Genomic DNA, 121896 nt, shown 5'->3' with positions numbered 1-121896 from the left:
ATTCTCTTTTGTTGTGCAAGAGCCCTCTCTGCTCTCTTTCTTAGGAGTGTCTCCATCCTAAGTTGCTTCTTTAGGTCCTCCACACTCGCCCTGTCATGACTGGCCCCTAGCACACTGGTCCCTGGATCACCTTCCCCTGTCAAAGTGGCTTCTTCAGTGGCAGCCCCTGACTGACTGGCCCCTGGAAGTCTGCTGACCTCTCCTTCATCCTCTATCTGCAGACTGCCTCCTGGTACTTCCCTATCGTTTTCACATTCTGCCTGAATTTCTCCCTCATTCTCTGTAATAATAACAAGGTGTTGTTGCAGTTAATATGCATTTATGCTGCCTTTACATTAGCACCTACTTGCATCTCCTGTTTAAGGTTACACTACACTCCAATTAAACAAAACTGTATCTTTATGTGAAACAAATCATCTGCCACACTCCTGGACTAACAACATATATATAAAGTTTTTTTTTTTTTTTTTTCTTCATGAATGGGATATGTTGTTAACTGTGTATCATACCCAAATCAGATCTTGTGTGATAGGTGTGGTCATCACTCCTTTCATTAACCACTGCTGAAGGCATGCCCCATGTGGGGACTTTCCTCCTCTTTGGCTTTGGATGATGGGTGAATAATTTAGGCACAGCATCAGGTCTTAACCTGAAGTGGCCTTTTTTGGTGATAATGAACTGGTTGTCCTCAAAATGTACCTGCAGGGAGATTTGTAAAATCAGTTTCCACTGTATACTTCTAATATCATTGAAATGTCATTATTGTGTATGCACAGTAGTATGATGGCCTTAGAAATGTTAATAAGCGACAAATTTTTCTACTGTTATAATTTCCCATTACTTCATAATTTTGTCTGCTGACCATTGCCAGCCATCTTTTCCGTCGGTCCGTGTCCTTGGGGAAACCATACATCTGATGGCCTCTCTCTGACCGATTGGTGCATCCAAATGCTGCACAGCCAACCATGGTATGATCACTGATCTATATACAATGTTAAATGTAAAAAAAACCCCAAAAACAGTCAGACCTCAAACATCATATAAAATCACTCAGAGCGGGTGACAACTTCTCCTTAACCACTAATATCCCTCAGACTTACATTATAATTCAGAGTTCATGACCAAACTGGGATCCTCTCTCTCCTTATCTCTGAATTTGATCAGTATGCCAGAAAGCAGGTTTTGTGAAAAGTAAGTTATCTCTGAGATGAGGACTTTCCTTTATAACATTGGCGATGCAGAACATTTTGGTAGAGCTTCTCTCTCATTCACTGCTGCTGTAGTGTGGGAATTTGGGAAAATGTAATGTTTCACCTGACTGATTGACACCTGATCACATGACTGCAGGCAATCAGGAAGTGATAAATTGCTGCCTGTCTCAGTAGAGAGCCCTTTGACTTGGCTGCAGCACATGTGTATGGTGAAATCTCCTCTCACACAGGTATGCAGACTCATCACTGTGGTGTTTACTCTGGTAGTGTTTTAATGAGCGCAGTATAAGGTTGAAATTATGATTTTAATTCTGCTAGGGTGACAGCTCTTTGTTTGCTCTTTGTGTTTATAGTATTTGTGACCTGTGTGGAAGCAATAACATTACCTGAAAGTTATAGTGCATTTACTTATGTTTTGGTCCAGGATTGCCGTGACCGCTGACGAGCTGCCAGGCTAGAGACCCAAGGATACTGTAAACAATAGCTGCCATACTGGAGATCCAAAGATTTCGATAAACAACATACAGGTGTTTATCTGTATTTTAATGTACTTTTAGATGTATAGTGTTTATAATGTTTTCTTTTTAATAGTTGATGCACCGGATTCCTCCCTCTGCTCCCTCATTGTTATACCACGGGAGTTTGTGTACCTTTGCAAAGTAGGCTTATATTTTATTATTTTTTAGTGTCTTTTTAAATATGTGTAATACATTGAATGTGCTGGCATCTAATGTATTTGGTGTTTTCTTTAAAGGACCAGGCCAGCCAATTTACTTTTTTTAATTTTTACTTTTAATTTACTTTTTGTGTTTGTTTTATATGATTTTAATTGTCCTCTCGGACTGTGGGTAAGGCTATATTGTAGGCTTGAGGCATTTATTCTACACCTTTAAATGCTTGATGTAATGTATATTGTTTCATTGGATGGTGGCTTCATTTAACGTTTCTGTCCTCTCTTTTGTACCTACAGCTGGACTCTGTGCAAGGCCGGGTCCGTGGTGTCACACTGCCTCCCTACTGCTGTGGGACTGCATACACTGTGTGCACAATTATTAGGCAACATTGAGGATTAATTTTATTATAGAACAACTGCAGTGCTCTCAGTCAATCCAAAATGTTAATAATAATCAAACCTTAATATTTAAGAAAGTAAAAGTGAGGTTTTGGCTTTCTTAGGAGAATGTCTTTATGTGCACATTACTGGGCAACTATTAGTGTGCATAATTATTATGCAACTAAATGAAAAATGAAAATTTTCCCATCTCACTTGTTTATTTTCATCTGTTAAAGTAAGAATAATATACAAACAACTCAAAATTTACAAATAAACATTTCTGAAAAAAAAACAAAAAACATCTGTGACCAATATAGCCGCACTTCTTTCATAAGCCTTCCATTCATGGAGTCCGTCAGTTTCTTGATCAGTAGGTTTGGGAGTTGATTTTGTGTCTCTTCAATCTGAAAAGGTCCAACTAGCTCACCTTTAATAAATTAAAGATGAGCTAGTTGGACCTTTTTTTTTGGACCTTTTCCAACTAGCTCATCTTTAATAAATTAAAGATGAGCTAGTTGGACCTTTACGTGACTAGTCAGTAAAGGCATTAAAGATGAAAGAATAATGACATGGCTCCTTCCTCACCTGACCTAAACCCTATTGAGAACTTGTGGGCCCTTCTAAAACGAGAGATTTACAGTGAAGGAAACAGTCCATCTCTCTGAACAGTGTCTGGGAGGTTGTGGTGCTGCTTCACAAAAAGTTGATCAGCAACAGATCAAGAAACTGACAGACTCCATGAATGGAAGGCTTATGAAAAGAAGTGCAGCTATATCGGTCACAGATGTTTTGTTTTGTTTTTTTTAAAGGTCAGAAATGTTTATTTGTAAATTTTGAGTTGTTTGTATATTATTCTTACTTTAACAGATGAAAATAAACAAGTGAGATGGGAAAATTTTCATTTTTCATTTAGTTGCATAATAATTATGCACACTAATAGTTGCCCAGCAATGTGCACATAAAGACATTCTCCTAAGAAAGCCAAAACCTCACTTTTACTTTCTTAAATATTAAGGTTTGATTATTATTAACATTTTGGATTGACTGAGAGCACTGCAGTTGTTCAATAATAAAATTAATCCTCAAAAATACAACTTGCCTAATAATTGTGCACACAGTGTAGATGAATACTTTGTGGTAGTGTGTATACTTAATTGACACTGCGCGATATTTTGTAACCATAAAGATTTTAGTGCATGCTTGGATGCTAGGTTACTACCCTCCTTTCTGTCTCCCACAGCCATTTCAGTTGATGTGCAGAGCAGAGGACTGATTTCTACTATCCATTTAGTGTTTATTGTTTATTTTGTCGCATGCCTATATTTTATTTAGATTTTATATATCTTCATATTGTAATAAAGCCAACTTACTTTTACACCAGATATGCCTCTTTTTTAAATTGTTCCTGTTCGGGGAAATCAGAGTGGGCCAAACACTACACTGATCAAATATTAAAGGTTTAAGGGTCCACTTTTAAGAGTAATCTTAGTACCAGGTACTACAGTAGTGTTACTGATTTTACAGAATACAGTCAGGTCCATAATTATTTGGACAATGATACAGTTGTCGTCATTTTGGCTCTGTACACCACCACAATGGGTTTTAAATGAAACAATGAATACCTGCTTAAAGTGCAGACTCTCAGCTTTCATTTAAGGCTTTTTTCAAAAATGTAGTATGAACCGTGTAGGAATTACAACCATTTCTTCACACAGTCCCCCGACTTTAAGGGCTCATAAGTATTTGGACAAACTAACATAATCATCAATTAAACAGTCAGTTTTAATACTTGGTTGCAAATCCTTTACAGTCAACGACTGCCTGAAGTGTTGGACACATAGGCATCACCAGATGCTGGGCTTCTTCCCTGGTGATGCTCTGCCAGCCCTTTACTGCAGCCGTCTGCACTTCCTGCTTGTGTTTTGGGTGTTTTGCCCTCAGTTTTGGCTTCAGCAAGAGAAACGCATGCTCAATTGGATTCAGGTCAGATGATATGACTTAGCCATTGCAGAACATTCCACTTCTTTGCCTTAAAAATGTCTTTGGTTGCTTTTGCAGTATGCTTCAGGTCAATGTCCAACTGCACTGTGAAGCATCGTCCAATGAGTTTTGAAGCATTTGGTTGAATCTGAGCAGATAATGTAGCCCCAAACACTTCAGCTTACTGTATGTGCTCATATTCTCTAGCATGTGAAAGGAGCTTGTGTTCCACTAGTGTGAGATAAGTTGCTCTTTGTTTATCTGGTTTTGCTATGGTGAATCAGTGCATACAAAGGTTAACATATTCAGAGTTTATTCAACCAATTCAGATCAGCTGTTCTAGAACTGAATACTCAGTTTCCCATATTCAGAGTTCATTGTTAGACTGAGAGTTTGTTGAACCTCTGGAATACCTCTCAGGGCTGTTGTAATGCTGACTGTTGCTATTCCTCAACCAGGCATCTAACTAAAGATGTGAATGGCAGATTAGAGAATAATAATAATAAGAATAACTTTATTCAATAGTCTGTCAGCTCATTTATTATTTGCAAAAGAAATAAAAAGCCTGATGGCTGTTGGTATATAGGATCTTCTGTATCTCTCTGTCCTGCATCAAAGAGAGAGGAGCCGTACACCACTGTTTTTTTGGTTCATCAAGGTATTGTGGAGTGGATGATCTGGCTTGTTCATGATGGCCTCGAACATCTTCAGTGTGCATCTCTCCACCACCTCCTCCAGTGCGTCCAACATGACTCCAATCACAGAGCCAGCTCTTTTGACTAGTTTGTCCAGCCGCCTTGCATCTTTGTGTCTGATGCTTCCTCCCCAGCAGACTGCAGCATAAAACAACACACTTGCCACCACAGACTGATTAAACATCTGCAGCATCTTACTACAGAGGTCGAGAGATCTGTGATGGAAAGTGAACAATATTTTTGTAATGGCAGAATATGCTGAGAATGGATTGTCCTAAGTGTGTGTTGCTCCATGCTTGAACTGGAAGTTCTTCTGCTCCGCCATATTGAGAGATTGTCTCAAGTCTCTTGTCGTCTTTTGTATAATGACAACCTGATGTCAGGCAGTGGAATCGGCACTTGAGTTGTGTACATAGTTGTGCCTGCAATAAATCTCATATGGCTTTTTTTTTAACCCTTTCATAACTCCACCTTTGTTCTGCTGTCCTAATGCTGGAATATGGTATCTGTTAAATAAAATTGTTCTTCCTTAATGCCAAATTTATTATTTTCTGTGATGTAAGAACCTTCATACATTGTCTTTTAAGTTTTTCTTGTTCTCACAGACACACAATTGCTCTTATTGTCACATTCATCGTTTAAATACATAAAATGTTTAACTGAAACCCATCATTTATCATCATTGTCCAATGTCAGGGAGTATTCACAAATAGCCTACATTAATCTCATGTAACTACATAAGAGATGCATTGCACCAGATTACAGTTTAGATGCTAATGTATCTGCAGTCCATGAAGCTAACACAAGCTTTCCCTCCAAAAAAAAAAAAAAAAACCACAGAAAAACTTGTCTAATTACACTTGTAGTCGTCATCCAGCCACTCAATACACGTAACTGACATTGATGTATACACAGTAATTCAATAAGAGTTGTAAATGTACCTGTGTGCGGTTTATTTTAATATTTACCGTTCAAAAGCGAGCTCACTGCTGTCTGTCCCATAGAAGAACATGACAGCGGAGGCTGTGTTTGTAACTATTGAGGATTACATGAACCACGTGATCGCTCTGGCGGCGACATCAAAGGCTGTCTCCAACCTGTTCTTATCAGTCACGCCCCCTCTTGACGCTGGGACTGTGCACATCCATGATGTGAATCACCCATTCCACCACATCCCAAAGGTGCGGTTTGAGATCTGAACTCATTGTCATGTTCAAGAAACCAGTTTGAGATGATCTGAGCTTTGTGACATGGTGCGTTATCCTGCTGTAAATGGTCATCATTAGATGGGTTCAACTGTGGTCATAAAAGGATGGACACAGCCAGCAACAATACTCAGGTAGGCTGTGGCATTTAAACAATGCTCAACTGGTACTGAGGGGCCCAAAGTGTGCCAAGAAGATATCCCCCACACCATTACACCACCACCACCACCAGCACCAGCAGCCTGAACCGTTGATACAAAGCAGGATGGACCCATGCTTTCATGTTGTTTGTGCCAAGTTCTGACCCTGCCATCAGAATGTCACAGTAGAAACCGAGACTCATCAGACCAGGCAATGTTTTTCCAATCTTCTATTGTCCAATTTTGGTGAGGCTGTGCCTCATTTTCCTGTTCTTAGCTGTCAGGAGTGGCACCCTGTGTGGTCCTTTGCTGCTGTAGCTACTTCAAGGTTCAACATGTTGTTTGTTCAGAGATAGTCTTTTGCATACCTTGGTTGTAACAAGTCGTTATTTGAGTTACTGTTGCCTTTCCATCATCTTGAACCAGTCTGGCTATTCTCCTCTGACTTCTGACATTAACAAGGCATTTTCGCTCAGATAACTGCAATTCACTGGATTTTTTCTCTTTTTCCGTTCATCCTCTTTAAACCCTTGAGATGGTTGTGCATGAAAATCCCAGCAGATCAGCAGTTTCTAAAATACTCATACCAGCCTGTCTGGCACCAATAACCATGCCACTTTTAAAGTCACTTAATAACCCTTTTCCCCATTCTGATGCTCGGTTTGAGCTTTAAGAGGTATTTAAAAAAAAATAAAAAATTCAAATGAATTTTGGCAGATAATAGTGAAGCTGCTGGATTTTGGATACAACTGACCTCCTGTACTTTACCATCCAAACTGGTCTGCAGTCCATTGCAATCTATTTTGCATGGGAGTTGTTTAATTGGTCACAGGTAGACTTACTCAGTTTGCGTCTGAACACCTGGTCGAGAGTGGCTTTATGAGGCTCACTGCTAGTGCTAGCATTAGAGGCTGTGTTAACTCAGACCTCTGGGTTCACTGCTAAATGCTTTGCATTGAGGTGAGATTTCAGGCTTGAATTACTCTGATGGTACAAAAATTCCTTACTGCAGAAATTACAGAGAATGGTGCTCCTATCAGCAGTTATATCTGGGCATTTTTTAAATGCAAATGTTCCACTCACAGGGCCATGCAGTGTTGGCTTAATCCTGCCACCTGATTATGGCGATGCATGCACACTATTCCTGTCTGCATCTTACACCCCGCTATTATGTGCTGAACTGTCTCAGCAGCATCTTTGCATAGCCTGTACCTGGGGTCCTGTCTGGTGTGGTAGACCCCTGCTTCTATTGATTTTGTACAAAGTGCCTGTTCGTGTGCTGCCATGATAAGTGCTTCTGTGCTGTCTTTCAGTCCAGCCTTTTCCAGCTACTGGTAGGATTTTTTCACTTCCTTGCGGCTTCATGGTTCCATTTGCCTGCAGCACCCCAAGGTATTTGTAGCTGTCCTGAACATTTGCAATGCTGCCTTCTGGTAGTTTAACCCCGTCAGTTCTGATAATCTTCCCTCTCATAGACACCACCCAACTACACTCATCTAGTCCGAATGACATTCCGATGTCTTGCTGCAGATCCTGGTGAGGTGGATCAGTGAATCAATGTCTTGCTCATTCCTGACAAACAGCTTGATGTCATCCATGTAGAGGAGGTGACTGATGGTTACTTCACTTCGGAACCGGTATCCGTAGCCACTCTTTGCATTAACTTGGCTGAGGGGGTTCAGGCCTACGCAGAAAAGAAGCGGGGACAGTGCATCACCTTGGTATATGCTGCACTTGCTGATAGCTTGTGCAATTGGCTTTGAGTTGGCCTCCAGAGTCGTTCTCCACAGCCCCAGTGAGTTCCCGATGAAGGCTCTTAGTGTCCTGTTGGTGTTGTACATTTCCAAGCATTCCAGTATCTATGTGTGTTGCATGCATGAGTCATAGCCTTTCTTGTAGTCAATCCGTGTGGTGCACAGGTTGGTCTGACGGGTTTTACAATCTTAGGTGACTGCTCTATCGACCAGTAGCTGGTGCTTGGCTCCCCTGGTATTACTACCAATTCCTTTCTGAGCCTTGCTCATGTATTGGGCCATGTGCCTATTCATCTTAGCCGCTTCCATGTACAGAGGCCGGTTATTGGCCGGTAGTTGGATGGGACCACGCCCTTCTGGGGATCCCTCATGATCAGGACTGTCCGTCCCTGGGTCATTGTTACATTCCAACTTGTCTAGGAAGTTCAGGAGTAACCGTAATAATTAAATAAACAATACATACCGGAGAAGGAAAAATGAAGCGCTGGTAGGATCAGTACGTAAGACAAATGTTTTATTAACTAAACAAAAATGTAAACTCGAACACAAAACAGTCCTCCAAAAACTGAGGATGATAAGAACTAACTATAAACTGAAAACAGTCCACTCAAAAGGAGGGACGACAATGCACAATCAATACAACTCAGAAAACACCGGATCTTAGACACTAAACGGAAAATCACTACACACTAACACACTGCGAGGAGGTACAGTAAAACACGTGGTGGTGAGACGGTTCCCAGGAGCACTAGCGGTCCACTGACAGCCGGCGGCCTCGGTCCACTCTCCCTTTATCTTCCACCTGATTGGCACCAGCTGCGAGGCACCATTCAGGGAACACACCTGCAACACGCACCTGTAACAAACACAAAGACACCCACACACACACACACACACCACAAACTCTACGGCATGTAACAGTCATCAACTCTGGATGGATCCCATCCATCAGCAGCTGGTTCATTTGTGCTGCCAGGTGTTTATGGAGTGCACAGTACATTTCCTTAGCCAGCTAGCCAGCTTTAGTTATACAGTGCAATAATCAGATTATAATCATAATGCATTATAGACTTGGGCATCATATAAAGTATTACCAGAAATTCCACTGCACTCAGAACATGATCTTCAGTTGTTTGCACTGGGTTGGGTTGAATGACAGAATGAGTAAGAACAGAATCTCAGTATACAGAAATATCTTTAATTCATAAAAGATGTACAATATTTTACAAATGACACATACTGTATGTAAGGCAGGGTAAAGGATCTTTGGCACACTCCTCAGTTTCCTGATGTTTATGACAGAAAACATATACTATCTTTTTTAAAAAATACATATCTGTGAAGTCTTTTAATTTGCATTCAAAGCTAAGTAGTAGGATTACATTCCCTTTTTGGCTGACCTGTCTCCTCTGTACAGTTATTGTCTCTATGTACATTGTGCTTGTTCATTCAAACAAGGTTTAAGTATAGCTGGGTAAAAACAATATGGTTACACAAACAAATGCACACATTCTCATTCACACACATACACATTCCTTTGGATTGCTGCTGGTAAGGATGGAGTCCGCAGCATCAGTAGCGTTAAGGCGACATCTCTGCTGACACTTTGGCTCAAAGTCAGACACAGAAAGACACTAACAGGCACAAACTCCCCTTAGCTCCAAAATGTTAGGCAGTATGAACAAACATCTATAATGCATAAGTATCACCTGGTAAAGTGCAAATCAGAAGTCTTTGGTTTGATAGCTATTGGCCTGTTTTTTCTTTCATACACAGAGTGACCTTTTTGTCAGAAGGAAACCTGTCTAACTCTTAAAAAACACTGTCTTTGTGCTCAGCACATCTTTGGAAGCTTCCAGTTAACTTTGGCTTTTTGGCTCTTTAGCTTTTTAGCTGATTGAGGCAAGCTGTTACATTTTAGAAGTGGTGAAATACAAGAGTCCCTCTTTGCTGGCCTAGAATAAGATATGACACTACGATGCAATTCCAAGTCCTGGGACACAGGAGCTCAACTCCTGGACATCACTACTGAGATTCTTGCCTTCAGTCTCATCAAAGCAGAACAAGTGCCCTTGTTGGAAAATCTCCCTCAGAGTCCATGAAGATGCAGAGCTTCTGCTCACTTCTCATCACTCACAGAGCAGTCCACAGCTATGATGTCCTGTATTTCTGTGATTTTCACCTCATCCCCTGGGATCCCCACTTCTATTGGGATCTTCAGCTCCGCTGGGATCTTCTCTGCCGAGGAGCTGCAGCTGGACAGTTTGTCTATCTCATCCTCCAACTCGGAGATGCGTTCAGCAACACAGTGGGCGGTAAGTCTGGCCTCTGGGTCATGGTCCCAGCATTCCATGATGGTGGCACAGATAACTGCCACACCCTGTAGACAGAGGAAGAGAGCAGGAATGTAAGAATACACACTAAACAAAATTCTGTGAACTCTTTGGGTAAATGTAGCATATTCTCAACCAAATTATTTGAATGCTATATGGCCATTTACACATAACCAAATAACCAGTGTTTTTCTCCCCCAGACTTAATTCCCTTAATAAGTTGACCTACAAGCTACTTTTCAGATTAAGATTTCACAATAAGAAACAAAACATATAGCTGCAAGTGGCAATCCCAGCTTTAAGATCCTTTTTAGCCAACAGGAAGAAGCAGCTCAACTCTCAAAATCAAAACCACAAGCAGCAGCAAGTGTGTTTCAGGCTTCACAAAGCTGATCAAAGTCACATCTTAGTGCAGGATGAATCTATAGTGGCTGTGGAGATGCCCAATTCCATGCTCATGAAGAAGATCAATTCTGAGGCCCATTCACCTCCTACTGAGAGATCCCATCTGAAAATCTCACTTGCCAGTCTATTATTTGGTATGACCAACATTCTGTTCCACAGGTTGTATTGGTGCGTCAACTTAAAGGGACTGAGTACTTCTTACACCACTGGTTACAGATGGCTTCACCTATTCAAAGCTTTGATAGCTGCAGGAAAAAAAAGATTGCTCAAAACTTGTAGTTTTGATCTTACATGGTAATTTTCTGGTGGAGCAGGTGAGAACTGTAATTTAGGATACTGTGTATCTTAATTAAAATGACATCATTGTAAAGTTGTTCTACTGGCGTCTCCTTGATTACAATGATCCAGACGGAAGAGTTGCATAACATATCATATTAAAAACTAGCATAATGGAATGGAAGAATGCTCATGCACGTAAGAGATTTTTTTATCACCTCCCATTGAGGTATTAGCTCCCATTGATATTATAAATCTCTTTTTCAAGTGAGTCCCGGCTAACATAGGCAGCAACACAAGATACAAATAAGTTATTATAAACAGACACAAAACAAAATACCAGACATGGAACAAAGTGTGGTACAAACTGTGCATCTAAAATATTCAAATAAGTACAAACACCACAACCACATTTCAAAGATATAGAGATAAAAAAGGTTAAAAAAAATAAAGTCAAAAGCATTTCTCTGTGAATGTATCCACACACATTCACAGAAGAGTGTATTCAGTGTTGATGGCTCATTTTCATCAAGGAAGGGACCAAGGGACAACACTATCAGTAACAATACTAATGTTTTGTCTATGAAAAAATAAAAAATATATTTAAAAGAATTCCTACAAAATGAAAAATAACAGTGTGTATCCATGCTACAGTTAGTATCTGTGTGAACAGTATGTTGGTCTAGTATAGCAGCTCAGTGTAGGTCTGACCTGATGCCTGAGCCAGGTGTCGGGGATCTCAGGTCTTCCTCTGTCTCTTAGCACGTTATCCTTCATGCTCTCCACACAGGGGTGCTCTCGCACTTTAGAGCCGTATGCAGGCTCATAGTCCTTCACCTCTGCAAACACAAACACAGCCCAGTGCACATCATTAACTGAGTCTCAAGTGCAGAAAATAACTTTTCTATTATGTCATGTTGTCTGTGCCATCATATTTCTGTTATTTGCAGCACTTCCTGGTATCTATGTGGTGACAGGAAGATGAAGATGAGCTGGCCAAGTTCAACATGAAAATCAAACAAGGCCCCATTTCATGGCATGGTTTCTGACACCATGAATATTTCAAGGTAAAAAAAAAAGTGTTTGGAAGAAGTGAAACATATGCCCCGTTGTTTTAATACGATCAAAAGTGTAAATGCATCCTGGTATGAGGACATTCTACTCCAAACTACTGATCAATGACCCTGGTAACAATAATAATAATAATAATGATAATAATAATAATGATAATATTAATAATGCTGACAGTAGAAAATAAAATGTCTTTCATGATGTCTCTACATCGGGAAATGCTTGCTATGGCACTTGAACAATGATCTTTTCTAAAAACAGAAAAAATCCGCGCCCACTAACAAGCAACTAGCTACAACCTCAGACTGTGCAGAACACTAAAATAACAATCTGTCATTTTTTTTCACTATTTACTACTATGCTGAAGAACTAGTAGGGAAAAAGAGAGAGCATGTTGCTGAAACCTTAAAAAATGAAAAACAAAGTTCTGGGATTGGGTCCAGACCTTATGAAACTGAACCCACAACAGCTGCAGTCTGTCTTCAGCCACAAAGACAAGCTCTTAGGGTCTCACAATTTCTGTAAAATGAGACATTAGCTGCTGCAAAGTCATCTTCTGTTACTCATCTACGCCAGATAATTATATTTAACTAACCAGCAACAAGTGCAAGCATCATGCTCTATGTACCCTGTCTTGTTCTTACATTTAACACTTTCTATGTGCCGTATATTTCACAACCTATCAAACATTGTGTATTGATGGTGTACCTTATTAGTGCGAAACATATGCAACATCTGAGCTTTTCTCTGGGTACTCACTAAAATGAGTTTCATATTCACTGTCAAATCGAAGCACCATTCAGGACTAAAAGGCAATCCTAGTACTCAGTAAAACACAACAAGTCCTTTTATCTGTCTTCTTACATATCTTCGGCTGTAAAGGTTTACTAACACTGACTATACATTGATAAAAGAATTCAGAATTTTCCTCTCATCAAATCAAACTCAGTATTCATTCCTGACCTTAAACAGCAATAATTTCTCCACACTGTCCATTAAGTTGCTGTTCTGGAGCTTTCAACAATAACAAATGATCTTCAGGGGCAGATAAAGATTGTAATGGAATTGACCGTTCCCTATTTTAAGAAATATTTTCAAGTCAGAAATCACTAACTGCACTGGCAGCCAGATTTGCTTATTTAAATCAAAAGCAGGCTCAGATCTAAAATGCTCTCCAGTGTTACTTTTCGTTGACAAAAATTATAATGAAGACGAGATGATGACGAGCTAAAAACAAATCTTGATAATACAAACTAAGACAAAATCTATGTTGCATTTTTGCTAACGAGATGAGATGTGTTGAAAATGTTAGTGGTGGACTATCGGACATTGAAAGCAGTGAACGGCCGTGTTTATAATTATCTTCAAATGTCACATGAGTGACAGGCTGGTAAACTCCAGTAAATAGTTTGAGCCACAATGTTTTGCTTGTTTGACAGGCAGGTAGGAGGCTCAGTTATCTATGAGTGTATAGCTGTGTAAGTAAACAGTCTGAACCCAGATCAGTGACATGAGTTTAAACCTCCAGACTAACATGTTGCAGATTAAGAACGAATTCAGGCTTTAATTAAGTTATTTCTCTGTCTCACTCAGAGTTTACAATGAACCTCGGTACAAATCCTAATCGTCTCAGATTAGTTATTCGTGGTGTCAAAGTTTTTGAGAGCATGAGTAGAGAGATGTTGGGCTTTTCAAATGATGATCAGTAAGTGTGTGCTTGTAAATCACCCCTTAAACCTGTCAAAAACTACTGGAGTAATTTGAGTAATTAAGTAATGCAGAAATTATTTGTAGTTGTAGAAAAAAATTGTGTAAATGAAATTTTTATACAACCTGTCACCTTGATTCTAATTTCCTATACATGAATTAGCCTTACTTAATTAGTTTAAAGATAAAAACATATTGAAAACATAATGACTAAAAGTTGACTAAAACATTTAGAGTAAAAATTAAAAAGCATTTTCTTCTCAAGAGATTGACTATATCTAAAACAGCTGTCAAAATTAACACTTGAATTTTTGATATGGGATTTTTGCAGTGTTCATCATGTTCATTGTAAGATTATTTTTCCTGCAGTCCTCCGACTGCCTATAACCTGGTTCAGCAGCTGCAAATATAAATAGAAATAACATACGTTGTTCATGTTAATTAGTATGAGGGTATAATGAAAAGAAAAGCTGCAGTAGTTTCATTTAAGTCAAGTCCCTGTGGGCTCTGCTGCTGAGTCCTCAAACACAGGAAGAGGGACGGTTGGAGTGGAACCCCCGGACAGGAAGTTCGAGGTCTGGGATCGGGACTGTGTGCAGAGAAACTGTCTAAAAGCCCACACTTCCTGTTTTTGACATATGGAACTTCCCCCCTTTTTAGCATTTTAAAACAGGATCCAGCCCATCCCTAACCCAATCCCTCAGCCATTCCCCTGGAGGTTATTTGTACCAGAGCTGGTATTGTGCTCAGTGCTCTGCTGTTTAGATCTTCTGCTGTGGAGCTGGTATAAATACCACACATTTTCCTGGGCTGGATACAGCTGAAACACAGACCAGCAACGAGCTGACCTAAACTGAGAATGTTGAAAACAGAAATAAAAAGAGGTGAAGCACTTTGTACACATCCAAACATGACTGTAGTTGAAAATGTCTTATTTCATGTTGTGATGCAGATATAGCTCGTATACACTTGTTCTTATATTTCTGAATAATATCAGGGACATCAGAGAAGCTTACAGACACACAGACTGTTACTGCAGTCTACACAAGAAGTGCTGCCTGTTTAACTAAAGCAGTTCTGGACATTTGAAAGCTATGAGAAGAATTTAATTTGTGGTTTGAGAACATATTTCACAAGAGACTGCAACCAGAGCCTCAGTCTCACTTTCCCCTTCGCTGTCTGGGGCCCATGGTTAAAGGCCTGCTATATCCAGTCTGTGGGGTGGAGAGCGGTTTATGACAGCTTCCTTTTAAGATTATTTGTCTGAAACCTTTGTGGCCTGGAGGTTAGCTAAAACCTCTATGGCTGGCTACACTGTCTGGGATCTGCTATCTTGAAAACACAGCTCCATGTTTGGCATGCAAGAGATCTTAAACTCCCAACAGGTGTATAACATGAGACAACTCCCACATCAACGCAAAACAAACTACATCATAACAAGTAGAGATGAACCTGCATAAACTCTAATGAACCACAATCTCTCATCAAAACAAAACCTCTTCATCCAAGCCAAGCATTGGCCCATCTCCAGAGGAAGCTGTGGGCTGATTTGCTGTGGCAGGTTTGCGGCTACCACATCAGGGTGCTGTGACATTTGAACATCTATACTGCTAGTGGTGTACAGAGCCCTTAAGGTCCTGAGAGGTAAATGTGTTTTATCTTGTGCACCCAAGACAAAGAAATGAGTCACTCTTCAAGACTTTTGGGGCTCTGTAGTTTGACGGGGCTTTAAGAGGCTAAAACCAGTTGAGAGAAATTTTTGCTGCAAGCAGGTGAATCTATTTCCATTAGTGTCTGGGCCTTAAAGCAACACCTTCTCGCTCCGACCTCGTTACATATCCACATTTGGTCATGGACTTTCCACATCGACATATGACATGCAAGGTACATCACGGTATCAGCAACTGGCCATGTATCATGCCAATATGAAAGGAGAGTTTTTTTTGTCTGTGTCTGATGCTGGAAGTCATTGACCAAGCGCTGGATTTTGATGACTTTGGAGTGAGACCGGATTGGTGCTGAACCACTGCTGGTTGAAATTACAGCAAGTAGTTGTCTCTTTGCTTGTCTGTTTGTGGTTGGAAACAACAGCGATATACAACATGTTCATTCATAAAATTAGACCCAAAGGTAGGCACAGTTTTGAGATTTTGAAAAAGCCAAGCCAGCTGTTTCTCTCTGCTGCCAGTCTTTATGCTCAGCTAAGTGAATTCTCCCCTTGCTTCAGCTCCTGACACAACATACAAACATGAGAGTGGTATCAAACTTCTCATCTTTCTCACAGCAAGAAAGTGAATGAGCACTTTTGTCAAAATATCAAAATCTTCTTTTTGCTCTGAAATGTCCTCTGTCCCCCAGCCCCATTGCGGTATAGCAATCACCCCCTCAGCGGCTGTCTCCATTCACCAGCCTTTAGCCTGGCACAGTGCAATCCCTTCACCCAGCACCATTACCCCGCATAACCCTCAACTCAGAGAGAAAATGTAGACCGTGCCCTGCCCTGCAGGCTAATTCAGAATATGTAAATAAAATAATAAAATGTGTGAATGTACTATAACTGAGCACAACAATACCAGGGCAGAGTAGTATTTCTATCCTTCATTTTGTCCCCTGCTGTTGGGGTGGAGACAGAGGACAGACACATGCACACAATCCCAGACTAAGACATAGAAACACGGCTAGATTAGGGCATTCATGCAGTAGCTCCTCTCTTCCTCGGTTTCTAAATACCTCTCTCTCTGAAATAAACACACACACATGTCGGAATGTGACTGTCTCATTCTAAATGTCTGTCTAAAAAAAGCCCACTAGGCAGAGGGACGGAGGTGGACCCGGAGAGACTATGTGACATCTAATTTGGGTTTTAAATGTCAAGACTGAGGATGTTTTTGGAAGTGAGGACATTTTGTCCAGTCGAAAAATTTTAGAGCTGAAAGAGTTGCTACAGTCATTCCCCCTCATTATACTGACTGAAAAGGGACTTAGAAAGGATACACTGTCCTATCATGTAGGATCGGAGTCACTTTTCGAGCTCAAAAAAGGTTATGAATTCAATATTCAATCTATAATCTTCTGTTAAAATTTAATATTCTACGTGTGTACAACAGTCTGTGCCTTGTGGTCCAGTGTCCATGTGTTTGCTGACTTTGTAAAACACACCTGCTTTATATTGTTATTAATTTGTCAGTCATGTGAAGCAAAGGCTCAGTGAATTAAATGCATATGAAATTTACTTGTGTGCTGAGGCAAAGAGCAGAAGAAAAAGAAGAAAAGTGTTGTTGTAAGAAAAAACTTCCAACCCAGTAGGCTGACAAAGTTCACTGCAGCCTACATAGATTCCCGCCTGAGAATGAAAATGTCCATACTCTGATATTCTTATTCTTATTCTTGGAAAGGCATAGAAGCCTCTCTCTCTCTCTCTCTCTCTCTCTCTCTCCCTCTCTCTCTCACACACACACACACACAGACAGACAGACAGACAGACAGACAGACAGACACGTGCACACGCACACACACACACACACACACACACACACACACACACACAGAGCTGAAACAGGTATAGTACCCACTCCTCCTCTCTCTCCCTGATTCTTGCCCAAAGAAGGGCAACAGCAGAGTTGAGATTGTCTCCCTCATATATCAGACATTCCTAAGATGCCTGCTGCTGACCTGGAGCTGAGGTCGAGGTGCAGTCTGACAGACATGACCATCAGACCCCCTGTTGACACCCAAACCCCCTGTCACTGCGTAACAGAAAACAGTAGCCTGGATCTCTTTACAGCATGCATCCTTCATTTGAAATCAATGAGTTACTTTACAACATTCCTATCTGTGTAGAGTAATAAGTTACTTATTACACTACTTTTGCGTTACTTTGACCAAAATGAGCTCAGAATAACTAATGTTCATTTTAAATGGATGAGGGTCATGTTGTTTCACAGCAGGTAACCAAAGCAAGGGAGCTCCAGTTTATTACAGCTCAATTCAAATCCAGTGCTGCGCAGGTCAGACCCATTCATGCATTAACATACAGTGGTTACCACTTTGTATAAAAATGAAAGAAAAAAAAATACTGAGAGCAATTAAATAGCCTAGACCTTTTTAAATTAACGGATAGCCTTGGACACATGGAGGCTCAACTCTGATAATTATGACATATGGATCAATATTTGTGGGCCAACGATATGAAACACAATACAAAAAATGTTGAGGTTAGCACAACAAACAAAATTGGCGTGCAAGTCAGTTACTATGATGAGTGCAGATTAAAACACCGGAGCTGGAAGACCCACCTGCCGGAGAGAGAGTTATGCATAAGAACAGGACTGTGTGCTTGTGCTGCTCTGCAGCTGCAGGGGATGTGAATGGAAACATATCCAACATATACTAACATCACCCAGATGTGCCGATAATCAGGACGAGGAAAAAATATGAACTGTAGGCCAGATCCTTATCCCCACTGCTTTCATGCAGCCTTAGGACACAAGGCTACTATACTAATGGAAACACACTGAACATGAAAACATACAGTACGACATGACTCAGCTGTGCTGATCACTGACACCCTTCTATAATGTAGTCTGTGATGACATGGCAAGACACAATAATCTTTTTGTCTGGTGGTGCACTGGTGGAAGTGGGGCTGTGTGGATCAGTGTGAATAAATGACAATGCACAGTGTATTTCGGGTGGTAACATGGTAAGTGACACTGTAAATGTAATAATATTATGTTGGTAACGCATTATATTACTTTGTTACTGCTAAAAGTAACAAATATATTACTGTAACACCTTACAAAAGTAATGCATTGCCCCCAACACTGATCATGTAGGATAACCAGGATGCAGAGAATATATTCACTTTTATTTGAGAGGAAATGGATGAAAGTGCTCCTTGAAATTTGTGGAGGAGAAAAAAGGTTTCCTTGAAATGACATGAGACAGACATGATCTTGACTAAGTAAAATATCATAACTGATGTTACCCATATTATGTATTCCTGTATCTTGCATACGGACCTGTCTATTATCTATATCTGCCCAGATCGGATTCCTATAATCACTCTTGCCTTTAGTGTTTATCATGTTTGTCATAACTAAAACAAAAACATCAGTACATATTTTTCTTTAAGGTTTATTTTAAGATTTTTTTTTTCTTTTCTGAGCAGTGGACATGCATACCAAGTCCTATGGTAGTGTGAAATACTGACTGTTTTCTCACTCTCGTAAACGAAAATACTAAAGCTGGTAAGACCTTCATTGTCAGTTTCATCAAATCCTAAGTGAAATAAATCCAATGACAATGACTTCCGGTGTCAAACGGCAATGAAAATAGCCATCCTTTCACATCGGCTACACGGATACACGACCAGTCAGTGTTACTGTTTAACGCTGCCTGGTAGTTTCAGGGGGAAATGCAGAAGGATAACAATGAAAGTTACGGTGGCGGAAGTCTGAGTAGGGTAGGCGGGAGGGGTGGTGGATTGGTCCAACAACCACAAACTTTCACCCAGGAGGCCAGTGTTGGCTTCCCTTAAGATTATAAAGCCAAACCCTGTTCTTTGTTTTCAAAACTTGAGTTGGCTAAACGTAACCATGTGCACTTGTTGTTGAAGGAAAAAAACGTCAATTTGTGGTGTTGTGCTAACGTAGTGCTTTTATTTTGAAAGAGACTGTATGCAAACTGTACATTTCCTGTGAAACCAGAAGTGTTGAAAATAGACAATGCATGTACAGTACAAGGCAGAAGTTGACGCCGAGTTCAAGAACATCAACAACCAAACGCAGCCAGGTTACTTTGCACGGTATATCTCCACATGGAAACTCCATGACCAATCATCGGTATGTGACGAGGTCGGAGTGAGAATGTGTTGGACCAGTAAACATGGTATTAGTAGATCACTCAGCAGCTGAAGAGTCACATACAGTCAGAATTTTGTTAAGGCCAAAAAACAGCTAGAAGAAGAGTGAATATTGGACTTAGAAACAGACAGGCGTCCAGAAATTAACTCCATGAATGAATGAATGAATGAATAAGTTGGACGTGTAAATAGATAATAATTTCTATAACAACATTGTAAGGTGTAAGTTGAGTTTCCAGTAGTGTACACCTTGTCCCCAGGTAAATATTTTCATTTAGATGTTTCTGCAGCTGGGCGTAGGAGTGAAGGGAGTTCATTATCAACAGGAGTAGAGGCTAAGCAGTCAGATTATCATATCACATTACAAATACCTTACACACATCTTCACATGCTGCCTCCGCTGCTACATGAGAGGACTGAGGACTACCGGTCAGACAGATCAGCTGCTGAACTTGTTCCGATAACCCAAAACTCTGGCCATGTATTGTCACTGTTGAGTCTCAATAGTTGGCACTTCACCTCAGTAGAATTGTTTTGCTCTCTATGTAAGTGTGTGCTTGCGTGTGACATGACATCATGTCATGCACCCTTGCCTGAAACATTTAATTATGGAATATATGTATTTGTGGTGTGTGTGCATGCGCTGACCTCCAATAGCTTCACACCTCGATGTCATCTCCCAAAGTACAAGTGCCATGGAGTAAATGTCGGTCTGTTTGAAGGACTCAATGTTCTCCAGATTCAGTCGGGCCTCCAGCACCTCAGGAGCCATGTAACGTGCCGTACCCACCTGCAATACAGAGATACCAGGAGGTGTTAGCTCACAAGAACACACACATACACTGAGCATAGGAATACACTTGTTTCTGCACCTGTGTGTGATGTTGACCCTCTTCTATTGTCTGGCTTGTGATTTGTTGTTGTTGGAACAGTCAACCGCTGACTGTCAATAAACCTGACTCACCCCCTTACATCATTCATTATTACACATCAACTACTGTACTGAGTACAGCTGAGCTTACTTTGTAATGCAACTTCAAAAAATACACTATGAAATTTTCCATGTTGCTGGTGGGTTGCCAACACATTCTCACTCTGACCTTGTCACATATTGTCCTTTGGTCATGGACTTATAATGCGCACGGTACCCTGGGTGTGTTTGTTGTTGACGTTCTGGATGCTGTGTCAACTTCTGCCTGTAACATGCATTATCTGTTTTCAAAATACACTTCTATTTTTACAGGACATGTACAGTTTGCATACAGTCCGTACAACAATGTAAATTTTTTTTTTGTTCTCCTTCTACAACAAACACACGTGGCTACGTTCTGTCAACACACATGATTGGGTTTACGCAACAAAAACACGTGGTTGGGTTTAGAAAAAAATGACAAGGTTTGGCTTTACAATCTCACGGGAAGTGAACACTGGCCTCCCAGATGAACGTCGTTGGACCCATCCACCACCACATCCACCCAAGAGAAGAAGATGAATTAGTGATATGCAGAAAGAGGACATGAATGTTGCCAAATAAAGAAGAACCAACTTTTCTGATTCTGAGAATGAGAGGGAGAGAAGGAGAGAAGGGGCTCAGTGTATCACAGGAAGTCCCTTGGCAGACTAGGCCTATATTAGCTTAACTAGGGGCTGGTCCAAGGCGAGCCTGAGCCAGCTCTAACTATAAGCGTTTTCAAAGTAGAAACTCTTAAGTCTCGTAAGGGTCTTTTCATCTGACCTGTCCACTGTTGGCGAGGTCATCCACAGACAGACTACTGTCTAAACGAAGTCCAAGGCCAAAGTCACACAGGCAGCATGTCAGGTCGTTCTTCACCAGGATGTTGGAGCTCTTCAGGTCTCGATGGACAATGGGAACCTTTAAGCACAATGGAAGTACTGGGGTTTAAAAGTACTAATTAAATAAAAAGAGCACATAGAAATTTGTGTATACACATTATATAAAGACATTTCATACTAACAATGCCGGTGTTGATTACACTCTGAGGGAGAGTCAGTGAGGCTTTAGACTTTGTGTCTAATCTGATCTGATCATTATTAGGGTATAACAGTGTCTAAATTGTTTCTTTCTATGGCTATTTTGACAATGACAATGGTTATTATGGGAAGTATAGATTTTTAGCCCTGAAATACTGTTTATCAACTGTCACATGGATGTATTCACACAGTCCTACCTTAGGGCGTCCACAGACGAGGCGGTCACTGTGAAGGTGGGCGACACCTCGGGCCAGAGACCTGCCCAATACCTGCAGTTCCTCCCAGCTTATCACATTACGTGTCAGGTGCTCCTGGTGAGCAAAGGGATGATTAACAGAATTATGAATTAAAAACAGGTTAATGCTGAAACACATGAATGAAAAAGAGTATCTACCATGGGAATCGCCAGTCACACCATAAATAAAGCGGATTTGTACTTGTTTGTTAGCTCTATGCAGAGCCTACGCACATGGCCTATGCCATTTATACTTGTGCAGTGATGTGTCTGCGTCACTCTGCAGTTACACCTCCAAAACACTAGTCAGTGGAGGGGTTTCTGTTAAGTGCTGTAAAGTTTAGTTAATTAAAAAAAACATGTAAACACATGGCTTAATAGAGACAATTTCAAACACAAGTACACAAATCGGCTTCACTATAAGAATTCACATTGCTAGACACATTTTCCCCACAAAAACAACATGCTAATGTTATTAGCACATGCCTTTGGAATTTAAAATTGCTTTAATTAGCCTAGTAGCTAGCGGAGATTTCCTTTTCTCATGTGAGGTCAGTGGCAACAGCAACATTTAACAAAGGTAATGTTACATAATTAGGCTCCATTACAACTCACAAGGTTCACTGACAGCAACTGTCTTGTACTAAACACGTTTTCCAAACAAATACAACATGCTAACATTATTAGCATAAGCCTATGGCATTTTATATTGTATAAATTTGCATAACAAAAAGCGGAGATTTCCTATACTCATATGGGGCCAGGTTAAATCACATACAAAAGTTAAAATGCTATTTTGTGGGGGCTTTCTTGTCTCCACAATTTATTGTTCCTTATCTATGAAATAAAAGTCAATAAAAGCTTTGTTTCCACTGAGGGAAATGGTTTTCATCTTACAAAAATAGACAGGAGGTCTGCGTCACCGCAACATGTAGTTACATCTGGGGACATGCACGTCAGGCTACAGCATCAATTTGACACAGAAGTACAAATCTCCAAATACTACCCCACTCATGTTTGGTTACCTGATGGTGGCAGTCTCACCTGGAGATTTCCCCTGTGGTGAAAGGCAGTGATGAGCCAGTACTGTTTCTCCACCTTCCTCTCCTCAGCTGTCAGGAAGTGGAGAATGTTCTCGTGTCGAAGGTCTGTATTGGAGAAGATGTCTTTCTCGTTCTTCCAGGATGCGTATTCCTCATAGGGGAAGATCTTCACAGCTACTGTTTCGAACTGATCTGACGTGGTCTGCTTCAGCTTAGCCTTGTATACCTGGGCGAAGCGTCCCTTTCCCACCTGGGACAGGATCAAAAGTTATGTTTTTAATTAGAATTTCATTTAGAATGGCTTAGAGCAGAAAAGCTCCACAAAACAACTCTGAAATACTATACTAGTCTGTACCAGCAGATCCAACTCTATAGGCAGTGGCTCAGTGTTGTGGTTCAGGTTGTTGGCATGCGTCGAACTGCTGTCTGACCGATCATCATCCATCATGATGGCGCAGGCATCGCTGCAGTCAAGGCCTCCAGCTTTTGGCTTGCGCTTCTTAATGCTGCTTTCCCATTCTTGGTTCATGCGTTGCCGATAGGCTCTGTACCAGTAGAACATTCCCACAATTACAATCCCCATCACCAGCAGGGGAAGCAGGCTCACCAGAATCACTGATACCAAGGGATTGTCCGGAGTTGGATCCACAACTGTAAAAGAAGATGGAAGATGAAATGAATATAAAGGTTATTTAAGTACTTGGCCTGAGACCAAGAGTATCATAAGCAACACACAATTAAATGAAATCAAATAGGAGGATTGATGTTGGACTACAAACACGATTTAGACTACTGGAACAACACATAAACTAATAATAATAGTAATAATACTACATTATACTTATATAGCACTTTTCATGACACTCAAAGACTCTTTACAAATTCAGGGACACAAAAAGAAAAAAAATGAGGAGAAGAATCTTGATTTGATTGTAAACAGTGTTGAATAGGTGAGTCTTGAGTGATGTTTTGAATATGGAGAGATAGGGGGGGTCTTGGATGGGTTTGGGGAGTGAGTTCCAGAGGGTGGGAGCAGCAATGGGGAAGGCCCTGTCTCCCCAGGATTTGTGCTTGGTCCAGGCGGGGTGGGACAGGAGGTTGGCATCGGCAGAGCGGAGTGTGCGGGTGGGAGTGCGATGATGGAGGAGCTCAGACAGGTAGGGTGGGGCCTGGTTATTGAGGGCTTTGTATGTTATGAGGAGGATTTTGAAGTGGATTCTCTGGGGGATGGGAAGCCAGTGGAGCTTATGGAGAACAGGGGGGATGTGGTCATGGGTGTGAGAGTGGGTGAGTAACCGAGCAGCAGAGTTCTGGATATACTGGAGCTTATTGAGGGTTTTCGGAGGTGATGAAGGTGTGGATGAGGGTTTCTGCAGCTGAGGAGGAGAGGGATGGGAGGGAGATGAAAGAAGGCTGTTTTGGTTATGTGTTTAATGTGCTGGTTGGAAGGAGAGGGACTGATCGAGAATGACGCCAAGATTTCGGATTTGAGGGGAGGTGGATACTGTGAAGCCATCAATTTTGAGGGTGAAGTTATGGTTGAATTTGGTGCGTAAACAGTGACATAGTGACATAGTGTTTATGACGTGCCAGAATTGTATTTAGCTACTGGCAGGCATTTAACCATCTAAGAGTTAAACTGCTTGTGGGCTCTTGCTGACATTTAGACTTTGAACTGAATCATTAAAGTCAGCCATGAACAGTTAGTAATATAGCATGTGTTGAATGTCGTGAACACTATAAACATGAGCCATAATTCTGCTGTCATCTCATTTTTTTGCCTCTTAGCATGTGCAGGGATTTTCCTGTCTATCTGCATTAAGGTGAGTGTAGAGGTTTTTGTAACATGGGGACATGTTCCATGGGGACAAAGCACTGTTGGAGAATAAGAGTAGTATTCATTTCGGGACTGTTACAAGTCTGTTAATGCAAACTCTGCTTTTCAAGTGTCTGCTTCCACTGCAGAGAACTGATCAGTAGTTTTAGCAGTAGCTTTGCTTAGTTAGGATTTACAAGCAAAGTCACAAGTTATTCTAAATTTATTTTTTAAAATGTTTCTGTTATTTCTTTTTGTTGGTAAATTAGTTTTAGATTACTTAGGACAAGAGTGTCAGGTGCATACAGAATTTATGTGTAAATTTAAATTTCCAACACAAGTCTGTTACATTTGGCTATTGATAAACCTGTTATATGCGCAGTGCACATTAGCCAAAATTCCATTTGTAATCCTTCAGATTTTAGTCCTGCTTGATTCACTGACACCTACTGGTGGTAACAGCAAGTCGGCCGATAATTGGCGTTTTTTCTAAACACAGTGCAAGCTGTTTCCCACACAACATAAGGGTAAGTTGGGCCTCATTCACTGATATGCTGGTAGAAAACTTTCCGCAAAGAATAAGTGTGCTCTCAAAATGATTGTCACATTCATGACACGTGTGCACTGGCCAACTTTGTTCTTACCTTCTTTGCGTATGTTAGTGAATCAGAATTATTCTAAATTGACAGGTGCATCCCCACTTGTAAAAAAGGCCATCACTTTGTGCAGCATTCAGACTGAACTGGATAATATAATACCAACTCTCTCTGTCAGCATCCATCTGCTTTACCTGGACTATTCACCAATAACCACACAGCAAGGTTATGTCCTGCCCCTCTTAGATCAGAACACTTTGACTGTCTACTGCGAAGCTCGGTAATCTAAACAGTGGCCCCTTCTAATGGTGTTCCCCTTGTTGGACTTGGACTGACATTGTGGACATTATAGTGTGCGTGCATCAAAACCATGGGTGGGAACGGGCACAATACGCAGGACTTTGCAGTGAGTTAAAGGTGGTTATAGATGAGGATACTATGTTTCATTTAACTTAATTGCACATTTATTGAGATTCACTTCAAGACCCAAGTCTGGATATTGCATGTCCTTTTTAGATAATGATTAGTCATTCTAGAGTGTTCATATAGTTATGATATTTGCCACTGTCACTCGATAAAAATTACTCTCCACTGGAGCCTGTTGCGCTGAGTTAAGTGAGTACAGATATTGAGGCGCTGGGTGGCCATAGCTTGAGTGAAAGTAGGTCAAACTGATATTTACCTTCTTCAACAATAGAGGGCAGTATTGTCATAACAATGTATCTCTCACCTAAGAGAGGCTTTGAGAATGTGTGCCTGATCTGTTTATTGGTGGTTTATTAGCTCATGTGTCAATTATTATCAAAGTTTGCTATTGATATGCTGAATGCTGTACATATATTTGTTATTCAAAGTTTTCTTGGTTTATTTGTAACATTATAGACAGCATTTATTTGATTGCAATTTAGGTACTTTCAGAACCACACAAATGGGTATAACCACAACATATATTGAGAATTGAGCCTGTGTTAGTTGTGTGGCACTAAATAAAGGCAAATGAGAAATAAGTGACTTTGGATTGTTCTTGCTGGCCACCCCTCAGTGGACCTTGATAGTATTCACAACCAGTGAGTGCTTAGTACTAGGGTAGCAGACATGGGGGAAAGTCACACATGTGCAAGTCACAAGCAAGTCTCAGGTCTTTACCTTCATGTCTCAAGCAAGTCCCAAGTTAGTTATGGTGAGAATCAAGCAAGTCAAGTCCCTGCTATAAGTCAAGCAAGTTGAGTCATTGCTCAGGTCAAGCAAGTCACAAGTCAAGTCATATGTCACATACAGCAAACATCTCCTCATGATCCGCTAGCTACATGTCCTCTGAATATGCTGTGAAAAAGTCCGGTCTCTGTAGGCAGCCCAGGCTCCGCAAATGGCAACAAAAACATGTGGGTCCAGGCCGCACCAACCAGCCAGCGCGAGACCAGCGAAAGCAAGCACACACACATGAACGTGGTGCCCAGAGAGGCAGTTAGAGCTACAGGCTACAATGACAGGGCTCTATGCTAACCTTTTAGTAATCTTTTAGCAATTTCTCCTAAAAATTTAGGAGCATAGAAAGAAATTTAGGAGTGCAGTGAAAATTTTAAATAACATTAAATAGGAAAACAACAAAGTACAAAGGCTCCTCTGGAGCCACCCTCTCCTCCATCATGTGTGTGATAAGGGCCCAGCACACACACACAGGGCTACATTGGGCCTACTGCTCTACTATTAGACACAAAGGATGTCTTTAGTCCACTGGCTTTTGTAGTTGGGTCGCCTGGCACGCTTATTAAATAAATTTTAAAAATCTAATTCACGGTGAAGTGTCATGCATTTTCCACCAGTCACGTCAAAAAGCTCAGGGAAAAATATTTGTGGCTACAGGGGGGGATCAAAATAAAATAAATAAATACAATAAAAATCAACCAGCCACCCTCCTCCTCTGATAAGTTAGGAACAGTCCCTAAAGTGCGGTGAGGTTTGTGGACCGTTACCTGCCACAAAGAGAGAAATGTGAACGGCTCGTTTCTCCTCTGACACGTCACATACCTGTGTGTTGCCATGGCTTGGCTGTTCAGGTACTTCTGGGCAGTCATGACACCAATGAAGAGGAAATTATTGGACCTGGAGCCGGGCTTCTCGGTCACCGGTAAACCGTTATGCGGTGGCCATAGTGCTCCGCCGTATTCCTGTCTGTGACCCCCGTTCAACCCACAACCGACAGGATTCGCCTTTTGTTTCTGCTGCTGGTTGAAATCTGTACTCACACAGCGTGCTCCTGAATGATTTCTTTTGCTCGCACAAAACTATTTTTAGTTGCAAATGTGAGTAGCTCTGTTGTGTTTGATAACATTGTTGAACATAAACAGAAGTGACACCCAATGGTGCTTAGCGTGCCTTTAATATTGAATTAAAGCCAAGTCCTTTCGAGTCATCTGTTTCAAGTCAAAGTCAAGTCTCAAGTCATGAATATGAAGTCAAAGTCAAGTCTTTTATCAGCATTAGTCAGTCTGACTTGAGTCAAGTCATGTGACTCGAGTCCCCCATCTCTGTAGGGTAGCTTTATCTGCTTCAGCAGCCCAGTATTTTTCAGCTCTATTTGCAGTCAACATGCTGCCATGCCCCCATAACAGGTCAGATAGTAATATTAAGGAGGAGGATGATGACAAGGAGGAAGATGTGGACGGCACACAAAGAGGGAGACAGTGTGGAGACAGAGACGGAGGACAGCTCCGCCCCTTCATGCAGCTGCGGTGCCAAATGAAAGACATGGGAAAGGGAGTGGTGACAGAGAAATAACTCTAGTGAAAGAAGCAAGGGAGGAAATGTGTATTTTAATTTTGTCACATATTGCAAATTTTTCACAACACATAGGACAAAAATAACTGATTCAGTGTGCAAGGATTCTGTTTGTTACGATTTTTTTTGGATGACAGATGAATGAAACGCATTTGAAAAAAAATAGACTAGGCCTTAAACCTTAAACCTGTTACTGTCAATCCCACCTCTGCTTTATTAAGGCCTGGTGGCACAAGAGATTTAGTTCCTAATAGACATAGTTGTGGGGATTCTGGTAGAGGTTGACTGAGTCACCTTTTGAGATTTTTCAGTGCCACCTTCTGAAAAGGTCATACCGTGGACATGGCCTCGGGTGACCAGACATCCCGAAAAATTCGGGACCCGAATCCCAAATCCTGCCCTAATTGTCCTGAAAATTACACTAGAGCTGGAGTCTGGAGTACTAGTTATTGCCTGATAAAACATTAAAAACTGATCATGATGGTTGAGTCTTCCTGCAGCTCCCGCCGGCTGCACATTGGCTGCAGCAGTTCCTACATGAATTATGGGTGTTGTAGTTTTTATATTGTGTACAGCAGTGGCGACGAAGTAGATGAAGAGAGTGCAAGTTGCATCCGCGAGGACACTTATTTGAAGAGTACATGACCTCATATATTTGTGTCATCTACTATTTATTTGTTGTTGCATTACTCCTGCTAGCCTAGAATTTGATAATACTCACATGCAATAATTCAAACCCTTCATTCCAAATTATCTTCAAGCATTATAATGTAATGTAATCAATAAGGTTTAATCAACCTCCTCTAAACCCTGGCTATGACCCTGACCGTGGAGAAGTCCCATAGAGCATGGAGAAATTTGCCCACATCTTAGTGACATTTCCAACCTGTATAGTGCTGGGTTAAGCCCATTTTAAATAGTTTCAGGGGTGTATAATAACATATATGTATGATTATTTTATAGTGGCTAAAGTTCTGGCATCCCATGTAGCCCAACCTACATTTGAGATCATATCCTGCCATAAATCTTACCTAATCTCGCAATCAAGATTCTTTTGCTGCATTAGTCTTTGGCTTTTACACATAAAGGTTCAATATGAGACAATTTCTTGTAAAAGATTGAGGCAGAGTGTTGAGTATGGGGAGAATTTAGAAACTCTTGAACCTTATCTTTTTCCTCTTCCCTTTTCAGTCAAAACACAGAACCTACATTGCTCCTCAGCTGTAAATACTTCCAGAAGCTTGCTCTATCAGTTAGAAATATTTGTTCTTTAAGGTCCTCAAATGAAGTAAATGAGCAATCTCTGTTGAGATCACTGACAACACAAATACCTTTTGCCAACCACGTATCCCACTGAAATACCTTTTTTTTCCTATACAGATGGAAGGGTTATATGGAAGAGTAGCTTTGTTTGTTTTCTTATATTGTTTGAATATTCAGTTGCTGGTATCATGATAGAAATGTTATTGAAATGTGGAGAAACTACCATCTTAAGTTCTCTACAGGCTGAGATTCAGTAATTTTCTTTTGCCTAAATATGCATTTATTTAATTAAAGGAGCCATATTAATAGAGAATTGAGCATAGCGTTAGTTCAGGCAGGACACAATGTCAAGCTCATTTCACGTCCCAGCTACATCAGCTGATCTCAAGCAGCTCAATTATCTGATGGATCAGCTTATTGATAGAAGGTAGTCACCTGATAGATCACAAAATTCCTTTCAATGCAACCAAGTGGCAGATCTCATTCAGGGTGCCCTTTTTAAACTGCTTTGGTCTGCCTATTGTTGCTGATTCCTCTGCAAGCCGCTTTGTAACCCGCCTCCACCCCAGTTCCTCCTTTTCATGTTGTGTCTGACTTATAAATGTCATTTCTGTTTGTCATTGATGCTGCTCTGTTCTGTTCCTGGGGGTCTTTGCTGCTGCTCTCCCTGCCTTAGCCTTTCCACAAAGGCACTTGAAGGGGCGGAGAGGTGTGCTCTCTCTGCCTTAGGCTTTCTGTGTAGGCCCAAGAAAAGGCAGAGACCCAAGAACAGAGCCATACTGCAATGTAAATAAAGTTTTCTTTGACAAAAGTGGTCCTGACTGAATTATATTTTCTACATCAGAATTCCTATATGGTTCATTCCCACTGGGATCTACTTAATCTGGATTGTGGTCATTGTTGATTGATTCCATCCTCCAGTTACCAATACCAATTTACCAGCAGCATTGGGTCTCATTGTTTGGTCCTGTGTGACAGGTTAAAGACAATGTAAGACATATAAGACAATGTAATTCCATTTGTCATTACTGCCGCTCTTGGATCTGAATAAATGATGTTCACCCATTTGATAGAACCTTCCCCAAAACCAAATATTTTTAAAGTATATTGTAAGGAGCCAAACTCCACCCTATCAAATGCCTTTTTGGCATCCATGAGGTTTAGAAAGTGTCTGATATTATTCATAGATGACCTCCCCTTTATGAATCCTACTTGATCAGAATGTGTTAAGTGTGGTAAAACACTTTCTGGTCTCATAGCATGGACCATTGTCAGAATCTTGATGTCTACATTAATCAAACCAACAGGTCTAAAACTTTCTGGCACAGTTGGGTCCTTTTTTTAACAGTTTCACAAAAGAGTGGGCAAAGAGCAGTCTGTTACCAAAACCCTTATGGCCATAAGAGATGGCTGCTGCGTACACTTTAATAGTGGCATATGACTTTATCCAACAAACACTGCAAAAAGGACAAAATAGAGCCGACTACACAACACAGGGGATCTAGCCTCCTTTTCTCGCACCAGCGTTGGAACCCCAACCACTTTGCCTTGTAGGTAGTGGTTGACCCCGCTGTCCCTCTCAGGAGCTAAGCCTAGAGAAGTTAACCCAGAGTGGGCAACGTGCCTATCGAACCCACCTCCGGAGACAGAGCCCCCCAGAACCAGGGGATGATCCATGGCTGGGCCCCCATTATTTGAGTCATTTCTGCATTCCATGGCACCGGGAGGCAACCTGGGGCTACCAGAACAACTGACAACTGCTTCTGACTGACTCTCTCCAATAGGGGAGGGACGAGATGGAGAGACACAAAGGCATAGAGCAGCTTTCTTGGCCATGGTGCCTGTGCAAACACGTCTACCCCCAAAGGGGGGAATTGTCATTTATTGCCAGGGAGAACCATACCTGGCAGTGGGTGTTGCGTCGGCTGGCAAACAAATCCACTTCTGCTTTCCCAAACAGTCCAGATCAGCCACACCACCTCAAGGTAAAGCATCTACTGGTCTAGGGCTGGGCTGCCACCGGGGCTGGGTGGGATCACTTCAGAAGCGTCTGAAGTGATTCCACTGTTGCTGGCACCTATACTGGGGCAGCGCCAGGCAGGCCTCAGAGGCTGGTGGCTGCTGAACACCACCCTCTGCTTGGACTGCGCAGAAGAACTGACAACGTTCCTGAAACAGCGACTCAGTGTGCTACTCGCTGTCACCGAAAAGAAAAATGACGCTGGACACTGGAATCCGCCTCCCCATATTCTGTGGGGTCTGCAAGTATTTGGGTAGGCACATTCTGATTGGCTGGCTATGTTGATGATTTTCTCAGTGTGTGAATGTGTGCTCCTGATTAGAGGAGTATTAAGTATTAAGAGTCCAATAGAGGGCAGAGCCTGTGTGAAATAGAACTAAAATGGAAGGTGGTAGTGCTAAGACAGGAATATAGCCTAATTTTTGTGCTTTGGGTGCTGCATGCAGCAGCAGCACACTGCAATTTCCTCACACTATTCATACAGTAACAGTCCAACAAAAGTGAGCCCACCACAGGGAAGTGATTTTTGAGGCCATTGCTATGAAAACAACACACTGTTCCATGCTCCATGGAGTGCTGTAAATCACACGCTTTCCAACATAACAGTGAGTTTAAAAATATATATGGGTCTGTATCTTTCCATCTGTGGTCTCAGTCAGGAGCTGACTTTGTACTCGGTTAACAGGCCTACAGTGGACACTGCCAACAATGTGAGCAGCCTTCAGGAGCTATAGCATTAACTACCTCCTCTGACTCTGACTGCCAGCTTGGACGAAAAGGCAGCCAACCCTCACAGCTCCACCGGCAGGGTGAAAACAGTCAAGAGCCTGTCTGCCTCAGCTTGCCCGGCCCGACCTGGTCTGCTCTGGCTGGGCACCCTTTCAAAGAGTGTCTCTCAGGGGAAAATTACTCTCCTCCCCATACTGGCAAGTTGGAGAAGCTCAGACTAAAGACTGACCATTTAAGTTGCTCCACCCTGCATCTACTTTGCATTCAGATTTTCCACATACATAGTGCCCATAACTGAGTGTTGTGGAGCCAAAAATATGGATCAAGGGTTATCAGACAAGTCAAAATTACAGTTGAATCCATAAAGAAATAATACCATCTTTTACTACATCATCTTATTTTTGACTCCTTGGTTATCCCGTTGTTGTTGTCAGTTGTGGCACACACGTGTGTGTGTGTGTGTGTATGTGTGTGTGTGTGTGATTTTAAAGCAGTAAATCTTTCTGAAATGACTTTGGGCGAAGCCGCAGATGTAATAAATCAAAAATACTGAACACAGACTAAAGTGGGTTGTGTAGTAAGACTGCCAGACAGTCAGACAATACTTCTCAAATTCCATGTGTCTGTACATGTGTGTATCCTTTGAGGGTTTTAAGATTGCTTGGAGGTTTTGGGGGTTTTAGGTTTATTTCCTTGCTGTCTTTCTACCATGATTAGTGTGTATGACTATGTGCATTTGAGGTAGAAACACAACCAATCAGACAGTGCCAAGCCAAACTGGTAATAGGAGTCATATTGCTATTTTCAATCAGTATGCCAGAGTGTTCTCATGCAGCGTTCAATGAGGTCTGACACATCATTTAAACTAATAAAGGGATCCTCGCCTCCGGTTTGCAATTACAAACGTCATCTGTTTGTGTGTGTATATGTGTGTGCGTGTGTGTGTTTCAGTATGTCGAATGCTGCCATCTCTGACTCACACTTTTAATCCTATAACCAGTTGCTAATTACTTGGATCCTTGTACTGTTTGGAGGATAATAAAGTTGTGAGTTGGATATGAAGAGGGAACAGTTTTCCTCAGAAATGAAAGAGCCAGACATGATTTCATCTTTGAAACAGGTGATGGGTGGATAGATGGAAGCCATTATAAACACTGAGGAGGTTGAAGTGCACGTCACTTTGCCAGTTTGGCTTCTTCTCCAGCAAAACACTTCTAATGAGGCTTTAAATATCATTATTTATGTTAACTTGATCAACATTCCAGTCAAAGCCACAGTTTTTACATTCTGATGTGATATTTTATAAATGACTTGGTCACATCATGGATATATGACAGTTGCTTTTTTGATCAGTGTTGTGAGCTCTCTTTGCATCCTTCAAAATAGAATGAACCTCTGATGCCCGAACCTGAGGCGCATCTGACTTTAACCAACCAACATGTAAAGGTGGATTTATAGTTGTGCATCAGCTTTATGCGGAGCCTTCACTGTCGCCTCCACACGAAGCCTATGCCGTGGTGAGCAAATTAGCCTAGCGACTAGCCAAGATTTTCTCTAAGCCAGGATAAATCACACACAGGTTTTAAAATGTGGTTACTTAAGTGTCTTCATAATGTATTGTTTCTTGTCTGTGAAATAAAAGTAAATAAAAGATTCATTTCCACTGAGGAAATGGTTTCAGCTTAAATTGCTCTGCATCGATAAGACGTTACTATAGTAGCTCCTCAGCTGACCTTGTGGTGCTTTAATTTCTCATTAAGTCAGTCATGAAGTGTATAAAACTGAATGGTAAACAGACGCCTTACATGGATTTACACTATCAGTAAAGCAAAAGCATTTCTCTTGGCACATTTTGGACAGATTCTTCAATTAAAACATCAGCATTTAGAGCTGTGAGACAATTTCAACAGGTTTCTGACACAAATTAAAGCAATCAACCGCCAATCCAACTTATCATTTAGAAGCATACATATACATGTATGAATACATACAGTGTTGGGCAAGCTACTTAAAAACTGTAGCAAGCTAAGATACAAGAAAATGGCAAAAGTCCCTTGCTACTTGCAAAAAAATACATTTTCTTTTTTTTTTTTTTTTTAAATTTTATTGCTTTATGTCTAATCAGCGTTATCTCTGTGATCAGAAACCTGTCAGCCAAACAAATAGGCTGGCAAAAAAGTTCAGTTAAACTGTTTATTATAAACTAACAAAGTTAAATTAAAACTTTCTCATTTTTTCTTTGAAGATTTTGTGACATTTAAACATGTCCTCCAATAACATGACATCATCAGTCGGCCTATTGCTCTCTCTCTCTCTCTCCTCTTCCTACTTAATGCATTTCTCTGTCTTGGCCTCTTTCAGTAGGCTTTCTGGTTCTGTTCGTAATTCATAAACAGAATTCTAAAAGATATTTTTCACTCAATAAAACTATAATAATTAGAAGACAGTAATATAAACAATAACAAATAACAGACCTAAATGAAAATGTTTCTTTTTTTGGGACATTAGAACATGAACATATCCTGCAAATAACACGTGACATCAGTATGTCACACTCTCTCTCCTCTCTTCCTTCTTGATACTGTTCTGTCTCTCTGGCTCTTTTCTTGGCCCTTGTTGTGTCTATTTCTCCGGTGTCCACTGCAAATCCGCTAAATATATACAGTTTATGGGCCAGACAAGGAAGGAAAGAAGGAAAGCCAATAGCATAAGCTGCAAGTGGAATAAACTGAAGGATTAGTATGTGATGTCATACGGAAGTACTTCCCTAGTCCACATGCCTCAGTGTGGCACTGGTGTCAGTCACATTTTTTGTCCTCAGTTTCATTATCCTTACTTTAATCCAGACCACCACAGAAAAAAACAGTCCACTGTACTTCCAAGCTTTTTCTAGGAAAAACAGCTTGTAACTTTTGTGGATGCTACCACACGTTTCAGTCAGTTAATCAGCTTCACTACTGAAAAGCGATTTGACTCATACAGTAGTGACATTACCACCAAGCTACTAGGAAATGTAGTTAAGTTAGTCACTACTTGTAGTGATGCTACTTCCAAATACTGCATACATATTTGTTAGAGTTTATTAATATACAATATTTGTTAACAATCACAACCCTTTCCATCCTCTTATAAAGATATTTCATATGATTACATCTTTATTTTACTATATTGTCATCAACACCAGCCTTTACTTCTGGTCTTACCACAGAAGGAGTTATAGTTGTTGACAGATCTACCTCACTTCTGTAGTAATAATAATAATAATAATAATAATAATAATAATGATGATAATAAAAATCAAGAAATGCAGCTTAGATCAACTGTCATATAAGCTGTTTGTGTAGATTATTTGTAGTTTACATTAAATATTTGCTGTTGGTTATACTATAGTTCATCTCTGCACAGTACATAGTACAAAAAGGCCTTGTAAGTTGAAGTTGAAATTGTGTTTGCATTATGTATGGGTTAGATCTCACTTAATTAATCCTATCCTGTCAAATTTTAAATATGTTTACCTTCTTTTTCCATGGAGTTTTTACTTTTGTAAATGTAGGCTATATAAATAACCTGCTTTCATCCGGGCTGGTATCATATTCTGGTGGAGCGTTGAGGAATCCTACCACAAGGAGGCTGGTTACACTGACTAACAGTGAGTATCATGCTCACTATTTACTTGCTATGGTAACAGCACTGCTTTTACTGCCCACACTGCTTCATGAACATAGCTCATATCCTTCCAGTTCTCCATCCCCTCCTTATAACATCTCTCTGTTGCTGTTTTTGTCTCTCCATATTTCTCATCCCATCTCAGTGTTCTCTGCCCTGGGTACAACTCTGTCTTTTTCCTTTACACTGCTGTCTTGTTTCCGTCCTTTTCATGCATCTTAGAGTTGGTCTGCTTGAGTCATTTCTCTATAAAGAGTCTGCTGTGTGACTGAATGACTGATGGACTCACTGACAGCAGGCCAAGATTCCACAGTTAAGGAGGAACTGTAAAAAATAAGAATAACAAAGCAGATCTTGGATCATGCACAGAGCCATTTTTTCCTTTACTGTTCCATTTCTATCTTCCACTCCTCTTCCTCTTAGTCAGCTGCATCAAGAATTCATTCTAATGTATTTTCCCAGTTTCTTATTTTTATCTCTTGTTCTTCATCAAAATAGAAACACCCCCGACATCAAAAATCCCCACTTTGTGTCATGAGGAAGATTTCATTCGTCATGAGGGATATCAAAATATCTTTAAAGTACTTGCAAGAGATCATGCGACATCTGTGAAAAAAGGCAGCTTGTACAAGTAAAGGAATCCATGTCAGAAATAAATTAGTTCTACTGTTATCGCATTCCTCACGTAGCATGCCTTCAAGAATGTAAAATGGACTAACAAGAGCAAAGCTGTAAATACAGCACTCAGACAAACAGAATGTTACTATGATAAGGCAGTATTTACTATCAGTGCCTCCCTTCCCAGAACTAGTTTACAAGCTCAAAAACACGTGTTAGTGACACTGCTGAGAGGCAACGTTAGTCTGCTCCAAATCATCTTTGCAGGATCTTAATAAGAAACAAGCGCTGTGTGACAGAGGCTCACTCTCTCACAGTCAGAGCACATGGATCCAATCTACATCAAAATACTCACTAACAGACAATAATGCTGATTGGCTGCAACAGACATGATTTTGTAGAGTCACTCAGAGTAGATGCAACTTGCCTCCTTGGTGAGGATTAAAAGTTAGTTCTCTTGTTTTGTCCCTGCTTTTGGTTGGCGAACAAAAGACAAAAAAAAAAAAGTGCATTATCACCGTTTATAGTCTTTCCATCCAATGCGTTCAGACTACACAACATTTTTGTTTTTTCTGACAGTCACTATGTCCGATTAGGTGATTGTGAAGTCATAAAATCTTGCTGTGACTTGGCCGACAGACATGACAGACTACAAGTTGGTCCACGACCAATCATCCCTGGTGATCCTCCACGATGTGCGTGATGTCATCAGGTTATTCTTGTCCTATTTTACTATTATTATTACTATTATTTTAGTCACTGTGGCTGCTCATGTCCAAGCTGAAATGTTATTGTAGTAACATAATGTGCCATCAAATGGGAGAAGCTACATTTCAGGTATCGCATATACCAACTATGCAAGTCACTGAATCCTTCACAACAAGCTCCTGCAAATGTTTCCCAAGTCTTTTTAGAAAATGAAGGGTTTCTCTCAACCCAAATTATAAGGGGCTTTTAATTTTAAATGGATGCAGGAACTATTGAGTGTGAAATGACGGCGCCATACATTAACTTTTTTCAAGGCAATTGGAAGCGGATTAAAAGGAAAAATAGTAGAACACAGAAGGAATAATGAATAATGGCATGTTTCTAATGTGGTCTGTTTCAATTAAAGCTAGTTCTCTCTGCAGTTGTGGTATTCACTATTTGTGAATTTTATTCCTTTATATCTTTCTCCATTATGAAGAATTAATATTCTTTGCTAGCTTGATGCTAATGGCAGTACTCACCAGGCTACTAAAGCCTGTTTCATGCCAGCTTTTTTCCCTTTTTTTCTCTGTGTGGTAACATCCCTAAAAGGAAATATCAAATAGTTGTCCATGGCAGTAGATTGCTCTGTGTTTCTATGGGTCACAGTGAAGGCTATGACGAGAGAAGTCGAGAATGACAAAAAGAAAAAAAAACATGCTAGACTTTCTGTTGGGATGTCGTGAGGCGTCCCCAAAAATCAACGGATTATCGTGAATGACACTCCTTGTAGTTCATGATCCGAGCTGACACCATATGTGGCCGTGTCAGGCTATCGGGCTATCGGGCTAATATTGTGTACTCTGAACCTGGCAGTAAAGCCTGAAATATCAGAAAAAGAGTTTTATCTTGGGCTGAGGGGGAAAATTCTGTGTATCAGTGTAAAGTGCAATGGAAACAGACTTAGTAAATAAATAATGACATGCATGCCCCTATTGGCTGATAGGGGCTGTGGATGGCTGAAAAGGTCACTTACACAAACAAAGCTGCATTAATTGTATTTTTGGCAACTTGGGGGCAGTGCAACAAGCTGTCAACACTTCATTGTCATGTAGCAAACAGTTTCCTATTAACCACTGAGAGCATAAACAGACCAACATTCATTTGGAGTTGTTGTTGAAATATCAGTCTCTTTAGCAGCTAAATGCTCCACTCTGTTCACCAGTTTATAGCTACCTGTGTCTCTCTGCTGTTTGGTGCTGGGCAGGTAGTGTACAGTGGGTTTTTGACAGTTTTTTTTTACTGACAGCTGTGTAAGAGTGATGAGGCACAACTGGTTATCCCACTTTCAGCAGCTTTCATAAAGAGCTGCCATTTTATCACCTCACCAGTGACAACATAGTACACAATCACATGTGATGAACCTCTGACAGGCTTCCACTGAGGTGTCTATCAAAACCAGCAAGCCCTGTTAGTGTTTGCAGCTGCTGGATCACAATATTCACTCCCTAATGATGAAATTTGTAGCACATGAGAATCCATAAGTGTGACTCTCAAGCAAAAAAATACATACACAAACACTATTACAGGCACGTCATAAGAATGTAATGCTGGGGGAGAACAATGTGAGGCATTTGTAGAGGAATAAGCCATGGCAGTGGTCCAATAAACAAACAAGGACTTCCTGCTGCATGTGTCCTCAATGGGAGGAAGGAACCACAACCCTTACCCTAGGGCTCTCTCTCTCTCTCTCTCACTCTCTCTCTGTCTATGTGTGTGTGTGTGTGTTTCAGTGAGAGATGCAGATTGACAAACACAAAGATAGATCATGATTTACACAAATTACTCTACACATCCCAGATAGAGATACTGAACTCGCCAAATTGAGCATGGTGGGTTCAGGTCTTTAGTTCCCATGGCTTCCCTGTTACAGTACATCTTTGTACTGTTATTGTGCAGAGTAGTGTTTTCTCAGTCTTACTGATCACTGTAGGGATCAATAACAGGAAGATCAGAGTGCAGCATCAGCTACAGAGCAGCCGTCAGCTGGAATACAGTTTCATTAAAGGTTTTAACAGAAGACTGCCTTCTTATTTACTGTGCAAATCAAAGTCATATAACAGTTAATTTACTGTCCACGTGATCACTGCATGTAAGTGAAACCATGCTAGTAATTTGTGCTCAATTTGCAGCACAAACCTACCAAATAATTGTAACACACACATTCTTTTAATGTTATGAAAAGAAGAAAATTTGATGGCTGCATTTGTGAGACTCAGACCTAAAGCAAGTTGGGCAAGAGAGGGAGGATCTCAAATAAAAAAAAATGCCAATTATGAAGGCGTGGTTTAGGAAGGGTGCCCCTTTTGATGCATTAGTGTTATAGCTTATGTGTGCAGTTTCCTCTTTAAGTTAATAATGAAAAGCTGTTTGCATGTAAATTTATTGTATTTGTAATTTCCATCCATCTATCCATTTTCATCCCCTGGTTGCGGGGACAGCAGGTGGAGCGAAATACCCCAGACCTCCCTCTTCCCAGCGACGCTTTCCAGCTCCTCCTGGGGGACCCTGAGGCGTTCCCAGGCCAGATGAGATATATAATCCCTCCAGCATGTTCTGGATCTGCCCCGGGTCCTCCTAACAGTGGGACGTGCCCGGAACACCTCTAATGGGACACGCCCAGGGGGCATCCAAATCAGATGCCCAGACCACCTCAACTAACTCCTTTCGTTGCAAAGGAGCAGCAGCTCTACTCCAAGCTCCCTCCATATGTCTGAGCTCCTTACCATATGTCTAAGGCTGATCCAAGCCATCATTTGGCTAATAACACCAAAACTGTTTTCATGGCTAAATACATGTACACTGAAGTGAGATTTTTTTTTGAGAGAACAGAGCATTTTAAGTCTGTGTTCTGAAACCCCAGGGTCTTGCCAAGGGTGGATGTTTTCCAATCTAAGGCTTGAAAACAGCTTGTTCAGTTGAAAAATAGTCTGTCTCAACAACTGACCACCCTCCAGCCTTTGTGGGAAGCTTATATGTACAGCAAAAAAGTTAGAGTTTAATCAGGGCATGATGAAGAGGGTTTTAATCTGCTTCAGTGATTCTGTAACATAGGAGGAGATTAAATTTGCTGCCCCACAGCAGCAGACTCAGTCTACCTTGCTGTCATTCACTACAGATGTGCTCTGTGTCTATGAGGCCTGTTCACCATGTGCTGGAGATGTTTCTGATTGGAGTTAAACACAGACAGGAAACCATATGTCTGAGCTCTCAAGCAGGGCTGGTCTACACACACACACACACACACACACACACACACACACACACACACACACACACAGGCTCACACTGACACCCAGTTTTTCTTCTCAGCAGTGTGAGAGGCAGCAGCCAAACACACAGCGCAGTACACACTCAGCTGCAATTCTGTGACCACACTGAGGATTCCCCGACCATTCTTTACGTGTGATGCAAACACCACATTTCCACTTCCTGTTTGTGATGACGGTGCACTATGCAGTCATTTCACGACACAGTAGCTGTCACAGTGAGACATAAACAACCAACAACAACTTCTGAAACACATGTGAACAACTTTATATACCAATGGTTGGAGAGAAAACGTAGAGAAGGAGGAAGGGGAAGGAGTAAGAAGAGGACAGCAGATGGAGGAGTAATGGTTTACTGATAAATAGAAGAATACAGCAGCACTAGAAGACTGGTTAAAAAAGAGGAAATGTAAAGTCAGGAACACTAAATGCAAGCACTTAGTTACTTACTTAGTTTAGTTGAAGTATGAGGAAGGGGTGGAGATTTGTTGCTCTGCTAAGCAAAATGTGAGACTTGGCTGCCCCCAAACTGTGCAGCTGTCTGAACAGATAACCTGCTGATTAGTTAGTCAACCACACACAGTATGCTAAATCAGATGTGTAACAATGTCAAAATGATGTGCTCTTCTTTTGCCAAGCTTTAATGTAATTTATTAGTTGGAAGTGGGTGCAGTTAGTACCAATTGTCTGTTTCTTCTTGTGCATGCAGTGACATCAAATACAGTCAGAGCAGCTGTAAACAAACAAAGCAAACAAGGCAAAAACCACCAGTAAATGTATCCATAACCAGTAGTACTGTGCTTATCAGAGCCTGATTTGCCCTCTTCTTCTGTACCATCAAACTCTATTGTTGTTAACACACACACACACACATCAGTGAACCACACTGTTGCACTGGGTGACATGTTCCATCATTACATCAGCACAAACACTGCAGTTTATTAGTGACCAGGCAGCCCCACTTAAGAGCTTTTTTAATGACAAAATTCTAACTATTAGAGGCAAAGTTCATGACCTCCTGTCCTCAGATAGTACCTATCTAACCTCAAACACAACTGTAAAACCTAATATACATTTAGATTGCTTCTCCCCAATTTCTCTTCAAGAATTGACAGCAGTGATTTCTTCATCTAAATCATCAACGTGTCTCTTAGACCCCATCCCAACTAGGCTACTTAAGGAGGTCTTTCCTTTAGTTAACACTCATATATTAGATATGATCAATATATCCTTATTAACAGGCTATGTACCACAGTCTTTTAAGGTAGCTGTAATTAAACCTCTACTAAAAAAGCCCACCCTGGATCCAGAGGTGTTAGCCAACTATAGACCAATATCTAATCTTCCCTTTATGTCAAAGATCCTTGAGAAAGTAGTTGCAGACCAGCTGTGTGATTTTCTCCATGATAATAATTTATTTGAGGAATTTCAGTCAGGATTTAGAGTGCATCATAGCACTGAGACAGCACTAGTTAAAATTACAAATGACCTTCTGATTGCTTCAAACAAAGGACTTGTCTCTGTACTTGTTTTATTAGATCTTAGTGCGGCGTTTGACACAATTGACCATCAAATTCTACTGCAGAGACTGGATCACTTAATTGGCCTAAAAGGTTCTGCACTAAGCTGGTTTAAATCTTATTTATCTGATTGTTTTCAGTTTGTTGATGTTCATAATGAATCATCTCTACGCACCAAAGTTTGTTTTGGAGTTCCGCAAGGTTCTGTGCTCGGACCAATCCTGTTTACTCTATATATGCTTCCTTTAGGTAACATCATTAGAAATCACTCTATAAATTTCCATTGTTATGTGGATGATACTCAGTTGTATTTATCGACGAAGCCAGAAGAAAGTAATCAATTAACTAAACTCCATAACTGCCTTAAAGACATAAAAACTTGGATGAGCACCAATTTCCTGGTGATAAATTCAGACAAAAAAGTTATTGTTCTTGGCCCCAAACAACTCAGAGACTCTTTATCTGATGACATAGTTTCTCTAGATGGCATTGCTCTGGCCTCTACCACTACCGTAAGAAACCTCGAAGTAATATTTGATCAAGATTTGTCTTTTAATTCTCATTTAAAACAAACCTCACAGACTGCATTTTTTCATCTGCATAATATTGCGAAAATTAGGCCTATACTGACCCAAAAAGATGCAGAAAAATTGGTTCACGCTTTTGTTACCTCTAGGCCGGATTACTGTAACTCTCTATTATCAGGTAGCTCTAGTAAGTCCTTAAAAACTCTCCAGCTAATTCAGAATGCAGCAGCACGTGTACTAACAGGAACTAAGAAACAAGATCATATTTCTCCTGTTTTAGCTTCTCTGCACTGGCTCCCTGTAAAATCCAGAATTGAATTTAAAATCCTACTGTTAACTTATAAAGCTCTAAATGGTCAGGCTCTGTCATATCTTAGAGAGCTCATAGTGCCATATTATCCCATCAGAACACTGCGCTCTGAGAACGCAGGGTTACTTGTGGTCCTTAAAGTCTCCAAAAGTAGATCAGCATCCAGAGCCTTCAGCTATCAGGCTCCTTTCCTGTGGAATCATCTTCCTGTTACAGTCCGGGAGGCAGACACCGTCTCCACATTTAAGACTAGACTTAAGACTTTCCTCTTTGATAAAGCTTATAGTTAGAGCTGGCTCAGGCTTGCCTTGTACCAGCCCCTAGTTAGGCTGACTTAGGCCTAGTCTGCTGGAGGACCCCCCTATAATACACCGGGCACCTTCTCTCCTTCTCTCTCTCTCTCTCTCTCTCTCTCTCTCTCTCTCTCTCTCGTATACTATTACTGCATCTTGCTAACTCGGCTATTCTGGATGTCACTAACTCGGCTTCTTCTCCGGAGCCTTTGTGCTCCACTGTCTCTCAGGTTAACTCATACCGCAGCGGTGCCTGGACAGCGTGACGTGTGTGGTTGTGCTGCTGCCGTGGTCCTGCCAGATGCCTCCTGCTGCTGCTGCCATCATTAGTCATTAGTCATACTTCTACTGTTATTATACACATATGACTATTGTCACACATGTATGCTGCCAGATATTAATACATACTTTCAACATATTGTACCACAGTAGCCAGAACTATAACTATAATATTATTACTTTCAATAATGTTGTTGTAAGCTACTGTCATTACCTGCATCTCTCTCTCTGTCTCTCTCTCTCTCTCTCTCTCTCTCTCTCTGTCTCATTGTGTCATGCGGATTACTGTTAATTTATTATGCTGATCTGTCCTGTACGACATCTATTGCACGTCTGTCCGTCCTGGAAGAGGGATCCCTCCTCAGTTGCTCTTCCTGAGGTTTCTACCGTTTTTTTTCCCCGTTAAAGGGTTTTTTTTGGGGAATTTTTCCTGATCAGCTGTGAGGGTCATAAGGACAGAGGGATGTCGTATGCTATAAAGCCCTGTGAGGCAAATTGTGATTTGTGATATTGGGCTTTATAAATAAAATTGAATTGAAATTGAAGAGGAAATTTAACTTCTCATGCACGAAAATAAAACAAACTTGGCACATAGGTCCAGTCCCATGATGAAACTCCTCAACGGGACTCTTGGCCCCCAATGGGAATTGGGGGCCAATAGTCCTGATGGTGACAGCAGCTGTTTAAAGTTCAGAACTTTGAAAATTCATATCAAAACACCTGTATGGCCTATGGCTTTGCAGCTTTCACCAAACTGTAGGCCCAACTGTGAAGACACTTTTGTTAACTCAAACCTAGTGCACATTATGAAGCCCATCACTCCGTTTTATCAAAAACTGTAAAACTAATTAAAGCTTCTCAACCATTTTTTGCTCAATTCACACCAAACTTGCTCCCTCTGCATCTTCAGACTGTCTTACACAAACGCATGGGACACATTGATTGAAAACTGAGCCCACAGTGCATCAAAATGTGTCACTGTAAACAGCACTTTAAACAGCTGCTGCAAATTCTCACTCAATAAAGGTCCAATTTTCATGAAAAAAAGTTGTTAATATTTTGCTGTCGGGGTAGATAAAGTGCGTTAGATTTCAAAACTGTATATGAAAAACTGAATTTTGTAAGCATTTTAAATTCTGCCATCATGTAGCCTGTAGCACTCAATGGAAAAAGAGCATCTTTAAGCATCATTTTTTCACTTACGAATCAATCTTTGTAAAAAATATATTCCACATGTTTTCTATGTTGTCCAGATGAAGTATGCAAATTCTCATAATTTTGTCTTGATAGCTACATTTTTGACACTAGTTTGAAATCTGCCTGTAAATACATGTACAGCTGTTATGCTGTACCCTGGTGGTTGGCTGTATCATAGTGTGAAGTCACCTCTAAATTCTATGCCTGTGAGGTATCTTAACTTGATAACAACTTGCCATTGGTGCTGTGAGGCTGTGAGTCCAAGTCCCGGATGGAACAGATTAAACATGCTTTTGCCTCCTCAGACCTGCTGTGTGGGGTAGAAACACATGATTTTTGGCCCACAAAGTTCTACTGATGGATGCTCATTGATTTGTTATTTGTCTTCCTTCTCTTCTTTCTTTTCCTCTTCCTTATCCTCCCCTTCTTCTTCTTTTCTTATTATTCTTCTTCCTCCACTTCTCCATAGGTACGTTTAGCTTAGCTATTAGGCTTTACAGTTTGTTTATCCATAGGGGTTTCCCAGCACAGATAGCTCAACTGGATCACAATTAGTCATGGGAGTGAGGGGGTTGTCAGTTGAAGTCCTGAATGACACTAATGTCATATAGTTTTGGCATAAACCATGTAAGTCTTTACATGCAGTACACATGTGTTATTCTCACCTATGTGTATTTGACTATTTCTGCATACTGGGGTCTCCAATTTATGTAATCTTCGGATTACATAAATTGGACATTACAAGCTCTGTTTTTGGTCTCCACCAACTCCTGATGGAAATATTTGGCTATTTAGCTGCTAAATGCTGCATGTTCACCAGACAGTTGCTAACTTTTTTATGTGCTGTTTAATGCTGGACAGGTAGTGTACAGTGAATATATCAAATAAAGTTCATAATTGAAAAGAGCTCCCTGTTGTTGCTGGAACTGATGAGAGCAGTGAGACTTAACCCACAATGGAACCAAAACAATGAGCTGGGAGATGCTAAATGCTCAGTAGAGCTGATGGCAACTGCAGAAATAATTTTCTGAGTTCATCAGTAAAAGTGATCTCTTTCACATTAAACATAGGCCTTTAATCTATGGAAGAAATAAATATACTGATAAGTGCAGCTTTGACCTAGGGGGTGTTAGTTTCATGTACTCACTGGGGGAGAAAAACAGTTTGTCGTTACACTCCTCTTCATCAGTACAGGAGCAGAAGTGAGCCATCCCACTTGTTGTGTTCTTCTCCTTCATCACACAGGTGGAGCTGTTGTAGTCATCCAGCATAACACCATAGAGCAGCTTGGATGGGTCATGACACAGAGTTTCAATGGAGAAGCCTGTCTCATTCTTCCTCCTACAGACAGACAGACAGACAGTCAGACAGACAGACAGAACCGAGATGCAGTTATTAAAACTGTATACATTAACATCCATTTAGTTATCTTGTTAAATCCAATCTAAAAGATGAAGGCATTGTTCCGCTGTCTAATACCTACCAGATAGAGACACAGACCTCGTTGCTGTCCATACAGATGGAGGTGATGGAGCAGTTGGACATGCAGGTCCCTGTACCACTACAGGAGGAAAGCTCCAGATCACAGAACTTACAAAGTTGACTCATTGGGTAAAAAGGCGGCATACCTGCAGAGGACCACAAAAGTATCCATTAGGTTGGCTTAATGTTTCAGACAAGTTCTGTCATAGTGAAAATACAGCAATTCTTAATGCCAATTCTCTGACAGTGCAAAACTCTTGCTCTGTTTGAAGCAGAAAAATGTTGATTGGTTGATGAATAAATTATGCAACAAATGGTGAGAGAAATATATTTAACTTTATTTTGATTTGATTTCGCTTTATTATCAGAAATATGTTTTCCAAAATTTGTTTTGTATTCAAAACATACACAGTTTCACATCGATACAAAAGTACAAAACACAACACTTAACCAAACAAACAAAACATACTACAAACATGTATCACAGCAGACATTATCAAAAAGAACTTCATTTAAAAGCCTAGTCCCAATTAGTCCCTTTTACTAGCCCGGTGTGGCTACACATTTTGCAGTTCAGCGGTTCGGCTATAAAGTCTACAACTACTTTGAGCAAGTGAGGATCAAGCATGTCAGGACCTGCAGATTTGTTTGGATCTAGTTGCTTTGATACTATAAACCCCCAATTACATTTCCAAATTAAGTTTTTATTGTTTACCAAAACTTCTTATGCTAATTTGAGTTCGTGGTAATTTCTGAAAGATAGATCTCAGATTTTGCCTTTTTGAGGAGAAGGATAAAAAGATTTGGAACTGTCTAAAGATCAGCTAATCAGCCTGAGATCTAGATTGCCTGGGTTAAGGCCACCCTTTCTTTTAGTAAAAAGTGTGAAAATGGTCAAATGCCCTGATGAAGGCCTGTATGGCTGAAATGCGTAGGCGTTTCTAAATGACTTTGTAAGCCCATTTAATAAAGGCTTTTTATAAATGTCCCTCTGAGTGCCTCAGATTCTTCCTTTTGAAAATCCCTTCCTTTTAGCAGTCTGGACAGCTGTGGGGAAAATCAAGGATTGTTACGGCCTTTCACTCTAAATTTGCAGCATTGAGCATTTTTATTCATAATTTTAGTGAAAGCATCATGAAAGCTATGGAAGCAAATCGTGACTAATATTTAAATTAAAATGTATTTGCAGAAATGCTTTTTCATTTTAAGAATGTGGCTGCATTATTTGATTCATAAATAAAATAAATCATCAATCATCCTATTTGCATTTTAATTTTCTTCAAGACTGCTCATTCTTTTACTTAATTAAAATGAAAAAGAAAAAGTCATTTGAGATTTAATTTTCCAAATATGCCCCAGCAAATAGATACCAAAATTCAATTTGAAATGTAAAATTTGAAAATTAAAATGCATTTGCAGAAATACTTTTTTTAAAGAATGTGGCTGCATTATTTGACTCATAAATAAAATGAATAATCAGTCAACCTATTTGCATTTGCATTTTCTTCTTCAAGACTGCACATTTTATGCCATAATCAAAAAGAAAACAAAGAGGACATTGCTATTTCATTTTCGTGGTCTACCCTGCAAAACAGTGCCCATAATTCGTAATAATCATAATTGCTGACCGTGCTACCCATCTAATACGGTAGGTGGCGGTGTGCACATTTGATATATGGATGCATCACAGATCATGGCGCTCCCTGAGATTGTGCTTTCTAAACATTGTAATTTCCCAAAACTGAATAAATACCACACATAGCAACACAAAACTGCTTTGCTAGCTCAATCATGTTGTAACTAAGATATCTGCTGGAAAAAAATATTTTTTCATGGACTGTTCATTGAGGTACGGAGTTAATACATCTGCTGACTTGACAGTCATTTAAGCTAGTAGCAGCTTATACTTGTACTAATAGCTTATACTTTGTAGACATCATGATTTCCCAAAACTGAATAAATACCACACAGTCCAGCAACTTTTCCAGGGGAAAACCCTGTGACATTGACACGTTAAATAATTTTCATACATACAAAGCTGCCTAATATAATTTAGATCTGCCCTGTAAAAGTGTGTGTTTAGTGCACTGAATGAGTGTTTGGTGCGAAGAGGACCTTACAAGTGAGCGCATTGTGTTTTCTTATGACAAGCAGTTTTTGTGCATACGCATGGGTCAGAGCTTCTGTGGAAGATTGCACATTTTGGGCTCTAGTTTCGCAGACTGGGCGAGGCAGGGGCGCAGCGCACCTGTGCTTCGCCAACTGGGTGTGGCCAGGCAGATTTTGCAAGTTTGGCACACCGTGCGCGCTGGCGCAGCTACTCGTCTGTCCCACCTCCGTCCCTCCTACCTGCACAAGTCGGAAAGACGGAGGAGAGAAGGCGTGGAGTGGGTTTTACACACATCACACCAATCAAATGAGCCCCTCTCCTCGCCCTTAAATGCGCCACGCGAAGGCATAATGAGAGTTTACTCAATTCGCCATGACAGAAGAGAGCAGCAGTGTCAGACAGCCAAACTTCTCCCAGGAGGAAACTGATGTTTTGGTCCGGGAGGTCCAAGCTCGCAGTGTCCGAATATACGGAACTGCGAGCAGACCTCCACGGGCTGATGATGCAAAGGTAGTCTGGGAGGAGGTCACCACAATTGTAAATCAATGTTGCGTTTCTCTTGTGCGTGCATGCACTTTCTCTTTCTCTCTCGCAGTCTCACTCTGTTTCTTTTCTTTTGACTTTTCTAAGATGACAGATGCTGAATATATACTCCCTATCTGATGCTGTGGCTGTTTGTGGTTGGCTGAGAGGGATGTGAACTCATTAGTTTGCAGCTGTGTTAATTAAATCAGGTTGGGTTTCCATTACGCGTGCCAAACGTGCCAAACGGTGCCAATCCCCTTTGATCTGACATCAGATGTGACGGGACAGTCGATATAGAGATACATTTATGTGCTGATTGCAGATAGTTGCATTGAATAGTGTTTTTTTGGGTATTTATTGCATCGTTAATGTGCCTGATATTCTGGAAACCTGCCTGTGAGGTTTTGGTGACGTGTGTGCACTGTCCGCTGGTCAGCCAAACTTCGGCTTACACCGGCTGCGCTCCGCCTGCGCTGACAGTAGACGTGGTTTCAGCTGGCGAGCTTTTAGCGCACCTTTGGCGAAGCCTTTTGGCACAAAACTGTCACTGCGCCAAGCTGGATCTGTCGACACCTCCCCCTGCTGCGCCGCCACACCCATCTCAGCGCACCTCAGTCTGCCAAACTACCAAACTGAGCGCGCCTCGGGTTGCGCTGCTCGAAACTAGCTCTGCGCGGGGTTCGCCACCCTGTGCCACCCTGTGCTGCGCTGGGAAATTAGAGCCCTTTCTCTTTAAGTTTGTGTTTTATAAATCCCAAAATTTGCATAGAAAGTGGTGTATGCCGCCTTCTGTGCGTACACCACATTTATAAATGAGGCCCTTCAGACTTGAATCAGTCTGTCTTGTCTGGTATCCAAGTTATACTCAATGATATTCATTGTTTTGAAGTTTTGTGCAATTTGTTCAACAAGTCATTGAAAATTCCTGCTGCAAATACCTAAAGAGACAGATTTACTTTGGTTCAGATCATACTGTAACTAACGTACTGTACATCACACAGTAGGTTGGAACCACAGGAAAACATCAGCTGCCTGATTGTAATCAGGTCAGCACTATAAAAAACTCTCAACACAGACAGCCACAACCAGGGAAACACCTCCACTAGGCTGCACTGTGGGTGACTATATCAATCAACTACTTCAAATGTGCTGGATGGGGCCTAAGGAAACCATTGAGCTATACAAAAATAGGCCACAACCACACTCAACCACTAACACAGACAACCACAGCTGAATCAATAGGCAGCCTGTGCCAAGCTACAGCAATTTCTCACATCAACCACTTTAGATACATAACCCAAAAACCCCACGGAATCTTTTAATGTGCCTCCAAAAAGACCTTGCAAAAGGATTTCCTAAAAGAAGCAATACATTAGGTTCCATCTTTTTAAAAGTCATTCATGCATTAGAAACAGGTTGTTTTTATGTTTTCTGATCAGTTGTCAGTGCTCTAGATTGTCTGGACTTAACAAATCTGTCACCTGGGAAGTCAAACCCATCTGACAAATAATTCACAAGGTCTGCTAAAGCATATCTAACATGGCTTGTAAACATAAGCACAGACTTAAAAGTGGTAATGACCTTGTTTCTCATTTACTGGATGTTCTTTTTATGTTTAACAGATTAAAGCTAATGTCATCATTCCATTCCTCAGACTCATATTAGAGGAATAATTAGCCCTGAGGTACAGTTAGATTGTATATCATTACCCCGGCTGGTTGGAAGGTGTTGTATGTGGTGCAGTATGTTGCCTGGGCTGGTAGTGTAATCAGTATAATCTTATCTCTGTCATTCTCCTCAGCATGACTTCAGCTGCATATGCCTCTGTGATCTCCCTCTGCTCTGTGACCTGTTCAGACCTGCCTCTCTGACTCCGAACCCCCCTGACTGATTGCCAAGGCTATGTAAGAAACCCGAGTAAGCCATGTTAGCCTGTGTTAGGCTGAATGTCTCACAGCTTTCATATGCCTTTTTATGCATTTTGGAGTCTAGAAAGGAAGGTTTCTCTTTGTGGACTTTAAGTTCAAATTAGGCGGACCTACAGAGTGGGATAGAAGCTCTGTATAGTATACAGGGGTTGTGGTGCAGAAAGGTGGTATTAGAGTTGAGGTGGGAGATCTGAGTTTAAGCCTCTGTGTCACCTAGTGTCTGCCCTGGTGCAGCTTCACTGAACAGTACACTGAATTCCTTTCTGCTCTGTGCCATGTTTATCAGCTTTTCCTGTGCTTTTGGTTGAAATGAACAGCAGTGACTGGTTCTGGTTCAAGTCCTGTTGATGCCCAGGCCTGCAGCTGTTGCACAAGCTCCTTTAGCTTGATGCAATGATTCAATGAGAGTTTAATTCTGAAAATTGAACTAGTTGCAACAATTTGAACCCTTTGTGATTTGACCTCCTGGGTGAAAGTCAGTGGTTGTTGGACCCAGCCACCACCCCCCTGCCCGCCCTACTCAGACTTCCATTTCCTTAACTTCCATTGTTGTCCCACTGCATTTCCCCTTGATGCTGTAGGGTGCCACAAAACAACGGCGATCAGCCTTGTACCAAGGATGCCTTTTTTTGTAGTGTCTCACGCGGGAAGTCACTGACCAAGCGCCAGATTTCGGTCACTTTGGAGTGACACCAAGTTGAAATGTGTCAGACTCTGCACAGACAAAATGCTGCACAGTGACGAGCAAACATCTGAGTGAAGGAACAAGAAGAAAAGCACATTTATGAGAGTAGGGAGTCTTAAGATAAATATTTCAGTAATAGAAGCCTTCCTGTATTGGAGGATTAGTAATTGATGAATTTATACCAGCATTAACAGCACTGTGATCGATCAAATAGACTAATACATTATCAACATCAACTTGATACATACATCAATATCAAATCCTAGTTATTTAGGTGGCTTATAGGACATGTAGCCACTTTACCATGATAAAGGGGCCCCTTTCTTGCAAACAACAACAACAACATCCCTTACACATCTGAAATCCAAGACCTAGACAAAATAACTGCAGATAGCAGTCTGTGCTATCACTAAATCACTTGACATGGCAGCGTGTCTGCAGAGCCAAGCTGTGAAACCCGACCAGAGGAGGTTTGACTTGGATGAATTCTTATTTCCCTCCCTTGTGTTGTCAAACCCTACACAATCCCTTTAAGACTACACTGCTACAGTCTATGTTTATATGGGTTGATGTGTGTGTTTGCGTGCATTAAGCACAGTTAATATACTTTCAAGACGCATTCCATCACAAAGTCTAGTTTGGGGCAGGACAGAGAATGAAAAGCAGAGCATGAACACCCACACACAACCTCATAGAAAAATAAAAGCTGCTGATTTAGTGCTGCAAAGTGCCGCAGAGACTGAATGAATGTGAATGAGTAACAGGGGTAGAGTTACACCGTGCAGCCAGTGAGCTCAGTCTTTATTGTACTGTTGTGCAATACTGATTACACATTAAGAGCCCATTAACTGTCTGATGTTAATAAAGCTTGGTTTTCACTCTTTACCGCTATTTATTTACAGGCTTTTGGCACACTTGTTTTTTAAAGGAATAGTTCAACATATTTAGGCGCTAAACTTTTTTTTCACTTTCAAGAATAAGATAAAATGAGAAATAGAAATCTATTCTCTCCAACACCTTTAAAGTTCATGAACTTTAGAGTGATCAACAGCCAGGCACAGGGACTGTCCAATGTCTCAAATAATTAAAAAAAAAAAAAGTTTGTTTTTTCCACCTGTGCGTCTACGGGTTTTCAACGCACCACAGATATTTGTATATGAATAGGTAGAGGACAGTGTGTTCAGGGATATATACATGGCTCCCAGGTTGCCATATGCTGACGCTTTGTCCTCCTTAACTTGTGATATTGATCCCAAAGACACCCTTCAGTGTCTCGATGAGATGCACCAGGCTTTCAGCTAACTCAAGTATGAACCCATCCACAGCAATAATGGACACTAAGAGCAACTGACGTACTATAAAGAGCGAGATGGTCCATGTGGAGTGGGAAGGTGAATGGGTCAAACAAACACAGATTTTAGGTAAGTCCTGTGGTGACATTTGTTCCATGACAAAAATGAGACAATGACAAGCTAAATATACTGTAGAACTCGATAATAAAACCGACAATGAAATCTATGTAGATTTTTACTGACGAGACGAGACGTGTCGAAAATGTCAGTGGTGGACTGTCGAACACTGCAAGCCGGGAATGGCCGTGCTTGTAATTATTTTCAAATGCCACGAGTGACATTGGCAAATTCCAGTAAATAGTCTGTGCCAGGATGTGTTGCTAACCAGCAAAAACACTCACACCAGAGCAGCATCAGCTGTTGGTGTGAGTTGTGATCTCTAATTTAGCAGACCATAAATAGAGAGATGTTGAGCTTTTCAAATGATGATCAGTAAGTGTGTGCTCATAAATCACCCCTTAAACCTGTCAAAAACTGATGAATTTACCTAACTGGATTAGTTTAAAGATAAAAAAAAGAAACCTATACTAAAACAAGACTAAAATTATGAAGGATAAAAAGGAATCTAAATAAAACTAATAAGCACCAAAACTAAGACTAAATCTAAATCTAAAATAGCTGTCAAAATTAACACTGACTCACATAATGTAATTATTTAATGTTAGGGACTTATTTAAAACCATAAAAGTACACATTCTAAGAATTATAATGAGGTGCTCATCACTGACAGTAGACTTGATTGTGGAAAAGAAGTGTCACACACTCTGGCTCCTACGCAATTATTTAAATAAAAGATATTCATATGGAGCCATATGGAGTGTACAACACTTGTTTTCTACAATTACAGACTTATTTTCACCCAAAACATGCCTAACCCTAACCAAGTGTTTGTATTGCCTGAACCTAACCACTACTGTTTGAAAACAATAGCCATGTGTTACAATTTGTTTCACCCAGAAGACAGCTGTTGTCACATACAGATGCTAAAGGATGCCTTGTGTGTCGGTATGAAAAGCTGAGGGGGTGTGACAAAGCATCGGTATTTGATGACTTGGGAATGAGAAAAGATTGGCTTTTTTATATAATTAACTACTATCATTCAAAAAAAAAAAAATTAGCAGATTCAAGTGAAGGTACATTTTGATTTGACCGAGTTATGAATTAGAGAAGGAGGGACATGAATTTGCATCAAATGGTTCAAAGGGTAAATGAAGACAAAAGGAAAACACCACTCAGTAAATAGGGATTTACTTACCTTTCTGGACTTTTGATAAAATAACAGTGCTGTTGAACTTATACAGTTAAAAGGTGCAGCTTTATGCCCTTTACTTTGAAGTTCCAGCAGATTGTGCTGGTGCAGAGAGTTAAAGGGCAGCTCTGCATGAAGGTCTGTAGTTGTATATGAGTCACTGTTCCAGCTGTTAAAGCACTCTAACTTTCTTTTTTATTAGAGCTGCACTTTTTCCTGCTGCTAGTCCATGTGTGGGAGTTATAGTATGAAAACACAAGTGACCTCAGTGTGTCACAGGAAAGTGGAGAGGGAGTGTGTGGACTATCATTAACCATGCTCTTGATGGCTCCTGAAGGGGCTGTAATTGAAATGAGAGATTTAATTGTGTTCCTGTAACTTCAGGATGGAAATCGTGCTACTGTGGCTGGCTTCAGTCTGCCTGTCAAACCAATAAATATTCTTGATAAATACCTATGTTTCACTTGAAAGCAGAGGAGAAAATTAAAAGAAATGTCTACATACAGATCAATACAACATAAAGCTTTCTTGAAATGACAAAGAAAATTCTGCATGTGACTAAAACTTGTGAGGTACATATTTTGTAGCTATTGTTCCTAGAGCAATATGATTAAGAATATTCAAGAGTGATATAAATGATGTAGCATTCACAATATTCATTTCTATGTACCGTTGAACAAATGTTTTTTTTTTAAAAAGCACTTAAAATCACGGATGCTCTTTGACCACATTCCTGTTTACTCTCACTGTGGAACCTGGATCAGACAAAATACTTAAAAATACCAGTAAACCAATAACCATGTATAACTGTAGACATCACATATCACTTTTTGTGAATTATACTGTTATGTTATGCTTCAATAACTCACACACAAGGCATTATTTGATGAATCCTATCACATGACAATATGGAAAATTAATCCATGCATATTGTCATCACTCTCATGTCTGTAACATACATGTGAGTGGTGTCAATCTTCTAATAGGTGACAGCAGAAAAATGAATATGCATATTTTCCAAAATGTCAAACTGTTCCTATTTAGATGTATCTTAGCTTGAAATATTTGCGTATTGACATTTTCTACTCCTTAACTGTAACAACCCATTAAAATTATCAACATTATCATCCTGTCACTTTCAACAAAAAATCTATTACCCTACATTGTTTAGTGTATTTTTGTAGATATTCAGTTATTCAACTAACTATGAGCTATTCATGAATTAGCAGTTAGTTTCTAATTTGTGTCATATGCACTCCAAAGTAACCACACAGAAAAGTGTGCACCTTTTTAAAAAGTGTTACCCCTTGTAGGTTTGGCATTTTGGTTTTTCTATCATAACCCCCACATCCCTTCCTCTCCTCACATCCTCAGTGGTTTGGAAATCCACTGAGGATGTGAGCTCACAGTGGATGGGAGGAAGCTTGACTGCACTTTATCACCGTTACACAGAAAAGACTGCTCCTAACTGCTCAAATGTGACTGGAACAAGTGACAGTGTTTTCTCAGTCTGCCTCTTATTATGAGCAACGGGGTCTTACATAAGCACAAACGTTTCTATTAGAACAGTTTGGGATTATTTCACTGTATATGTGCTTTGTGTTTGTGCTCTTCTCAGTACCTGGGATAAGGTGATGTTAAACGGGCTTAAGCAATTTGAATACAATACAGTTATGGGGTTATGGGGTTGTTTTTGCAAAAGAAGAGGTGGTCCCTAATTAACACCTAACATTTACCTACAGAGTAAAACTGATTTTCATGTTTAAATAATAAAAGGTGTGGAGCAACACAGAAAATGCAACTGACAACTGTTGTAGCCTACTGCTGCTGCAGCTGCTGACCTGGATAACAGCACCAATTGTAGTTCAGCAAACTAAGGAAGGTGCTTTGAGTGGTAGCTAAGACTAGAGAAGTGCTAGCCTATATAAATGCAGTCCATGTACCATCTGAGAAATAGTCAGGTTCACTATGTCCTGATTACACCCTTCGTTCAAAATCTTTGGGGAGTTTCTAAAATATACATTTTTGGAAAGTTTATTCTGACAAACCCCAAAACCAATGTTGTCATTTTTTTTTCCCATCTTGGACTTTCAAAATGGCGACCACCCATATTACACAATTTAATGCCAAAGAAACAAATGGGACCATTTCCAATACATTAAGAATTGAATCTGATGCTGCATCTGCCTACAATGTGTGTTGTATTAGGCAAATAACTGCTGTATCTCTTGTTATTGTACCTCTTATTACTACACTTGGCAACTAGCTAGGTAGCGTTAGCAGCTGGCAATGGCGGATTGGCCATCGGGACATTCGGGACGAATCCCTATGGGCTGGTCACCAAGTGGGCCGGTGTGGGCCTGTGGGGCTGGTGGGGCCGGCCCAGTGGTCAAAGAAAGAGAAAAAAAAAAAGACTAGTGAATGTCAAGCTAGTTGCTAGCTGTCAGTACTGCAATGTGCGTCTCTCCCATGTTGTTTGTTTGCTGTGAGATGTTCAGAGGGAACATAGGTGTCAATCTTATGTTTTGATGCTTGAAGGAGGAGATAAGAGCGGCCTCCTCCAATACATAAGAGGCCCTCATTTTTCTTGAAATCTGATTGGCTCAGCCACAGTCATCAGTCATTACTCATGACAGACCAGTCTAGTTTGACCATTAGACAGAACACATGGATAAAGCCGGTAAAAAAAAAAAAAAAAAAAAAGAAAGAGTGGCGCCAAAAAAACTCGAATAAGGCTGAGGCTGCTGGTGTTGCTAACGATGGAGATGAAGCTGGAGCCAACAGTGCCATTATAGCAGGTGCATTAACGTTAGCTAACATTCGTGAGTGTGTAATGAGCAAGGTTGGCTTTGGCAAATTGCATATTTCTTCTAGGTGTCCATTTCAAGAGGCCAACTAGCCTACTAGGTATTGTAAGTCATTATAATTTAAACCTGCACTAAAAGAAAATATGTGCTTGCTTTTTTCCTGTGGATGCATGCAATTAACGTTAGGTGGTGCCAATATGGATGTGAGGTGCTGTCCTGTTCCTGCTTGCCCTGCGCCACAAGGAGAATAAACACCCTGTATCATTGCCATACGCCATTCAGTGGTGGTTACAGAGCAGCGCTCCCTGTGCACAGGAGGAGCGAACATGTGGCTGTCTTGTTGAGGCTGAGATATGTAAACATACTTCAACGCATCCCCCAGTGACATGAGAAATGGAGCCAATCAGAGGATAGAGCACGTTCCCAGACACCTCCATTAGTGTCATCAATTAATTCACAGAGTCTGTGGTGAATTTCATTTGTAAAACAACAGAACTGCATCCAAAACTACAGTTGAATCATTCCACAACCAGAGACCATGGATTAACAGAACCATCCAGGATGCCATAAACACACACACACTGCAGCCAGTCTGTAAACGTGGACGATTATAAAACAGCATCCTACGATGAAAGAAGAAATTACTAACTTCCAATGCATATGCTAACGGAGCTGATGGGATCATACCTTGTACCGTTTCATATGATAAATAAATGGTTGATTTATGTTAACTCTTTAGCTAAATTAACACTTAAATACGGCGACATTTCCCCTAAATTGGTCACATCACCTTAACATGTGGTCGCACAAAGAGCAACAAAGATGTTGGAAGCTTCAGCAAAAAACAACGATGAGAAAGTTGACACCATAATGATCTGCTCTGCTGTATCAACAGCAAAACAAAAATCTGCAGATATTCAACTTACTTTCTTCTGACACAGATGTCCTGCTTTTGGCAATGGCCAACTACGACTTGTTGGCAAAGAACACTGCAATCTTGATGGTATTAGGTGCTCTGCAGATCCAACCTCTCTGGGATATTGTAGGTCCAGAAAAGGCAAATGCATTATCTGCACTGAGTGCATTCTCTGTTGCTGTAGGATTTGCAAGAGTTGGTTTAACCTCAGTTCACACTACACGACTTCCAAAGTACTTTTCACACTACACAACTTGTCTTGTAATTGGGAATCTTGAAGTCACTGTGGTTTTACACTACATGACTGACCAGCAACAAAGGGGTCACACACGATAAGATCCTTCACCAGGAGGAATCTCCGATGAATAGGCTCATGACTTGTGATGCGCGTGTCAACTCATGGTGTTTACAAATATCATAGGTAATTAATAACTTACTCTTTCCAAAGATATTCTATCACAAAATAATTGGTATCAACCAGGCCTGGAATTTCGTCATTTTAGGGGCAAGGCCACTTGGCCTTTCGTGTTGTCAATTTTTTGAGGGCACAAAGGCCAAAAGCCAGGGCAGCAAAGCCATACAATAAAACAATGATTTTAAGTCCACGTCCATAATGAATTTAATTTAAGGACTAAGGATGTATAACTACCTGTGAAATGAATAAATAAAATGAGCTCAAGTAATGAGTATAATAAGTAATAATGTAATTTATTTAATAGTACTAATAAACCCAATGTGTTTTAAATATAGAACAACCAGGTTCATGTATTTATAAGCAAACAATCTTAAATATTAGGCCTAAATATTTTTTGAGTGTACATGATAAACTGATTCACTGAACACGACTGGCTTACAATTATTTTTGATGTGTTGTTAGATAGCTTACAAACAAACTACAGCAGGGCTATTCAATTACTATTTCAACTGGGCCGCATTTCAAAACCAGATCATGTCGATGGGCTACATTTTTAGCAGCGAGCAACGGATCCACTTTTTTTTTTTGCATACATATATTTATACATATAGGCTACAGGCATGGCCCTCCTCAACATGATGCAGAAACAGACTAAAAGAGAGCTGTCAATGCACAGAAGCATAATAAGTGACATTAACAGTATCTAACAACACACACACTATCTCTCTACCAGCATCTCCCTCTCCCCTCTCCTCCACACACACACATGCACACACCTCACCTCCTGGCGTTTTCCTTATAGGCCAGTTACACAGGATATAGTTTTATACAGTCCATGGCAGCAACAGTCATGTTTACAACAACAAAGTCACTATTTAAAACCCAGTAACATCTCACTGGAATATAAATATTCCTCCTGACATCACAATACTGAGTGAAGAAAGTCACGTTATCTCAGCATGAAGACAAACATCAGTATCAGTCGTTCATCCTGCTCTCTGTCCCTCCTCTACTGAGGACACTCACTGTCTGCAGGTCGGCTGCCTCAGGTACATGTTCAGATAAAGTGTTAGCCTACATACAGACAGCTTTCATTTTAGTTTGTCTTTAACACTTTGCTGTTAGCCTCGCGAGCGCGATGTGCTTGTGTCGACCGCGATCATAAATCATAATAGCGGTGAATGAGAGACTGCGGACAGAGCGGATTGAAATATGGCTTTCTACATGCTGATCACATGTACTGATAAAGTACTGGCTTGGCTGGCAGAGGTTTTATTGCACTTACTCACAGTAACAAGCGTAGTTGTCGTCAACTAGAGTCATCTTGGAGTTATATTCACTTCATCTGCACCGCGGCCTCTCTGCTGTTGAGTTTGTGTGTCTGTGTGTGTGCGCGCACGGTGAGGGGTGACATGCAGATAGCAGGAGAGAGGCTGCAAAATGATGATGAAACCGAAACTTTAAAAAGTAACGCCGATAATAGCAGAGCTTACTGTTATTACGGTGTTGATTAAACTTGCCTTGGGGTGTTTAATACCGGGTCTCGGTACTGATCCCTGCCCGGGTGTTTGATGAAGTCTCCTGGTTGGCCCGGTGATAGATGTCAAACTGTCATTAATGCCCGTCCGAGCGGTTCATGCCAGGCTCGAATCAAACCCACCACTGGTGATGTACGCATCGTCTCATTTGATGTTGCCCAATAAGAATCCAGACTGTCATTGCATTATTTTTTTCTCAATAGAGGCAGGTGTCAAAGCCGTGTTGACAGGAAAGAGGCAGAGGAGAAAACCGCAAAATCACCTGGGGCAGTGCGGGCGGAGCATCAAGGCCACTGTGGCCTTAGGGCAGATATTTTTTTCAAGGGCACAGGGCCAAATTGGGAATGAACAACGTGAAATTCCTGCCCTGGTATCAACCCAGTAAGATATCACGTCAGTTGTTGCCAGATCTTGACAGAGTGTGTTGCTAAAGGAGAGACTTGTCTCGATCAAAGGACATTTTCTCCTGATATGTCAGTCTGAAAAATGCCATTTTAGTGTCAGTATGCTTAGAATGGGCGGTGCTTGTGAAAAATGGGTCCAGTACTTACTTTAGTGACTATGAGGTGAAATAATTGCGCATAATCTGTCCTCATGTTCACTTTTCCCACTGGAGTGAATTTAGTTTAGTTTAGTTTATTAAATGTATTTGTAACAGGGACAGTGCACATTAATCTCACGAGGAAAAAAGATGTTTTGTACCAGATTTAGCTTCTAGCTACTTTCCATCTGTAGCCCCTGGGCAGGTGAACAAAGACAATAAAACACAGGACAAAATCCATCATCATCTCCACAAACAACCCATCGAATACCCACACTGGCAGGACCAACACACACACATGCGCGCGTGCACACACACACACACACACACACACACACACACACACACACACTCAGTCACAATAGCAGGCTAAGTAAAGACAAGACAGTATACAAATATTAAAACATGGAGCACACGTGTCCAAAGTAGCAAAAACAGTCAAAAATGTAAAATTAATGCTGACAAGACTGATTACTTAAAATCCATTTTTTAGCTTCATGAGAGAAAACACGGACGTCTGTGCAGGTTTTAAGATTGACAGGGAGCTTATTCCATTCTTTAATGGCTTTAGAAGGAAAAGCAGATTGTGCAAAGGAGGAGCGTCGTTTAGGAACGCTGCAATCTCCCCCTGAAGCAGACCTGGAGGTTCTGCTAGTTTGCTCAGAGCGGAGCTGAACAAAGCTCTTCAGTGGTGGAGGAGCAGCATTATAGATTATTTTATGCACTAAACGAACATCTCAGTACCAAATCAAATTATCAAAACTTAACATTTTATATTTAACAAGAATTTCACAATGGTGATACGGTCTTGATTTCCTATCCAGGACTTTCAAGGCTCCCGATATATGTCTAAAGTTAGCTATGTTATATTTCAATACATGGCACAAATCTTTAATATGCCTTCTGAATGTAAGAGTGGGATCTAAAGTGACACCCAGGTATTTAAACTCATCAACATTTTTAATCATTTGTCCATTTACACAAATATTTGGAAAAGCCCTTTGTCTTTGTTTATTCCTAAAATATATGGTCACAGTCTTCTTAGTATTCAAAGTGAGACATGAGTAACTGAGCCACTTCACAACTCTCTCCATAGTTAATGATAATTTGTTAGCTACCTCATCAGGGTCTTTCCCATGTACATATAAGACTGTGTCATCTGCATACAACAGGATCTCCACACCATCACACACAGTTGGGAGGTCACCGATGAATGCACTGAACAACAACAGTCCTAAGATGGAACCTTGTGGCACTCCTGTAACACAGGTTTTTAGAGAGGATGTTTTATCCTTTATCCTGACACACTGAGAGCGATCAAGTAAGTAAGACTGAATCCAATTCAGTACGTTGACAAAGAGTTTGAATTTAGACAATTTAGAGAGTAGTACTGTATCAAAAGTCTTACGCAGGTCAAGAAATACAGCACCCACCACCCCTCCTTTGTCGAGGTTAGCCTTAATGACTTCAAGGAAGTAGCAACACGCCGTGTCAGTAGAATGGATAGCTCTAAACCCAAATTGCATGGGATGGAGTAGACTTTCTTTATTTAGGTGAGCTACTAGTTGTTCAACAACAACATTTTCAACAACTTTTGAAATGGCAGGAAGTATACCGATCGGCCTGTAGTTGCTTACCTCCTGTCTGTCACCTGCTTTGTATACAGGAGCTATAATGGTCGTCTTCAGACTGCTAGGGAATATGCTTTCATCCAGCGACAGGTTGACAATACCAGTGATGGGCATTGTTAAATCATCTTTGTATTTTTTAAGAACAAGATCAATTCCCCAAATATCCTTTGCCTTTGAATTGGATAATGAGGAAAGAATTATACTTACCTTTGCCTCACCTGTATGATTAAAATTCAGTGCATTTACTTCACTTATTAAATTCAGTGGGAGCTGAGTTTCTGTAGAGTTGCTACTCATTTCTAATACAAAATTAATAAAATATTCATTAAAACTATTTGCAACAGTCAAACTATTATCTTATATAATCCCATTTGACTTAAGTTCCAAAGGTTCACTCTTGAGGCACTCTTTTCCTATGAGTTGATCAATACTTTTCCATAACATTTTTGTATTCCCTTTTGCCTGTCTTATTATCTCAAGAAAGAAACTGGCTTTAGCCTTCCTAAGATAAGACTCAGGACTGCTGCTAGTCTCCTAAAGTGACAGAGCGGTGGCGAAATCCATGTAACACAGATACTGAGGGGAAAAAGCAGATTTTGTCTCTGTTCTCAACCTGTGTCTTGGGCTCTCATCAGCTGTAGCTCGCCAACAGTCCCTGACAGGTCCAGATTTTTAGTATGCTGAATATCTGGAGTGTGTCTGTATTGTGTTGGTGACTTCTCGCCTCACATTTTTGAGCAGTTAGCATTCGAGCACCAATTTTGTGAGTGTGGAGCCAACACTGATTTGCGTCTTATCTGGGGCCTCTGGTGGGGAGATCCAAAAAATATTTTTAATTATTTTAAATTAGTCGCAAATCAGGGCTTAAGTTGTAGTGTTAACTAGGCATAATGCAACATGGTTCAAGATCTTCCTTAAAGTTGAGGATGACATCGTTGAAGCTTTGAGGATGTTTTCAGATAATTTAAGAGTAACAGAGGAACAACAGAAACACTTGACTAGGTTTGTGTGCTTCCTGTTACTCAAAAGGTATCGCAAAAAGAAACATGCCAGAGCTGAGATGGCACATTTTGACCAGTATAAGGCAGAGAGTAACAAGCTACCACCTGCAGAGGATGCGCGGAACCAGCTGTAGGAACAACAGCCTTCTAAACTCCTCCAGAACCCCGATTATAAGTGAACATACAAATTGAGAGGCCGCTCGGAGGGTCAAATGTTTACACCCTGCCCCTGGTCTCACCCTGGTCTTGATGAACGCTCCCTCATCCGGGTGCCAAGAGGGGTAAAAAGGTCACTTGAGACCCCTCCAGGTCCCAGATGTCATTAACGTCTTAAAATAATTCAGCTTGGGGCAACAGACTTGATTAAGAATTAGACCAGGGTCTGTGGACAATGCTTCTTAAGTGCACCACATCCTGTCCCTTCTTGTCATCCCGGGAAATCACACCATCTAATTCACAACTGGGTGAAGAGGACACTGAACAGATGTTAATGTCACAAATTAAGTATGCGTTCCTGATCAGAAACCAAGTTTCTATTCCAGAAGTGAAATTATACATTTTTCTCATGTTCTAACATTGTAAATGTACATACTCCTTGTTTGTTAGCTGAATGATATTTTTTCTTTTTTTCTGTAGACCAAAGCATTAGGAAATTATGAGTTTAGGTTTTTAATCCCTCATTTGACATGGAGCCATACTGCCATCTTGTGACGGTAGTTAAGGAGGGTTCCCTTAAGGAACTTTAAATATGGTTGGGTTGATTAATCAACCTGTTTTCATGAATATGTGTCTTCTCATTTTGTTTTACTGCAACAATAGGTTAGTCTAGAGTGTGTGTTTATGAAACAGTTTATACCTTTATTCCGCTGATATACGTGGTACAATAATTGTATTAAACTTAATTGGATGTTAAGAACCAATTCGTCAATGTCTATCGCGCTTTGGCACTGTTGGAGGTGCGACAGGCAGCGATGCCCAGCAGGTATCCCATTACCTGTGCTTACACCTAAAGGCACGCTAAGCACCACTGGGCGTCACTTCTGTTTCCGTTCAACAATGTTATCAAACACAACGGAGCTAGGTCACCCCTAGAGTCCTCACAACACTTTCGGAGATCCAAGGGGAGAGGAGGTAGCAACAAAACTCCACCTAATGAAGGCTTACGGCGCCCCAGATTCAAAAGTCCAAAAACAATAACTGAAACCACAAAATATCTCCATACTGCTCGTCCGTAGTGATCCAAGTGTCTTGAAGCCCCGACATAAAAAGTTGTTTGGAAAAACGTTATTTGAACTCTGTTTTTAGCCTCATTGCAGCCTGTAGCTCTGGTCTTGCGCTGGCTGGTTGACACCATAGACATATATATATGTCTATGGTTGGCACAGACGGGACCAAAATGTTTTCGTTGTTGTTTGCGGAGCCTGGGCTGCCTACAGTGACTGGACTTTAATAGAGTTAATATTATTGTTTTTTATTATATTTTAAAACTGTTAATAGAGTTCATATACCTATTTATTTCTAGGTATTTCTAATTTGCCTCAGCAATAAATAAATAAAAACCTTGTTTTTATTATAATTTAAAACTGTTATACAAAATACTCAAGCACTTCTGAAAGGTGGCCCATTTGTGCCACTTTTCAACCTCCATAAAAAGACTCATATTTTGAGGTATTGGTTCAGGCACCACTGAAGCACCGGTAGCGTTTTAAAAGTATCGGTTCGGCACCGGTATCGGAAAAAACCCAAACGATACCCAGCCCTGGTGGGTATCAAAACTGTCTTTGAGAATGTCCCAGCCAGCCTCATCAGGCAGTTGGCTGACATGGGAGGGTTGTTGCCTTGATTAGGCTCACCTAGGCTTCCAGGCCATAAAAGCTGCCTCATGTGTTCACTTGGTCTATCCCTTCCTTCAGCTGACATCCACTGGGCATCATTGCTTTTGGTTTGCGCCTTCAACACCTCTACAGCACACCTGACACACAGCCATGCATGGCTTTCATAACTGACTTTTCTGACCTACACACTCCATTGGTTATAGTTAATTGTTAATTGTAGTTTAATAAATTCTGCTTGTTTCAAGTAAATCTTTTGTGTGGACTCCCTACTTGTCATATTCACTGAGCTGGTTTGTGACAAACTCCCCAAAAATTTTGAACGAAATCCATAAGGAACTGGACTAAAACCTATTTATTCAATTTTATTTATTCATTCTCAAAGAGTCCTCAAACCCTGACCCCGCTGCTATTCTACAAATGATCTCAGTGTAGAACCTGTGCATCTTTCACAACAACCCCCCACTGTCAGAATAACTAACAGTAATAATTAAAGCCCCCCTCTAGCCAGTTTTACTTCTTTCTTAAACAGAGAATGGGTGTGCGTGTGATAGCTGGATATAGTCCATTACCATTGAAACACGAGCACAAATTCGACAAGCTCTGAAAAACATGGTGACTCTCTCTTTCACTTGCTCTCTTCTTTACCGTCTGCTCCTGCAGCAGTTGTCGGTTGTTTAAGTGATGAAGTGCCATCTGGCTGCATGCTGCACCGGGGGGCCGCATCGCTGCACGCTGGCCAAAGTCCAACACAGGAAGGATAGATATGTTGCCAAGTTCTGCTGTTTGAAACTGAGTAATGGCTGTTTTGGAGGTGCACCGTTCACTAGGGCTGTGACGGTATGTATTTTTTCTCACCGCAGTGACAGAGTGACACCGGTGAGCAACAGCTGCAGCTGGCTCTGGGACAGGTACGCTAGGTCACTCGGTAAAAGCAAACAAAGACACGACACGGACGATATTACTCACTCGACTGAAAGCTGTCCATCAGCTCCTGCAGGCCTGGGGCGTTTTTTCCAGTTTAACTTAGTGATTGCTGAAAAGTTTTCACTCCTTGTGATGCACTCTCTGCGGCGGTTTTCCTCCTGATGATATATCTCCCCAACAATGGTAGCACCGAATCCCATTCTGTGCAGCAAAATGATTCCACCTCCGTAGGAATATGTTAGCTAGCCCCGCAGCTACACCACCAGTCCTCCCCTGACCTCTGTCTCCCCTAGGCCCATTGCTGCTCCGCCGTTCCGGAGGATTCAGCCTCTCTTCTCGCCCGCTCAGCATCCAACACCTGGAGTTCCTCATCTGTATGCTCTGGCTCAAACAGGTATGGCTCTGGATCTGTGTCCGCTACAAGAAACTCCTCAAAATCGCGTTCAAAGTAGTTCATTGCAGCTACTATAGTCCGGAGATATCGTTAGGCTAAATAAACAACTGAGTTTTGTTTACAGGCTACGTCTGTGCCTGCTCACCGGTGTATCCCTCCGCAGATCACAGCGCCGGACGTACTGACCCCATTGCTAACCGCTGAGACCCAGCCACTGGACGTACAGACACAAAAACGATATCCATCATGTTGTCTCAATATGAAAATGATAGCGAAAGGGCATAACTCCCAAATCCTTTGAGTATTCTTTTAACATTTGGCTTGGGAACCAGATCCGCCGCCGTGATGAATCACCTTTTTTTTTTCTTTTTTTTTTGTGAGGTGATGACCTCTTCACCGCGGTAGGCATCACGTGACCGCGGTATTGCGGTGATGCAGTTATTGTCACAGCCCTACCGTCCACCAGCATGAGCAGCTCTCGCTTCAGCTAGCAACTCTGCCCTGGGCAGCATTGTGATTCTTTGAATTTTATGATCTTCTGATGGGACTTCTCGACTTTTTGACTGAAAGTTGTGTGCTTCCTAGTGTCCATACCTGTACAAACTGTGAGATTTTAGCAACCTTATTAGTTTAGTGCAAGCTAAAGCTTGGGTAAGACACTAATTTGATGTATGCAGACTGTACCATGACAGCGCCTATTGAACCGCAGGTTATGACATACGATGCAATAGCTTCCCATATTGAGTAGGGGTTGTTTGAATTTAATGTCTAAATAATTACATTTGCAAGGCGAACATGAAGTACATTGTGAATACTTAGGCCATCACCCAGAAACAAACATTAATGAGAGGAGCAGCGATCAGCATGTAAACCGGCTAACCAACACACGCTGCAGCATGAACTCAATAAATAAAACCTCTATGGGGAAGAAAATAACTCTCTGCTCAGTCTGTTTTGCCTTAAAAACCCTGTGCTTGGCCTGCCCAGTGTCTTGGTTTTCAGTGGTGCTAACAGAGAGGCTGCTCGCAGCTCCTCTTCCGGCAATAACAACACAGCGGCTGTGGCAGAGCACTCCCCCCATGTTATTCTGGAGGACATATCATACAGGCAAGGCTTCTGCTGCCACAACTCCACAAGGTTTTCCTCTTTGCTGATATCCCACATATTTTTTAGCTAGTTTTGCCTCCATGGCGAGCTGCTATCTGTCTTTTTGTTTGGGTTTAGCGCCAGTGTGTCATTTCATGCTGCAATGCTATTGATTGGTTAGTAGACGTAGGTCATAACAGCAGTGACACAGTGAGATGGTCATTCCAAGTCTCTGACACTGTCAGAATTTTATTCCAGACCGTCTCATTGCAAGACCGCAACAATGGACCTCTCTGACTGTGCGACATAGGACCACTGTTTTAGAGCCACGACCAAAGATATTGCCACATTTCTTTCACGATGGTCATCTTTGGTCTGGGACCGCCAAAAACTGCACAGTGTATACAACGCTTTAGAGGCTGGTGCTGCTGGACGGTGCAAACTTTCAACATGTCCCAAATCTGCATTTCAGACAGTGGACCTCGGTAATATGTCTATCCATCCTGCAGTGCCCTGTGGCCGAAGACAGTAAAGAAGAGAGCGAGTGAAAGTCAGTTTCTGCCAGTGGGATTTTGTGTAATTCACTGTGCTGAATGCAGGTATTCACACCCCAAAGGCTACAGATGCCATTATGAACATAAACAACACATTTAACTAAGGTGGAGGACACAACTACACAGAGCGGTATTACTAAACCGATCATGCTACAGTTATGGAAAAATACATGATAAAGTGACTGGCTCGCTTACAGTGATGTGTATAATGTTTATAACACTACACCTGACAAATGATTTGCAGATTCTACTATAGTCATACGTCATCCTCTCGTTCCAGTAACAACCTTCTTGAGCACAAAATTAAGTTAGTCAAAGAACACTTAATTTCCATTTGCAGTATTATATTCGGCCTTATGGCTCTGTTCTGGGGCCTCTCCAGACCCTTCTCTGCCCTTCCACGTGCCTACATGGAAAGCCTAAGAGCAGCAGCAAAGACCCTCTGGGAAAAGAACTGAGCAGCATCAATGACAAACAGAAATGTCACTGATAAGTCAGACAAAACATGAAAAGGAGGAGCTGGGGTGGAGGCGGGTTGCAAAGTGGCTTAAAGAGGAAACAGCAACAGTAGGCAGACCAAAGCAGTTTAAAAAGGGCACCCTGAATGATAATTGCTAATTGGTTGCATAGAAAGGAATCATGTGATCCATCAACTGACTTCCTTCCATCAATCAGCTGGTCCATCAGTTGATTGGGCTGCTTGAGATCAGCTGATGTAGCTGGGATGTGAACTGAGCTTGATATCGTGTTCCGTCTGAACTAATGCTATGCACTATTTATTTGTCAAAAAATATTTGGCGAAGAGTGTAACTAATCAAAGTCAGGACATGACTCAGAAAAATACAAAATATAATAAAAATGCCAAAATACACTTGAAGGGGGCACTTTGTGCCAGCTGTGTATGGTATTTTATTTTAATATACTGTATATAATAATTTGCCAATATATACAGTACAGGCCAAAAGTTTGGACACACCTTCTCATTCAATGCGTTTTCTTTATTTTCATGACTATTTACATTGTAGATTCTCACTGAAGGCATCAAAACTATGAATGAACACATGTGGAGTTATGTACTTAACAAAAAAAGGTGAAATAACTGAAAACATGTTTTATATTCTAGTTTCTTCAAAATAGCCACCCTTTGCTCTGATTACTGCTTTGCACACTCTTGGCATTCTCTCCATGAGCTTCAAGAGGTAGTCACCTGAAATGGTTTTCCAACAGTCTTGAAGGAGTTCCCAGAGGTGTTTAGCACTTGTTGGCCCCTTTGCCTTCACTCTGCGGTCCAGCTCACCCCAAACCATCTCGATTGGGTTCAGGTCCGGTGACTGTGGAGGCCAGGTCATCTGCTGCAGCACTCACTCACTCTCCTTCTTGGTCAAATAGCCCTTACACAGCCTGGAGGTGTGTTTGGGGTCATTGTCCTGTTGAAAAATAAATGATCGTCCAACTAAACGCAAACCGGATGGGATGGCATGTCGCTGCAGGATGCTGTGGTAGCCATGCTGGTTCAGTGTGCCTTCAATTTTGAATAAATCCCCAACAGTGTCACCAGCAAAACACCCCCACACCATCACACCTCCTCCTCCATGCTTCACAGTGGGAACCAGGCATGTGGAATCCATCCGTTCACCTTTTCTGCGTCTCACAAAGACACGGCGGTTGGAACCAAAGATCTCAAATTTGGACTCATCAGACCAAAGCACAGATTTCCACTGGTCTAATGTCCATTCCTTGTGTTTCTTGGCCCAAACAAATCTCTTCTGCTTGTTGCCTCTCCTTAGCAGTGGTTTCCTAGCAGCCATTTGACCATGAAGGCCTGATTCACGCAGTCTCCTCTTAACAGTTGTTCTAGAGATGGGTCTGCTGCTAGAACTCTGTGTGGCATTCATCTGGTCTCTGATCTGAGCTGCTGTTAACTTGCGATTTCTGAGGCTGGTGACTCGGATGAACTTATCCTCAGAAGCAGAGGTGACTCTTGGTCTTCCTTTCCTGGGTCGGTCCTCATGTGTGCCAGTTTCGTTGTAGCGCATGATGGTTTTTGCGACTCCACTTGGGGACACATTTAAAGTTTTTGCAATTTTCCGGACTGACTGACCTTCATTTCTTAAAGTAATGATGGCCACTCGTTTTTCTTTAGTAAGCTGATTGGTTCTTGCCATAATATGAATTTTAACAGTTGTCCAATAGGGCTGTCGGCTGTGTATTAACCTGACTTCTGCACAACACAACTGATGGTCCCAACCCCATTGATAAAGCAAGAAATTCCACTAATTAACCCTGATAAGGCACACCTGTGAAGTGGAAACCATTTCAGGTGACTACCTCTTGAAGCTCATGGAGAGAATGCCAAGAGTGTGCAAAGCAGTAATCAGAGCAAAGGGTGGCTATTTTGAAGAAACTAGAATATAAAACATGTTTTCAGTTATTTCACCTTTTTTTGTTAAGTACATAACTCCACATGTGTTCATTCATAGTTTTGATGCCTTCAGTGAGAATCTACAATGTAAATAGTCATGAAAATAAAGAAAACGCATTGAATGAGAAGGTGTGTCCAAACTTTTGGCCTGTACTGTATACTGCAGAGGCTTGAGAGAGGCTCTGCCAGGAGCAAAGAACTGCCTTTTTCTTTATTTTTATCATTCATTGTATTCATTTAATTTTTATTTATTCATTGACTTTAGTCCACATTTAGAGAGTATGATAGTTTAGTGAGTGTAGAGCCCTGTGTGAAGCCAAGGTCCCTCAATCTAAAATAGGTAACACTTCTCCTGAGCAGTGCAATGAAAAGATGTGTATGGAAATAAGAATCTTCCTTCTCTTTAGCTAGTCCTGTCACTGAAATGAGGGGAGACAACTGGCAAGAGGCTGCGCAGGGCTACATAACTGCCACAGCAGGTGACTAGCTCTCTCCCTCTGCTCCTGAAAGTTATCCTCCCACCCCAACAACTCTGTCTTAATCCTCTCATTCCTTCTGTTTTTATCCTCCTCCCTTAATTCCCTCAGGTTCCCTCTCTCTCTCTGCCACCTCCGCCTCCATCCATCCGTCTTTTTGACCCTGGAGTCAGCGAAGTGAGTTGAGAGGGGAGAGCATGAGAGGAAGTTGACTAAAAATGGTAAAAAATCAAAGGGAGACACTTCAGTAAGGTTAAAGTGGGTGACCCCTTCTCTCCTCCCCTCCCCTCCTCTGCACACTGAATCCCAATAAAGTCAGTGTAAACACAGTGGGACTGTGGGCTTAGCTGAACTGAACAGTGCCCACACACAAACTTTTTCACACAGAAAAAGAGAGCTCTCTCTCTCTCAAACTGCTGAATTCTTCGGTCTCCTCAATAATATATATGTACATAAGTCAATAAATCAGCTACAGCACAACCCCTGCGGTTCCAAAAAAAATCTATTTATCCATTTCAACTTTTACACAGCCTCCTTTTCCCTTTCAACTTTGATTTTTGATTGGCACCTTTCAGATAGTTTGTGTCCAGCACCATCTTGTCTAAGCACAAGGACTGGGAGACATACAAGCACATAGTGGACCCTGCCCAGACACTAGGATTCCCTGGAAAAGGAAGGAAGGAACCTTCCTGTGACAGCCCACTGAGCGGATGGTTACAGACATCAATTGAAAGCAAACAAGGAGAGAAAAGATAAAAACAACAGAGTCCGTCTGCTGTGTTTGGATAACCAAAATGTCAAGCTGCTCGGGTACTGGGAGGGTGGCGAGCAGCTTCCTCTGGGCCAAGGTGCTCTGGAGAAGTCAGAATAACAGGGAGTGCGTGTGTGTGTTCATGTGTATTGGTGGGGAGTATGAGGGCATGTGGGTGTAAGTTTGTCTATTTGTGACACATACAATGGAGCAAGACCACACTGTCCTTCTGGTATTTGGGATTTCCAGATTCAAAATAGGCCCCACTGTGGGAGGAGGGCAGGAACAAACAGCAGACAGGGGGGGAGAAAAAGAAGAGGTTAGAAGGGAAGGAGAATGGGGACAGCACATAATGTGTATTCACAGCAGCTAAGGAAGAATTTTGCTTGTCATTTTCATGTTCAGTCTGCCCACCTGTCAGCGAGCATGGGGAAGTTTCAGTGGTTAACTGAAATGGGAGGTGTTTGGTATGACAGATGGAAATTGGCCAAGTCTGTTTAAGTGCCATTGTTAACACATACAATTACAGTGTATAGGAGGGAAAGTGAGACTGCTAGCATACAAACTTATAAGGAGACATAAACAAATAAACCCCAAAACACCTTTTTACATATCATGCAGGAACTGAGGAACTCACTGGAACATTAAATACAAAGTCATACTGTGAAGCCAAACACTGATTAAACATGTATTTAAAACTCTTGTGGTAATCCATAAGTTTACAAAGATATCAAATATAAGGAGATGTGTATAAATGATGCACAAGACATGACACATTTTGTCATAAGTGTAAGATGTTCAACAAAAGGCACAGGAGATGCAGAATAACATATTAAACTGGAAGTGTAAGGGTCCAATAAAAAGATTAATATCTTTACAAGGAATGTGTTTTACACTTAATTTCAAAATGTGACAACAGAAACAACCTCAAAAGTGTCATTGTTAGAAAAGGTGTTTAAATTGAGCTTTTGATGTACTGAGAATTACAATTACTGACCAATAGATGATCAATTCTACCAAGTAACTTTTCTCAAAGTTCTCAAATGTGATGAGATTTAATGGAGGGAAGAGAGTCGTGTAGCTGGATGAAAAGTCCTGTCATAGTGGAGAAGATCTGCCTAATGTTCTATGTGGAAAACACTTGTACTGTTTTAAACGAGGGTAACAGTAAGCAAATATAAGAGGCTTCCCAGCAGTTGGAGCATAACTGAGCAGTGTGTCAGCCGCTGTCTGAGTCACCTGTTGCGCCTGGATGTTTTCGGCTCTGCGTAACGTGCAGGAACGTTTCCCATGCTCATTACAACAACAGGCTCCAAGTTTGGTTCAGATACAGAGAGAGTGACATTAGTGAGCAGTGTAGTGAGCTCACAGCGATGAACAAACAGAGCGTTGTCAAAGTTTAGGATATGCATAACTCACCAGCAGTCCCGGGCTCCAGCAGCAGCACAGGAAGGAAAAGGAAAGATAAAGTTCCCCGTAAAAATAAAGACCGGCGCTGTCCATCCATGTTTCTCTGTCCTCTCCTCTCACATTGACGGTAAAGTAAACGACAGTCCAACGGAGAAATGAGTTGGACGCGTCCGCTGTGCTGTGTGCTCCACTCCGCTCAGCAGCTGGAGACTCACTGCTCAGCTATCCAAACGCACGCACTGTATAGGCTACACACGCGCGCGCGCTACTCTGACAGGAAACCAAAGGAGGGAGGGAGGGAGGACTCACTCTCTCTTTTTCAGTGTGTGTGTGTGTGTGTGTGTGTGTGTGTGTGTGATTAGTACATATCCAAATATTAGAAATTGGACAATTAACCAGCTCTGTATACCCAGCGACATTTTTTCAGTTGGAAAGAAACGTCTATGGTCAACAGTGAAGATGTTCAAAGGTTCAAAAGTGGAAGTTTTTTCACGACTATTTAAGGTTGATAACACGTTCACATTTAGACCATATTTCACCGTTTGCAATAGAGATTTTTCATTCTCTGCAGTGTGCAAATAATGGTCTATTGTCATTTTGGAGCCTAACTAAGAAATCACATCCACATTGTTACTGACCCTTTAAGGAATGAGCAGAGACACAGCAGGAAAATTTGAGAAACCAGAGGTATTTATTTTAATGTTTAAGCTGAGTACACACAACTTCTGTCAGAATCCCTGTGACTGTTTATTTTGTGCAAGGCATTGAGTTCTGAAATGCAAAATATAGATGCTTTGCCCTGCCTTTTCCAGACTGACCTAATTCTAAACCCTGTAAACACACTTACTCCTACAAAAACTGTATTATATTCCTGAATACTTTTTTTTAACTATGTCATCTAATTGTTTTGTTTTGCTCACCTTTTTCTAATAATTTCAATGCCTAATGTTTTCATTTCTTATGGATGAGACAGCACCAATAAAGCAGCACAACATGAACTGCAGAGGCACTAAGGCGCGCGCTGCAGATGGATGGCAGTAGCTGCTGGGTCCTTACTTTACAAGTAACCTATCTTGAAGCTATTAATATGTGAGGTGCATAATTATGTACAGTGTTTGTCTGGAGTGGTGCTTTTTTTTCTTTCAGTTTTCAGATGAATACCTAAAATATGAATCAATCCTTGATGTGAAGACTGATACTGCATCTGCGACAAACCAGGTGTCACTGTTGGTCGCTTGGACAGTGACTTCCAGTGTCAGACACCGATGAAAGACGTCAGCATGATATGTTATTGTTTAATGACGCCTGGCGGTGTCAGGGGGAAATGAAGGGGGACAACAATGAAAGTAAAGGTGGTAGTAGTCCTTGTAGGGCCGGTGGGAGGGGTGGTGTATGGTTCCAGCATCCACTGACTTTCCCCCAGGAGGCCAGTGTTTGCTTCCCATAAGATTGTAAAGCCAAACCCAGTTATTTTTTTTCTAAACACAACCATGTGTGTGTGTTGGGTAGACGTAACCACGTGCACTTGTTGTTGAAGCAAAAAAAAAAAAAAAAGGAAATTTGCTGTGTTGAACCATGTGGTGCATTTATTTTGAAAGAGACTGTATGCAAACTCTACATTTCCTGTGAAAATGGAAGTGTATTTTGAAAACAGACAGTGCTTGTAACAGGCTGAAGATGACACAGAGTCCAAAAACATCAACAACCAACGCACCCAGGGTACCTTGCACGTCATATTCCAATGTGAAAAGTCTGACCTAATGTCAATATGTGACAAGGTCAGAGTGAGAATGTGTGGTCTGTGAAGGCTGCCAGTCTACAAACTGCGTGCAAGCTCACTGAAAATAGTGGCAGGTCCCCAATCTCACAGGATATTTCAACACTGTTTATGCTTTTTATATTTTTTGTTACTGTAGATAAGGTGTAATGGACTTACTAAGTCATTTATTTTTCAAGCAGGCAATGTTGAAGACTACTGCGTAACCTCAAACATGTTTCACTCTGACACAGAAAGTAAAATTGTCATGGTATGAACATAGATTCTGAACATTCACAGAAATAACAATATTTATTTGTGTTTAATAGAGGATAGTATGGGTTTCCAGTACTTAATTCTAAATCAACTAGAAAAGCACTCGGAGAGGGCAGACCTCCACCAAGCAGCTCGGATTTCCTGCCATTTTATTATTTTATCCACTTCACTTCAACCGATCACCACCAAAATTTTATCATCTGTTCCTTGTCCCATTATCAACCTTTCCGTTCAGAACTTTTGGAGTTATTTTGCAGACAAACAAACAAACAAACAGACAAACAGACCAACACCGGCGAAAACATAACCTCCTTGGCGGAGGTAATTACACTGTTGCACGTAATGTGTCTCACATGAGAGACACATGAGGTTGATTATATAAAACATTTTAAATAACTACTGTCTTCTCTTGAGAAGGAGGAGTTTGTTAGGAATGTTCTGGAGGTGAAAAGAATGTCAGATAGGTTGATGAGTCTGAAGCTAGAAATTGAAGGTGGGATTTTCATTGTTATTAGTGGTTATGCCCCACAGGTAGGATGTGAGTTAGAAGACAAGGAAAAGTTCTGGAGTGAGTTAGATGAAGTGATACAGGATATCCCTGGAGGTGAGTGAGTGGTGATTGGTGCAGACTTCAATGGACTTGTTGGGGCAGGGAACAGAGGTGATGAGGAAGTGATTGGCAGGTTTGGTATCCAGAATAGGAACGCAGATGGACAGATGGTGGTGGACTTTGCAAAAAGGATGGAAATTACTGTAGTGAATACTTTCTTCCAGAAGAGGCAGGAACATAGGATGACTTATAAGAGCGGAGGGAGGAGCACACAGGTGGACTACATCTTGTGTAGAAGATGTAATCTGAAGGAGATCAGTGACTGCAAAGTCGCGGTAGGTGAGCGTGTAGCCAGACTGCATAGGATTGTGGTGTGAAGGATGACTCTGGTGGTGAGGAAGATGAAGAGGACAAAGGCAGAACAGAGGATGAAACGGTGGAAGCTGAAAAGGGAAGGGGGTGTGTGGTTTTCAGGGAGGAGTGGAGACAGGCTCTGGGTGGCAAGGAGGTGTTCCCAAATGACTGGACAACGACAGCTAATGTTATCAGAGAGACAGGTAAGAGAGCACTTGGTGTGTCATCTGGAAGGAAAGGAGATAAGGAGACCTGGTGGTGGAATGAGGAAGTGCGGGAGTGTATACAGAGAAAGATGTTAGCTAAGAAGAAGTGGGACACTGAGAGGAATGAAGATAGTAGACAGGAGTACAGGGATATTCAGCATAAGGTGAAGGTAAAGGTGGCAAAGGCCAAACAAAGGGCATACGATGACTTGTATAATAGGTTGGACAGTAAGGAGGGAGAGACTGATTTACACAGGTTGGCAAGGCAGAGAGATAGAGGAGATGGGAAGGTTAGGTTAGGGTGATTAAGGATAGAGATGGGAATGTATTGACAGGTGCCACAAGTGTGATGGGAAGATGGAAAGAGTACTTTGAAGAGTTGATGAATGAGGAAAATGAGAGAGAACAAAGAGTAGAAGAGGTGACCATTGTGGAGCAGGAAGTAGCAAAGATTAGTAAGGATGAAGTGAGGAGGGCAATGAAGAGGAGGAAGAGTGGAAAGGCAGTTGGTCGTGATGATATACCTGTGGAGGTATGGAAGTGTCTAGGAGAGGTGGCAGTAGAGTTTTTGATTAGGTTCTTCAACAAGGTCTTAGAGAGTGAGAGGATGCCTAAGGAATGGAGGAGAAGTGTACTGGTGGCGATTTTCAATAACAAGGGAGACGTGCAGAGTTGTGGCAACTACAGGGGGATAAAGTTGATGAGCAATACAATGAAGCTATGGGACAGAGCAGTGGAAGCTAGACTAAGAGCAGAAGTGATTATCTGTGAGCAGCAATATGGATTCATGCCAAGAAAAAGTACTACAGACGCAGTTTTTCCTTTGAGGATGTTGGTGTGATAGAAGAGTACCAGAAAGATTAAAAGGAAAGGTGTATGAGACGGTGGTGAGACCAGCGATGTTGTTTGGTTTAGAGACAGTGGCACTGAGGAAAAGACAGGAGGCAGAGCTGGAGGTAGCATAGATGAAGATGTTGAGGTTCTCTTTGGGAGTGACGAGGATGGATAGGATCAGGAATGAGTACATCAGAGGGAAAGCTCATGTTAGATGTTTTGGAGATAAAGTCAGAGAGGCCAGACTGAAATGGTTTGGACATGTTCAGAGGAGGGATAGTGAATATATCGGTAAAAGGATGCTGAGGTTGGAACTCCCAGACAAGAGGCCTAGAGGAAGACCACAGAGGAGATTTATGGATGTAGTGAAAGAGGACATGAAGTCAGTTGGTGTGAGAAAAGAGGATGCAGAGGATAGGGTTCGATAGAAGCAGATGATTCGCTGTAGAGACCCCTAAAGGGAACAGCCGAAAGAAGAAGAAGAAAACTGTCTTCATCTGAGAAATGTCTAAGCAGTATTATTCTCCTCAGGTGCTGTGTGACATTTCTCTCAGATGGGCACATATGGACTGCCTGGAATCTGTCCCTGTGAATCTAAAAGACAATTATCATTACTTGAAATGCAAATAAAAGCAAAAAATGTTACACTTCCCTGAGGGAAAAATGTTTCTTTGAAAGACATGTTGGGGTGTAACAGTTCACAAAACTCATGGTTTGGTTTGATATGATACAGGAGTGTCATGGTATGGTATGTTTTAGATACAGCAAAAAAGTAGAAATGCCAGAGAAATTACCTTCAGACAATCTTTAATTTTTACCATCATAGTCCATCCATCCATCCATTTTCATCCGCTTATCCAGGGCTGTATCACGGGGGCAGCAGGCTGAGCAAAGCACCCCAGACATCCCTCTCCCCAGCAACACTTTCCAGCTCCCTCTGGGGGACCCCAAGGCATTCCCAGGCCAGATGAGATATGCAATCCCTCCAGCATGTTCTGGGTCTACCCCAAGGCCTTCTACCAGTGGGACGTTCCTGAGACACCTCCAGCGGGAGGCTCCAGGAGGCATCCTGGTCAGATGCCCGAACCACCTCAACTGACTCCTTCCGACGCGAAGGAGCGGCGGTTCTACTCCGAGCACCCTCCGGATGTCCGAGCTCCTCACCCTATCTAATGCTGAGCGCAGCCGCCCCACGGAGGAAACTCATTTCCGCCGCTTGTATCCGCGATGTCATTCTTTCGGTCACTGCCCAGAGCTCATGATCATAGCTGAGGGTAGGAACGTAGATGGACCAGTAAATCAAAAGCTTCACCTTCCGGCTCAGCTCCTTCTTTACCACGACGGACCAGCGCAGCGCCTGCATCACTGCAGAAGCCACACTGACCCACCGATCCATCTCACGCTCCGTACTACCCTTACTCGTGAACAAGACCCCGAGATACTTGAACCCCCTCACTTGTGGCAGTAACTCTCCCCCAACCCGGAAAAGGCAATCCACCGGTTTCCAGCAGAGAACCATGGCCTCAGACTTGGAGGTGCTGACTCTCAAACCAACTGCTTCACACTCGGCTGCAAAACGCCCCAGTGCATGGTGGAGGTCACAGTGTGATGGAGCCAACAGAACCACATCATCTGCGAAAAGCAGAAATGCAATTCTGAGGTCCCCAAACCGGACCCCTTCCTCCCCATGGCTGCGCCTCAAGATCCTGTCCATGAAAATCACAAACAGGACTGGTGACAAGGGACAATCTTGGCGGAGGCCAACACCCACCGAGAACGTATTTGACTTTACACCAAGTATGTGGACACAGCTCTCACCTTGGTCATGGACAGGGACCAGATGGCTTGTAGCAGCGAGCCTGGCACACCGTACTCCCGCAGTATCCCCCACAAGACCCCCCAAGGGATGTGGTCGTAAGCTTTCTCCAAGTCCACAAAGCACATGTAGACTGGATGGACAAACTCCCACGACCCCCCCAGCAGCCTCGCATGGGTAAAGAGCTGGTCCACTGTTCCACGGCCAGGACGGAATCCACATCCTCCTCCTGAATCTGAAGTTTGACAATCAGTTGGAACCTCCTTTCCAGCACCTTGGAGTAAACTTTACCCCGGAGGCTGAGCAGTATGATACCCCAATAGCTGGAGCACACCCTCTGGTCCTCTTTTTTGAAGATGGGAACCACCACCCCGGTCTGCCACTCTACAGGCACCGTACCCGACCTCCACGCAACACTGAATAGGTGGGTCAGCCAAGACAGCCCAACAGTGTCCAGAGCCTTCAGCATCTCAGGGCGAATCTCATCCACACCCGGCGCCTTGCCACTGGGGAGCTTTTAAACTACCTCAGCAACCTCTGCTAGGGATATGGGCGAGAGTTCCCCCGAGTCTTCAGGCTCTGCCTCGTTCACGGTGGACGTGGTGACTGGGTTTAGGAGGTCCTCAAAGTGCTCCTTCCACCACCCAACGATGTCCCCAGTTTGGGTCAGCGGTTCTCCATGTCTGCTGAGCACAGCCTGAGACAAACCCTGCTTTCCCTTCCTGAGTCTGCCAGAACTTCCTTGAGGCCAACCGAAAGTCCTTCTCCGACCGCCACAGCTGCAGCCCCTCTGGCCAACCGGTACCTGTCTGCTACCTCCGGAGACCCCTGGGCGAGCCAGACCAGAAAGGCCTCCTTCTTCAGCCTAACGGCCTCCCTCACCACTGACCATCATAGTTCTCTCTCTAATATCTATGTTATATTGCTGTGAAAATATCAAAAATTTCTATTTCAAACAACTGCATTTATTGAAGCGTTTTACTGAGTTTACTGTGTCCTTTGTAACGAACTCTGTATGTCCCAAACATGTTTAACTGGGACGCTGGCTGCTACAAGCCATGTCGTCACACAACAGTGAGATCACAGAGCTGACATGAGGGTGAGATGACGCTGTCATAACTATGACATGACACTGTCATGAACTTGTCATAAACATTATGTACATGTCATAAATGTTTATGACTGCTGTCATTAAGTGTCATTCGGTTTTTGTAATGAGAAGTTGACATTGTTTGGGTTGTCTTGATTATGACAACTTGACATTAATTAAAGTGACATTACCAGAAATTGTCTTTGTCGTGACAAGTTCACATTAAATTTGTTTGGGATGTCCTTATTATGACAACTTGACGTTAACCAGGATGACATTACCAGGAGATGTCTTTGTCATAAAAACTTGAACTTGAACTTGAACTTAAACCTCATATTCCCAGATCAGTACAAATCCTTATTCTAATCATTATTCTAATATGGAGGACATACACAAGATCTCTCTTTTATGCTCTTTAATACAACAAAGCCGGCAGCAAAGTTGTGAAAATCAGCCCAAACAGCACTTCACAGAAAAACAGAAAAATGTGTCAAGAACAAGGCTACAGTACTGACAGTATGCAAAATGTCTTCAAATACAGTTATGATTAAAATGTTCATTGGAAACTTTTATCATCATTAAATGTATTTCTATTTTGAGACCAGAAGATAAACATCGTCAAACTGAATTTCTTTACAATACAACAAAATAACTTAAAAGAGGCTGTCTTTCCAACCATCTAATGCAAACATGAATTTGTTCAAAATAATATCAATAAATAAAATAAGATATTGGCCTTCACCATCATATCAGACAATGATGAGACTTCAAAGGAAAACAACATTGCATATGAAATGTAATTTGAACTGTGCATTTGACAGGCCTGTTGGGATTCACAGGGCTACAACAGCTCACAGCTCTTGCTCCAGCTGCTGAGCCGCTCACACCTCTTTCTGGCTGGGCCTGGACCAGCACAGAGGCCCAGACCCTTGCTCCATAGCCCAAACCACTAAAGGGAGGGCAATTGATCATAGACTCTCTTGCAAACACAAGGTTTGCAACTAGCTTTCCAGCAACAAGGAACTAAGTGAGTTACCACCCAGCATCTAACTCTGCTAAACCCTGAGCGACCTGCTTCCTCGGAGTTTCACCTTTGGAACAAAGGACACAACAAAGACTGCACCTGGAACCATCTTCCCAGCCTTCTTCTGCCGGCTAACAAAGCAGTACACCACCAAGTGACTCATTCTCCCATCCATTCAAGGATTGGTAACGTAACAACTGGGCATATCTTATCACAGCTTTACAGGCTTATCTTATCACAGCTTTACAGGCTAAGCAAGACGATTTAATTTGTTATATGTGATTTGATGCTGTTTACTGAGTTATTGTTGTGATAGTTTGCAGTTAGGTCATTGATTAGTTGGCTTCGCCAAAGCTAAGTGTTTAGTTTGCTAATACTGTTCACAAACAGATTCTTGCACCCAACTAAACAATCTCTGCACTAATCCAGACCGTTTGCAACACAAATCACATTCACATAGACTGATTAACAAATAGGCTTTCAACAGAGCTACACCCAAACAGGCATCTCAAAGTTCCTGCTTCTTTTCCTTTGTCTTTGTCCTGACCACACGGTTAAGCAGACCTCCCCCGATCTGAAGCCAGCTTTGATTCGGCCATCTTAGTTCTCTGTTGTCAGCCATTTTGTTTTGTAGGCCAAATGGTCCTTTGTTTAACATCCATCACATCCACCTTTGTCCCTCTCTCTCTCTCTCTCTCTCTCTTGCACACACACACACACACACACACACACACACACACACACACACACACACACATATACACACCAAGCTTGTATATAGTTAGTTAGAATTTGTGTGTTTTGGTTTGCTTTGCTAATTTGTCAATAAATATAATTCTTTGGAATCATGCCTGCTGTCTGTTTAATGTTGCACAAGAGTGAATGAATAGTCAACCTCTGCTGCGTCAAGAACTCTGAAATCCTTCAAGCGTTACTGTTAATTTTGGTTGTTGTCATTAATTTAATTAATAATCAAAACTCCAAATTAATAGTTTAGCGTATTTTATGAGACTGATATCTTTAACTGGCTATCATTTTTCCCTTTACGGGAATGGTGCCCCACAAGGTGATTTATAATTATTAATTATTATTAATAATTATTAATTATTTCCGATAGCCAATTAAATCCCTACATATTTGGTGTCCCTTGCTGAGACCTAATATATTGACCCCTACATATTTGGTGCCGCCATTTGAGGTAAATATATGTTGATCCCAACATATTTGCTGCCTCCGTGTGAAGCCCGAATTTATGTTCCCAACAGGCCAAACACACTCAACTCACTGTAGCTCACTCACCAAACGGGCTTTACAGCACATTTTTCTATCTTACTGGACATGCTTATCAAAGAAGTGGTTATACCTCATGTGGAGGAGTCTCTCAAACTGTTTGTCAGACAACCTTATCCTACTCGGAGTCAGCACAAGACTGCCCAGGCTAAAGAGCCTTTCCGCCGGTGCACTAGAGGGTGTTGCTGTCTTAAATTTCATACATATAGTCTTTATCATGGGGGACATGGTTCAGAATCTCCATCTCTGACTCCGACTTCAAATAGTCAATGACTGCTGGAGGTGGGGATCTGTGGCGTATGTACATCCTGCTCATCGTAGAGGGAAGCACGGCATTCAGTGGTCAGCAGTGTTCTTAAAGCATCTCTCCTCTCCTCTTCTTTCAGCCACTGCACTTTAAACTTTGGCAGTGTGACAGCTGCAAGGAGAGCATCTCTGCTGTCTAACACTGACCCAATTGTGTCTTGATGGCCTGTGAATGCAATATAGAACGATTTGATAAGATATACTTTATTGATCCCCCAGGGGGGAAATTCAAGTATCACAGCAGCACAAGGCAAAATCAAAGGACATTAAATAGAATAAGATTAAAGAGAAAAAAAAATAGAAATTAAAGATAATAATAGATAAATAAAAGATAAAATAAAATTGCTACATCAATAAAATTGCTACATCAGATGAATACAGTGACTAAACAATGGCAGACAAAGTGTTAAATGAAATAAAGTGACAGGTGGCAGATAAAGTGTCATTATTGGACAAATGCAAGATAGGTCCGTTCAGAGCTGGAGGTAGCTTAAGCCAAACCGCTGTGCTGTCTGATGGCGGTGGGCACAAAGGAGTGTCTGAATCTTTCAGTTCTGCACCTGGTTGGGATAATCCGCTGGCTGAATGAGCTGCCCATCAGCCACAGCTCATCATGCAGGGGGTGAGAAGGATTGTCCAGGATTGCACAGATTTTGTCCTTCACCCTCCTCTCAGCAACTGTCTCCAGAATGTCCAGGTCCAGTCCCACCACAGAGCCTGCTTTCCTCACAAGCTTGTTGAGCCTGTTGACCTCACCAGTCTCAACTCCACCCCACCAGCACACTTCAGCAAAGAAGAGTGCACTGGCAACCATAGACTGGTAGAAGGTCTTGAGGAGCCCACTACAGACGCCAAACGATCTGAGTCTCCTCAGGAAGAACATCCTGGTCTGTCCTTTCCTATAGAGGGCATCTGTGTTATGAGTCCAGTCCAGTTTATTGTTGATGTGGACCCCAAGGTACTTGTACAAGTCCACCACCTCCACCTCCTTGCCCTGGATGGTGACTGGCGCAGATTGCCTCTGGTTCCTCTGGTAGTCCACCACCACCTCCTTAGTCTTGCTAATGTTGAGTTGAAGGTGGTTTCGGTTGCTCCACACGACAAAGCCCTCAATCAGTTCTCTGTATTCCTCCTCATCATCATTGCTGATGCATCCGACAATAGAGGAGTTGTCAGAAAACTTTTGGAGGTGGCAGGAACCAGAATTGAACTGGCAATCAGAGGTGTAGAGGGTGAAGAAGAATGGTGCCAGAACAGTTCCTTGGGGCACCCCGGTGTTACTTGACACCACCTCAGATACGCAGCCATCCAACCTGACGTACTGTGGCCGGCCTGTGAGGTAATCCAAAATCCAGGCAGTGATGTCTGGGTGAAGTTGCATATCCAGCAGCTTGTCTCTCAGGAGGCTAGGTTGAATGCTGTTGAAGGCACTGGAGAAATCAAAGAATATGACTCTCACAGTGCTTCCAGCACTCTCCAAGTGAGACAGAGCCTTGTGAGTGAGGAAGATGATGGCATCCTCCACACCAATGTGCTACTGGTAAGATAAACTGCAGGGGGTCCAGGAAAGCAGAGAGCAGTGGCCTCAGGTGCTGAAGAACAAGCTTCTCAAATGTCTTCAGCGCCACCGTCCTGTAGTCATTGAGAGTGCTGGGATGTCCTTTCTTTGGTTCTGGGAAGATGCAGGAGGTCTTCCATAGGCCAGGCACCTTCCTCTGTCAACTGAAGCTGTCGATGAGCAGGGGGAGGGAGACAGGTGCTGGGGAGGGGAGCAGAGTCACAGCAGAGGTGTGAATGGGTACAGTGATGGTGGGTGGGGACTCAGATCCACAGACAGAGCTCACAGGGGGGGTTGTTGTGTCAAACCTATTGAAGAATAACTTTAGCTCTGTTGCAAATTCTGGACCACCTTTGACTCCAGGTGTGGCTTTCCTACAGCCTGTCATTGTCCTCATCTCATTCCACACCTCTTTTGTGTTGTTCTGTCCCATCTCAGCCTCAATCTTCTCTTTGTACAGTAGCTGTTCAGTCTCCTCTTCAGCTCCTTCTGAACAGCCCTGAGTTCCTCATGATCCTTGGACATGAACACCCTCTTCTTTCTGTTAAGAAGGCCTTTAATATCTTTGCTGATCCATGGCTTGTTAGAAAAACATGAACCTTTTTTGTTGGGATAATGTTGTTGTCGTCACAGAATTGTATGTAGTCTGTAATGCAACGAGAGAGACCCTCCATGTCATCGCCAAAGACTTCTATAAAAAGACCCCAGTCTGTGACATTAAAACACTCCTGCAGTGCCTCCTCTGTGTCGTCAGACCAGAACTTAACAGTCCTTATGCTGGCCGCCTGCTGTTCCACCATCAGCCTGTAGGTGGTGTCAAGGAGTATCAGGTTGTGGTCTGAGTCACTAAGTGGAGGGAGAGAAGAATAATTATATTATTATTATTAAAAGTTTATTTATTTGGATAAACCCTTTGAGGTGAATCACCTTGTTTTTGAGGGGGTCCTACAAACAGAAATACATAATGCAAAACAATATACAAAATGAACAGCAATAACAAAACCAAGACAAAACACAAATATGAAATGATACAATACACCATAAATATGACAAACATCCAAAATGCATCATAAAGATAGCTATACATATGCACCCATTAACCAGCCACAGTATCAAAATGAATTACATTAGCCTAATAAAGAGAATGAAAAAAGGAAAGTCGAGTGAGTGATATAAAATTATATCATCAGAAACAAAAAATAATGAAAAACAAAAATTAATCATCATCTGAAAAATGAGCACTTCTCCTCGAGATAAGTAGACAGATTATTTTTGAAAAGGTGGAAGGAATTTAGGGAGCGTAGGTTTGATGGTAATCTATTCGAATCAGAGGGAGCCTTGTACTTAAAAGCTTTCTGGAATAAATAATAGATGGAATAATAGAACTGTAATGAGTGCCTCAATTGATATGTAGTGGAATATGGAACAAATAATTGTTTTAAATATTCAATTCAATTCAATTCAATTTTATTTATAAAGCCCAATATCACAAATCACAATTTGCCTCACAGGGCTTTACAGCATACGACATCCCTCTGTCCTTAAGACCCTCACAGCGGATAAGGAAAAACTCCCCAAAAAAAACCCCTTTAACGGGGAAAAAAAACGGTAGAAACCTCAGGAAGAGCAACTGAGGAGGGATCCCTCTTCCAGGACGGACAGACGTGCAATAGATGTCGTACAGAACAGATCAGCATAATAAATTAACAGTAATCCATATGACACAATGAGACAGAGAGAGAGAGAGAGAGAGAGAGAGAGAGAGATGCAGGTAATGACAGTAGCTTACAACAACATTAATGAAAGTAATAATATTATAGTTATAGTTCTGGCTACTGTGGTACAATATGTTGAAAGTATGTATTAATATCTGACAGTATACTTGTGTGACAATAGTCATATGTGTATAATAACAGTAGAAGTATGACTAATGACTAATGATGGCAGCAGCAGCAGCAGGAGGCATCTGGCAGGACCATGGCAGCAGCACAACCACACACGTCACGCTGTCCAGGCACCGCTGCGGTATGAGTTATTCTGAGAGACAGTGGAGCACAAAGGCTCCGGAGAAGAAGCCGAGTTAGTGACATCCAGAATGGCCGAGTTAGCAAGATGCAGTAATAGGATGAGAGAGAGAGAGAGAGAGAGAGAGAGAGAGAGGGAGAGAGAGGGAGCCCCGTGTATTATAGGGGGTCCTCCGGCAGACTAGGCCTAAGTCAGCCTAACTAGGGGCTGGTACAGGGCAAGCCTGAGCCAGCCCTAACTATAAGCTTTATCAAAGAGGAAAGTCTTAAGTCTAGTCTTAAATGTGGAGACGGTGTCTGCCTCCCGGACCGTAACAGGAAGATGATTCCACAGGAGAGGAGCCTGATAGCTGAAGGCTCTGGCTCCTGATCTGCTTTTGGAGACTTTAGGGACCACGAGTAACCCTGCGTTCTCAGAGCGCAGTGTTCTGGTGGGATAACATGGCACTATGAGCTCTCTAAGATATGACGGAGCTTGACCATTTAGAGCTTTATAAGTTAACAGTAGGATTTTAAATTCAATTCTGGATTTTACAGGGAGCCAGTGCAGAGAAGCTAAAACAGGAGAAATATGATCTCGTTTCTTAGTTCCTGTTAGTACACGTGCTGCTGCATTCTGAATTAGCTGGAGAGTTTTTAAGGACTTACTAGAGCTACCTGATAATAGAGAGTTACAGTAATCCAGCCTAGAGGTAACAAAAGCGTGGACCAATTTTTCTGCATCTTTTCGGGTCAGGATAGGCCTAATTTTCGCAATATTACGCAGATGAAAAAATGCAGTCCGTGAGGTTTGTTTTAAATGAGAATTAAAAGACAAATCTTGATCAAATATTACTCCGAGGTTTCTTACGGTAGTGCTAGAGGCCAGAGCAATGCCATCTAGAGAAGCTATATCATCAGATAAAGAGTCTCTGAGTTGGGGCCAAGAACAATAACTTCAGTTTTGTCTGAATTTAACATCAGGAAATTGGTGCTCATCCAAGTTTTTATGTCTTTAAGGCAGTTATGGAGTTTAGTTAATTGATTACTTTCTTCTGGCTTCATCGATAAATACAACTGAGTATCATCCGCATAACAATGGAAATTTATAGAGTGATTTCTAATGATGTTACCTAAAGGAAGCATATATAGAGTAAATAGGATTGGTCCGAGCACAGAACCTTGCGGAACTCCAAAACAAACTTTGGATGAAGGATGATTCATTATGAACGTCAACAAATTGAAAACAATCAGATAAATAAGATTTAAACCAGCTTAGTGCTGAACCTTTTAGGCCAATTAAGTGATCCAGTCTCTGCAGTAGAATTTGATGGTCAATTATGTCAAACGCCGCACTAAGATCTAATAAAACAAGAACAGAGACGAGTCCTTTGTCTGAAGCAATCAGAAGGTCATTTGTAATTTTAACTAGAGCTGTCTCAGTGCTATGATGCACTCTAAATCCTGACTGAAATTCCTCAAATAAATTATTATCCTGGAGAAAATCACACAGCTGGTCTGCGACTACTTTCTCAAGGATCTTTGACATAAAGGGAAGATTAGATATTGGTCTATAGTTGGCTAACACCTCTGGATCCAGGGTGGGCTTTTTTAGGAGAGGTTTAATTACAGCTACCTTAAAAGACTGTGGTACATAGCCTGTTAATAGGGATATATTGATCATATCTAATATATGAATGTTAACTAAAGGAAAGACCTCCTTAAGTAGCCTAGTTGGGATGGGGTCTAAGAGACACGTTGATGATTTAGATGAAGAAATCACTGCGGTCAATTCTTGAAGAGAAATTGGGGAGAAGCAATCTAAATATATATTAGATTCTACAGCTGTGTTTGAGGTTAGATAGGTAGGTCTACCATCTGAGGGCAGGAGGTCATGAATTTTGCCTCTAATAGTTAGAATTTTGTCATTAAAAAAGCTCATAAAATCATTACTGCTAAGGGCTAAAGGAATACAAGGCTCAATAGAGCTTTGACTCTCAGTCAGCCTGGCTACAGTGCTGAAAAGAAACCTGGGGTTGTTCTTGTTTTCTTCTATTAATGCTGAGTAATAGTTTGCTCTGGCATTGCGGAGGCCCCTCTTATAAGTTTTGAGACTGTCTGTCCAGATTAAACGAGATTCTTCCAGTTTGGTTAATCGCCAATTCCTTTCAAATTTTCGCGATATTTGTTTTAACCTACGGGTTTGAGAGTTATACCAAGGAGCAAACTTTCTTTGCTTTGTTAACTTCTTTTTAAGAGGAGCTACAGAGTCGAGCGTTGTTCGCAGCGAGCCTACGGCGCTATCAACAAAATGATCAATTTGGGAGAGGTTAAAGTCGGCACGGGAAACCTCAATATATTCTCAAATACTGGGAATATTCAAAATGTACACATTTGAAGATGACTTGAAGCCAATGCATATCTCTTATCTTGAGTGATGGCCATTTGAGTGAGCTATACATGGAGCAGTGATGTGTATCGAAGGCACACCCCAGAACAAATCTGCAGAGCTCATTAAAAGCTGTAGTTAATGGTTGCAGGTTAGATTTGGATGCATTTTGATAAACAACATCCGCATAATCAAGGAGTGGAGGTAGAAGGTGAGTAGCAAGCTTCTTCCTAACGTTAAAAGTAGAATGGCTTCTTGACCGATATAGAAAACTGATTCCAAAATTAAATTTGTGTAGGATATAGTCAATATGTGGTTTAAATGAGAGCTCAGAGTCAAGCCACAGACCCAGATATTTAAATTTTTCAACTCTATGCAGAGAGGTACCATCATTACACCTAATATTTAGGTTAACAGATTTTATTTAAATGCTATAGCTTGTACCAAAGACCATTGTGTAGGATTTTGATTTATTAAGCAGTAATTTATTAGATATAAGCCATTCTTCGACAACATTAAAATCTGACTGAAGGGCTGTTTGAATTTAAGGTAAATTAGAGTTGGAAGTGTAAATTACGGTGTCATCTGCATAAAGTTGAACGGAAGATACAGAGCAAGTTAAGGGAAGATCATTAATATAAATAGAGAATTAGAGTGGACTGAGCGTCGAACCCTGGGAAATAAGTCCACACCATCTTTTCTAGAAACTGGAGGGGAGTTCGTAACTAAACCCAAAGATATAGCAAATCACTTAAATAATTACTTTATTAAAAAGATAGATAAGTTAAAAGGTACTGTACAGCATTAAAGTATAAATGTCTCAGTCAGATTAGATCATCTCATGCAAAGGAAAGATTGTATCTTTGAATTTAAAAAGTCAGTGTATCGAAAGTTGAATTAATGTTGATGAACTGCAAGAATAAGCCACCAGGGATTGATGATTTAGATGGAAGGCTGCTTAAGCCTATTACTTCAGTTATTGCTCCACTGGTTAAATATATTATTAATTGATGTTTTAATAAAAATAAATGTCCACAAGCACGGAAAATTGCTAAGATAGTCCCTTTACCCAAAAATTAAAAGTTGCAGTTTTCTGAATCCAACAGTCGACCGATAAGTTTATTGTCTATTTTGAGCAAGATTATGGAGCGTGTGGTGTATGAACAAATTCAGCTATATTTTTCCAGTAACAACTTACTGATTTCCAGCACGCATACAGAGAAAAATGTTCGACAACCACTGCTGTGACTCAAATGGTAGATGATTAGTACAAGCAGATTGAACAGAAGATTGGAGTTGTTTTACTTGATTTCTCTGCAGATTTTGATATCCTGGATCATGATTTATTATTGGAAAAATTGAAATATTGTGGTTTTTCTTCTTCTGCTTGATTATGGATGTATAGTTACCTCAGTGAAAGAAAACAAATAGTTTATTTTAATGGAAGTCAATGAGATGTTAACATGTGAAACAGGGAGTGCCTCAAGGAAGTTGCCTTGGGCCTCTTCTGTACTCTATTTTTTACAAACGACTTTCCTCTTGTATTAGAAAAAGCTCATATGTCAATGTATGCTGATGATTCAACCATTTATTTAGGAGAGACAACAACTGATGATTTAAATACAAATTTAAGTCAGGAAATGAAATTGGTGTTGGATTGGATCAATAGTAATAAACTTATCTTAAATGTGTCTAAAACGACTAGTATGGTGATTGGAACAAACCACTCTTGGAGCTCAACTCTTGGAGCTCAAGTCTTTTCTCCTCACGCTCAAGTAACATTCTATCTGTGATCAGAAGCTGCACAAAATATTTAACACAACAAACTATCAAACAAATAATTCAAGCTTTATTTCTTTACCATTAAGATTATTGTTGTGTGGTTTGGTCCAATGCATCATCGGGTAAGATCAGAAAACTGCAGCTGGTTCAGAATAAAGCAGCACGTGTGGCTCTTTCCTGTGGGTTTTGGACAAATGTTACAAAGATGCATGAATGTCTATCTTGGCTTGATGTAAAGAATAGACTACTGTACTTGTTGATGGTTTTCATGAGAAATATTATCACAACAAAGACGCCATTTATGTTTTACAAGAAGTTATCTTTTAGTTCAGAGACATAGTTATTCTATGAGACATGCTGCTAGTGGCTGCTTTACTTTGTCTAAATCCAATACGTCTGTGCAGCGTACGGTAATGTATAGGGCAATGAAAGAGTGGAATTCACTCTCCAACTATATTACAAAACTGAAAAATGTTGATAATTTCAAAATCAAGCATAGAGTATACTATTTATGAAGGAACTTTAGTAATTAACTTAATATTTTCTGAAGCACTTTTCACAAGACAAAATTAACTGTTAATTAATTAATTTTTTTTTTTTTTTTTGTTTATTGTGTGGCCAGGGCATTCCTGTAATGTGACGACATTGGATACGATAATTCAGTATGGAGCAAGTATTGTACGTTTTTTGTTGTTGTTGTTGTTGTTGTTGTGTATTTGTGTATGTGTATCTGTCTTGTTATTGCTGTAGTGATGTTTACTGTATGTATGTTTTGTATTGTCATGGGAAGAATCATGAAGAGCCCAGGAAGAATAGCTGCTGTTATGCAAAAGCTAATGGGGATCTTAATAAAACAAATAAACAAAGTAAAGCACCTCTCTTGGATTTTATCGTATGTATTGAACAACTTGCTTGTGCACCCTTAAGTTGCCTGGCCAATAACCTTTCAGGTTTGTCTCCCAATTCAAAATGTTTCTGCTTGAGTTTAAGTAAAAGATTATTGACTTTTCCACTGAGAATATTATTGTATTCATATTTCAGATTTAAGATCTTATTGTAGTCTATCAGAGACATTGAGTTTCTATATGACTCTTCAATACTACTCTATTTCCTCTAAACGTTTATGTTCTTTTTTCTTTGACACTTCAAAAGTATGGAGGTATTTTTGTGTCTTTTTGTTGCAATAATATAAAACTGTTTTGAGAGCATATTTCTTGAACTTCAATCAAAAATCAAGTTTGTAAGTAAAAACGTATGATCATTTTGCTTGTAAATCAGTCCTCTTTGCTTGCGAGTTAAAGTTTTGCTTGCAAGTTCAACTGCACTTAATGGGCGGGGCCTATGCTGATGGATGAGAGAAGAGTTTCTATGGGTGGGTTTGACGTGGCTCCATACATACAGAGCAGGCTACACCCACGGTTCCCTCTCTCCCACTGGAAACGCTCGATAGTCGGCATTACTGCTACACCCCGGGGCAACGATGGTAGTGACTGTTACACTGTCGAATAGTTCTGCCCTGGCTAAACAAAAGCAATCTACATGCACCAGTTTAAATAAAACATTCTTGCTATCATTAGGCACACGGAACTGTGTACTTCCGATACCGTGTATTATTCTATATGATTTGGCTGTTTGTTGTTGTTGATGGGATAACCACAGTATTTTATTATCTGTCTCCATTGTTTGACGTCAGAGCAACGGTAAATAGCTCTTTTCTAAAAGTTTACTAACTACTACTTCTCTGCCGCTTGGAAAGACTCGTATTCTCTGGATGACTTTGGCGACCTTAGTGTGGATGTTTGTATGAAGTTGTTTGATTCTCTCTGTACTGAGATCTTAGACTCCATTGCACCAATGACTTTAATGCGCGTTAAGCCACAGGCTGAGCCTTGGCTAAATGAGTCCACTTGTGCGCTCAGACGCGCATGCAGACAAGCGGAGAGAAAGTGGAAAAAGGATAATCTCCAGATTTCTCGGGATCTCCTACGTGTTTGCCTTCTTAATTATCAGCAGGCTGTTAAAGCTGCTAAAGCAGAATATTTTTCCTCACTTGTCTCCAACAACACTCACAAACCTCAGGTTCTTTTTAATGTATTTGATTCACTTGTGAACCCTTGTGATGATGTCTCTGTTGAACCGTCTTCTTCTCTGTGTGAGGATTTTTAGCAATTTTTTGTCAATAAGATTTCGGCTCTTAGACCCCAACTCCCTCAGCCTGCCCAGGACCCCTCAGTTCCTACAGTAAGCTCAGCTGCTTTTCACCAGTTTAAGCCTGTCTCACTTTCTGCACTCACTGAAATAGTCGAACATCTTCGCCCTGCTAACTGCCCATCTGACAGCATTCCATCCCGTTTGTTTAAAAAGGTTTTCAGCTCAGTTGGGTCTTTTATCTTGTTTCTTATAAATCTGTGTCTCAGCTCTGGATGTGTTCCATCCTCCTTCAAACATGCCACGGTGCAGCCTCTTTTAAAAAAGAAAAATCTGGATCCCTTGGTTCTTTCTAATTTCAGGCCAATCTCTAAACTTCCGTTTATTTCCAAGGTTTTAGAGAAAGTTGTTTTTAACCAACTCCAAGAATTTTTAGATCAGGCCAACATTGGTGAATTGTTTCAGTCTGGTTTTAAGCCTCTTCACAATACTGAAACAGCTCTTTTAAAAGTTTTTAATGATCTTCTTTTAAACCTTGATTCTGGTAACTGTGCCTTTTGAATTTTATTAGATCTCACAGCGGCGTTTGATACAGTGGATCACACTATTCTCCTGTCACATCTCGAGCACTGTGTGGGCATTAAAGGCTCCGCTCTGGAGTGGTTTAAATCTTACCTTGCTGATAGATCCTTCTGTGTGCAGTTGGGGCAGTTTTCCTCCTCTGTGGCCCCTCTGACCTGCGGGGTCCCCCAGGGGTCAGTTCTAGGCCCTCTACTGTTCTCCCTATATATGCTACCCCTGGGGTCGATATTTAGGAAGCATGGTATTCCTTTTCATTGTTTTGCTGATGATGTGCAGGTGTACTTGCCATTAAAGGTGTCCTCCAAAGAATTCCTCCATGCTGTGTTTAATTGCATGAGGGACATTAAAACATGGATGGACCTAAATTTCTTAAAATTAAATGAAAACAAAACGGAGATTGTCCTGTCTGGTCATCCTGACCTTGTCCAGGTTCTTGCCAGCTCCCTTGGCCCACTAGCACCCTATATAGGTTCCCAGGCCAGAAACCTAGGTGTGATTATTGATGGGGCGTTAAAATTGGACAAGCAGGTCAGCTCTGTGGTTAAGACTAGCTTTTTTCAGCTTCGGCTCCTAGCCAAAGTCAAACCTTATCTAAGAAGGGCTGATCTAGAAAAGGTTATCCATGCGTTCATTTCATCGCGCTTAGATTATTGTAATTCCCTGTATGTCGGCATCGGCCAATCAGAGCTTAACCGTCTACAGCTTGTGCAGAATGCAGCAGCTCGTCTCCTTACCGGGACAAAGAAATATAAGCACATAACACCAGTGCTCTCTTCGCTTCACTGGCTTCCGGTTAGATACAGGATTGATTTTAAGATTCTTTTATTTGTGTTCAAGTCTCTGTATGGACTGGCCCCTGAATATTTATCCGACCTTATCAAGGTGCATCGACCCTCCAGAGCCCTGAGGTCAGCTGACCAGTTAGTTCTGGACGTTTCTCGATCCCTCTTAAAATCTAGAGGAGATCGAGCCTTTGCAGTGGTGGCTCCCACGCTGTGGAACGCTTTGCCTCTGTCTGTGCGGGCTGCGACTAGCCTCTCTATTTTTAAAACACGTCTTAAAACCCACCTGTTTACCCTGGCTTTTGGCTGAGTTGAGTCACCTGTTGTTGTGTCTTGTTTTGTTTTGTTTTCTTCTACCTCTCTGCTTTGTACTGTTTCTGCTTGTATTGTTTATTGGTGCTGATGATTTCATCTTGTAAAGCACTTTGGTTGGCCTTAGGCTTTTAAATGTGCTATATAAATAAACTTGACATTGACATTGACATACTAAAATCCCACATCCTGTGTATTTACAATGAAGCTTGATTCTGCACTCTGCACTTAGCCTGTATGTGAATGTTTACCGTTGCTATGGCAACAAGTGACAGCTGACGTTAGCGTTAGTTAGCTTAGCGCAATTGTCCGACAAACAATAACCTATAAAATTCTAATTCAACATATTTAAACAAAATCAACAACAGCTACCACCAGTTACAGTCCTTACAACCTTAGCTAATGTGATGTCACAGGTTAGATTGTCAAAATTAAAGTAATAACAGTGTAAATCCCTGAGGAACTATGCAAGCATTAGTGACGGTTGCATCCACTCGTATGCAGTTACCTTACGTTACAGTTCAAACAATATTAAGAAGCACAATACAAACTATATAAACAAGTTATCTATTAAGGGTACACTACTGATAAAATCTGAAGGTGCTTAGGTGACATTTGCCCACCTGAAAGAATAAATGAAAACAAACTGTGGTTTTGCTGGTTTTCAGTAGCCATACTCTAGGTGTAACTGCCAACTGTTTATATACTCAGATTTGCTCTCGTGCCTTTACTCAAATCAGTTCTGCTTTAAATTGAATGGGGGCTATCTGTAGATACAAAATCTTTATCATATGCATACAATAATGTCACAATTGAGTGGGATATTTCGTGTGGATATCATATTTTTTTTTATCACACCACTCGTTTTTTTTGGAAACTGGAGGCCGCAAAACTTTGGTTTCAGAATTGATTTTCGCCACAGCTCCCCCGTAAACTGCAGAACTCCCATGTTGCTTTGCAAGCGTACTAGGCTGATGAGCAGAATTTAAGAAACAGGCTAAATGACATGATGGTGCACACTCTTGTACAGTAGGTGGCGGTATGCACCTTTGAATTGTTTGCAATCTGCCAACCGAGAGAAGAAGAAAAACAAAAAAAGCTTTGCAAGCTGTCATTCCGATTGAGACTGGCCAAAAGAGACGTGTCTTACAGCTTTCAGTTTAGGCCCCGCCCACCAGGTTAAACTTTTTACTCGCAAGGCTTTTTGACTTACAAGTCTGAAAGATGGAGGAGAGAAGGCGTGGAGTGGGTTTTACACAGCCAATTCACATCACACCAATCAAATGAGCCCCTCTCCTCACCCTTAAATGCACCGCGTGAAGGTGTAATGAGAGCTTACTCAATTCACCATGGCAGAAGAGAGCAGCAGCGTCAGATGGCCAAACTCCTCCCAGGAGGAAACTGATGTTTTGGTCCGGGAGGTCTAAGCTCACAGTGTCCGAATATACGGAACTGCGAGCAGACCTCCATGGGCTGATGATGCAAAGGTAGCCTGGGAGGAGGTCACCACAATTGTAAATCAATGTTGTGTTTCTCATGTGCGCGCGAACTCTCTCTTACTCTCTCGCAGTCTCACTCTGTTTCTTTTCTTTTGACTTTTCTAAGATGACAGATGCTGAATATATACTCCCTATCTGATGCTGTGGCTGTTTGTGGTTGGCTGAGAGGGATGTGAACTCATTAGTTTGCAGCTGTGTTAATTAAATCAGGTTGGGTTTCCATTACGCGTGCCAAATGTGCCAAACGGTGCCAATCCCCTTTGATCTGACATCAGATGTGACGGGACAGTCGATATAGAGATACATTTATGTGCTGATTGCAGATAGTTGCATTGAATAGTGTTTTTTTTGGGTATTTAATGCATCATTAATGTGCCTGACATTCTGGAAACCTGCCTGTGAGGTTTTGGTGACGTGTGCACACTGTCCGCCAGTCAGCCAAACTTCGGCTTACACCGACTGTGCTCCGCCTGCGCTGACAGTAGACACCTCTTCCTGCTGCGCCGCCACACCCATCTCAGCGCACTTTGGTCTGCCAAACTACCAAACTGAGGGCGCCTCGGGTTGCGCTGCTCGAAACTAGCTCTGCGCGGGGTTCGCCACCCTGCGCCGCACCGGGAAACTAGAGGCCATTATGTGACCTCGCATCACAACCTTAAATGACTCCCAAAGGGTGGAGTCAGACACTTTCCCAATGTCATTGGTCTCTAGGAATTCAGTGAAAGTTATTAAAATCTTGGTCAGTGAGCAACAGAGGGTTAAAACGCCAGCAGTAATCGCTTTAGGTATGGATACTCTCATCTGTAAAGACACGGGGCTATGGTCCGATATTAAAATATTATGATATCTTGTATTCTGGACACTGGATATCAATTTTGAATCCAATAAAAAATAATCAATCCTTGTGTATGACTTATGGACATGTGAGAAAAAAGAGTAATCTTTGTCTGTTGGGTGTTGCAATCTCCATATCTACCACATTCCTTGATTTTATCAGGTTATTAAGGGTTTGAACAGAAACATTTTGTAGTCGGAGTACAAACTGAGAGTCTATCAAAATATGGATCTAGATAACAGTTGAAGTCACCTCCTATCAATATGTTAGTGGTGTCCATGTCTGGGAGTAATCAAAATGTTCCTTAAAAAACATGGGGCGTCAGAATTCAGATCGTATATATTTAATAAGGTAACAGGAAGTGAGTTAATGCACCCAGATATCAAAATAAATCTCCCACAAGGATCAGTAGTCATTGAATCAAGCTGAAATGGGATATTCTTCTGAAAAAGGATTGCAACACCCGATGAAAAGGGGGATTGGTATACTTGAAATCCGTTTCAATATTTGTCTCCAGAACCAAAATGAAAAAACGTATAGCGACTTGTTTTCAGATTTCCGATTTTCTGTTTAAATGGAAAATAACAAAAACAGATAACGGTCCGGGATTCGGGCCTTTCATACACTTTAAATATTTTCATCTTTCGCATATTGCGTGACCCGGAAGCCAAGTTTTTTTTAAGTTTTTTTTATTTTTTATTATTATTGAAGAAATATACAAAGATATCACACAAAATATCAGGACAAAAAAAGTTACATCAGTGAATAAAGCGGAAAAAATAAATACATAAAGGAGGCTCAAGAGCTCTGTGGAGGAACTTTTGAACTTCGCAGAGGAGCGCTCCATTCTCAACTGCATTGTGTCCTAGTTATGGCTTTTTTCCAATTTTTATTCAAGAGAGTGGTATATCAGTTTGAGAGCATTATTTATTGATTTCAGATTTTGTAATATTGTCCCTCAAACCCTGCCCTTGTACTCAAATATCCTCTGTTTGGGCTTAGATCTACTCTGTTTCTGTTCAAACTGTGTGCTCGCATTTAGATACCATGTTGCTTGCACAGATTTCCTGCTTGCACTTCAGCTTTTCCCCTCACGCTCAAACCGTTTCTGTGCGCTCGTGGAATTGCTGCTCTCAGATTTCTGCCCTGCTCTTGGATTTTTTTTTGTATAACAACCCTGTCAAAATTCCCCAACCAACCAACCAATAGAACGCCAGGTTTACTGTTGACCAATGAAATGATCCCTGCCCCCTTTCGGACATGCTCGCTTTAGTTTTAGAGAGTCCCGTCTGGGGGACAAACCGGGTTCATCCACTCCCACCCACCAGGGTTTCCCTTGCTTTCTTTACAACTTTTGGAATGACGCTGATTGTCATGAATTCGCATAATACCGCTTCCATTCAGACTGCAGCCGAGATAGCGTATGTATTCCCCCAATGCCAGTTTGTGCATATTCAATACGGACCTAGGAACCTTTTGCAAGCACTGGTTTCTTGTTGGACCGGTCGGAGTGAGAACTACATCCGGTTTATGGAAGCTGACACTTTGGCTAGCAACTGCTGAGTGTGGAGGCTGCAAATCTGGAGAAATTGTTCAATATGAGGTAAGCTGTGCTAAGGTAAAAATACGTGCCAGCTTACTGTTTGCTGCTACAGCTGACATACTGGAATAACATGTGGCGAGTATTTTTGTCGTGACTTGCGAATTCGCTACATTCGGCCATAACGGCAGCATAGAAATTATGCTGTATATAGATGGATTTCAGCACTTACGTGCGTTTTCTTTGGGAAATGCCACTCTAGTTCATTTCTATAAACTAAATAAATATAGAATGCTGGGGTATACATGCAATTTATGCTTTTTCACAACACAGAACAAAATGAATGCATCAATGTTCTATGGGAAGCGACCAGGTGGACTTCAAACCAATGTTCCACCAGTCGAAAGTGACGACAGCTGTCTCAGGGACAGTGGGGATAGTGATGAAGACTACTGTCCTAGGTGATGAAAACGGCAGTAACAGAGGCGTCCGCACTATCCACTAAGCTACCGACGCCCCTATTACTGCCAGTTTCATCACCTGGTTAGTAGCGTAGTCTGTACACAGCATGCACAGGCCCCATGCACAGAGGCGCTGCCTCGCCGCAGCAGTCGCAGGCTCGATCCCAGCCTTCGGCTCGTCCTTCCCCCATTCTCTTTTTTCCCCACTTCATGCAGTCCTAAAGCAAAAGGCCAAAAAAGATACTCTTATTAAAAAAAACAAGAAAAAAAGAAAATGCTATAATTTCTTTTTGAGTGTCAGTTTTTTGCTGTTTACATATGACCAAATGTTTGTGAATGTAACCATGTGTACATGATGTGTATATAATGTAGATAAAAATGTCTGCAGTCTTCTACAGTGATTTCTTTTTTCTACACGGTGATGAAAGCAGCAGTAGTGAGAGTACTGACAACAGGAGCAGCAGTGATGAAGACTCCGATGGAAATCACAATGCTTTTCCTAGCACCAGTGTTCTAAGTGAAAAGCTTGAGCTCTGTTTCACATTGGATTATAATAGTTGGTGTTATAGTCAGGACATTAAAAATAATTGTGTGGCATCAATAAAATCTACATCTATTTTTCCATTTATGCCTGTTGTCACTAATTTCTATCTATTGTATGTGCTAAAGACAAATTAACAATCTCCACTTAATTTAGCATCAGCTTGAAAGCAAAAGCACATATAATTATTTTTTTATATAATTGTAAATACCTTCGGGCATCAAGGGGATAAAGAGTATTTTTTTCTTTTTACTATAATAGCCGCTCTAAAACTAAAGCAAGCGCGCCCGCAAGGGGGCAGGGATCATTTCATTGGTCAACAATAAACCTGGCGTTCTATTGGTTGGGGGACTTTGACAGGGTTATTACACAAAAAAAATCCAAGAGCAGGGCAGAAATCTGAGAGCAGCAATTCCGCGAGCGCACAGAAACAGTTTGAGCGTGAGGAGAAAAGCCGAAGCTTGAGCAGGAAATCTGTGCAAGCAACATGGTATCTGTTTGAGCAGAAACAGAGTAAGCCAACAGAGGCTATTTGAGTACAAGGGCAGGGTTTGAGGGACAATATTACAAAATCTGAACGTGAAATCAATAAATAATGCTCTCAAACTGATATACCACTCTCTTGAATAAAGATAGGGATAAAGCCATGACTAGGCCACAAGCAGTTGAGAATGCCGAGCCTCCTTTATTTATTTATTTATTTATGTATTTTATTTTTGCCTTTATTCACTGATGTAACGTTTTTGTCCCGATATTTTGTGTGATATCTTTGTATATTTCTTCAATAATAATAATAATAATTAAAAAAAAACAAAAACAAGCTTGGCTTCCAGGTCACTCAATGTGCAAGAGATGAAAATATTGAAAGTGTATGAAAGGCCCGAATCCCGGACCGTTATCCGTTTTTTCCATTTTCCATTTAAACAGAAAATCAGAAATCGGAAAATGAGTCGTTACCTGTTTTTTCATTTTGGTTCTGGAAACAAATATTGAAAAAACAAGTCATTTTTTTGTTTTTTCAGATTTGGTTTTATTTTGAAAAACGAATGAACCAGCGATACACGGATAACTTGAGAGATCCAATTTGATCGAAGTTGCCTCTGCTCAGTGGCTTTTATGTGTGTCTCCTGTAAAAACATTATATCTGCCCCTAATGATTTGAGATGAGAAAAAACTTTCCCTCTTTTAATTACATGAACAAGTCTGCGAACATTCCAAGAGACTAATGTAATATTGTTTGTATCTACTCTATTGGTCACTGACATATGCAATAGGACATAGAAAAAGAGGCTTGACAGGCACAGATTCAGCACAAAATACACATCTGGCAGCTCTTAATAACATAAAGCAAACAAAACAACACAGTGACAGATAAATGCATGTGTGTGTCCTTCAGACCTGTGTGTAATTGACAAGCAAGAGTGAAAACATTGAATTTCCCCTCAGGGGATTAATAAAGTAAATAAACTTAAACTTAACTTAACTTAAACACAACTACACATCACATTTCCTCCCACCCAGCCCACATTTCTCCCCGCCCTCTCCTCAGAGGTCAAAAAACCTCATAAGCAAATGAGGAACGCTGGACGTACAGTAGCAGATTTAAAAAAAAAAAAAAAAAAAAAGCAAAAAAAGTTGTTGTTGTTTTTTTTTTTGAAAACAAAAAAGCTAAGCCCAGTAGCCTTGGTTCAATGAAGAAAAATAAGTCATATACAACCGTCCTTTACAATTATATCAGAGTTTAAATGAGAGTATAAGTTGCTCTCAATGGAGAAGAAGAAAAGGAGCCTCTGTAGATGAAGAGTCATTATTGTTGAAAAGTTGGCTATTAAGCTGTTGTAGTTTTCAGCTCTGTCTCCAAAAGAGCTCAGCATCTTTGGTGGACGTGAAGACTTTGGTCTGGCTGTTTACCTGTACATGTAACTTCATATAAATCTGCCGCTGGACCCAGTGCACCCGGTCAATCAACACCGGCCTCTGAAAGTTTTCCTCCCCCAACAGTTTAGGGATGAGGCTGGTAACAAAGTCAGTCGGCCTGCCCTTTTCCTCTCCTTCTGGGATGCCAGTTATTTAATATTGGTGGTTTGGTGGTTGAAGCCTCTAACGCTGCAATACGGGACCCGTGATCGGTGACTGCCTCGTCAACTAAGTCCATCCTGTTGGAAAGATCTTTTTGGGATGACTGAAGTGACAGAAAGTTCTTCTCAAATCTGTCAAACTGTGTATTAATGGTATTCAGGATCGAGTCTGACATCTCTTTCCACATGGTAGCCATGGCATCAGAAGTGTTGTCTTTGTCCATGGCGTCCGCTGCTGGCTTGCTTTGTTCTTTGACGCTCTTTGCCTTACGAGTAGTAGGCATAGTAGTTTGCAACTTTCAATTAAGCCACTTGTTTCGCCAATCTGACTAAGCAGTAAATGTTTTGAGAGCAAAATTCACTTTAAACGGCACTTAAAACCAAAGTTATGAACACAAGGCGCAGAGCTCAGTGAATCACGTCTGGTCCATACGCCATCAACTTCCCGATTCCTGGACTATCTTTTTAAGTGAAATTGAAAAGTAATGGTAATAAAATAAAACTCTTACTAAAATAAAATGACCCTACCTCAGCCCCTCTGAAAAATATGTCAGACATTAAAATAGGTGGGTCATTCATTTATGGCTCAGCAGCACCCAACTATTGCACATCTATTCTGTAAACAAGAGAACATTTTCCTGAAAACTAGCAATTATCTTTTTTTAACAATAGCAGACACCACAAGTCAGGGTAAAGTGCAGAACAAATAAAATCTTAAGTACTTAATCAACAATAATACTTGCTTCCCTGGCATCTCTACATCACTCTTTACAGATTTTTTTTTTTTGTGATCATTTTTTTTATTGAGTTTAAAGATATGCACACGTAACAAAAAAGACAAAACAGAAAAAGTTAAAACTGATGGCGACTACCCTCCCCCCACCCCTAGATCTCCTTATAATTCACAAAAGATTGCATTACGTATACATGACAATTCATTCAACAAATAGGATATACAATAGAATCCTAAAAACATCTGTTGCCTGGCTCAGAGCCATGCCAAAATCACACCAAAATAAAAATAAGAATTAAAAAAATAAATAAATAAATAAATAAAGATTATCCAAAAAAAAAAAACTGTGGTGCATAAATACAGTCCTCCCAGTTAGGTCTGTCACAATAACAAATGCTGCTGCGGGATACACTGTCCCAGACATCACCGCGACAAACTACATCATCATCAACATCGCCCTGAGACCACCTCCCAACCAATACAATGAAAATACAGCACAACAATGCAAATCCACCCTTCCAAAGAGCAACAGACCTCCACTTCACAAGAATATTCAACTTTGGAACTGGAATGTGAGGAAGACACCCCAAACATCCAAAATAAACACAACAAAACAACCAAACACAACAAACAAAATGAGCCGGCAACATACAGAGGCCGGCAAAATCACTGGGCTCATCCTCATCTACTGCACAATCAATCGATCTACTGATCACCGTGACAGGCCTACTCCCAGTATTACAGAACATATCATATCATATCATATCATATCATATCATATCATATCATATCATATCATACAGTTTGGAGACATGACATATCATATCATATCATGTCATGTCATGTCATGTCATGTCATGTCATGTCATGTCATATCATGTAGTTTGGAGACATATCATACAGTTTGGAGAATCGTGTAGCACCAGAAAATATAATGTTAAATAAATTTTTGGATTCTACTTAAGGCTCTTGTCCATGATGATATAATAACCTCCTTAGCACCATGCACCCTAGCCACTGAAAGTTCCATAATGACAACATCAACATACATATTTAACCAATGGGATTTTATAAGAGAGTGTGGAGGCTTCCAACGTAAAGCCAGGATTTTTTTTGCAGCTGTTAATCCAGCCAGTAAAATTATTTTTTGATGCTGTGAAATATTTAGTGAGGATAAGTTGTTAAGGAGTGTAACAGTAGGGGTGCGTGGTACTTCAAAATCCACTATTTTTGTTAAAACAGAACAAATCGATCTCCAAAACATAGATACATCCTTACAAAACCAAAACATGTGCATAAAAGTGCCATCAAGTCCATCTGAACAAAAAGTGCATGTTGGTAGCGGAATAAGTTTCATCAGAAAGCGTTTCTTGGGAGTGAGATATGTTCGATGTATAAAATTAAGATGAAACTGCTGATGATTAGGATTTTTGGAGGTGTTGGTTATACATTTCCAGATGCCGTCCCAGTCCAGTGACTCATTATCAGACAGATGTTCCAGGTCTTTGGTCCAAATTTGTTCAATATACAGAGGTTTGTAAGAAGATACAGAAAACAATGAATACAGTTTAGAAACCAGACCACTTGTTCGACCTTGTACAGACAAAATAGAATGTAGTTGATGTGTTTTCAGCGGCTCATTCCATGGGACCCCATATGCTTTTAGTGATGATCTTAATTGAAGGTGCAAAAAAAATGACGATCCAGGTAGGTCATAGTTAGCATGGATATCCTTAAATGATATAAGACCTTTCTCATTATAAATATCTGCCAGTTTATGTACTCCTTTACATGTCCAAGAAGATGATGAAAATGGAACCCCTCCAGTAAGTAAAGAACAGTTATTAAATAATGGGCTGTTAAAATGCCATCTGAGAGTAGTTTTAGATTCCTTTTCTGCAGTGCGCCATGTCGAAAGTATAAAAGATATGACTGGACCAAGGCAGAGTTTAGATTGTTTAAGAGGGATATTAGAATAAATCAAGTCCTCTAATCTATGTGGTGAGGCTAAATTCTCTTCTATAGGTTTCCAAGACACTACTACTTCTGGGTTAAGCCAAGTAGATAAAGGCCTCAAAACAAAACCCCAAAAATAAAATTTAAAGTTTGGTACAGAGACACCGCCCTTAGATTTATGCCTTTGTAATGTGGCCATTTTTATGCGTGGTTGTTTTCCCCCCCAAATGAATTTAGAGATTAACGAGTTGAGTTTATTCCAGTAGTTGAGTGGGGGAGGGAGGGGTAACATAGATGAAAAGAAGTTAATCCTGTGTAGGATATCCATCTTCACAATTGATACACGAGTCTGTAAAGATTTGGGGAGATGAGTACATCTGTTGAGGTCAGATTCCACATTTTTATAAATACCCATAAAGTTTATCGAGATGATTGTATTTAAGGAGGAGAAAATGTCAATCCCTAAGCACTTAAAATGTTTAACTACAGGGATATATGATGGTAATGAACTTGGTAACAGATATTGATTAAGGGGTAAAAGTGCTGACTTGGTCCAATTTATTTTATAACCCGACAAGGAACTGAAATCTGTAAAGGTGTTTAAAATATGAGGAATAGAAATGGGTGCTTTGTCGACGAATAATAAAATGTCGTCTGCATAAAGAGAAATGGAGTGACTAGTATTATTAAAAGTTTTAGATTTTTTTGTCAAGAAAACCAGCATGTCAACCTTTGATGGTTTTAGACATGACTGTGACATGTGACAACATTGCCACCAGCGCTAAACAATCTCTCTGATGGTGAAGTGGTGGCTGGTATGCACAGGAATTTACGAGCCAGTTTGCTCAGCCATGGAAAGTTAACATTGTGCACTCTCCACCAGGCCAAGGGATCTTCCTCTCCATCGATAGTAGAGTCATTAGGTAGCTGTTCAGCTCAGCTTTAATGGCATCCTCCAACTGCATAGTCGAGGAAGGAGGAGGCACAGCCCTGCTCTTGAGGAAGCTGCCCAGTGACCGCTTTCCCTTCCCTACGGTGGATGGCTCTGCCTCTGCTGCACCCTGGGGCATGGCATCTGTGGTTCTGCAGTCCGATGTCATTTTGAGCAATTGGGCATTCTATGTAAACATTAAAAAATGCCAATTAATGTAATAAAAATATGTGACATTGATGTGGCATTTTGTATTACTAAACTATACATAGAAACAGGACAAGTTACCTTTCGTGCCACCTGTTTCATTTCGATCTTCACTCTTTCTTAGATGTCTGGGACATTCTCTGCACTTATGTAGTCAGTCTTGAATCTAGGATCAAGGAACGAAGTAACGTCTAGTAGCTCCTGTTTGGCTGGGTCGCTGTATTTATCTTCAATGTAGCCAAGAGCTCTTGACTTTATTTCCCTGGTAAGATCTGTGTCCTCATCACTTTAAATCAGGGTTGATGTTCTCAGGAGATGGAGAACTGGCTTCAGGTACGACACAATTCACTTCACTCGACAGGACATCTGTAAACTCCTGAAGAGGACCAAGGACATTGTTTATTGATTCAAGGACATCTGTGTCCTGTCAAGTGGGGACCAGGTGACATGTCTTCTTGTCTTTAGACAGAACCTGAGACAACACCTTGCTCTGCTCCAACACCCTCTCAATCATTTTCTGCCTTGAGCCCCATCTTGTCAGACACTCTGTAATCAGTGAGTGCTTGGGTAAATTTAATTCTTCTTATTCTTCTTCTTTTTCCAGCTATGAGAGAAATGGCCAACCAGCTGTTTACAAAGTTCTGTTGCCTGTTTAAATCTTGCATCATCTTTAACAGCATTTTCAGGACAAAAAAAGAACAAGAACATAAACATTAAATGAGCATTACAGGCTGAAAATGTAATGATAATAATGGTAAACTTTACAAGGCAGACTTTCTAGCAAGAGAACAAAGTAAATCCAAGAAAAGCATATTATAGACAACAGTAAGGAAAGCAAAAATCAAAAGCACATAACACATTATTCATCATCTAATATTGATGATAAATAATCTGTTATCTGTTATTATCATTATTAATTATTCAAACTCATTCAAACTATTCAAATTCAACAAGCACACATCATCACATTAAATCTGTATAAATAAATAAATAAACACACACACACACACACACACACACACACACTTAACAATCGCAAGATGCAGCCTGCGGTCAAAACACTGAAGTCTGGTCTACTGATTAAGTCCAAGCTTTGATGACATTTGCTCCGTTGTCAGTTGTGATGCACGTCTGGTCCTCTTCTTTCAGACCCCAGCTTGACAGACACTCTCTCAATCCAAGAGCAGTATTCTCTCCGGTGTGATCAGTATGCTGTCTGCAGGCAGCGACTTTTCAACTCAAAGTTGTCATTTATGAAATGCACAGTCAAACTAAGTCGTCTAACTTCTGTCGTTCTGCTTGACCACATATCAGTAGTTGTGACGTAATATTTCACATTTTTCAGCTCTGTTACAACTTTTTCCTTACATTCCGTTTACATCTGTGGGATGGCAACTAGAGGGCTGCATTGGGATTGGGTCCCGCCAGGTCCCGCTTGCTGTGGGCGGGAACAGGCGGCTAAAAAAAACACACTGGGATTGGGATGTAGCCTATAGCGACAGGATGGAGTTAACAAATGATGTGGAAAAGAAGCTCAAACAAGGTCTGAAGGCGCACTGAGCCCTCTACTTCCCAGCGCTCTCAAAGCTGGCGCGTTTCATCTTCAGTATCCCCGCATCCAGTGCGCCTTCAGAGTGGGCCTTTAGTATCTGTGGGCGCATCTTGGAAGAGAGACACACGGGATTGGGACCGCAGTCGGTCAGCAACATTCTCTTCCTCCACAGCAATATAATGGCCAAGCGATTCATTTGTTAAATTCATTCGTTTCATTCGTTAACTTTGTTTATTTTATGTTATTTGTTAGTGTTAGTTGAACCACTCACAGCCTACTCTCATTGCTATTTGTTAATTACATAAAGAGGCGTGATGATGCCGGTGTTATTGAGCATAGGCTTTATCTTTATCTCATTAACGTTTCTTATTCAGGTCTCTCTCAGAAAAGAGACCTTAACCTCAATCACTGCGTGATTATATAAAGGTAGAAAAATAAATAAAATACAGAGGAGGAGAATAGAATATGAAACAGCCTTTATTTCATTAAAAACTAAATGAAAACAACGAAATAGGAGCACTATTCCTGACCAGTGCGTCAAAAGACACGCAGGCCAGGGAAACGAAACAAACAACCCCATGAATCTCTTTATTAATAGCCTATAAAATAACGTGTTGTCTCCTGCGGGATGGGAGAAGACACAAAATCAATGCATCTCTATTATTGTGCAGAGTTTTGCGGGAGCGGCCGGGAGTGGACATACACATTGCAGGTGCGGGCAGGAGTGTAACACACACGTTGTGGTTGCGGGCGGTAATGGTCAGAAATTAAGCGGGAGCGGGCAGGATGAAGAAAACAGTCCCGTGCAGGGCTCTAATGGCAACCTGGTTGAAGTAGGTGCGGAAGGGAATCACATATCTTCTGTCCAGCGTGCGGAGGAGGTTTTGAAATCTGTCTCTGGCGACCGTGTTAACAGACACCATGTCTTTGGCAATGTACTTTGTTATGGCAGTGTCTTCAGCTGCTCTTTTCATACAGAGTTACACTAGCAAACAACGCTGTAATTCAGTCCCTCCAGGATCTCACAGCAAAAAAAAAACGTGAATTCGCGGCCAATTTTGTCAAAAATCCCATAAAAATTGCAGCATTTTTATGTCACTTTTTGCGGGAAATTGTGGCAAATGACAAAAATTGTGGCTAATGAAAAAATAAAAAATGACTACCTTCAAAAAAATAAGTCATGTAATCACTTGCTATAATAATCATACTGAATATTACAAAAACAGCTGCAAATGTTTTTTTTATAGTTCTATAGTTCTTCTCTAGTTTCAAAACATGGACTCCAATAATGTTGCAAAAAATCCTGAGTGAATATTGTAGCTCTCAAACCACACAATGTGACTGTAAAACAACATGTAAGCTACATCTTCTGTAAACATAACATTTATATTCAACACATATTGTATGCATTTAAACAGTGCAAATTCTTATGTCAATACAGAGCGTTTCTCCATACTGCAATACCATTAGCACATTTGATGACATTTCAAATGATGTTGCGCGCGCGAAAACTTCCGGTCGGCCAGAAAATGCGGAAAAACGTGGAAAAATCATGGGACTTTTGAAAAATTGCAAGCCCCCGCAAATATTACGGACTTTCGTTGAATTTGCGTTAATTATTGCGATCTAAAGATCATTTCTGGAGGGACTGGTAATTGTAGTGTGTTTGCTACAATGGGCTTGAGCATCACTTTCACTAAACTTTTCACCGGACTTTTTGGTCATGCACTTGTCACTTGCCTGTGGTGATTTTTCAAGTGCTAGTATAAATTGGTTGTGTTGCCGCTGGATGTTGCAACTTTTGCTCGACAGGTTTTGCACAGTACCTCTTTCTGGTGCACGTCTGCAGTCTCAAACCTGAAATACTCCCATATGACCGACGTGCTGCTTTTCTTTGGGATTAAATCCCCTTACTCCGCTTCTGATTCTGCTGAAGCCATTTCAAAACACGTTTTTTAGGGACATCAGTTTGTTGTTACTGAGTGTGTATGCCGTCGCCTGGACAATGGCCGCTTCTGATTGGAGCGTGGCTTGCATGAGGAGCAGATTAATACTGATTGGTTAGCGTGACCTGTCCACGAGTAGCATGCCGCTTCTGATTGGTGAGCTTGACAGGTCAGTCAGGAGCACTGCAATAAAATGCAGCTTTTGCGATCACAGAATCGCATTGCCTGAAATCGCAATTTCGATCAGAAAACAATAAATCATTCAGTCCTAGTTAAAGTTAATCAAAAAGGGTCTGGAACTGAACAGAATTCTTGATGTCCATTCACCAACCAGACCTCCACACTCTTTGTCTACATAAAAGGCACACTTCCTGCAATGGCACTGAACATTGTGTATGAACATAAGGTAAAAAGGTGATCTGGCAGACTTTCAGGATCAAGAACGACAACTCTGTCATAAAGGGGTAAGGTATAGAGAGAGGTACCGTGGGTGTGTTTGTTGTTGACGTTCTGGAGCGCTGTGTCAACTTCTGCCTGTCACGTGCATTGTGTGTTTTCAAAATAGGTTACTCTTCAGTTTTCACAGGAAATGTACAGTTTGCATACAGTCTCTTTCAAAATAATCACACTACCTTGGTACAACACTGTAAATTGATGTTTTTTTTCTTAACAACAAATGCATGTGGTCATGTTTAGCCAACAAACACACATGATTAAGTTTAGACAACGAAAGCACAGGCAACCAATGCCAAGACGTCAACAACAGCACATGGTTATGTTTAGGGAACAAAAGCATGTGATTAGGTTTAGAAAGAAATAACAGGGTCTGGCTTTACAATCAAAATGACTGGTGGTTGTTGGACCCATCCATCACCTCTCCCACCCACCCTACTCAGACTTCCGCAGCCCTAACTATTTTGGTTGTCCCGCCTCGTTTCCCCCTGATGCTGTCAGGCACTGTTAAACAATGAGGGAGACCGGCCACATATCATACCAACGTGAAAGGACAGATTTTTGTCAATGTTTGAAGCATGAAGTCACTGACCAAGTGCCAGATTTCAACGCTTCGACTCCGGTCTTTCAGCAGGGAGTATTCATGTGGGGCATAATGCTGTACAAACAGCTGTACCCAAGTGTAAACAATGGATGGATCTCCCGATACAGTTTGTAAAAGTCCAAAAATAAGCAAAAGGCACACCACTTATCTCACCAGTTGCACATCCATAGCTGCATTCATATGGAGGAGATAAGAGATTAGATTATAATGATTGATCTGGTAAGAGTCTGAGGTAAGCAGAATACATGGTTGAGTAATTGTTTATAACAGACCTAAACTGTCTGTTGTAAAAATCCACCACAGTTTACAGACAAACCTGGTTTAACTTTGACCTACAATACTGACTGCAGTTGTGCATGGTTTTTCTGTGCAATGGAGAATTACAATGATTTTTTTTTGGGTGTGCCCATCTTTCAGTTTTACCTCCAGATGGTGGTTTGATAGTGGCTCAATTGTTGGCTTGTTTACAACATGTCTTGTGCTGAGTGCTCATGCTGTTTGTTTGTTTTGTTAAATTGCTCTTGAATCATTTCTGTTATTATTTTTATTTTTACTTTTTCTACTTCATTATTAATTTTTAACCTTTCTGTACTTATTTCTCTTTTCCTGCACCACCTGAATTTCCCCTCTGGGGATTAATAAAGGATAATCTTATTACCAACAGCCTCTGTTGTACTGTGTGTTGAGAGCTAAATTGTAAATGTTAGCATGCTAATAGGCTAAATTAAGATGGTGAACATGGTAACCATTGTACCTGCTAAACATCTGCATTTGGCATTGGCATGGTGAGCATATTTGCATACTGACTTTCGAATTTAGTTAGAGGCAACACATTGCTTAACTACAGTGTCTGGAGACTCTTCGTCTTGTTTACCCTGCTAATTATGGGATTTACCAAAACAATTTGGTTCTGATTGCACAACTCTCATAAGATTTAATTTGAATATGCATAACCCCCTGATCTTTCCTCCAGCACTGCCATCTGGTCTAATCTTCCACTTGTGCACTTGAAATATTCAAATCTAAGCAGAGTGCTATGGAGCTGTTTACTGAGCACATTCATGTTCCCCAGAAAATGAACCTTTGCCATTTTGGACACTCACTGGTTTTTCGCTAATGCCACCCTCAGCACAAAATGTCAACACAATATATCTCATGATCTTTACCGAGCACAATCATGTTCCCAAGGGGATACATCCTTTGGATTTTAATGACTTCATGAGGAGTGCTGCTGGAAATAGAACTGAACAGAGAACAATTACTTTCTGTGTTGAACTATATTCCTCATAGAGTGTTACATGGAGAATCATTTGAGTGAACAATGCTCCTTCCTCAGTACTGCTAGGAGGAGGATACCACTGGGTGGGTTAAGAATTGGGGCTGGGGTGGAGGGTACTTCCCAGAGCATTAAGAACTGCTGAGTGAGAATATGATGAAAGGGTCTTGAGTTTCCACTGGGGCCAATGTGAAATGAATGACCTCTATATTCTTGTGGAGAATGACTCTTTTTGGGACTCAGAACAGCACTGTTAACAATAGACAGAGAAGCAAAACATGGAAAGACAGGAAGGTGAGCAAGGATGGTAAATGTCAGGTGAAAGTAGTAAGAGTCCATTTTTGGAAGTAATAAGCTTCTATTGTTGTTCTATCTCATTATCTCACAATTAACCACGTATGCTTTTTCCAGTCATGAAGGATGTGACATTGTGTTGGACACAAATGAATCAGCTCTATGAGCCAGCTTTCAGACTTTCTTTTTTCTTTCTTTATATTGTAAATTAATCGAAAACAAAATCATAAAATAATCATACAATGTATTTGTTAAATCAAAGGAATGTCCACTTTGGTAGTAACATTAAGAAGCCAAGCATGGAGACTTTTGTATGTTGTGTGGAATTCCCATTACTATAAAGGCAGACTGATGATTAAGTTATAATTGAAGAATCTCTGTGAAGACGAGCTGCTCAACTTAACAACTTTTTATTAATTTCACTCGTTTCTTCCTCTTTGCCTTGTTTTCTGATTATTTAATAGACATTTCAGTCTAGAGCCATATGCTGCAACATTAGCTTCCCTTCAGTCCACAAGACAACAGGTGGACAGGCACACACACATACTGCGTGTATTTCAACGTGCTGCAAGCGGCTGCTTTCAATTAGCAGTGTGAATGTGTGTATGTGCATGTGTGAGACACTGGGGTTTACATACACGCCCATTTTTGTAACCCCATGTGTCATACCAATCACCTCAAGATGTGTGTCTGTGTGTGTGTGTTTGTATGAGTAATGGAGCCACTGTAGGAAATACTGGTGGAAACAGGGCTGTAGAGTCTTATTACAAGGTCCCCCCAAGCCAGGATAACAACACACAAAAATGAAGTTGACCATGTTGACTTCTCAATGTGTTCAAACAGCAAAGACAAACTGTTCTCTGCAACAGTATGCAGTGCTGGCCTGTAGCTTAGTCAGTATAGGCAAATACAAAGGGCACCATCATCCATAGGGAGGCCCACAAGTAGGGGAAGAAAAATAACAAGAGGTAACACTACATAATACAGCCCGCGACTTAGAGTGTACCTACCGCTCACTTAGAGCGTACCTGCCGCTCACTTTGCACCTAATTTAACAGAAGTACTGCGTAACTCTCACTCACCCCCCCCCCCCCCCCCCTTTCTCCCATGTTTTACAGTATAACTAGGCTGCTTCTTAGCGCGTAACTCCCGTTGACTTATGTCCTACTTTACACCAACTTCCACAGAAGTACAGAGTAACTCTTGCTCACTTCCCCCACTATTTCCCCCGTGTTTTACAGTATAACTAGGCTGCGTCTGAGAGCGTAACTCCCGTACAATTATGTCCTACTTTACACCAACTTAGAGTAACTCTTGCTCACTTTCCCCCGCTACTTTCCATGTGTTTTACAGTATAACTAGGCTGCGTCTTAGAGCGTAACTCCCGTACAATTACGTCCTACTTTACACCAACTTACACCAGCCTTTTGCTCTTTGCAATTGTTACAATCTTGTTTTTTGCCTAAGTGCCAGCAGGCAAATTTCACCCCTATTCCAGAGATGTACTATTCATTATGGTTTGGAAAAATAATATGTTGGGAAATGGGTATACAGTATGGAAATTGGCTAATAACAGGCTGGCTGGTAGCAAACTTACCTCTCTAAAACGCTCATCTATGGAAGTCTCTTACTGTCATCCAAGGGCAAAACACAAACTATACAGTAATAAATCCACAATAATGAGTCATTCAGAGTTATAAAATGTTTTTATTACGTGATTACACAGAAAACACATGACAGGCACTATTCCTCTCATCCATACTCCGTAAGTACGGTAATTTTTATTTATTTCATTTATCCTTTATTTAACCAGGTGAGTCCCATTGAGATTGACATCTATTTTACAAGGGCCAAGAAGGCAGCAAACCAAAATTACAACAATAAAACATCATAAAACATAAACAGTACATAGATAGGTACATGAAGTACATACAGTACACATCAAACTGTAATCAGTGTCTAAGTAGATCTTAATTTCCCTGTAACTAGTGTCTAGGTATAGCCTACCTCTCCTGTAAGTACTGCCAAACTACGGAGAACCGGGCTGTATTATGAAGTTTGCACAGTTATCCCCTCCTTAGTGTGTAAGTACACCCTAGCTCTCCTGGAGGTACATGCTAACAACGGGGAACCGGGCTGTATTATGAAGTCTGCATTGTTATCCCCTCCTTAATGTGTAAGTACACCCTAGCTTTCCTGGAGGTACACGCTAACTACGGGGAACCGGGCTGTATTATGAAGTTTGCACTGTTATCCCCTCCTTAGTGTCTAAGTACAGTCTACTACCACTGTAACTAATGTGTAATTAGAGCCAGTGAGTTAGAACACAGTTACTTCAATGTTTCACAAAATAACATCATCTGAAAACAATCCAAAGATGAAACTAAGTGTCCCTGACAACATAAAATAACACATTTCTACTGGTTTTTGTTATTTACGTTCAGTTTTGTTCCTTCTGTTATAAACTGTTCAATTTAGTCTTGATCCTTTATTGTGATCCGTTTGGTTTTTCTAAGTCAAAAATAGTCAGTCAAGTCAGTTTCAGTTGACAAATATACTTTCTAAGTCAAAAGTCAAGTGGAAAAGATCATTGTGGTACTACTATCATACTGGAGTGTGACACCCAGTGATGGAGATGGAAGAATGTATGAGCTCCTCCGTATAAAAGGTGATCTTGATCCAACTCCTTGGGTCAAGGCAGAGATCGGGGGCATGGGTGGCTAGCCATCTCCCTTGTCAGGTTGAATATCAAATCCACATGTAATTTTCCACAGAATCTCTAAAAAAACATCACCTGTGCAGAAAGAGAGGTATTACTATGTTGCATCATCAACTTCAATTTCTTTTTGTGGTCATTATCATTATTACATAAATACATCACAGTAACACAAAGTGAGCAAACTTTTAACTGTAAAGTTTTTCTCGGCATGGAATACTTTATCTTGTCTTTACATTTCACATCATGAATCATTAGCCTTTTAAACCATAACAAGTGGATTACATTTCCTGTTGAACTACAAAGTTTGTGTTTTTAAACATTCTTAACTGTTTTCCACTTAACTATGGATAACAAAACGTATTTTGAAAATGTAGGCTACATCAGTGCACACACCGTATTACACTTGACTATTCATCGGTCAAATAGCATTCATGACCCAACTATAATGGTGCAAATGTATACAGTACACTAACACAAATACAAACGGCAAGGGGCCACGAGGCAAAACAAGTGCAGCATTTTAGAGTTACAAGTAGGTCGCTAACAGTAATTGCAATGCCATGTAAGTGTAGTGTAGAGGGGAAGCACACACACTATAGCTATGTCCCGATTCGGGGTCTGCGTGCTTGAAGGACGCAGCCTTCGCGGCCGCGTCCACCACACCTACCTGCCAGCCTATCACCTGTGGATCATTACTCCCTGCTACTATAAAGACTCATACTTCACAGGCTGTCCTTGCGCGGCTGTTCTTTGTCATTCTGTGCAAGACTTTCCAGCGTGTGTTCCTGGACTGCTTCCCCGTTGCTGACCATGCCTGTCTCTCCTGCTTTGCCTGCTCCCCGGTAAACTACTCAGTCTTCTGAGCGCAGATGAAAAAAGCTTAACTGCACAGTCTAGCCAAATCATTGTAACACACAGAAGAGGACTCTTCTGATTTGATGTGTTTGGTCAAGTAGTATCACCTGTTTTTCTTCCCTGACAAGTCTTTCCATCACTTTGTTATAATGATTTACTTTTTGAATACATTTTATTTTCTTGATTACTGGCAATCTTGCAAGCATCAAGCACTTTTGTTCCATGTTTCTAGTGAATCAGGTTCCTTCAAATCATAACCGATAAGATAATGATTAAGCACAGTTGTAGTTTTTCTATTGTAGCCCTATACTATTTAGTAATGTGCAGACCATTTATTGTCTTTTGTTTGTATATTCTGAATTATTATTATTATTATGTCAATAATTATGGTCATGCCAATAAAGCATATTTGAATTTAAGAAAGAGACAGAGAGGCAGACAGAAGTGTTAAGAATACATGGAAAATGAATGGCTGCTCCTTTAAATACTTGACACACTCAAGTGTGTGTGTGTGTGTGTGTGTGTGTGTGTGAGATAGAGAGAGAGAGAGAGAGAGAGAGAGAGAGAGAGAGTGTGTGATACCACCATATGGTTGGGTTTCTGTGTAAATTGTTTCGGTCATGTCCACAGCTGTTCTCAACATTCCACACTGTCTGCTTGACTTCCAGGAGCTTGCACGCACAGACGCACGCACACATGCACGCACGCACGCACGCACGCACGCACACACACACACACACACACACACACACACACACACACACCAAAGGTCAGTTTTGTGCTTCACCAGCCTAAGTTAAATATAAAAAAAAACATAAAGTATTTCTGATTTCTGATTGTTATAGTAATACCACTAATACTGTGAGTTACCATGACTGCGTGTTGTCTTGTCAGCCAAGAGTGAAGCACAGTGTCTTTACTTGATGAAGGACGACTTTGTATTTGCATTGGCTGCTAACATACTGTATGTGGTTTGAAAGCAGAGGTCAATAAGTCACTGCTTGTTGAGCTGGTTGTCATGGTGGCAAATTATTTCAACCAATAGGAATGCAAGTGAGATGGATGGAGAGAGAGAAAGACGGAAAGAAAGAAAGCAGGGAGATCTGACTCACTTAAGAGTCATTTCTGTGATGTGTGATGTTTTGTGTTGGTTTATGCATATGCAGTTGTCAGTTGGTCTAAGTGTGTGGGTTGCTGTGTATTCACCATGATGAATGGCGCAAATAGGGACCTTACATATTAGACACATGTCACACACCTCACACCACACACTCACCTGATCAACAACAAAAAACACTTCATGCAGGCTTTCACACACTTGTTGCATCATACACACCACCTCTCCACAGCACCTCAAAAAAGTGTTAGAAACTGATACAGTACCTTATCCTCTGCATTATCACTGTGGTCTGAAACAAAACTGTCACACAGACAGAAGGGTTAAGTGCAGTTTGTGCCCGAATGTTCCCTGCTGTATGCCTTGTTAGGGACCTCAGCCAAAGGACGAAGTCCCTATTGTTTTTGGTGTGTTTATTATTATTATTATTATTAGGGACCTCGGCTGAAGGGCGAAAACCCTATTGTTTTTGGTGTGTTTATCAGGACTGGCGAAAATTTTGATAAAATGAAAAAATTAACCCCAAAAGTGCCAAAATGGGCTCTCTAGCACCACCTAGGCACACTACAATGGCCACTGCTGCCCATAGGAATGTCATAGAAAGATCAAACCAAAACTGGCTTGTTTGTCTCATCGAGACCTACAAATCAGGTGCTGACAACCTTGACCTAAACCCAACAGGAAGTGAGCTATTTGCCCTTTCAATGTAAGATTTCGCCTCAAAAATGCTCTTTTTCAAACCTTTTCAAAAAACATCTTGTCCTACACCGTTTATCGTATCGGCTTCAAACTTGCAACCTTGACAGATCAACCCCTGGGGTATAAACCCTCTAAACAATTTTGTCATTACTCAAACGGTTTGGATTTTATGGGCTCCTAAATGTGAAGTGCAACAACCTGACGATTTTCGCACCACCTAGACACACTACAATGGCCACTGCGGCCCGTAGGAATGACGTAGAAAGATCAAACCAAAACTGGCTTGTTCGTCTCATCATCGTCTCATGTCAGCTGTGAGCTGGATATCTTCAACTTGCGACCAAGATTGAATTTTTACTCCACAAACATGAAACCTATATGTCTGCGTTCGGGGCGAGTGTATCCCACGGTTTGGGAATGAAAGGGAGGAGTTCAAAAGCCATCTCCATCTGCCTGCTCTCAGAGCTTCTCTCTCTCTCTCTCTCTCTCTTTCTCTCTCTCTCTCTCTCTCTCTCTCTCTCTCTCAGTGACAGACTCAGGATGTTTGAAGGGCAGGGGTGAAAAGGAAAAAAGGGCACCTAATGCATGACATGGGGCCCCATTGGTGCGCAAAAAAAACAAAATTTGACCCCCTAAACATGCTCAAAATTTGGCATGCATGAGACCAAGATCGCATTTTTGACTCCACAAACATAAAAACCTATATGTCTGCATTCGGAACTAGTGTAGCTCTCTGCTGGTATGCTCAGATTGACGATGGGACCCATAGTTTGGGAATTAAAGGGAGGAGTTTGAGAGATTTTAATCCCATCTTAAAGTGCTTGGGTTGTCACCTTGTCTCTCCCTCAACTGCATGCAGCTCATTAATCAGCATAACAATGGCTTCACTCTGACACACACAAGCCTGTGTGTGTGCGTGATTACAATCTTTAATGGACAGATTACAGCAGCACAATCTCCATTTGAAACAGCATCTACACATTATATATCAGTGTTTTCCATCTCCCACATACTACTACAGCCTTTATTACTGATAATACTGTTGCTACTTTCATGATTATGACTGTTAAATACACACTGTAATGTACTGTAATAAAATACACACATAGTGCTCAGTAATTGTAGCACATGTAGTATGCAGCATGACGAGTGACTTACTTATCAGAGTATCCCTTTGGTCAACAGTCAAGTAACCATACACAAACACATAAACAAAACCACACAATCTCACACACCCCAGCTGCAACCTCCCATGGCATGGGGGGGTTCATGTCTTCTGCAGTTTGGTTTTCAGAAGCCATCAAATTTCCACTTCCAAATCATGTCGTCTGCCTAAGGAACAACACTGAATATTTTAGATATTTCTCATCATCACACACACATCTGACATTACACACATTGACCAAACAGACCAGTTCATGTGGCTCATTCCTACAACTTCCTAAATAAATGCCTAATAGAAAAAAAACATGTAAATACAAGATTTCTTCATTTAGAATTTGAATCAAATCTGTAGCTAAAACTATGCTGCAGCAGTGAAGGATCAAATACATGTTGGCCTGCTCAGTTTTTCCACTGAAATTAACTAGTATTTGTGTCTGCCTGCTGTTACTTATATCCTCACAGCAGCCAATACACATCAATCAAGCTTTCAATAGGTCACATGAATTCAAATGAATATGGATGTGTCGTTTGATCATCACACATGTCAAAGTTCCATTAGGTCACATGGCTTATTTCTACAACTTTCAAAATATAAGCTCACACCATCTTCATAAGAACCCTTTACTTTTTTTAAAAATGAACTTGAAAATTACCACATTCATTTGTTGTACACCCAAGCTCTTCAACAGGTCAAGAGGTTTTAAATTACTTTAAAAATGATCTTAAAAGTATTTCCATTTATTTTCATCAATATCATTTCTCTGAACCCAACTGAATGACCTGGAGGGTTACAGCAAATTACCTCATTTCAAGTACTAGTCCATAACAGAGTTTTACAAACATCAGGAAACTATACACATCTTTGAGGAAATGTTACACTCCAAAATTACAAGCTCCTTTGTTTAATCATCACTTTAGTCTTTGTAAAAATAATTTTCTTTCATGATTTACTCTCCTTTATAATTCATTATCCTGTTAAAATTTATATTATGTATTTTTATATTCATGTACATCACAATGTGTTACACAACAAACCAGGAGTACTGTCACCACAGACCTTTGTTTTTTACAGTACATGGGGAACACTTCAATTCTAAACAGTATGACAGACACCATGTTGTTATTAACATTATAGAATTTCTTTATCATTACAGTGTATTTCATTTCAATGTGGATGTTTTGGAGAAGACATTTTGTTTCCATAGCTGACATATTACAGTTACATTTTAGTTAATACATCAGTCAAAAATTAAATACATATTGTAAGGTACTATAATATAAAGTCCCTCTATTGCCAAAAATGACCTTGCATACTCTTGACATTGCTTGTTTTATCGACATTTCGACTCTTCCGAATAATTCGCACTGTCTACATGAGCTGGAGGCCGACAGTGAGAGTCCGAGGTCCCGCCCAACGCTGCTTGCAGCTTTAATTATTCTTTCTTTCTTTCTTCTGCCACCTGGTTGAATTTGACCCCCTAAACATGTTCACATCCTCCCCAAAATTGGCATGCATGTCAGGACTGGCGAAAAATTTGATTAAATGAAAATATTAACCCCAAAAGTGCCAAAATGGGCTCTCTAGCACCACCTAGGCACACTAAAATGGCCACTGTGGCCCGTAGGAATGTCGTAGAAAACCAAAACTGGCTTATTCGACTCATCGAGACCTACAAATCACATGCTGACAGCCCTGACCTAAACCCAACAGGAAGTGAGCTATTTGCCCTTTCAAACTAGCATGTCATTTTCCAAAAATTCTCTTTTTCAAAAAATATGTCCTCCTACAACGTTTATCATATCAGCTTCAAACATGCACATGAGAGGCCAACTCCTGCTGAACAGATCATCTGAATAACTTTGTCATTACTCGAATGGTTTGGATTTTATGGGCTCTTAAAGGTGACGTGCCACAAAACCTCCTGATGATCTTCATGTCACTTAGACACTGTTGGGATTCACAGGACCACAGATGATTTATCATTTGGTAAAATCATCACTGATTTAAAGGTTTTTTCCTCTGCATGCTCTTTGTCTTCAAACAAAGAGAGCTAGGTGACACCCATCGCCACAGGAGGTCTCACCTCACACCTCAGTGAGACACAACTCTCACAACTTGATTGGACAGGACTTTTACAGTGACATGTGACTCCGTGATGTCACAGGCATGTAGAAGTTCTGCTCCCTCCAAGCCTTTACTCTCTCTTGCTCTACAGCTGTTGAACAGCTAACACCTCTTTCCGGCTGGGCCTGGAACAGCTGAGGCCCAGACCCTTGCTCCATAGCCTCAAACCACTAAAGGGAGGGCAATTGATCATGGACTCTCTTGCAAACACAAGGTTTGCAACTAGCTTTCCAGCAACAAGGAACTAAGTGAGTTAGCACCAGGGCAGGAATTTCACGAGGGCCACGAGGGCCATGACCCTCGTGCCCTCCTCATTTGGCCCTGTGTCCTTGAAAAAAATATCTGCCCTAAGGCCACAGTGGCCTTGATGCCCCGCCCGCACTGCCCCAGGTGATTTTGCGGTTTTCTCCTCTGTCTCTTTCCTGTCAACACGGCTTTGATACCTGCGTGTACTGAGAAAAACATAATGCGATGACATTCTGGAGTCATTGGGCAACATCAAATGAGACGATGCGTACATCACCATTGGGGGGGTTTGATTCGAGCCTGGCATGAACCGCTCGGACGGGCTGTAACGACAGTTTGACAACAGTCTAACACCGGCCAACCAGGAGGCTTCATCAAACGCCCGGGCAGGGATCAGTACCGAGACCCGGTATTAAACAACCCAAGGCAAGTTTAATCAACACCACAATAATATTAAGCTCCGCTATTATCGGCGTTACTTTTTAAAGTTTCAGTTTCATGTATCATCATTCTGCAGCCTCTCCCCTGCTCTCTGCATGTCACCCCTCACAGCGCACGCACACACACAGACACACAAACTCAACAGCAGAGAGGCCGTGGTGCAGATGAAGGGAATATAACTTCAAGATTACTCTAGTTGACGACAACTACGCTTATTTCTGTGAGTAACTGCAATAAAACCTCTGCCAGCCAAGCCAGTACTTTATCAATACATGTGATCAGCATGTAGAAAGTCTATTTTAATCTGCTCTGTCCGCAGTCTCTCATTCACCGCTATTATGATTTATGATCGTGGTCAACACAAGCACATCGCGCTCGCGGTGCTAACAGCAAGGTGTTAAAAACAAACTAAAATGAAAGCTGTCTGTATGTAGGCTGACACTTTATCTGAACATGTACCTGAGGCAGCCGACCTGCAGACAGTGAGTGTCCTCAGTAGAGGAGGGACAGAGAGCAGGATGAATGACTGATACTGATGTTTGTCTTCATGCTGAGAAAACGTGACTTTCTTCACTGATGTCAGGAGGAATATTTATATTCCAGTGAGGTATGATTTGGTTTTAAATAGTGACTCTGTTGTTGTAAACATGACTGTTGCTGCCATGGACTGCATAAAACTATATCCTGTGTAACTGACCTGTAGGGAAAGCATCAGGTGTGTGCATGTGTGTGTGGAGAGGAGAGAGGGAGATGCTGGTAGAGAGATAGTGTGTGTGTTATTAGATACTGTTAATGTCACTTATTATGCTTCTTTGCATTGATAGCTCTCTTTTAGTCTGTTTCTGCATTATGTTGAGGAGGGCAATGCCTGTGTATATAAATATATACAGTACAGGCCAAAAGTTTGGACACACCTTCTCATTCAATGCATTTTCTTTATTTTCATGACTATTTACATTGTAGATTCTCACTGAAGGCATCAAAACTATGAATGAACACATGTGGAGTTATGTACTTAACAAAAAAAGGTGAAATAACTGAAAACATGTTTTATATTCTAGTTTCTTCAAAATAGCCACCCTTTGCTCTGATTACTGCTTTGCACACTCTTGGCATTCTCTCGATGAACTTAAAGAGGTAGTCACCTGAAATGGTTTTCCAACAGTCTTGAAGGAGTTCCCAGAGGTGTTTAGCACTTGTTGGCCCCTTTGCCTTCACTCTGCAGTCCAGCTCACCCCAAACCATCTCGATTGGGTTCAGGTCCGGTGACTGTGGAGGCCAGGTCATCTGCCACAGCACTCCATCACTCTCCTTCTTGGTCAAATAGCCCTTACACAGCCTGGAGGTGTGTTTGGGGTCATTGTCCTGTTGAAAAATAAATGATCGTCCAACTAAACGCAAACCGGATGGGATGGCATGTCGCTGCAGGATGCTGTGGTAGCCATGCTGGTTCAGTGTGCCTTCAATTTTGAATAAATCCCCAACAGTGTCACCAGCAAAACACCCCCACACCATCACACCTCCTCCTCCATGCTTCACAGTGGGAACCAGGCATGTGGAATCCATCCGTTCACCTTTTCTGCGTCTCACAAAGACACGGCGGTTGGAACCAAAGATCTCAAATTTGGACTCATCAGACCAAAGCACAGATTTCCACTGGTCTAATGTCCATTCCTTGTGTTTCTTGGCCCAAACAAATCTCTTCTGCTTGTTGCCTCTCCTTAGCAGTGGTTTCCTAGCAGCTATTTGACCATGAAGGCCTGATTGGCGCAGTCTCCTCTTAACAGTTGTTCTAGAGATGAGTCTGCTGCTAGAACTCTGTGTGGCATTCATCTGGTCTCTGATCTGAGCTGCTGTTAACTTGCGATTTCTGAGGCTGGTGACTCGGATGAACTTATCCTCAGAAGCAGAGGTGACTCTTGGTCTTCCTTTCCTGGGTCGG

General features: G+C 41.1%; 1 protein-coding gene across 2 annotated transcripts; it reads right to left on the bottom strand.

Moving 5' to 3' along the window:
• Positions 1-9217: 9217 nt before the first annotated feature.
• LOC117266445 (TGF-beta receptor type-2-like) lies at positions 9218-72863 on the bottom strand. 2 transcript variants are annotated; one of them, XM_033641657.2, is made up of 10 exons: positions 72634-72863; positions 46076-46220; positions 45740-45933; positions 23320-23615; positions 22966-23214; positions 21884-21997; positions 21430-21567; positions 20343-20484; positions 11765-11892; positions 9218-10419 (listed from the first exon to the last, which is right to left on the bottom strand). In XM_033641657.2, exons 1-10 carry the CDS (start codon positions 72719-72721, stop codon positions 10159-10161), a joined length of 1755 nt encoding a protein of 584 aa, XP_033497548.1. In that variant the 5' UTR covers positions 72722-72863; the 3' UTR covers positions 9218-10158. The 2 variants fall into 2 exon arrangements, with proteins under 2 accessions (XP_033497548.1, XP_078028141.1); XM_078172015.1 differs by lacking the exon at positions 72634-72863 and having other exon boundaries at positions 46093-46226.
• Positions 72864-121896: the final 49033 nt, after the last annotated feature.

Source organism: Epinephelus lanceolatus, chromosome 10 (genome assembly GCF_041903045.1).
Source record: "Epinephelus lanceolatus isolate andai-2023 chromosome 10, ASM4190304v1, whole genome shotgun sequence".
NCBI lineage: Eukaryota > Metazoa > Chordata > Actinopteri > Perciformes > Serranidae > Epinephelus > Epinephelus lanceolatus.
Note: the sequence above shows the minus strand (reverse complement) of the source record. Positions and strands in the feature narration are given on the sequence as shown.

Excerpts from the sequence above, each read along its gene's own strand:
- LOC117266445 (XM_033641657.2), bottom strand. The coding sequence starts at position 72,721 with ATGGATGGACAGCGCCGGTCTTTATTTTTACGGGGAACTTTATCTTTC. Across the intron at positions 46,221-72,633 it reads GCTGGAGCCCGGGACTGCTG|GTATGCCGCCTTTTTACCCA; the intron begins GTGAGTTATGCA and ends GGTCCTCTGCAG. Across the intron at positions 11,893-20,342 it reads GAGGTGTGAAGCTATTGGAG|AGGTGAAGGACTATGAGCCT; the intron begins GTCAGCGCATGC and ends TTGTGTTTGCAG.